This window comes from Ictalurus punctatus, chromosome 4 (assembly GCF_001660625.3).
Source record: "Ictalurus punctatus breed USDA103 chromosome 4, Coco_2.0, whole genome shotgun sequence".
NCBI lineage: Eukaryota > Metazoa > Chordata > Actinopteri > Siluriformes > Ictaluridae > Ictalurus > Ictalurus punctatus.
In genome coordinates this window covers 8,552,708-8,696,886 of record NC_071284.1, presented here as the reverse complement: position 1 = coordinate 8,696,886, position 144,179 = coordinate 8,552,708, and the positions used below count along the sequence as shown (strand labels likewise).

General features: G+C 38.7%; 1 protein-coding gene across 9 annotated transcripts; it reads left to right on the top strand.

The window, feature by feature from the left end:
• Positions 1-31,650: 31,650 nt before the first annotated feature.
• tmtc2b (transmembrane O-mannosyltransferase targeting cadherins 2b) lies at positions 31,651-140,436 on the top strand. Of its 9 annotated transcripts, XM_017466493.3 has the most exons (12): positions 31,651-32,101; positions 88,805-89,381; positions 115,720-116,551; positions 117,136-117,250; positions 118,421-118,506; positions 120,014-120,198; positions 120,330-120,408; positions 123,822-123,943; positions 126,421-126,502; positions 129,479-129,593; positions 132,887-132,950; positions 136,081-140,436. In XM_017466493.3, the coding sequence occupies exons 1-12, from the start codon at positions 32,019-32,021 to the stop codon at positions 136,258-136,260; spliced, it is 2,520 nt and encodes an 839-aa protein (XP_017321982.1). In that variant the 5' UTR covers positions 31,651-32,018; the 3' UTR covers positions 136,261-140,436. The 9 variants fall into 9 exon arrangements, 4 of the variants coding, with proteins under 4 accessions (XP_017321982.1, XP_053533877.1, XP_053533875.1 ...); XR_008393863.1 differs by lacking the exons at positions 129,479-129,593; positions 132,887-132,950; positions 136,081-140,436 and adding an exon at positions 125,435-125,547; XR_008393864.1 differs by lacking the exons at positions 129,479-129,593; positions 132,887-132,950; positions 136,081-140,436 and adding an exon at positions 120,735-120,768.
• The last annotated feature ends 3,743 nt before the right edge of the window (positions 140,437-144,179 follow it).

Here is a 144,179-nt window from a genome sequence, read left to right as displayed (position 1 = left end):
AACGATATGAAGGTTTCTCATCATAATAGAGTACCTGAAGTACAGTGAAGCCATGGATCCCCACAGGGTTTTATCATCTGTCTGTGTTCTCAACTTCTCTACACACTATGTTCATGAATAATTATTTTGTGAGGTGTCCTATGAAAAAAAACTTGGCTGTGAATATGTAAGGAATAAAATGCTAGTTTACAAGCACTGGTTGTGCTTGTATGAGAAAATAAACAATGACACTGTGGTTTAATGCACAGTTGGATATTACATATAATATTCCATAGTATCACTTCAAAAAGTGTTTTATTCGTCTTATACCACAGCAATTAGCCCATGATTGGATTATTAATTATTTTTTTAAAAATGATGCCACATATAATCTCTCGATGCATGATGTTTATCTATCTACAGTACAGTTAAATTTAATGTTATGGAACATCCATGAAACAAATTATTTCCTGTTATGACTTATGTTCTGACTGGAATTGCTGTTTATTCTAACAGTTATTAACATAAGTCATTCCATTACTCAGAATTAATAAGAAAAATACAGCTTGTAATGTTATCGAGTGCTCCATCCGGAAGACTTTCCCGTGGAGGAAACCCTACTCACTGTTACAAAGCACTGACACTGGAGACTCCTTCTAAAAATGGTAAATAAACATCTTTTCACAGAAGTGAAGTTCACCATATCAACAATTGCTTGAATGATTTTTTCTTTGTTGAATAACAGATTTGTTTAGGCTGTTTATTATTAGACTTTTTTTACTATACAAAAGATAACTTATTAGAACAAGCACACTGATATATTATTCACCCCATCTGTATATACTGTATGTAACTGTTTGCATATTGTTTTTGCAAAGATGTTAGTCTGCACTCTCACAAAATCTGTCTGAATGTCGCCATATTAGCGAGTAACGGCATTAGATTACTTCAGAATTATAGGGTTAACTCCATTTCTTTCTTGTTACTTGTTCTTGTTACTCCATTTCTTGTACAGGGTTTTATTTACTTAAAGGAAAGAACAATGTACTACCTACTTTACCTACAAAGTCTACCTACTTTGTTTATTTTAATTAAGTTCTGAGATCATAGTGCAAAGTGGATATGTTGGCATGTTACTATATCATGTAGCCATATAACAGAATTCGAATGCAGATACAGTGTAGAACATTTTATTTTAAAATGTCAATTTGGCCAGTTCATAATAATACAAATTTACCATTCCTAAACAATATATTATCCCTTTATGAATAATACAGAACCACAGAGTAAGACTATGCCTTATATGTCAGCTGTATTCTCAGGAAGCAAGGTCAGATATACTACTAGTTAATTATGCATGCCTGAACACAGGTAGTGTCCTTGACGTCTAAATGTCTTATTTGTTTCCTGTTTATTATGTCTATTCAAACATGGTGGACACACCAGATAAGCTCTAACATAATGCATAATCGCAAGCAAGAGACAAAACCTGCTACAGAAATGCATTACTGCAGGGCATTATCTCAGATATATGCTGCTTTTTAAAGCCAACGGCTTCCTTCACAATTATTGAAATTCACCATGCGAGAAGGCCCGTTCTCATTACGGCGCCACAATGGAGGCAATAGAACAGCCGTGTACATCAAAAGAGCAATATTCTCTGGCAGCTAATTATCAGTCTCTAGATTTTAATGGCCTATTCATGAAGGTGGGAAGCAAAATCAATCAGAACTGTTGCCCAAAGATGGTCTTCTTTGAAGGACCCAATTTGTTTACGGGTCTACATCAATACCAAAGTAAATGCAAAGTAAATGGAAAGCAGAGCGAGGTGAGAGAGGATGGACCTGGCAAGTTAGCACTAGTATCTGCAGTGGTGTTCAGTATCAGGCGAGGGGGATGAGGAATTGGGCTTGAGCACCCGCTTTCCACTGAGCAGCAGCTTGCTGTTGTCAAGCAGCACATTGAGCTCTCCCTACACTCCCATCATCATCACAGTCATTCATCACTGGCTGCACCAAGCAGGTTGTCTGTTTGGGCACTTTTCCAAGATTCTGATGCAAGTAGAAAGAGTTGTATAAGACCCCAGCAAAGAAACCCCTGTGAAGGTTTCTCAGTGAGAGTATAAACGCTTATATAAGATGAAATTAAAAGAAAAGGAAAGAATACTAACACAACATCATTATCCCGTCAATTGTGCAAACTGTTATAAATTTGCTAATGTCACACTAGAACCGCTCTAACATAATGCATAATCACAAGCAAGAGACAAAACCTGCTGCAGAAATGCATTACTGCAGGGCATTGTCTCAGAGATATGCTGCTTTTTAAAGCCAGCAGCTTCCTTCATAATTATTGAATTGTCGAGCATTGAAAGATTTGCATAATTATTTGTTTTGATGTGCATGTGAGCAGGTAGAACAACTTCAAAGATTGGAATTGTTAAGCATTAGCCTGACTCTATAGATCAGTCAATTTATGATAATTAGAAAAGTCAAAATAATCCCAAGGAAACAAATGGATCAACCTATTGGGGAGAAACAGGAATTTAATATATTAGTTTAACTGAAATTGTCAGTGATGTTATGCCTACTGGAAGTACACAAGCTTTAATTTCAAAGGTCATGTGTTTTCAAACTTTAACTGTAAAATAAATGTCACTGACCTCCTCTGAAAATAATCCAACTATTCAAATATTAGGCTCATCATTTAAACGCATACAAAAATATCTTGCCTATTTATTAGAGAAATAAAAGTTTTTGTTTGTTTGTTTTTTTCTGAACTTTCCATTGTTTAAATTGACGTACAGGCTGATCTATTTTTTTATACCTATTTTTCAGTTATTGATGTTTGGATACAACCCATTGAATTCAAGTCAAATTAGCCAATAAGTATAAGAACTCAACAATAAAATGAAGAACTATATCACAGATCCACTGACTATGCCTCACAGAACCCAAGGTGTCCCCATACACCACTTTGAGAGCCAATGTCAATTATTATTATCTGATCTTTGGTCACAATATATTTTGTCTGTAAATACTCTTAACCAATCCAATTTGTGTTTCCAGCCTGTTCTTTATCTTGATGGGTAACACTAGCCAGATCTCTTGCTACTGTTGGTAAAAGATATATTTGTCATGACCTTTATGTCCAAAAACTCCCACCAACTGTGAATGACTGATCGAGCAACTTGTAGCGGCTCAGTACTTGTGAGTATTTCGATATATCTTTTTCTTCCCCAACTCAATAATAATGTCTTATTATTAACATTAACATTATTAACAAACTATTACACACCTTAATACAACTTAATACAAGTGGCATACAAGTATCTGAGCCATGGATTCTGGGAAACTTAACAAGGCATCATGACATGTTCTGTGATACATGGTCATTAGTTTCAAAACTACTGAAAGTATAGAGTAGTGCTTAGTGTCCTGTCAAATGCAGAGGAAAGTCAGAGAAAATGATGGGGAATTAAATCCCACAGTGCTGCAGACCTTTACTTTACCTCACCCTTTTTGTGCAAAACAAGGACAAGTTTCATCCACATAGTTGTTGGTACAAACTACCCCCACTGCAACTGTATGTATTGCTTTAATTGCTATTTTGAATTCTTGGCATGGTTTTAAGATCTATAAGAACTCCAACAATTTTAAACCCCTCTTGAGCCAAAAACTAATTTAAACTTCTTTAAAAATCTAAGGCGGTTGTACAGCATCACCTTCTAAAATGGTCTACAATGACAATCATAATCTTTTTTTATGCTTTTAAATTTGTGCATTTCCGGAATTAGTTTAAGATTCTGTCATGATGACGCTGCACAGGAGTTTGACTTCATAGGAATGACTGAAACTCTAAAGACCAGGTCCCCTGCTTCTTTAAAGCTCCATAACTCAGCTCTGACATGTTTGAGCTTGGCTGTTCATTAGAGTACCAAAGCGCTCCCGAAAGGGAGGTTGGTCTCTTATCTCTAAACGACCCCCCTCCAACATCTCGCCCTGAAGCTAAATCTTTTCCTATAAACACACAGAGTGATATAAGGTCCAAACAGACTAAGTACATGGCCGCTGGTGGTTAGGTCAGTGCCTGAGAGTAGTTCATGTGTCAGTACACAACGATCGAGTCCAGATGCTGAAAGATCTATGGCTGCTTAACAGTGGCTCTGTAATATGAACATGTAGAATGAGAGTTCACAGAGTGAGAGAGAGAGAGAGAGAGAGAGAGAGAGAGAGAGAGAGAGAGCTGTGCCTCTTCTCTTGAAATGGAAGTGTGGGCCTCATTGTAATTACCATTCTCCATGACCTGCTTGAATGCTGTCCTGATTGTAGTCTCATTATCAAAACTGTAAAATGATTACAAAGCACACAAAAGCTTTGTTATTTGATAATTAAAGAAATTCTCCAGTATATTTCAACCTAATACGTATCTGTCCTCCACCTCTGTAACATCTGTGTTCCATGAATTTCAAAACATTTCCCTGTGCTGAGAAAAAAGCAACAAGCTGTTAACGTTAAGCTCGCTTATAAAGAGAGTTGTTGAATTATTACAACGATACTACATAATGCAAGTTTAAAAGGACTCAAGACACGAAAGACCGTTTGAGCAAACTTGTTCTTATTCAGTTATTGAGTCTTTCCAGCACCAGAGCAATAAAAAGTAAGTGAAGTTACTTGTGCAACAGGTAGCATTGCCGCCTCACAGATCTAGGGTCTGCTGTTTGATCCTGAACTTTTGGTTACTGGCTGCAGAATTTTGCATGTTCTCCCTGCGTCCAAATGGGTTACCTCTGGGTTCTCCCAAAAACCTGCTAGTAGGTGGATAAGTGACTCTAAATTGCCCCTAGGTGTCAATGAATGTGTCAGTGTGTGTGTACATGATGCCCTCTGATGGACTCTGGGCCAATCTAGAGTGTATTTCCACATCACACGGCGTGTTCCCAGGATAGGCTCCAGATCCACTAAAACTAAAAGTGGTTACCAAAGATGAATGAATGAATTAATGAATGAATGAATTGTATTATCCATACATGCTCAGAACTACACAAATACACCAATTAGTCATAGCATTAAAGCCACTGACAGGTGAAGTGAATAACACTAAGTATCAATGGCAACTGTCAAGGGGTGGGATATATTAGGCAGCAAGTGAACAGTCAGTTCTCGAAGTTGATGTGTTGGAAGCAGGAAAATGGGCAAGCATAAGGATCTGAGCAAAAATAAAGTGAAAATTTCCCTCTGGGATTAGTAAAGTTATCTATCTATCTAACTGTCTGTCTGTCTTCTAGTTGTAAATGTATAGCTCATCACTTCCAGGAGATAGATTTAAAAAATTTATGATTCGTATCCAGGCAAAATGTCACAATTGTCCAATTAAATGCTCCCTAGAGTCATTTACACTGACCAGCCATAACGTTAAAACCACTGACGGGTGAAGTGAATGAGACACCTGTCAAAGGGTGGAATATATTAAGCAGCAAGTGAAATCAGTTCTCGAAGTTGATGTTATTCAAAGCAGGAAAAATGGGCAAGCATAAGGATCTGAGCAATGATGACTGGGTCAGAGCATCTCCAAAACGGCAGGTCTTGTGGGTTGTTCATGGTATGCAGTCATTAGTGCCTACCAAAAGTGGTCCAAAGAAGGACAACCGGTGAACTTGTGAACAATCTGAAGCTATTTGGTCTTCCAATATTGTCATATTCACCCCATTAATTTTAATATATATTATTACCATATTATCAATATTATTGAATATATGTACTTACAAGTGGCATATAATCACTGCTGAACTCATATCTGCTTAGTGAATAGTCCAGTGAATAAGACTGCAAGCATTTGACTTTTTCATTAAAGAAGAGATTATTGGGCCTATTAAGCTGCGTCTTTTTTCCTTTCTAAAGAAGACCACTTTTTTCCTCTTTTAATCGTGCTGTGTTCGATGTTCTCTGTTTGTATAGAGTAATTGCATGGCTGGCTGTAGGCAGGGCAAATGTGTAATCAGTAGTTAAGCACAGTGAGAACACTGCACAGTCATAATGAAGGGAGGAAGCATGAGACTAATTGGGCCATAGCAAGCTTGCGTCTCATCAGTCTGGCCTTTATGATGTATGGGTGGAGCGGACCGGAGCCAGCCAGCCCACCACTTCAGAGTGCACAGCAATACAAATAACACTGCGCTGATGAGATTAAGCAATTCAAGATGTGTGTGTGTTCATTTAAAGCACATAGAGAGGCGGTTTTTTTCCACCAACCGCCCCCGCTGACGTGCGACCACCGCACACCACTGAGTATACAACCACACACTAGATTTGTCCACAGTAAACAGAACTCGACTCTTTCCTTTGTTGTCTTGTGTGCCTTGCTACAGTAAACATACTGAATGATTTCCTGTAAAGTCAAAGCATGTGGGGAAAAAGAAAAGGGCACAGGATATTGTAAAAGACGGTCTCCAAAAGTGTAGCCTTGACGAGAAACAATGCTCTCTGCCACATTCTTGGTGAACCTGTATGTAGACAAACCAGATATAATGGAAATTCAAAGACAAGATGAAGAATGGGGTGTGATCCCAGCCTTTGATCCAAGCAGAAAGAAATGTTTCACACTTAAACAAAAAATAATAAAGAACCCACGAAAAGCAAAGAAATTTTCCATTTCTTTAGCCAGCACATGACAGGTCATGGGAACCTGATCTGAATGCTAAGTTCTAAATTACAGTCTAAATTAAAGTCATTTCAACAGTTAGTTTTAGATTTTTGTACACAGTCATCCACTGCTCTTCTGGGCCAGATGACCTGCTTTTCAAACGACCACATACTCCTGATTAAACCCACACAGAATTTGGATTTCTTTTCCCACTGAATCTATCTCTAAAGAAACAAATATAATCAGGAATGTCCCCACCCTTTATAAAAATCCATCCAACTGCAGACCTACTTGAGATTTTGGAACGAGATTTTAGAATGTACTCTTCACCACCATGATTAAAAAAAAAAAAACAAAGAAAAAAAAACTGAGGATATCTTTTGGAAGAATCTTCTCCATCCCTCCAGTACCGTTCTGGCGACGTTTAAAATCAATGTCAGAGTACAGTGACACTTATATAGAGGCTTGCAGTGGCTCAACACTCTTTATGATGGTGCAGTGTACTTCAGTAATGATAGTAGGTATATCCATCCATCCATTTCCTATACTGCTTGTCCTACACAGGGTCGCAGGGAGCATGGAGTGTATCATGGGGGACTCGGGGCATGAGGCAGGGGACACTCTGGACAGGGTGCTATCCAATCGCAGGGCACAATCACACGCTACAGACAATGTGGAAATGCCAGTCAGCCTACAACGCATGTCTTTGGACTGAGCGAGGAAACCGGCATACCCGGAGGAAACCCCTGAAGCATGAAGAGAACATGCAAACTCCACACACAGAGGGCAGCGGCAGGAATCGAACCCCCAATCCTGGAGGTGTGAGGCAACCATGCTAACCACTAAGCCACAGTGCCCCACTTTATAAAAAAAATATAAGGTTCAATATAAATCAATATAAGGTTTCATTTTTGGCATCCACATCATGGTTTTGCTGTTAACAAATGTCTTAAGGCAGAGTTTTGTGAAACTGAGCACGACAGAGCACTAATGCATAGTTTTATATAAATGGCCCATAAAGACAGTAATAATTTGTGTGTGTGTGCATGTGTGTGTGTGTGGGTGTGTGTGTGTGAGAGAGAGAGAGAGAGAGAGAGCGTGCTTGGGGAGACCCAAGGATACAGAATGCATTCATCTCAATGCATTCGGAATTCAGCCTGCTGCTCCAGTCTCAGAGGTGAGTGGTAGCGGTATCATGCTGATAACACCCATCCACCTTCCACTGCAACGTTTATAGAATTGTTCAGTAATACATTTAAAACACTTTCACCTTTTATCTCAGCAATAATATGCGATAACTTTCCCATAACCAGATCACATACGTGCATAGCATTTTAACCTAGGGTTAACAGAAATGCTGCTCAGGCTGTTTCTTTAAAATGCAAAATATATCACATACTGTATAATCCATGCACAATTCATGGCAAAATGTATCACCTTCATTTTGCATTACTAGAAAATCAACAGGAAGGCGTTCTGTATGAGAATGAGGAAACCAGTAATGATGCAAATGGAGGTACAGTTGCAGGCTTGATTAGGATGATTGTTAAATTCATTACAATGCATGTCATTCACAACTCACAATTTGTTTTTATGTTTTACTTTTATAAACTGATTGTATAGTTTTGAAATGATAACTTGATGATATGATGGTTTGGTAATACTTGTGTTCCACAATGGTACTGTGTTGCCTGAGAGGAACAGCTGGATATGAAATGCTACTTTTTATTAAATATGAAATGTGCAAAACATTAAAAATTAGATAAATCTGTTTGTTCAAGTATTTGTTTTCAATAAATATATTGAAAATATCGAAATAATAATAAAAAAAATTCTGCATGAAAATGTCAAATGTTTCAATTTGTATTTTTGTTGTACAATGTTGCCTTGAGGCAACAAACTTTTAATTAATAAATAAAAGTCAAACTAAAGAAAATGTTTAGTGATATTGTTATAGTGTCCCATTTTAAGCAGGAAAAAACATCACAATTATTTTTTTTCCTTATTGATATAATTTTGCGTACCATAGAGGGTTAATGCACTGTAATGCAAATGTGATGTTCTTTTACCTCTACATTTAGTCATTTAGTAGATTCTCTTATTCAGAATGACATGTAAAATATGTAAACTGCTGAAGGAATAGCAATTTAAAGCACTTAGGGAATATGCTAATATCATTGCCTGTGAGACAATATGCTAGTTGTGCTAGAATGGTAATGCAATACCATTGTCTGTATCTGTGTAATGTTCCAAATATTCATATCTATATCTGTATTTGGATTTGCCCCCTATGTGGGTGTGGCCTAATGTTTTGTTGTTGTTGTTGTTGTTGTTGTTGTTGTTGCTGTTTTATGGGACTGTTTGTGTGTGGGACTATTTTTTTTGTTGTTGTTGTTGTTGTTGTTTTAATATAAATCCTGCTCACATGGTAATTTGTTTTGTTTGTACCTGCCTGTGGAAATTTAGAACAAGTTTAGTTGGTTCTATTTCACAAAAAAATAAACAAACTAGTCTAGGAGTCTGCTTTAAGCCACTGTGACCATGGCCTGGCAGTTACTAAGGATGAATGAATGAACACTGTAATAAAACAGCATCATTCATGCTCGCACAAATGAATGTGGTCTTTCTTTGTCCCCAGAGCTTCGCATCTGACCTACAAACTTCATGTGATCGCCCGTATTAAAGTAAAAAATCCTCCCAACTGTGTTCCTTTTTCATGATGCACACCTATATTTTGTGAAGTCTCTAGATTCTTTCTCATGAGCTCTCATTTCTTTTTAAAAAAATCCTCCCTGTATTTGTTGCAGTTTAGAACACATTATCTGTTCATTCTGAATAATATATTCATATTCAGTTTTCCCTATTATGCACACAGTAGCTGCGGTCACCTTTTAACCGCAATTATCCCAGCAGACTGGTGCAAGTCTCTGAGGATAAGCATGTGCCACAATACTGAAGAATCTGACAAAATTATTTTCTCTGTTCACTGTGTAGATCAGTGATATATATAATTAATTTCCATATAATTTCAGCCTCGACCCTCAGTTAATTGTGTGGCAAGGACAGCCATTTTAATTTAACGATGCTGCCACTTTAAAGCATATTGTATACTGAATCTTATAAAGTAAGGCACATCACCCACCTGCCTCTGCTGTTGGACACAGCAAGAAAAAATGGGTGAAATAAATGCTATTAAACCTGTACTAATTACAAAATAATTGAGTGAGAACAACATTACCATTTATGAATGAAGTGATTAGTAGAAGCGGTGGCTCAAATAAATAAGTAATATGTAAATACTGCCTAAACAGTGTATAGTGTGGCTGCGTTGCTAAACTGTTTACAGCACTCCGAAGGTAAAGCAACTCCTATAATCTCATTGAATCTGGCAACTTGTGAGAAGAGTCATAATTTATAAGTTGTAGCACATAACATGGACAGCCACTAATATAAGCCACTGTATGTGTTCAGCACATACAGTATTCCATCTCAGATACATCATCACAGCATGCTACTCCATGAACCTTAGCTAGGTCTCTGAAATGCAATCTTGAAAACAAAATACACAGATCAAATACAAACGCCAAAAGCAAACAGAAGCATGTGTTTGCTTCTGAAGACTGTATTCTAGCTAGCTGGAATGAAGCCCTGTGGTACTGTTGGTTCTGCTCACCCTGTGGCACAAGCTGTGCTGAGAAATCTGAGCATAAATAAATCTTTTTTCCCTTCAATAGAGCTTGTCTTTTAGGTAGCTAACTAATGTTAGCTCGCTAAGTAAAAGACACGCTCTTATCACAGGTGAGACATTTTAATGTTACAGTCACATGTTGAATAGTGATAAATTTACTGTGAACACCCCCGTCTCCGTTCCTTTATTAGCACTTTCTTTGTTCCTGTGTTAACACCTTTAACTCTTCCCAACAAGGTACAGACAGATAATCCTCCTCACCATTTGCATATTTCTTTGGCTCCCAGAATACCATTTGTGTGCATTTACATACCTTCCTGAATATTCCAATGCCTTCCTGAAAACCATATATGGAGTTGTTCCTGTCCTACATTGATATTATTCCTGTTTTATGCAAATATGCTTAGCTTCCACCTAGCTAATCAATAGTTAACCCATTGTCTCTGTTGTATGTCAAGCATGATATATACTCTGCCTTTCTTGGAATAAATGAGACATCTTGCCAATTGAACTTTGTGTGTCTGTGTGTTATTTGGCAAACTCTCCCAAGCTTGGTGCGGGAAGTGAGTAGCGAGGCGAGGGCGCCGTCTTGCTTGTGTACTTTGTTTTTTTAATTCTCATAAAACTATTGTAGTATTGAGGATTTAATGATAGCATTAGCATGATGTTACTGTACATCCTCAGAATCTCAAAAAACATCAGTACACTGTTTTTTATTTACTCTTTGGTGTGTAGGATGTACTTTGGACCACAGGCTTGAATTCACCTTGAATGTGTATTGACTTGTTCCTCGCAGCTGTCAGATTAACCCTCATGGTAGATTAAGCCATATTCTTCTACAAGTAGCTTGGAATAGAATATTCCAATCATTAAGGGCTTCTACACCCACAAATCCAAAACTCTTCCGTCCAGCTAAAAAGAAACAAGACTAGTTGTTCCAAAGATTAAATATAACAGACATGATAAGTCTATGATGCTGAAATGAAATAAAAATTACAGACGAGCAAACGGAAGATGTGTACATACCCATGTTCCCATAAATCTTAAAGTCCTTGAAGGCCCTAAGAGTTCTCTTCTAGTTTTAAAGCGGAATTAAAAGCAAACACATGGCTGTCTTTCATCTCTTTATTAAGCATGGTGTAGACCTGTAGCCAGGCAGTATGACCTCACCATGGAAAACCTGCTCGAAATCGCAGTTCGAGCCTCACATTGGCCACGCTCATGCACTCCAGCACTGTCATGTCATTGCTTCCATCTGAAAATGATCTACCACCCTGTTTTCATTGCCGTCACATCATTGTCTTAGAAATGAGACAGAAACCAAATTTTCAGACTGTTTATTTGCCATTTGCATTCACACAGTCTCATGTTTGTCATTCTGATAGACAGAATTGTCTATATGTTTACAGTGTCAAAGGCCTGAACAGTTCGTTATATTGAGTATTCAGCAATATGGTTTTCTAACAGAATCAGACGAGTGGTGAAAAGTTTTTAGATGGATATACACACACAAATTGTGTGGTTGACCAAAACAGGAACTGGAAATAAAAAGCATATTTCAACCATGTTTATGATGTATGATTCAGTGTGGGTGTGTGTATATCTTGCTTGTGCAGAGTGGAAGCAGTCATGGCCTAGGGTTATGGAGAAAGAGATTATGTTGTTGAAGGCTGTCAAAATATTATCAATCAGTATGACCAATCCAAATATTTTCCTCCATGTTCTCCATTCCTAACTTTTATGCCCATCAGCTGACATACCTACTGTGTGGAACTACTGCCTACACAAAAGCCATTTCACACGGACAAATAGACCAGACCTCACATTTAGTACTGAACCAGGGACCAGGGAGATTGTTTGTCCACCAGACAGTATTATAACCAGCCGACATATTACATAAACCTGAAGAGTTTGACTGTACTTCAGAGCTTAGCCTTTTCGATGGCCATTATTTCTGACAGAATGCATGGCTGCGCAGAGATTTCCAGAGATTTAATCTTTCTGTCTTGAAACTCACCACTTTCACATCTTGAGTGTCTTTCTACCATGCTGTTATTATAACATTATTAAATGCATAGTCGTGAACAGCCGAGATGTTTTCAGCCTTATACCAAAAGAATAAATATAGTAACTTGCTGTATCACGGTTGTTCTTACAGCTGCTTTGTACATAATAGACGCATATGGTACATCATGTCAAGATAATGTAAACAGACATGAAATATCTTCATCACCTTCATGTTCTTACTCCGGTTTCCTCCCCCAGTCCAAAGACAGGCATGGTAGGCTGATTGGTGTGTCTAAAGTGTCTGTAGTGTATGAATGGGTATGTGAGTGTGTATGTGATTGTGCCCTGCGATGGACTGGCACCCTGTCCAGGGTGTACCCCAATGCTTCCTGGGATTGGCTCCAGGTTCCCCCTCAACCCTGAAGAAGGAGTAAGCAGTAGAAGATGGATGGACCTTCATGTTCTTAGATGACTTCATGTGCTGTATTTAGAAAATGCATGCTTGCACAATTGTCGAACAGAAAGAAAGATTAATCCCACATATAAATAGTGCTAATAAATATTTATTTTTTACTAGTACAACTTGCATTGTTTGAAGAAGAGGGCCTCGTTATCTGTTTAACTTTCTCTGCATGATGGCCTGTAAGTGCAGAACACATTAACAAACCAAAAAAACACAAGAGCCAAAACCAAAATAATATCACAAATGTAAAAACACTATAGCTTGGGGGTTGGGTGTTTTAAACCCCTTCTCTGCCCTGTGTGCACGGAGTTTGTATGTTCTCCCTGTGCTTTGGCGGTTTCCTCTGGGTACTCCGGTTTCCTTCCCCCAGTCCAAAGACAATAGTAGGATAAGTGGTATGGAAAATGAATGGATGGATGGATAATGCAAGGTCCTTAGTGAACATCACATACGTACTCATTGCTCATTGGCTTCAATATGCATGAGTCTGAGAGATTATGGACGGTTGGGGGGGTTCAAATTATAGAGGAAATAACAGGGCTCACTAAATGAATCTACTGATGCTTTTATTTATGATTATTTTATCAAAGGCATTTATTTGATGTTATTTTAGCTAGGCTGTCAATTTTGCACAGTATGAATATGAGTATGTGTTTACTGTGAAAACCTGCCTAAAGGAAGCTGGGTTATTCAGAAGCAAGAATTCCTCACTATAATAACATAGCTTACATACGAAATCATTTTCTCTAGACTTGCTAGATAAGAGACTGAAAATGAACAGTTGTTTTTCATTGTTATAGTCATCCGCAGTGTCCGATTGGAAATATGCAATGTTCAGTAGGACCATACCCTTTCTTTTGATGTATTTCTGAATTTGCTGGGGTTTTTTGTTGCATTTTCTGATGTGTGATTGGTTTGCTAAAATGCATTTACGGACCACCATACCTCTGTTCACCTACTCCATAGTAACTCAAAGCACTTAGTGTGAATAAGGTTTAAGTGTATGTGTTTATTGGTAACTGTGTCACATAGGCAGTGCTGACAAAATAAGTTAGGTGCAATATTTTATTTTATTTGAAAGTTACAATCTGTTTTAGGAGCCTGCCTGGCAGTGGCCATGAACCAAATGTTAAAAGGGTACAATAAGCCATTTCACTGCAGTACAGCTATGTATAAACACACACACACAAAAAAAAACCTTGGAATTCTATCTAGGGACTTGAATGTGGTTTCATAAATACTCCATCAATCCACATCATGTTTTAAAGCAAGGTGTGGTTTTATGGTATTTTACCGGGAGCACAGTCCAAGATTATGAGCACAGCATTGCCCAGATTCAGTGTGTGCATTACTCAATAGTAGGAGCATAAATACATAATCATTACTGAGAATTTACTGCTGTAAAAGGTTCATTCATCCAATTAAAGTCACTTAATTCCACATTGAACAGTTTTTTAACCAAGACAACACTTCAGAACACATAACTGAACCCAAGTGACATATTTAAAAGCAATATGTCCATGATGGACGTAGATACATAGTCCCTTTTCAAAACGACGTCAGAAAACGTCTGCCTTTCCGCAAAGCAGTGTATATTTCCGTTTGACCTTACGCTCGCTGGATATTTCAGGAGAATGCAGGAACGTGCTATCTAACAACACGAAACAATGAATAGAATTATTAGAATTATTATTTAGAATAATAATGTTTACGTATTTATGAGTTCTAACATTTTGATTCTTTTGATAATATTAATGATCATTTCCAATTTTCCTTTCTTTAACGTGTAAGTGCCTTGGATGGGAAAGTAGACAATGTAGCCACAAGTTTGCAAACAAGTGTTAACAAGTGTTTAATTTTTATATTAATGTATAATCGATCACCTATCCTGGCACTTTAGAATAACTGCCTCTTAATCAAAGCTAAATTTCATTCAAAACTGTATTCCAATGCAATGTTTTGGCGAAAGGGCACAACATGGATACATTACTGACTTTTATCTAACAATGCACAATCTATAGCTAACATCAGTAATATGGAAACGCGATTGCAATAAGGGTTTGCGGTCTGTATTATAGTAAATGAATCAAGAATAAGGTCTTAAAGACTTTCTATTTGCAGAAGCGAAATCTAACAACTACCGTTATCCTAACTCCTTCACTAACGTAAGCTGGGCTGGACAATGCAAAAATGCTTACCTTCATAATCAAACCGGTACTGCTCAATGAATGTGTTGTAAGTGAAAATTTGTCTGCAAGTCACTGTACATCATCTAGACGTATAGACTGGGTAAACTCCATATGCTGGCGGAAGTAACCATACACTGCTTTGAGTCAGAACGGACGTTGCGTGACGTCATGTGAAAAAGGGTCTATTCCTTTGCAATTTCCAATATAAAGTAGATATTGACAAAGGTTCTTGATTTATTTTAAAATAGCACAAACAGACTCTTTTTCATCTGTAGCCTTAATCCTATGAAATATTTCCATCATGATGGGAGTGGTCGCTTCCAGCTTGACCCCGCCCACATTCACAAGACACAAGGGCTCACTGAATGGTTTAATGAGTATGAAAATTATGTAAATCATATTCTATGCCATTCACAGTCACCAGATCTTAATCCAACTGCAGACCTATGTGAGATTTTGGAACGATGTTTTAGAATGCACTGTTCACCACTATTATCCAAACACCAACTGAGGGAATATCTTTTGGAAGAATCTTGTCCACCCCTCCAGTACCGTTCAAGCGCCATGCAAAATCAATGCCAGGATGCAGTGACACTTTTATAAAGGCTTTCAGTGTCTCAACACACTATATGATGGTTGATTGTACTTCAGTAATGGTAGTAGATCCATCCATCCATCCATCCATCCATCCATTTTCTGTACAGCTTATCATGGGGGAGCTTGGGTCACTGGGGAGCCTGGAGCCTGTCCCAATGCACAAGGCATGGGACACCCTGGATAGGTTGCCAACCCATTGCAGGGTACAATCACACACACACACACACACACACACACACACACACACACACACACACACATTTACACACTATAGAGAATTTGGAAATGCCAATCAACCTACAACACACGTCTTTGGACTGGGGAGGAAATCGGAGTACCCAGAGGAAACCCCTAAAGCACAGGGAGAACATGCAAACTCCACACACATAGAGTGGAAGTGCGATTTCAACCCCCAACCACAAAAGTGCGAGGCAAACCTGCTAATCACTAAGCCACCATGCCCCGCTGATAGTAGATGTAATAAGCTTAATACACAAATACACAAAGTTTCTAGAGAAACCTGTCATTTCCAAATTGGACAGGACAGGACAGGACAGATGTCCTGTTCATTTACTACATTTATGTACAGAATATGTATAACTATATACTCATATCAACAGACAGACAGACACACACACACACACACACACACACACACACACACACACACACACACAGTATTTCAGTGCACCAGTGACTAAGCCCTCTGTCACTGCCACTGTCATTGTTGTCACCTCACAGCAGGAAGAAATGGAGGAAAAAAGAGAGAAAGTGAAAAAAAGAGATAGACAGGCAGACACACACAGACACACACACACACACACACACACACACAGAGAGAGAGAGAGAGAGAGAGAGAGAGAGAGAGAGAGAGAGAGAGAGAGAGAGAGAGAGAGAGAGAGAGAGAGAGAGACATAAAGAAAGAGAGACAGAAATCTTGTTAATATGCAGGGCAAGGCTCCGTCCCATTAGAATTCAGACAGTAAAGCCAGCCTCCACACTCCTGCCTGTACACTAAAAATAAATGACTGAATCTACAGTGTAGTTAGTGCAGTTACACACACACACACTGTTTACAAATAACCTGGACATTCACACAATATGAATTCTGAATTAAGACAAATAAGTATGTGTATGCATTCGATATTAAATAATGTAAAAATGGAAGATTGGAATGATGTAAAGAGCTGTATGTACAAACTCATATGGCAGAGGAAAAAGATCTTCTGTAGTTATTTTCTCATATACTGTAATTGTCTCAGTAGAATCGCTCTCGGGAAGGTCATTTATAAGTCACCAGTTGTAGGAGCAATTCAGCACGGCATCCTCAGCAGGGCTTAATGCTGCCCTGTACCTGGTTGGATAGATTGACAAGGAACTAAAAAAAAAAAAAAAACTACCCCCTCTCTAATCATTTCCTGTTTTAACAATTTACTCTTTTGCTATTACTCTGGCAAAGTAGCACTGTGTCACTCTCTCTCTCTCTCTCTCTCTCTCTCTCTCTCCAATTCACTTTTTTTTTTTTAAATAAAAAAATTAACAGAGGAATGTCAAAATTTTTTTGATGTTGTTTCTACAAACCATGTCAGACCAAGATTCAGGGCACACAGCTCACTCCTCTCCCACACCACATCATTACTTTCAACACCTGCTGTTTATGTCAGAACACTGCACACCCGATCGAACCACATCTTTCTCTCTGACTCTCTGCCTTTGTTTGCTGCTGTGTCTCTGTGATACCTCTCATTCCTATCGTATACTTTGTATGCCTACCATTAGATCCACGGTGTTAAATTAAGTCGGCATGTATGTTAAGTACTTTTATCCTCATAAAAGTACTTAAAGACTGCTACAGAACACAGAGTTCACATCAAGGTTATTTAACTCTTATACATAATCAGCATGAGTAGGCAGCAACACGAACATGCAATTTGACAGCCTGTTATAATTCCACTTCCTATTATACAAGTACACAATGCTGTCAGGTTCACGATTCTGATTGGTCAGAAGGTTGAATCATTTTCTATTTATTTTTCTGAAATATTTTCCAATTCCAAGTGCTTATTCCTGGATGGTTAACATAACACACATAGCTTATACAATACAGCTTATTACATAATTATAGCACAATTACTCCACAATCAGGAATAACAAAAAAGAGTTGTAAAAAGTATATAATTACTGATATGGTGAAGGTTTCTATGAAGAGATGTTTATTTCGCATTTTAGAAGGAGTCTCTATTGTCAGCACTTTGAAACTCAGCATAGCGAAAGCCGTTTCTTTGTTTTACCAGCACAGCTTTGTGCTTTGTGGTTTCCAGGTAACATCAAAATCTGTATTATTTTGTCTTCTCAATTCCAAGAGAAAGAGAGACTGAACAGGGAAATGACTGTTTATAGTTGCTATAAAGTGATATCAGGAGCTAACTTATTTTTCTGATGTTAAAAATACATGGATTTGTAAAAATACAGAACGTGGTTGTCTTAGTGGTTAGCATGTTTGCCTTGTCTGTCTGAGGTTGGGGGTTTGAATCCTGCCTCTGCCCAGAGCATGCAGAGTTTGAATGTTCTCCCTGTGCTTTAGGGGTTTCTTCTGCATACTCCGGTTTCATCTCCCAGTCCAAAAGACATGCACTGAAAGATAACTAAAAGATCCTGTACCATATTTCCACTACATACATGTATTTTCCTGCTGTAATTTCTTGTGTACCACACCTTATTCACAAGGCAGAGCTTATTTATGGGCCCTAAGAATTATACACAGAAGCCTGAAACTAGGTCCACAAGCTTTTGACGTGTGCTGGAGGAACCAGCTTGATGGAGAATATTGTTTTTCATTAGTGAAGTCCATGCCTCAAAGAATTCAGGCTGTCATAAAAACCTGAGGAGGAGCAACAAAATACTAATTGATGATTCCATAATTTTTTTCCTCAACTTGATCTGGAAAAAATATGCCATTAATTGAAACAATTGAATTTAATTTGTTTGAGGTATGTTTCATGATGCCGGAATGTTCAGCTATTAAACAAAAATTGCTTTGTGTCATATCTGTGTCTTGTTTATTTGCTACGAATTAAAAAAGCCGGGTGAACATCCTCTAAGTGTGGTGATTCTATCGTCTTTTACCAGGAGTTGTATGTAGGTTGTGATAAAGCATGTCGTGAATTCACTGATTAAGTAGTCTATCATTAGATTTAAGGATATATTCATATAAAAAAAAATTCTTGTGCATCAGTGAATTGTTTTACTCAATCTTAAAAGGAATCTTTATTTAAGACAAAACATGTAACAATATGAGAACTTTTTCAGGACCTGGGTGAAAAAACTTTTAGGAAAACTGAGTAGATTTAATGTTGCTTTATTAAAAATGTATTTAATGCTAATGGTTTAAAAAAAAATGGTAACAGTTCTCTAAATTATGGCACTACTAAAAACAAGTGTGCATTTGATCTTCTAACCGTACTTCCTGCAGTAGGACCGAAGAGGATAAGCACCCCCTTCTAAATCTCCATCCCTTTCAAGAATTCTCCCATATCCTGTCTCAGGGAGCTCATGTATACTACTTCCATCTCCGGCTTCCTTCCTGGGCTTCTATAACAAAACCTCAGTGAACACTGCTTGTGTCTATATCATTTGTGGATTGTCGCAAATAAAAATGCACCGAACTCTTTTTTATGCATGACACATATTTATAAAACAATTACAACTGCAGTGATCATTTGTAAGATTTTAATACTGCAATATTACTCTGTATAGAATATGACCAGATACATGGGAATTGTATACATATAATTATATAACGATGACACCAAATTTAACACACCTGCTCCACATTCACACCTGAGACCTTGTAACACTAACAAGTCACATGACACCAGGGAGGAAAAAAGGTTAATCGGGCCCAATATGCACATTTTCACTTATTGGTGTACTCACTTTTGTTGCCAGCGGTTTAGACATTAATGGATGTGTGTTGAGTTATTTTGAGCGCACGGCAAATTTACACTGTTATACAAGCTGTACACTCACTACTTTACATTGTAGCAAAGTGTCATTTCTTCAGTGTTGTCACATGAAAAGATATAATCAAATATTTACAAAAATATGAGGGGTGTACTCACTTTTGTGAGATACTGTATGTGTATATATATACGTATATATACATATATATATATATATATATATATATATATATATATATATATATATATAAATATATATATATATATATATATATATATATATATATATATATATATATATATATATATATATATATATTCATACCTCGCACAATTCTTAGGCATCTCAGTCTTGGGCAGCTACTTTACTTTCAGAGTAAATGCTGTTGTTTTAGGAATGGCCTCATGACTGTCCTACATGCTGTCTGCTGTAAGTGGGTATTGAGTTGCGAGGAGTGGCAAGCTTGAGCTTGTCTCTGAGCTTTAAAGGATGATTCAGCTTTCTGCCAGACGCGTTAGCTCAAATCAGCTGGGATTCCCATCACACGCTTCTCGGCTTCAAAATGGCACGAAACTTACCGCAACCTAATGCTGCTGCATCTCTCACAGCAGGAACTTTCATTAAAGACCTGTAGCCAGAAACATTTCAGTTGCCTTTATTATACTTTTCTTTCAGGATTGGCAGTGTGTCGATAATGTAAACAATGCATATCGCTTTTTTCTTTTCTTTTTTTTTTGGCTGGTAGTTTTCAACACTTTTTTAGTGCTGACTGGTATGAAAAGGCACACGATGAGAACTTACCCACGCCAACACATGATAATGTGCAAATTCCTCAAGGCGATTTAGCTCTCAACTGGGTTGGATAATATGATATGAATAATAGAGTGTTGTAGAAATATCTCTGTCCTGCAAAACGTTCACAACACAGGAATGCTCAGCACGCAGTCAAGAAAACTTATGGAATACTAGCCCTTATCTTGCAGATTATCCACATTTTTATGGTTTAACTAACTACATTCGACAGATCATAAAATGGGAACAATTGCACTGCTACAACATCAAATACAAACTGTTTCGAAAGGTAGAACACACAGACTCATCCTCAAAAGAGTGTGTTAGTTTTACTAAATGCTTTACTAAATATTATCAGGTTGCCTTTTAGCAAAACAGCCCAGCTACCACCTCCATCGTTTTCTATCCACCTTTAAAAAGATTTTCAAAGAATAGAGTGTTCCTGCTAACTGTGCTATTCTCCAGTGCAACGCGTTCAGAACAGACGAACGCTGAGCACAGCACGGAGATAAGCGACAGATCGCCCATCACTCACAGGTTCACGATGAACTGAAGAAATGAAATTTACTGCAGACCAAATTGCATTTATATAACTGCTGAAACAACATAGATAGGGATGGATTAAATAAATGCATGTTTACGTTGACATTAACAATGTAAGACTAGACTGTTTATCTTTAGCAGCATTAAATGCAGCAAGCTTTCCCTGTGCAGTGGAACTACTTGGGCAGGATCATTTCATTATGTAAATTAAGTAGGCAGAGGTGGCTGGATGTAAACCGAACCTGATTCAGACTGCTATCCAAGCCTTTCAATGACAGTTATTGACCCTGTCCTGTCTATGACTGATTGGGGAGAAAACCACAATCCTGCATCAGAATAACATAAACAGCAAGAAGGCTTAAAATATTCAGGAGATCGAGGGAATGTGAGTCCACAACAGTATCAGGAATCAATGAAATAAATAAACCAAGGAATAGCCGACTGACGGAAGGAAGCCAGAAGGGAAAGAAGGAAAAGGAATGAATGAATGAAGCAGTTCAGACTGATGACAGCCTACTCCAAAATCTAATCTAACATCTTATCCAAATACACACTTAAAAGAGAAGTTTAAGTATATGAATCTTTTGAGGCCTGTGTTTTTGTATGAGAACTCTTTCTTGTGCCAGATAAAACTCATCAAAAAAAAAAGGAAAACGTTTTCCAAATACAAACGATATAGTGTAGACGCTTGGATTTAGAATAATGTTTTATTCATGGCGGGATATTAATGAAGAACTATCCTGTTTCCAAGGCTAATACAGCAGGCTCCGGTGTTCTTGTTATCATTGCTAAGGTGTCTAAGGAATCATTCAAAATGTAAAATGATTTATAATGCAGTATGTTAGCACGCAAGGGTGGCAGAGTGGTGCAGTGAGTAATGTCTCTGGTTCGATCCTGAGCTCAGGTTACAGTTTATGTGGAGTTTCACATGTTCTGCTTGTGTCTGTGTGGGGTTTTTCTGGGTTCTAAGAACTTTTTCTAAAAAAAAAAAAAAAAAAATTATCTGGTTCTCTGGTTTCCTTCCACCTCCAAGGTGGACTGAGGTTTCTAAATTGCCTGTAAGTGTGAATGAGTGTGTAAAGCAGCCTGTATTCCCACTTTGCACTAAGGGAATGTTCCTGGAATAGGCTACAACAACCCTGACCAGGATCAAGTGTTTGTTAAAGATGAATGAATGAATGAATGAATGAATGAATGATGTTGCAACAAGTTTTCAACATGTTATACCCTGAAAAAAATTGTAAGTAAATTTGTCATGTGATCACATGATAATAAATGAACCATGCAGAAAAACAAAAGAAAAAAAATGAAAGAAAAAAAATCACACTAATTGTGGTCTTAGTGGTTAGCACATTTGCCTCGCACCTCCGGAGTTGGCACTGGATTCCTGCTTCTATCCTGTGAGCTGGGTTTGCATGTTCTCCCCGTGATTCGAGGGTTTCTTCTGGATACTACGGCTGCCTCCCTCAGTCCAAAGACATGCGTTGTAGGCTGATTGGCATTTCCAAATTGTCTGTATTGTATGAGTGTGTGCGCTTGTGCCCTGTGATGGGTTGGCACCCTGTCCAGGGTGTTCCCCACATTGTGCCCTGAGGTCCCTAGGATTGGCTCCAGACTGCCCTGTGTAAGATAAGTGGTATGAAAAATGGATGGATGGATGAAAACTAATTGTGTAAAAATGACAAGTGAATGAAAATAAAGGAATCACGTAAAAATTGCAAGTGAATGAAAATAAAGGAATCGTGTAAAATGACGTGGAAAATATATGAAGTATCAATCATATGCAAAAATAAATTAATCATGAAAATAAAACATCATGTTGAAGTAAATGAATCATATGAATAACATCTTGGAAATGAAGGATTTGTGTAAAATACACAAGTGAAAATAAATGAATCGTTAAAAAAACATGTAAGATCCTGGCACAATAAATATTTTTAAAGATTTCTTATAAAAGAAATGTAAGCCATACCTTCTAGAAGAGTTCATGATTATTATTATTTTTTGTAATAAAACTGAGCAGCAGAATAAAACATCTGTTCATGACTCTTATTTAAGACTTGGTATTTTTTTCCCCTTGAACATGACCAAGTCTTAAATAATAGTCTTAAACACTATTGAGGGAAGAAATTTGTTGTTCTCATACAGGTTATGCAAAACATACTACTACTACTACTTTCCATATTACTTTTCCTCATCTCTCCCCTGTGAGTAATCAGAGGTTTCAAGGCTTCCCACCTTTCCTGGAAACCTTGACCTCTTCTGATGCGTAGCAAATGTGTGCAGGTGCAGGTAGTGAAGCGGAAAATATTGATTCTTTGAGCTTTATGGGCATGAAACACATTGGCTCAGCTCATATAATCGAGAGTGACTCAAATGGATATGGCCCAAACAGAGAACTCTCTCCTTCTCCATTACAGACCCTAATGATTGGATGGCCTCTTTGATCGATGGTGGATGTGGATTCTCTGGCTTATTTATCCGTGGCTCATGGAATCCAGGTTTGTCAAATTTCATTTTGGTTTTGATTTGAGAATTTCTCGCAAGAGCTCATTTTCCAGCATGATTGTTTTTCAACACAATTTTTTTTTTGGTATTTTATGATGAATCGATCCCCATGTGGCCATTTGGAGAAATAATATTAAATTGCTTGTTCTGTCTGAAAGGCTGGAATGAGTTGAATATCTGTCTCCAACATGGTGTGAAGGACAGCAGATGTCCCAGAGTGAAATAAAAGTAACTCGCTGACTACTGAACTACCACGCTCAAATATACCCCACTTGTAATTGTGATTTTTAATTAAATAGAAAGCTTCTTGTCTTTAAATAATGAATATGATTGTGAAGTTGCATCTTTAAATGTTCTCACTTCTGGATTGTATATTAACATCATCACAGTTCTTAACCTCTTCTCTTTAAAGGTCACCTCATTTTTTAATGCGAGGCAATTTCAGTACTCTCCGTTTAGCTCTGGAAGGGGGCCAGACACTCAGCTAAGCCTGGCATTATTACAAAAAATGTTGCTTAATTCTCCTCTCATAACCCTGATTAAATGTACACCATTCAGGTTTTGGAGTGTTTATTGCTTGTCCGTTTATATAGTGCTAAAATGCATTATGCAATCTGTAAATCCACTCAGCATGGTTCTAAGAAGCTAATATGACTGTATTAAACCACACAGCCTCTTTTATTACCTCTTTAGCAGCCCAGCACTCACAAACACCAACAGCACTTTGGAGAAATATACAGGGTGTGAGCATTATTAATGACTACGTCACTGCTCCCATTCTCATGATGATGAATACGCTACTCTAACCATTCGCTCGATCTATCCATCAGTGACCAGTCTTTTTCTATTACCACTTCAATGCTAAAAAATGAGAATGGGATTTAATAGCATCCACCTGATACAGACCTGCTGAGAAAGTGTTTTCAGCTGCATGCATTTGACAAATGAGAGAGTCGCCTCCCTCACGGCTGTTCACCATTAGCCACAACAAATCAAGCCCAAGCAGAAATGTCTCATATTTTTCCACTGATGGTCCAAAATGATTTTGTACATGCAGGTCTTGAACATATGTTGTTTTTTTTTAAATGACCCATAACCTTTGCTCTACAATATGACACAAAAATTTACGATTAGTCAGCAGCCTAAATTTGAGAAAATGTCTGGGATTCAGCTTTAGTTTCATTATGATGTGCTTATGGTCCAATACTGCATCATGTGTGTGCATGTTTGTATTGCTTTAACCCCCCTCTGTAATTCCCACCTTCTCACACACCAATTTGTCGTTCATAAAAAGCTTGCAGTAACTATTGGCCAAATTCCTGCCTCTCAACCATTAGCCAACTCTCAGCAAATACGCGAAGGTGAAGTGCTGTTGTGTACACTGTCAAACAGAGCTCTAAAATAAGCTCTAAATAAAAAGTATTTTAGATCATCTTGCTTTTCTCTTGACTTTCTTTATGTATGTGGCCTTGAAGTAATCCAAAAATTATCAGATTACATTACTTTCATATTGTGATACTTGGATTGTGTTACAGTTTTTTTATGAAGTAATTTGTAGCTCTAACAGAATACCTTTTTAAAGTAACCCTTCCAACCCTGTTAGTCAGCCCTGATCAGTCCAAACTAATAGATTAGATTTACAATGTTCGGCAGACATCCTTTTCCAGAGAGACTTACGGAAGTGCTTTGTAGTCTCCATCAAAAACATATCCTTATGCTAGTGCAAATAGATCAGGATCTAAAAATACAATCAAACTAAACTCACTTAGAGAGGAGTTAGTGCAATGAGTTAGTACAGCAACAAAAACAGTACAAGTTGAATTTATCCATTTATTTATTTATTTTAAATTAGTGCTTGGTGAAGAGATAGATCTTCAGTCTTTGAGGACAGTATATTAGCTGTTCAGATAGCCAGGGGAAGTTCATTCCACCACCTGGGTGATAGTACAGAGAAGAATCTTGACGAATGTCTTCCTGGTGTCTTGAGAGATGGTGGATCAAGTTAAATCATGCTAGAGGCTCTAAGGGAACGTGATGTTGTGGGGTATGATAAGTCTTTGGCTTTGTACGCAATAGGGGTGTAACGCAATGATACTATCTGTGTCTGTACTGAAAGAAGGCATAGTCTAAACCAGAAGAGAGTTGTTTGGAAAAACCTGGGGAAAAAACTCTCAGCATGGTTTGTGAATACATGCTCTGACAGTTCCTTGACCTCAGATGCATCATTTGAGTGCATAATTGGTCTCAACTATATCCACTATTTTAATCTATCTTTCACAGTTATTATTTTCTTTGTACCTGCCTCATTTCCTTAGGAATTTATTTGGTACTATTTCCCAAAATATAAACAAACTAGTAGATTAATTTAAACCATTGCAACCCTGACCAGAGAAAAACTAAAGCTGTTATAATTGCATAACATAGCATTGAATGTTCCTGTTAATAAGTGTGAGCTTTCTTTGTCCCACAATCTGTATATCTGACTGCTCGCTTTTTTGTTGTGTCCCATTAGATTACAGTCCCAATGCACACCTATACTGTAGTCTCCACCCTGATGATCGCTCTATCAATTTTTCTTTAAAAAAAAAAAACACACCTAGAATATATATCTGTATTTGCATCTGTTTAGAGCATATCTGTTCATTCCAAAAAAATGCATTTGTATACGGTTACTATCTCTACTAGGCAAGAATCAGTGTTTTAAATCTGATGCAGGCAGCTACAGGAAGCCAGTAGAGGGGACACCGCAGTGGTGTGATGTGAGAGAACTTGAGAAGAAAACAAGTCATAGAGCTGTATTCTTGTTCAGCTACAGGGCGTACCGGGAAAGACCTGCCAGGAGCTAGCTGCAGTAGTCCAATCTCAAGATGACAAGTGGCCAAACAAGCATCTCAATGGCATCCTTGGAGAGAAATGGAGAGAAACCTTCATGACCATGTCAGGTTAGCAATACAAGAAGAGATCATTCCTGTTTGGTTTACTGACAAAATTAAACTGGTCTCTCATAGTAGCTATCAAAATTCAACTTCATCTATAGGTCATTTTGACATTTGCAGTTCTCCTGCTTCATTTCTATACAACAGTCATTCAGGCCCCAAGCCATGGGCCTGCACCATTAATTATCCCACTCACATTCACTCGTACCATACCTCTGAGATGGAAAAAAATTAAGGCCTAACTCTAAAACAGTAGATGTCACAGTGCATATCCCTGACTGAATACATGATTTCAGCCAGAGTTGGAACAATCATGTGGGTGTGAAGCTGGTCCAGAGCGGCCACAACTCTAGCACCCAGGGAAAAGCAGGACAGAAAACAATGTCATAATTCAGAGACTATAAGCATAGTGGAGCTGAAGCAGAGCTCAGCAGGGGATAGTAATAACTCACTCAAAGAGACTGATTACAGTAGTGCTTGAAAGTTTGTGTTTAGAATTTCCCATATATCTGCATAACTTCACCAAAAACATCACCAGAATCCTAGTCCAAGTCCTAAAAGTAGACAAAGAGCACCCAATTAAACACATGATACAAAAATATTATATTTTTGTTTGGGTATATACTTGGACATTTATTATTGAGGAAAATTATCTAATATTTCATATCTGTGAGAGGCAAAAATATGTGAACCTCTAGGATTAGCAGTTAATTTGAAGGTGAAATTAGAGTCAAGTGTTTTCAATCAATGGGATGCAATGTCTTCAATCAAGTGTGAGTGAGCACCCTGTTTTATTTAAAGACCACAAATTTATTAAAGTCTGATCTTCACAGGACATGTTTGTGCATCATGTGTTGAACAAAGAAGATTTCTGAAGACCTCAGAAAAAGCTGCTGATGCTCACCAGGCTGGTTACAAAACCATCTCTAAAGAGATTGTACTCCACCAATCCACAGTCAGATTGTGTACAAATGGAGGAAATTTAAGACCATTGTTACTCTCCTCAGGAGTGGTCGACCAGCAAAGTCCAAGAGCAACACCTGTAATAGCCTGCAAGGTCACAAAGCAACCCAGGGTAACTTCTAAGCAAGTGAAGACCTCTCACATTGGCTAATGTTAATGTTCATGAGTCCACCACCAGGAGAACACTGAACAACTACGGTGTGCATTTCAGGGTTGCAAGGAGAAAGCCATTTCTCTCCAAAAAAAACACTGCTGCCCTTCTGCTGTTTGCTAAAGAACATGTGGACAAGCCAGAAGGCTAATGTAAAAATGTTTTGGTGAGGGATGAGACCAAAGTAGAACTTTTTGGTTTAAATGAGAAGCACTGTGTTTGGAGAAAGGAAAACACTGCATTCCAGCATAAGAACCTTATTCCATTTGTGAAACATGGTAGTGGTAGTATCAGGTGTGAAACAGGTGAACCTTATCCCGTATGTGAAACAGGTGGTGGGTGTGATTTGCTGCATCTGTGCCAGGATGACTTGCCATCATTGATGGAACAATGAATTCTGTAATATACCAGTGAATTTTAAAGGAAAATGGCAGGACATCTGTCTATAAACTGAATCTCAAGAGAAAGTGGGTCATGCAGCAAGACAATGACCCTAAGCACACAAGTCGTTCTACCAAAGAACGGTTAAATAAGAATAAAGTTAATGTTTTGAAATGGCCAAGTCAAAGTCTTGACCATAATCCAATAGAAATGTTGTGGAAGGACCTGAAGCAATCAGTTCATTGAGGAAACCCACCAACATCCCAGAGTTAAAGTTGTTCTGTACTGAGGACCGGGCTAAAATTCCTCCAAGCCTATGTGCAGGACCGATCAACAGTTACCGCAAACGTTTAGTTGCAGTTATTGCTACACAAGAGGGTCACATCAGATACTGAAAGCAAAGGTTCACATACTTCTGCAACTCACAGATATGTAATATTGGATTATTTTCCTCAATAATTAAGTGACCAAGTATAATATTTTTGCCTTATTTATTTAATTCGGTTCTCTTTATCCACTTTGAATACTTCTTTTGAGGAACATCTAATGAGAACATCTAATGATGTTTTAGGTCATATTTTTGCAAAAATATAGAAAATTCTAAAGGGTTCACAAATTTTCAATCACCACTGCATTTACCTAGTCTATAGAACACATTGCATATTTCTGAGGTATTTAACTATCTGATAAATCTTATACATGCACTTATATACAGTAAGCAATCCCTTAAAGAACTAGATTACATAAAATGCCTTTCATATCATATCAAAAATGTCCAACTGTAGTAAATTTTATGTCTAAATTCTACAAACGTTTTTATTCAATTATCACAATGTTAACTTTAGATATGCAGCAAATCTGAAACACTGTCCAATTGAATATGTTACATACTAAGCTCAATGTCTTGTAATGACTGGCACAATTTGATCTGTATCTTTAAAGCTGTTTACATTCCCTGAAATAAGTGCCTCTTGGTTTTTACATATTTTATAGTATCCATGTAATATTAATCTTGCAATGCACACTGTATTGCAGACATCAGAAGTTCACTGCAGCCGTAATGTAAAGTAGCAACGTTTCTTTTAGCAAAAGCAATTTCGAACAAATGTTAAAATAAATACATTCTTCTGGAAATTCCAACCTGATTACAATTACACTCGTTTACATGATAAATATGAATTTGACGTTGTTGTCAGAGACATGCACATGGATATATTTTCAATTTAGCTCTGCAGTCTGGATGGAGCAAAACACACACACACACACACACACACACTACTAACCGACTCAAAATAAACACCCACTTTCCTTGCAGTAGAACCATGCACTGAGGGCAGACCTGAAGGGTATTTCACTACAGGAGGCATCCACATATGGATGGCTTACAGTGAAGCAAGGAATAGGGCCTAGTTACAGTGCTCACTTTAATTAATAGCTCAAATAGATTACATCATAGTGTTCAGTTGTCCTGTGAATAGCTACATTGAGGCCTGCTTCAGTGGACTGGCTCGGGCTATTGAAACAGGAATGCATCAATATTCACTGGACCGTACTGCATTCTTTGTCTCTGTAGCAACTCCAAGATTAATTCTCTCGTGGTTTCTCTTTCTCCTCCCCATATTTTCTTCTTCTTCTTTTTTCAACTTTAAGTTTATTCTTTCATTCTTTCTTTATTTTTTTAAACATTTTTTTTTCAGGTAAAAACAGCAGAAAACTTGTATGTATCAGAAATGATTAGTTGGAATCTGTGAAAGAAAATGTGATCTTTTTGGTTTGCCCTTCAGTGGATGTTTTGCAATGTAGCTTGTCAATGACACTGATTACAGTCTAAAGAAAACTATGAACCTGGCTTATATGAATCCTCTATATCAGTGGTCACCAACCCTCTTGCTTGAGATCTACCATCCTGCGGGTTTCAACTTTAACCAAAATCTAACACACGTTTTAGTTGATCAAGAACATCTTAAGGCGATAAGTGGATGGTCAGGTGGGCACGATTATGGTTGGAGCTAAAGTCTTCGGGAAGGTAGATCTCTAGGAACAGGGTTGATGACCATTGCTGTACATGAATACTATGTTTTCAGTTATTAGAAACTATTACAACAATTTCACAAAGACTGTAGCTTTGTGGTAGAAACACCTGACTTCACTGCATATCACTTATTTGCAAATCAAATATACACTTTATGCACCCGCTAAAAGACAAACACGTCAGTATTTGACTGCAGAGCTGATTATTCAAAATATATTTAAAACCTAAAGCCTATGGGAAAACATTTTCATGTATACAAGGACATGTAATGCTAATAATAATGCCATTTTATACATGTAAGGGGGAGTGGTAGCTCCGTGGTAGCTCTGTGCTAGTGATGTTGGACTACAGATTGGAAAATCAAGCTGCTACTGCTTGAACAAGGCCCTTAACCCTCAACTGCTCAGTTGTATAAATGAGATAAATGTCAGTCTGGATAAGGATGTCTGTTAAAATGACATAAATGTAAAGAAATATGCCCACTTACAGTGTAATTTAGTAGTGGACAAGTTCAAATCTCTGTTCAGAAACACACCAGGTTATGAGTTTAAACTAGATAAGATCTGAAGTGCAGATCAATTTCATTGTGTTTACAATGTCCATCCATCAGTCTTCTATACCGCTTACTCTTTTTCAGGGTCACGGGGAACCTGGAGCATCGGGCACACCCTGGACAGGGTGCCAATCCATTGCAGGGCACAATCACATAAACACTCACACACTACTGACAGTTTAGACATGCCAATCAGCCTTCCATGCATGTCTTTGGACTGGGGGAGGAAACCAGAGTACCTGGAATGCCCACATGGCCACAGTGGGAATCAAACCCCCAACCGGTGGAGGTGTGAGGCGAACATGCTAACCACTAAGCCACCATGTGCCCCTGTGTTTTAATTTGCTGAATCCCTGGATTAAAGTTAGATTAACATGGAACCGCAGACCACAAACTTGAGTATCTTTTACACAACCTGCATAGATGGATATAAGCAATTTAAGGAGACACTTGGGACTTTTAATCCCTTGAAATGCATGTTATAACCACAAACATTTTGAAATTTTAGATTTTAGGACTCCTACATTATCGAGTCAGTACAAAAACATTTTAGATTTCCAAGCGTTAGTTTTCCAACATAAACTTAAATGTTTATACACACACACACACACACACACACACACACACAATAAATGCTACTGGATTTTCTGCAAAAATACTAAGAACCTGTGACAGTCAAAGTCTCCAGAAGAAACGTGGCTTTGTTCTGCAAGATGCTCAATAAAACTTACAGGTCATTTCCTTATAAAACTGCACTAATTCTACCTGAGACTACAATTGTTGTTTGCTTGTTTGTTTTTAGCAAAGGGTCTTCACACTACACGTTGACTTTGCTTCATTTACTACTGTTTACTACTCTTTATAGTGAGTACAAACATTTAATTTGACTATTTTTGAAGAGATCCTGGCTTTACAGCTTTTGCATGTGCCTAAGCCTTTTGCACAGTACTGCACATGGACCTAGGTAAAAGGTACAAAAATGTGACCTCTTGAGCAGTATCAAAGAAAGGGCAAGTATAGTAAACTTTAATTAATTTATTTATTTTCTGAGAATGCAGAAACACTTGGCACACATCCCCCAAATATTGTGACTTGAACGAATTAAAGGAGTCTCTTGATGTTTTCTAATCACTCGTGTGTTCAGTGATATGATTGCTCGAACTCCTTCTGGCTTGCTGAAATCGGTGCCTTCTGTCTTTAATTCTGCCCGGGAGAGGGAGACGCGCGCGGGGGAGGTACCGGGCGCATGCGCACTGCTCACACCGACCACACGCGGCTCAGTTGCGACGTTTATTCGGCGTCCACCATGCAGCACTACACTACACAAACACTCCGACTGGAAGGAGAAGCGCGAGAGAGAGCAGCTTGTCTTCCTGTAAACACTGCGCGCGTCCGCGGCTCACACTGTGGATCAAAGCTGTGCTGGTCATACTCATCATGGGCTAAGAGCAGCACGCCGGGATTACGCGCTTCAGCCATGGAGACGCGGATTTTCTGCTCTGATTTTCCTTTTTCCCCCTGAAGACAGGAAGCGCAAATACTGAACTGATAGAGGGGATCCATTAACCCTGTCGGCTTGTGTCTTGGTTTGCTCTGCTTGCTGTTCTTTTGGTCTTGTTTTTGGGGGAGAGATGATTGCAGATTTGGTGTGTAGCGCTGTGGCTCTGGTCCTGTATGTCAACACACTGGGCGCTGATTTCTGCTACGATGACAGGTACTCTCTCTCTCTCTCTCTCTCTCTCTCTCTCTCTCTCACACACACACACACACACACACACACACACACACACACATGAATGAATATCTGAATACATGAGCCCCACTCATCCTCCCTCTTTCCTAGTAGTGCTAAACTCCTAGTCTGATTACGCACACCTCTCAGCATTGGACTTCCGTTTTCTCGGAATTATATTATTACGTCATAATTCCGTGCACCACCGATCTGACAGAATTCATACATTTATCCATGCTCCTATTAACGCATCAGCACATGATCGGTTACTAAACCGACACGGAATTAATGAAATCAATCATTTCGTTATGATTTGACAGAACAGTCGCTCGAAATCTTGTCTCCATTACTCTCATCTACTTGCACTGTGTTTATATTCAAAGCTGCTCCGCGTAACTTGAGCTTTTGGATTGGATTGGATTGGATTTGATTTGTCCGGATCACTTGAAATGCACAGAACCAAGCCAAAATATATTCCAGTGATCCAACCTCTCCTCCTGATCTAAAACAAATACCTACAATATATGTGCACTTAAAAAAAAAAAAAATAAATAAATAAAAAATAGGAAGTCCTATTTCCATCACATATGGACATGTTGGTCATCCAGACTAAAGTGCTTTCTATGTACTGCACATGCGCTGAGACTCGCTCAACAATTTACATATCATTTTCTCATCATAACTCTTCAGGTGCTTGTTCCAGTGATGCATGAATGAGAGCTCTGGAGCTATAGCTTATCGAGTTTATTCCACGTCTCCTGGCATCAGAAACATGCAGGATGTGGAGGAACGTCACATGAACTTCTTAATGCAGAAGACTATAAACAGTGTATTATACAATAAACTACCGCCACATGACGCCAGAACAAAATGGGCGTAATATTTCAAATGCTGCCAAATCAATCCATCAATAATAACGCTAATAATGTTCAAATTAGTGTTCTATTCCTTGATGTTAATCCTATGACCTGTTCTGGTCTGAACATATGTATGTCATATATATCTGCTTTCATAATCATAATCATCACACCATGGGTGTTGAAACTTTTCACACACACACACATATGAACATAATCCTTCCATTCAAATATTTAGGCTCAGTGTTTGTGTACAACCCACATATTAGCTTTTTTTATTCCTGAAATTTCCGTCAACAGAACACATTAGGTCCAAGTATAATTTATTTAAAAAACGATTTGATATGTTCAGTAGCCTACGATCGATGTATGACCGACTTATTGTTAATTTAATTGGCAAATGATGATGTAGAGAAGGACTAATTTAAATGGAGCAGAGATATGAGCAAATCACCTTGCTAGCGTATTTGCACAAATCATTTTCAAAATATGAATATACACTTTCATATTACTTTTTTACACCCCCTGTTGATTGTCCTGTTTTGAGTCTAGTCAATTTATCCATTATACTTAATTAATCCCTTATACAAAGTGTCCCGAAAGTCTCCGTACATTGGTGGAAATGAACACTTTTTAGTAAAATGTCTTCCAAAATTTTTCATACGTCATTTATAATGTATATATTTTTTTCAGATGAATGCCTTTGACAAATACCAAATGCCATATTGGAATCATTCTCATGGCTCGATCAGTAAGTTGTCGCAACGTTGCGATGGACTTTAACAGGAAACATGCCGAGCACATCATACACGACACTGCTGGCAAACTTATTAACAACTACAAAATGACTGGAAGTATTGTGGCCCAATAGAGAAGTGGACGTCCACGAAAGTCCACTGACGAAGGCACAACCGACGTGGTGCTGGCGTACATTGTCCCCTGTCTATGGGGACTTTTGGGACACATTTTTATTTATTTGATGATAATCGATTTGTTATTGTTGCATCGAATCATCTCAATCGCTGCCTTTTAAATTGATGGATTAATCCAGATCGCTGGATCGATACACCTGTAAGGGTAATATAAAGTCTTTAATGATTATAATTGGTAGTGATTTCCACCTCTACAGCACAGACGCTGCTTTGAAAACAGCTGTAATACACTGAGAAAGATAACATGTCTAGATTAACGATCAGTGTGGAGACTACTTGAGGAACAAGGTGGTGATGTGATATAGAACTCCTAATTCAATCAGCAATTGAACCAGCAATTAAAGCTCTGGATAAATAGATTTTACATGCTCAAACCAAGATATTTTTTTCATTCAGCCTGTGTTTGCGCTACAGTGGAATTTATTATGGCATGTAGATTTATTAGAGAAGCGACACAAGTAGGCCTGTACTTTATCTTTTTCTGACCTACAAAGTGTGATGCAGTGAATAAAATGTAATTGATTTAGATCCTCCTCTCGTCCTGTTTGTGCGTTGTTGCGTAACACTTTACTCACTCGGTATTACAGTAAGTGTCTCGGCTCAGAAGTGATCGTATTCCTGCTGCTTTAGCTGCTACCTCTAATCTCATTCCCAGCAGTGGTCATGCTAGAAATAATCCGTATGGGAGGAAACGGAGCAGGCATGGTCCAGATTGTGTAGTGTGACCTTTCTGCTAAAAAAGGTTTGCCTTTTACAGACCTTTCTGTAAAAAAGGAGGACACAAAGGAAGTGTTCATTTGAAAGGAGGCTTGGGGGATAACGTGAAAAGCATGCGGTTCGTTTATAGCAGGTTTTCAGAATGTATATGAGGATATGTTTTTAATATCGGGGTGATATGAGCACCATGAACGTATTATGTTTGCAGTGTCATCTGGAGTATACTTCTCACACATGTTTTGATTACTTAGATCCAACAAACATTACCAGTATGTCACTGATGTAGAGTTTTAAGATGCTACTACATAAGTGCTAATACATACATCCTAATATCATCTGACTTTAGTGACTAACTAATATACACCAGATACCAGTGTTTCTCAAAGTGGGGTCCAGAGACCCCCAGGACCCCAAGGATCTCCATGGGGCCTTGTTTGTTTCTTGGTTACAGAAAATCACAACCCACCATTTTCAAAGCTTTTATTTTGGTATTAAATTTCATTATGTTCATTATTCATCCATTTCACACACCGCTTATCCTACACAGCGTCATGGGGAGCCTGGAGCATATCCCAGGGAACTCGGGGACACCCTGGATGGGGTTCCAACCCATTGCAGGGCACAATCGCACACACATTCACATAATACAGACAACTTGGAAACACCTATCAGCCTACAATGCATGTCTTTGGACTTGGGGAGGAAACCGGAGTACCCGAAGGAACGAGAAGAAAATGCAAGCTGCACACACACAGGGCGGAGGTGGGATTCAAACCCCCCAACCCCAGAGGTGTGAGGCAAAAGTGCTAACCACTAAGCCACAGTGCCCCCTATATTAATTATATAATTTAATATATACTGTTACGTATATTTAGACATATTTAAATAATTGTATTTTGCTCATAAAATAATTTTCTACTGAGAGGGGGTGAAATTTGTTTTCCAGTTAAAAGGGTCCTTCAGAGAAACCATGCTGTATACTGTTACACCCTCATATGCTATTGGTTACAATAGCTTACAGTGTCATGGGATTTTCTCAGTCAGTTTGCTTATCCTGTTTTATGCATGTTTATGCCTCTTGATTGATCCTGTTGTTTTGTGTAGTTAAGGCGTAGTCATGTGTATTTATTGTGTTACCAGTTCTTGAGTTGTACACTGACTTGTCATACACTTCATATAGCCCTTACATTCTGAAGGCACCATATTTCTTCTTCATATATTTCTCATATTTCATGTCTCTCTGTATGCTTATTTATGGATGGGGATGACGATACAAATCTACTTGCCTCAAGAAGTTTTAGTAGAACATCATGACCACCTGTAGAGGATTACAGGTCTCGTACACTTCCCACAACATCAGGCTTGTATCCGTGAGATAAACCCTGCTTTAGTGTCTTCCGCCAATGTCATTCATGCGTACAGCATGTTTTTCCAATTTCCAAATTCCATGTGCATGTTTGGCAACGTGTTTTTTTTTGTTTTGTTTTGTTTTGTTGTTTTTTTTCCTCCATCAATTGTTTTAGACTATGATATATTTAGGTTCGCAATTAGTGGGCTTAATTCCAAACTGAAATAATCCTCAGTCCCTTAGTCTCACCTGTTGTGTAGTGTGAGGAAAGGGAGTTGAAAGCATCCCATCAGCTTGGTCCTGGCCAGAATTACACAGCTCAGCCTCATTATTCTTTCATTTGTGTTGAGAAGGAGCAGATGTGGCGCTGTAGGAAAACGGAGCGTGATAGACGTGTGCAAGCAGGAAATGTTCAAAAGGAGTGTACGGCCATACCCAGGCTGAAATGGACTGCTTTTACTTCACATACAAGTGGAGATTGAAGTGAACAGAACTCCCTTAGATAACCACAGCCATGTAGCTGCTTTATTAAAAAACGGGAGGTTGTTATGAGAGTTCGAAGTGCAGTAAGAGTAAGGAAGGTGATTAATGGTTTTTAACACTGAGACAGAAAACTTGGCTTTCATTAGAATGGCCTGAGTAATGCACAAAACATCTCATACCTCATATAAAAGGTTTGCAGAAGTCTGAAAATTATCTATAAAATAAGGCAGAATCAATGATAGATCTTCATTTCATTCCTTTACCTTATCAGCATTATTACGGTATTAAAAAAAAAATTTAGCTGCTTGACTGTCATTTATTTTTATTATTAAGCATCCATACTAAATAGCTGAACTTAATTAATTAATTAATTAATTAATTAATTAGCTTGGCATAATTATTTAAATTTTATTACATACAGAAAAATCAATTTCTCTGATGGTACCCACATTTCTTTCTTCCTAAAAGTAATAATACATAGCAGAGAAAATGGATAAAAAGCCTATTTATAAATTGAACAGCGAAACGAAAATGCGATTTGTGAATCAAAGCAGAGCTTTCCATTTAGCTAATGGTTAAATATTAAAAAGTGATGCAGTCCAGCACCGATGTCCATGGAGACTCTCTTGGACACATCGGTACTGAGCAATGCCAGAGGATAATGCATTATGATTCGCGCTCATATTTATGCAAGCTTTTTATGGTAAGCATTTTTCTCTTGGCTTAAGTAATCACAGAAAATGTACTGTTTTTCCTTCGCTGGAGTGGAGCCAGCGTCATAGCCAGCGTTAAAGCATAAATTCTCATTAGGTATTCACGTCAACATAAAAGCAAAGCTCTCTTTCCATTATGGGAATGTCTTTGGTGAACAGCTCGCATGCCGGTGACATCACGTCACCCAGGTTCATGTGGTTCTTAATAAGCAGCTTATTAAGGTTGTGTGATGCAGTCTCCCTTAAGGGGAATTGTGTTTGTTCTGTAACTCCCAGTGCTTTGGAGCTGACGCCTGCGATAAGGAGTATATTATTTACAAGTTTCATATTTCTGCTGTAGTGAACACCTCACCCAGGCTACAGATGGACAAATGCCAAGGGTAAAATATACCTGGTCTCTGCTTCGTGCAACAAATCTGTCCATAAACCTGATGTACAAACTCATCTCAAGGCTTGTGCTGAAGTGATGGTCAAGGTTGCTGCTTTTTCCGGGCCGTAGTGGTGTTACAGGTTGAAATTTTCATGGTATGATAACCTAGTCTAAAAAATATCAATATGAAATATAAAAAAAAATATGACGTTCATGGTATCACAGTAAGCATTTAAAAACTGGCGGTGAAAAACTATAGCAGATAATTGTTAAATCCTTGCACGGACATCTTTTTGCACATCCAAAAACCAAAAGGAAACAAGAAGATCCTTTAATTGTTGTTCAAAGCTCTTGCATTGTTAGTCACACTGTCATTATAAGCTCAAATAGAGAAAGGCTGTGCAGAACAGCAGAGCCCTGAACAACAACAACAAAAGTCTAAATAGTGAAGCACTTCTTAGTCAAATGTAGATACTTGTTTTGTTTAGCACACAGTGGTTGCTGATCATGGCAGCCATTAAGTTGTCAGATCACGTCATTCTAAGAAATATGGCCCACTTATTGACTATGTCGAAACAGAGATATAGTAAAAATCATCTGTTTTGTTTTGATTGTCAAACTGGCACAGGGCAGTTTAGGGCTGGGTAATATGGACAGGATCTTATCACAATATGGATAATTTCATATCTTGAATTTTTTTTTTTTTATATCTATCTATCTATCTATCTATCTATCTATCTATCTATCTATCTATCTAACTCTCTCTCTCTCTCTCTCTCTCTCTCTCTCTCTCTCTCTCTCTATATATATATATATATATATATATATATATATATATATATATATATATATATAGATCATGATATATATAAAAATTTCTCTAAAATTGATGAAGATTATCTGCACACATTCATGACTGGTCTGAAGCGTACCTTACATTTCTTGTTAGTGTCTGCTATACCGAAATCCTATCAAAACGATAGAAGTGCTTTCCTTTTTAGATACAGGTTCCTTATCTTTTAGTTAGGCAGATGCCTGTTCGGTGTCGGGGTGTTGCGGGGAGTTTGGCTCTGTGTCACGCTCCTCCGTGATTGTTATTGTTGGTGTTACAGCAAAAACGTAATTTTTACATCATCTTTAGTGACGTAATTCAGCTGCAGAAAAGTGTTTTTTTTTTCGACATTGGTGATATAGACGATCTAGGAAAATATAATCAATAGATGTTTTTCTGTCCTCTTGCGATATGTATTTGCCAGATCACACAGCTCTAGAACAGTTGTGTTCATTGGTATCTCTTTGCGATTTTTAAAAAAAAAAATGTATAAACAATGAAAATAATATATGGGCACCCTCGGATTCAAAACTCATAATTTTCTAAGTCTGATTTTCTGTTTGTTTTTTGTTTGTTTTACTGTACAATGCGTATAGTATGATCACGTTACGAACATGCTAAGAGTGCCGGCAGAGATAACATGTTTACAACAGTTTTACAGGATTACATAGTCAAAGTGTTTTTCAGTGCAGTTGCATCCCCTGCGTGGAGAACTGGAGCTTGCTGTAGTATGATCTAGTCCAGAGGGATTGGGTTAAGAAATATTTGGGCAGCTGCTGCTATACACAAAAGCATGAGAACCACAGGATTAAGGAACTTGATCGTGTAAGAAACGGGGTGTACCCGTCCAATCGTACACTGTGGCTATCTGCGACGCCGTGACACCATGACCATCACCCTAATGGGCGATTTGGCCATTTGTCTGCCTTGAGGAAAATGTCACGCAATTTTACCCCAATTTGACATATTAAGTATTATATTCTGCAGAGTTTATTTCAGAAAGCTGAGCCTGGGTATTAATCTAAACCCGCTAGCATGTGGTTGCGTTTCCAGGGCCTGTGTTGCAAGCCTCAGCGATGAGTTGGTGTGTACTGGAAATAGGTGTGTGTGTGTGTGTGTGTGTGTGTGTGTGTGTGTGTGTGTTTGTGTGTGTGTCTTCATGGGTATGTCTGTAATATGCTCATGCTCCGACACCACGGTTGTGGCGAGATCCGAGGGCGGCAACCCAGAATCCGAGCATCTCCCTATAATTATCTCTCTCTGAGGGAGAGAACGAGAGAGACTTACTCACCCTGTGAGGCTTCCTCTAATCCCCCAACTGCTGCGTCCAGATGGCCATGTTTTTGCAAAGCATTTTGGGATTGTGTTGTGATTTTTATACATATTTCTTATATATATATATATATATATATATATATATATATATATATATATATATATATATATATATATATATATATATATATATACACACATACATAAATAATAAATATTCTTTGTTTTTTTTTTGATTTAGCGAGCAATGAGATTAATGATCTACTGAGTTGTGATGCAGTCATCAACACTACAGAAGATTTAGCAGCTGGATGTAGGAGTGAGAGTGAGAAGAGCGGTTCTCACATATTGTGTAGTTCTTTTTTTTTTTTTAATCTCCAAAAATATCATGGAGACTTTGTTTATGGAAATAGTTTCACAGTGTTTGTTTATGTATTTGTAAAAAGACCGTGGTCATCATGTGCTCAGTTGTCCTAATTCAGACTGGCACTTTGCTCTATTGTTGAAAAGCTGCATATGGCCTTCACATCAATTTTAAACAGTCATAACACTTTTTTTTCCACCCTGAAGAATGTGATATATTTCTGAATAAAACTTGTTTTTGATCAGTAATATCTGGGGATGGGAGGAGGATGGATGAGACAAAATGTTATGTAATATTATTGATTAAAATAGGTGGTCGTGGTGCCATTTAACCATTTAATAAAAATGATTTTCAAAGTAGAATCTAAAAAAAGATGCAATTAACCATTAAAAAAAAAAAAAACTCCTGCAACTATATCTAAGTTTTATGTCAGAATTTCTTTGCTGTCATTGGCTCCATTTTGCTCTTAAAGCACCCCTGATATCACAACTGATGTTTCAGAGTTTTTGTTTCTTTCCTTTAGTGTTCTGGAGACCGACACCTCACTATATATATCTGAAAAAATAATGTGGAAATTTCCCTCTGGGATTAATAAAGTTATCTATCTATCTAACTCTCTGTCTGTCTTCTAGTTTTAATTTTATAGCTCATCACTTCCAGGAGGGAAAAAAAAATGATTCGTATCTAGGCAAAACATCACGATTGTCCAATTAAATGCTCCCTAGAGTCATTTACATCGATCAGCCATAACATTAAAACCACTGACTGGTGAATTGAATGAGACGCCTGTCAAGGGGTGGGATATATTAGGCAACAAGTGAAATCAGTTCTTGAAGTTCATGTGTTGGAAGCAGGAAAAATAGGCAAGCGTAACGATCAGCGCGAATTTGGCATCTCCAAAACACCAGGTCTTGTGGGGTGGTCCCGGTATGCAGTGGTTAGTACCTACCAAAATTGGTCCAAGGAAGGACAACCGATGAACCAGCGACAGGGTCATGGGCACCCAAGGCTCACTGGTGCATGTGGGGAGAGAAGGCTATCTACAGTTTTCATCTGTAGGATGTGCTGCACAAACTAGTCTGATCCACGGAGGCCGCACCTCGCAACTTACAGGACTTAAATCATCTGCTGCTAAAGTCTTGGTGCCAGATACTACAGCACACCTTCAGAGGTCTTGTGGAGTCCATGCCTCGACGGGTCAGAGCTGTTTTGGTGGCAAAAGAAGGACCTACACAATATTAGGCAGGTAGTTTCAATGGTATGTCCTGCTACTGGAGGTAGGTCTTGCTGTAAAGTGCGTTCTGTTAGTAGCAAACATGGTTTGTCGATGTTTTCTAATCACGTCCTTGAGAGAAAATATGGCTGGAGTTTTATTCCTTTTGAAGTGGGAGGAATTAGTCAGTTGGCATTTATTTAATAGGCAATTTCTGTAGTGTTTCACCAACTTGGGGCTTTTCAGTGCTGGAATGTGTCATTTGCTGGGACAAAAGCCAAAGAGACACCATTCTAGCTTTTATACACCTTCGGGGCCTCTCCAGCAGTAAAAGCAGATAAAATATCTCTCTAATCTCTGTGATGTTCTACATATTTAACTAGCTCATGAAGCTGCTGTCAGGGTTTTAGGTCGTGTGTCCCAGATGACATACTATATATTATATACTTATACTATTCACTATACACTCTGCCGTCTGCCGAGTGTATGAATTTTTAGAAGCGTAGTATCGTCTCAAATCACGATGTATTTGCATTTTAAATCAATAATCATCCAACACTAATGATCATTGAATCAAAAATCATACTTCAAGATCGATGCATCTGGATCGGCAGGATTAGTAATCGATGCATTGAGAAAACGATTGAATCGTAACAGCCCTAGCAAATATGCACAGTGTGGTTAACTAGCATCCACATTAATAGCATGAGGTCATTTTAAGGACATTTTTTTATCATGATAAAATTTCAGTAGGTAGGTTTTTTAATGTTTAAAGTCATTTATCTGAAATATGCATATACTTGTGAAACTTGGGTCACGTTACCTAAAGCCGGGTGCACACTGTGCGATTTTTAATAGTCCTATGCGATTGTTGCTTGTCGGACTGTCCAAACATTATCACTGATGTAAGCCATGTCACACTGTAGGATCTCAGCTGTCATTAATATCGGATTGTACAGTCAAGACGCGAAAAAACGCACACACAAAAGAAGACTCGTATGGCGTAGGAGGAGCCACACTACAGGACTGTGCCTCACATCTTCTGACACTGCCAGAATTTAATCAGGGGCAAAATTTGATCTCAACGGCCGTTAACCGGCTGTCGGGGAGCATGTCAAACTAGCGAACAAAGACTACAGATTTTGACCTAGGATTATAGGAATCTTTTAGGATTCTCAAAATTTGTCTCAGACGACCAAACTGTGGCCAAAATCGTACAGTGTGAACCCGGCTTTAGTTTCGAATGTCTTTACATACATATTTGTGAATATAATCTCATTATGACACAATTGAAACCCTGATCACCCATATAGTGTTTTCTCTGTCTGCTTGTGCAGGATGACGATCAGAAATCAGAAAATATTCAGAGGCAGAGAAAATGTGTTGTTTTCAGTAGCAAAGAAAGACAAATGTTGTCTTGTAATAAGCGATGAATGGCTCTGTAGAATCTCGCACAGTGTGAACAAGAGTATGATCTGAAGAAGTAAAGAAGGGTCAAAAGAGATAAACTTTCCTATATATGCCCTTACTGCACTTTTAGTTGTCAGTATATTGATTAATGGCGGTACAGCTACCAGAATAAATGATTGTTTTTTTTTCTACTTGTGGTGATTTATCCTTTTCTCACACTGTTCTTTATCATGGCAGTGAACTGGAAGAAGACAAAGGCTACCATTTCTCTGTTTTTTTTCAAAGTACTGCAGTGTTGTGTTTATATATATATATATATATATATATATATATATATATATATATATATATATATATATATATATAAAATAGATATCAAAAATTATACGTGGCAGCATGCATGAAGCTTAACAGCCCGTTATGGTATGAACAAGGGATTGGTTTAGTGTCCAAAGCTCAAATTCTGAGACTATGAGACACTTCTCATAGCTGGTGTTGCACAGGTGGGAGGCCAGATTGCGTTTTCTTCCCTTCACACCACAAAACTATGATATGGAAAGCACATGAGAGCTTATCTGCTGCTAAAAATAATGTTGGTGACCTACTGCAGTATTCTGTGTTTCACTGCTTTACAAGTACCCCTGGATCTAGGCACAGGAGTGCATGTGGTTAGAGGAACATCATCAACAGCTGGGTGGCATTGTCCTCAATTCTGGGTCAGTGGTCCCCTCAGACATCATAAACACTGTTAAACATAACTTACTGTAGAGACAGGAGGAGAAGAAGAGAATGTGTGTGTGTGTGTGTGTGTGTGTGTGTGTGTGTGTGTGTGTGTGTGTGTGTGTGTGTGTGTGTGTGAGGGAGAGAAAGAGAGAGTACATCACATGCTTATGTTAAGTAATCTTACCATCTTGAGCACGACCTGATGAGGTGAACTGTGTCCTACCATATGTAAAGGTTAAATTGTTGGTAGTACACAGGAGAGTGGAGGTCCTCCATCTTTTGCCTTATGTGAAACAGAGCTCTTGGAATATAAATGTAAAGTTGATGATCTATAAATGAAAAGTTGATGTTATCTGGACTATTAATCATCCGGGATTGAGCCCAGATTCCTCTCCATCCATTTTTATTTTTTTTTCCAGCTCAGCTAGTAGCCTAAGCTTTGTTTTATGGAAATGTCTGTAACTTAGCTGTCAATGTATGACATGATCAGAAAAAATTGGAATCATTATAAAACTTGCCTCAGGTGTTCTCACTGTTTGTAGAACTAACAGACCGATAAAATATAAAACTAGGCTAGTTTGTTGTCGCTAGTAAGCTAAGCTATCATTGTATGGTTTTAGCTGTTACAGTACCATGCAAGTTACATTATCTTTCCCTATGCTCTGCTCATATCATGTTCATGTAAACTGGAACTCGTATGGACATTTACACACCTTGTTTTTCATGCTCAGCATGAGAGGATTTTACTGTTTCAGTTTTAACCCCTTTACTGGTTTAAAAAAAAAAGAAGGCGTATATCCTTTTTCAATCACACTGACTGTGAGCTAGTGTTTGGAAGAATTGAGATCTGTCAGCCAATAAGACACAAATATTTCCACATATTTTCCTGTAAACCCTATCTGATTGTTCTCGCCTCTGTTCACTGAAGATATAAAATTACAGGCAGTCTTCTTTTACTGATGTTCAGTTAAAGTAAAGACAGAAAATGTGCTTAGTTATAAAAAAAAAAATCATTTAATATATATAAAAATGGATATTATAATAACTTCATAAAATATAAATAAAATGAGAAATGAAAATGTTTACTGTGTGTTGCATTTAATATCAATTTTACATTAAGCTTAGTTCGCTATTTCATTAGAAGGTTATTAGCCTTTTTGTGTTAATTTACTTTTAATATGGACTCTTTATTGTTTAAGATATTTAAAAATAAATATTTTATGCTTGTTTATTTATCAATTAACCAACAGTATTTCTCATTGCTATTATTTTAACTCAATTAACAGTGACCATGAGCAGAGAGCTTACATTTAAATGTTTATGATAGATCTCCTGATTAAAGTTTAAACAAAAAAGATTGGTATCTAGATCAATATCGGTTGTAAAAATCCTGATCGGTGCATCCCTAATGAACACCATTAAACTAAAGTGCTTTGCATCTGATGGGTAAATGAACTCACCCAATCACATCCTATATGAGATTATTCAGATATATACATAATATACACAGAGCGGTTTGAGAACTGACCCCAGCCAGGAACCATGACAGTGGTGTAATAGTGGTGTAATAGATGTGTAATAGTGTAGCTTTAAATATATTTAAGAAGAGCAGACTTCAAACACTGAACATTGATGTTTACTGTATTTGTTTACAAGGTGGAACAGGTTAACAGTTGTTTTTTTGCATACAACCTGTAAAGTTAACTGAAAATATTACATTTAGTTTTATCAGAAGGTAAATTAATTTGTTATGGCTCACACTATGTTCCTAAATTCTGTCATAATTGACCAGCTCAAGTTTTCTCATGCCTACTTTTGTGTTTTATTGTGGCACATTAACATTACCATTTCAAAAATAATAATAATAATAATAATAATAATAATAATAAAAACCTAAACTTCAACCGTGCTGCAAAATTTTTGACTGTTCTCGTAAATTTTTGTAATGATAAAGAAATTGTTACCGTAGAGCCCTGAAACTGGTTCTCACAATGAAGATTCATCCACAGAGAAATATTATGGAAAACGTTTTAAATAAAGTTTGGAAAAGTTGTCGGAAGCTTGGTGATGGTGACGTTGAAGTCAAGCGACCGTGGTGTAGTTCGTTCATAGCATACCGTTAGCTGTTTATTTCTGCCGATTGTATTTAGGCTTCAAACTTCATGAACGTTGTGTTGATTTGTGAAAATTATTTTGATGGACAAAATGTGTCAGTGTTGTAAATTTTTGTTGATCACAGAGCTTGTTTTTTTTTTTGCAATAATCCAAAAGCCTATATGAAAATCCTATTGGGTTTTTGTCAAGGGAACCGCTACGATGAAACTTCTGGGTTCCGGTACAAAATGACATCATCCCTGTGTCACTGCTCTGTTGGGTGATTTGGCTGCGTCTTGCTCCTGTAAACACTGTTATTGACTTTTCTGCATACGCCTGAATTGTTTTAATTTGGTTGCATATTGTTATATTTGATGCATATTTTCATTTGGTTTATGGCATTTTTATTTTTACTTATCCTATATTTTGGGTACAATTTTATTTATATTTTGCTTCTATGAGATGATGCACTTTAAGGATCAGTCTAATTTCATGCAAAGATTTGTACATTAGCAAGAATGTAGCACAGCATGGAGGTGAAAGCAGCGGTCTGTTTATTTAAATGTGAAAGTGCAATAAAAATGTTGTCCCTAAAATTATCGTGATAAATAATCGAAATCTCAATCTTGATCAAAATAATCAGGATTATCATTTTAGCCTTAATTGTGCAGCCCTAGTGTATCCCGATAAAAGTCTTCATGTGTTGTGATGTGATGTCTCTTTAAAAAGTTAACATGAGGTGTTATTTATGATGGCATCTTGGAAAATGGGTCAAGCACATGTGAGACAATGCTGGGCCATGTGATTTGTTTATTTTCTTAGTGCTGGTAGTCTAGGGATCTAATCTCTGACATTCTGCTTGCTAAGTAACTATTGTTAGACGCTGTCTAGACAAAAATCTGTGCAGATTGTCAGCAAGCCTGTTTTTTTCAACAAAATTTAACCCCCTGAACAGTCAGTCTTTGGGATGTGGAGAGGATTGTGCTCCTCTCCAGCTCAGCTTCATTACTGAAGTGGTGCTTAGTAGTGGGGGAGGGTGTGTGTGTGTGTGTGTGTGTGTGTGTGTGTGTGTGTGAGGGGCTGGATTGGATGCCTCTTATCATGTTCCATGGCGAGTAAATGGGTTCCATGATTACTGGGGCACATGATCGGCATTCGGGTTCCCAATACGCACTGAAAGGAACTGTTGTTCATAGATGCTAGGCTTACAGAGGACCTTAAATCAGACAGGATGGTTCAGGCAGCGAGTGTGCTTGTGCGAGGGCAGAAATGGGGCAGGTTTGCTGCACAGTAATAGATGAGAGAGGAGATTAACTTTAGGGTACTATTCCCAATCCCCTTCCTGTCTCCCATCTCTGCGACCGTTATTTAATTAAAACCAACAGCTTATCTGATCAAATCGTATTATTTTTCATTCATTTTACCAGGTATTAAGCTGATCACATTAGCCACTTATAATTAAGATGGATTCTCTTTAATTATTAGTGGATCATTTCGCTACAAGCGTCACACTCATATCCTATACATCCAGCATCACCGAAGCATGTCTGTATATCAGCAGATTAAGAGTAAGTCTTGTGGGTAATGAAGATTGCCGTTTCAGTATAATTAATCACTCCAGTTCTTTTAGAAGACAATAAAACTTGGCAGTACAGACAGACAGATTAATTTCACTGCTGTTAAGAGAACGCTGAAAGGAGGCCTTTCAGTAAGTGTAATGTTTCACCCTCATCAGGCTTCTCAAATCCTTTTCGCTAGGTGGCTAATGACTCTAGACAAGGGCTCTGATTTAACACTAATGTGTGCTGATGGATTGGAGAACCATTCCATTTCTATCCTGCCTATATTTTAATGGGATTAGAAAGGCTAAAGATGGCGACTAAAGAGTGTAAAGAACGAATCTGATTCATTTAAGGAAAAAATGATTTTTTGGTAAGAGTGTTTGGAAAAGAAAGTATCTCTTTCCTTTTTGACCGCTGCAAGGTGGTCCGACAATGCACTTACTTTTGTGCAGTCCTGGATGGTATGTGTGTTCATTTGGACAGTCAGTACTTGCCAGCACTTGCCAGTGAGCGGAAAAAGCGTGTTTTGTTGACTGATGGCTGCGTCGAACAATGGTGGAAGTGTCTTTGGTTTGGAGCAGAGGGAAGTTGCAGTGCCTGTGTGTACCAGCCTGTCAGAAACCATCTGATCATCGCTGTGTGGTTGTAAGTTCCTGTGTGTGTTTCCTACACAGACTAAAGAAATGAGGCTTTGCCATATTAGTCCTTCTCTGTGGCTGAAATAAAGGAAAGAATAGGGAAAGGCATTAAAACCTCTAGAATAGGTTTTAGATGTATCCGATATACATTTTTAACACCGCAGTACTGTTGAATTCTCAATTCACAATGGTTTCAGAAGGTCTTCAGTAATTTTCCATAGGAGTAGATCTGAAAGTAGTTCCAGCTCTAATTCAGATCATAGGTTTAATATATAATATGTTAATGTTTTTATAGTAACAGCTCACTCACAGGGACTTGTATGGCATCTTGCATAATCTAAAGCTAATTATAAACCATTTTTCTTTTTAAAAATGACGTTATTTAACAAATAAAAATGTATTATCATTGATATGGTAAAGCTTTCTGCTTCATCAGTTTCTTTCAGTTTCATGGAAGGAGTCTCCAGTGTCAGTGCTTTCTAACATTTAAGTTTTCCACCAAGAGTCAGCTTCACCTGCATATGAATACAATGGCTTTTTTTCCCTTATTCAGGCTTTATTAATGGCCCGTTTCTTATTGATGCTTGAGAAGTTTTTTATTTTGGACCCAAGGACACGTAAAGCATACAAACTAACATCTTTCACTTTCTTTTGCTTCTGTTTTATTTATTTTCTCAACACCAGGTGTATTGGCTCTGAAAATAGTTTCGCTCAGAACCCACAATAATCTGAGCTCTCATATTCTCCATCCTTTTATGTTGTCTAGTAATAAAATCTTTATTTATTTATTTATTTTTTATTTAAGTGTTTCACCATAAACGTTGCTCTTTGTTCTGCAGTCTTCTTAAAACATTTGTAACATCTTACATAGCTTTCTTACAAGTTTCTATAAAATGTACCGCAGTGAAAAACAAAGCAGAATTGTCCAAGAAAGTTTCCCCTCAAATTTAATTTTGTGTTTGTTCAAGTCTAATTATGTGTGTAGTCAGCAAATAATGTGGCAAAAAATAAAATAATTGGCTTCTGCACTTTTGGACAAACACAACGTTTAGGGTTCGTTAAGCTTTAATTATTGTTTGACTTTGCTGTTTATTTTAAAATAATCATGTTATCTTGTTTATCAGAGGCTGAAAAGCCTGAGTAATGAGCAGTCTAGTTTTAATATTTGTGCAGAGTTTAAGGTTACACGACAGAGACTGGAGTTTTATTATAAGTGGATAATTCACTGATGTTGACTAATAAATGCTTTAAACATGAAAAACATTTACACACACCTGCTCATAGAAGTTTTCATTTCTTCGAATACTAATGAAGATATGATCACTATGAAAAAATATGGGATTTTTCAGTAACCAAGAAAAGTATTAAACAAATCTTTTTTTTTTTTTTTTTTTTTTTTAATTCAGTTGATTCATATGAAAAAAAAATTAATGACCTGCAAAAATGACATGATAAATTTGATAAAACTTTTTTTTTTGTTTAAACCTGTTTCTCACCAGGAAAATAACCATGGTAGCTGGTATGTTATATGGTGTTATGTTATGGTAAATTATAAACAAAAAGTCTGAAATCGTGCCTTAATCGTGCAGCCCTAGTGTATCCCGATAAAAGTCTTCATGTGTTGTGATGTGTTGTCTCTTTAAAAAGTTAACATGAGGTGTTATTTATGATGGCATCTTGGAAAATGGGTCAAGCACATGTGAGACAATGCTGGGCCATGTGATTTGTTTATTTTCTTAGTGCTGGTAGTCTTAGTGCTGGTAGTCAAAACAAAGTTTTGACTTTGTGTAGGTTTTAGATCTACTCTGTGTGTTAAGATTGGTCCAACTCAGTCACGTAGAAAAGCATGTTTGCAGCAACTAATTTGCAGCACCTTCTATACATCTAAGCTTGTGGTTGTGGTTCCACTGTGGGTTTTTTTTTTTTTTTTTTTTTTTATAAAAGGTTTGTTTGTATTAAATAATTTAGCCTTTTTTTCAACATATTGTACATTGCCCACTTAATGTGTTAAGTTTGTGCTTTTCGTGACATATGATTAGATATACTGGGCTCGTGAAATAAGCCTCATTTCTCCTTTTCTCTCCTTTTCTCTCCTTTTCTAACACAATCAAGCTTCCAAGTCCTGTGGTATGGTAATGCAGGAATTTTCAAAACATGGAAAGTCTTTGTAGTCTCTGTAGCCTAAAGAATACTCCATTCCAATATTACTTATTGTTTAAGAGTATTGTTTGGGATACAGAGACTTTTCACATTTTGAAAAATACCCTCATTGCCACGTGACTTGTGTTACCACATGACTTGTGTTGATGTTCATCATCTAGAAAGTGCTGCAAATAAGTAGCATAATAAAGTTTATTTAACATGGGTTGGCTTGGCTTGGCTAAATGTCATTCTTTACTATGGTTATTAGGTCGCTTGTTTTGTGTTTATGACAAAGCCTGTATTTTTCATATAATTTTTTTTTTTCAAGCTTTTATAATGCTATTTACTGTCTCCTGGCTCTCTGCAATCCATCTCCATCCCCCGGGCTCTGAAAGAAAAGTGAGAACCTCTGTTTGTTGCACAATCTTGCTGACTTTTATCTTGGTTAGGTCTGGCTGGAGTTAAAGGTTTCAGTTTAAACCCTCTTCAGTGTAGCAGGGTCTCAGGTGTTGGATGGCATATGAAGGAATGGAACGAGAGATGCCTGTAGGCTCGGTCATCGCTCTTGACTTCATCGTTGTTTTGCTCTCTCCCTACTCTCTGGCTGCTATAGCCATGCTAGGCATATTGGACCGCAGCTGTGGGAAGCATGTGTGCTGTACTGGCTCTGTTCCCTATGTTCTTGCTTACCTCAGACCTGGATGCCTACAGCATGACATCATTCACACGCCTGACATCATCACGGATGATGAAGTTGAATCCATAACACACTTGTCTTCTGTAGAGATGTACAAGCTGACACAGCTCCAGATGGCAAAGCGCTCACGCTGCGTTGTGTGCTGTAAGCCAGTCGAGCTTTTCTGCTCATTTCTGAGTCGTAGGGGGTCGATATGTAAGGAGGAATCAGCGACACGGAAGTGTGATTCTCCATCACCCACAAAAAAGTTGATCTTTTCCTATAATAGTACATCTTAAGTTTTTTTTCCCCCTCACATACACAGGAATATAGAAGGTGCTGTAAAAAAAAACTTTATTATACACAGGAATTTTCCAATGAATAAATTGTTTTGTATATTACGGAACGACACAGAATGTTTCTTATAGGCCTCTCTAAGACTTGAAATACACCTGGCAGTGTTACTGACAAGCTGCACGCTCTCCTTCATGATGATTTTCACCTGGCAAAAAACCTTAGTTATAGCTTTAACCTTGACTCACACTAGAGACTCCTTCAAAAAATACGAAATAAACATCTCCTCACAAAACACTTCATCAGATCATCAATTACACATTTTTTAAGAAGACGTTTATTTGGAGCATCCGCCAAATAATTCCCCGTGATTTCCCTAACAGTCGGAACTATTGTCAGAGCTGTTGTTTATAGAAAATTAATCAGCACCTTCTGACCAATCAGGTTTGAGGACTCAACAGTGCTGTGGTCAGTTTAATGCTGCATGTATGTACGTAATAGGGCTGGGCGATATGACAAAAATATATTCATATTTCGTATATATTCATATTACGAAACCTGAGGACATTTCTACAATACACGATGTGTATCACGATTAAAAGTAGTAAAAAGAACCCATTAAACTGAGTTTGACGATACTTTACAATAAGTTTTTTTTTAATTGCATCAAATCAATAGCATCCATTCAGTACCATTTAATTTGTAATTATTAAAAACGTTAAAATACATCACCATACCAACGATATCTCCGAAAAGTGTATCACGTAATCATTTATCATGATATTGATATTATATTGATGAATCACCCATCCCTGCTGTAATGGTTAATAGACAAACCCTGACTCAAGAACTTGAGCAACTTCTGTGTAGTTTGTGTTTATTAATGCTTGTTTCTGATGTCCTGGCTTACTTTCAAGACTTTGAGTAAAGAGAGCTAGGGGGAATTTCTCTTGAGCTTGCGCAGTGGTATGTATGTGCTGCGAGATCATACAGAGATAGTGCGGTCTTCACCAGAATGATGAGCAAACAAGTTAAATGAAGTTTATTTTTAGGTGCCATGCGGCGTTTGAGTTTCGGTTTAATTTTCTCATTTCATGCTTAGTAACTCTTGTGGGAACCCATGAGTCAGTTAATGTATATTTCATTTCATAGGTCTGAAATGTAATATCACACATTTAAGGCAAATGAAATGTACGTTTTTTTTACACAGCAGAAATCTCCAAATCGGTCTCTAAGTTGCATTGCGATTAATATGGGCGAGCTCTGCGGGCCTGCTGCCAATGATTCGAAGATTTATGACTGAGGAGATGGCAGATACGATATTCTTCTTAGGGCCATGAACATTCGGTTCCTCCCAGAAGGTCTGAGCCAATTATAGCTCACCAGCCAGCTGTCTCATGGTGAAAACATCCTGCTTAATTAGAACCAGTTCAAATGAAGCAGACCCACTGCAACACGTTTTGTGAGAGCGACTGCTGGAAGATTGAGGTCCTCATGGCTCCATTGTAAGCAATTCTTATCAGAGGGTGAATTCTTTTAAAACAAAGAGTTCCTCAGAAGCTCAGAGGGCTGCGGGGTCTCTAATGAGGGTCTGCTGCCACTGTCTTTGAGCGGCCCGTTTGATTTTAGCAGACATGGTGATCTGGATTCATTTGACATGATGGGAGTTTAGGGGAAGGCAGCTGCTGGAGATGAAATGAACTTTGGTGAACTTTTGTTGATCATGATGTACCGCTCCTCCTTTCACTGCTGGAATGCTAAAATTGTAGTCATTTAGTGTTTTTCAAATGCACATACACCCACACACACAGAAAATTGAACACATTCTTTTAAGATGAGATTTGGCTCATACCTTTTGTGAAAATCATTAGTAATCAGTGATAAACTAAAGTCATTCTTTGAATATCCAGATGTTAAGCCATCTGGCCTTATCACATAATCAAGATACCCTCCACCTAACTGTATGATTGACTTTCTCACTTATTTATTCCTGAACATCTGTATATTAAACTTCAAATCAGTACTTTCTTATTGTTAACATTACAGGAAAGCATGCTTTTCACCACACATTGAGACTGTTCTCTCTTGGGAAAGGTTTGTGAGGAAGTAAACAGTGTCTGTGATTGATACTGGATGTCAGTAGAAACAGATGAATTGGCAAGCGATAGGGCCTCACTCTCACACGTTCGCCTGTTAAATGTGCCTTTAATTGCATGATAATGGCTTGTCATGAGAAAAGACTGAGATGGCTAGCCATCCCAAGCTTTGGAGGAAATCAAATTTCATGCTTAATTTCAGTCGGTAGTTCGCCAAAAAAATAACCTTTGTCCTGAAAAGAAGGAGCATCGTGATCTTGCACCATTTCATCATAAGTAATGTAGCAATGCACAAGCTTAAAAAAACAAAATAAAAATAGACACCAAAGTGCATGTGACTTCGAATTCTTCGTTTTGTCCCAGTTGCATCCTCGGGTTCCTCTGTTGATGTCATCGCTGTGAAAGTGCCAGCTTTTAGCTCTCAGAGCAGAAAAGCATTCACATCTTAACAATCTTAAAGTGGCAGCATTGAGATGCTTGTTGGGGGATGACACACAAAGGCCTTAGATCGAAGCTGTTTCAATTGCAAATTATCATGCCTCTCACACCAGACACATCCTTTGGTTGGCATTTGACATTGTCGCAGCTGTTCCTCCTACCTTATTTTTTCGCTCACTGAGTGAATCAGAGGGACGGTTCTGAATGTTGTGCTCCCTGATAGCTAATCAGATGTTATTCCACAGCCTGGAACATGAACAGTGTGGTTTCATTCCTTCAAAATAGAAATACAACTAACTACGATTATTCCATGGCACTGTTGAATTTTCAAATCTATTTGATGTGATGTGAGATGTTGATTCATTTTCTATAACAGCAACGTTGACAATATTGGCAGCTACAGGTTAATATTAATGTGCTCGTTCTAATATCATTTTTACAGGCTGTCTCAAAAGTCTCCAAACATAGCGTAAATTAGCAATTTTTAGCAAAACGTCTTCCAAAATATTTCGTACTTTAATGCATCGGACTTTAACAGGAAACATGGCGAAGCACATCACACACGACACGACATTGTTGTCAAACTTATTAACAAATTCAAAATGTCCACCAAGCGAAAAGTGGACATCCACTAACATCCACTTACGAAGGCACGACCATATATATATAATATATATATATATATATATATATATATATATATATATATATTTTTAAATGTATGTAATTGTTAATTATGGTGAAGTGGAGACGTTTATTTTGCATTTTTGGAAAGAGTCTCCAGTGTTGGTACTCTGTGACAGTTAAAGTTGAAACAGTTCCTTTAAGTTTTCAAACACAGTAAGGTCTTCAGGACAGAGAGAAATTGCTATGACATAAATGATGAAAGGAACTTCTTTTGTAGACACTGTTCCACAGCATTAACTCTACCTTTAAATGGATAAAAACAACAGCAAATTGCTATTGTGTTAAGAGGAATAAAACACTTCAGATTGTGCTTTTTCAGGATGGTAAAAGTTTCAGTGGCACACCATCTCATTGTTGAATATTTTCCTATGACACTATTCCTTATTAAGTTTCTGCTGCCCACTTCCTGTTGTGGAATTTGACAGCATGTGTAAAGTAGCCGTCTGAAACATCTTAAGACATTTTATTTGGTAACAAGTCTACGGTGTCTCCGAATCCCTTGTTTTTTTAATCAAAGCAAGCATGAGTATTGGATCATTTCTATGTTTTGGTGGCTTGCTGTATTCTTTTGACACTTAAACTTGATTTCCGACCTTCCATCTGAGTGCATTCAGGACAGCTTTTCAGATGCTTTAAAGTATCCGGTGTCATTCTGGATCGGATCTGTGTTGCATCAGTGGCACTGAGAGACATTTATTTCTTAGCTCGATTCTGATTTACAGTGGAAAAAGACTGCGTCAGAAGCCGCAGGACCCCATGGCTTTTCACAGTATTACGTTCATTGTATTGCGAATGCTTGTCAGTGGTTATTATCATAAATTCAGGCATGTTTAGCATACTTTAATCAACTGGGATTTTTCCCCCCTGGGATCTTTCTCCAGGGATTGCTAGAAGCAGCTGGTCAGCATCCGCACAACGTAACCTGATCCACTATGTGGACACGTCCTGGAGATATGCGTGTTATCAGCAAATATTGTGGATAAAACAATCTATGAAAGTTATACCTTTGTACTGACACTAACTAAAGTGGATCTGTTTACCCCTTTCATTAATGTGTTTTGGTCACAGTTGGATCTCGTTTGACTACATTGGAGAAAGAAAACACAGGTGAAATTGCACAGAGGATACTTGCTGAGTGGAATGTGATCAGACCAACCAGGCCACCTCAGCGGTGCTCAGAAAAGGAATGAAAATCAATCACTCTGAGGAGAACGATTGCTTTTCAATTTCCATTCATGCATTCCAACCTCAACATAACTTTCATAATTAGGTTAGAACAAAACAAAATAAAACAATTACTTCGATTTCTTTTACATTAGTTATATGTAGTCCTAATATTAACAAGAATAGGAATTTAACCTAGCAGCTGTGTTTGTACTGATAAGAATGTGTACACACATACACGCTAGTCTTTGTGCTTCAACATGTAGGTAGGACAAAGCCCATAATAATTTACCAGATGTTTCTATTGTTATTATAACTCTAAACACAATGTTACACATAGGGTGCATCTCAGTCAACTCACTAGTTCAGTAGTCATGGCATTGATCAGGTTGTCGGCCATGTTAAGGTCTGTTTTGGTCACAAAATTCTTCCCGTGCACTGGAACGTTTGCTCCTTAAAAAATCCCACAATGCACCACAAAAACCAGAGAGCATCAATGCTCACTATGTTCCCTTACTGGAAATAACTTCATATTTTCAGAACCCTCTCAGCTCGAAACAAAAAAATGTTGGACGAAGTCACAGCCGACTTCGTCTACAAATGTAAGTAGCTCGTTACTGTTGATGCAGCTCTCAAATGATTATTTAAATTAGCGATTTTTTTACTTTATTTGATGTTCTATATACATTACCGGTAAAGTTTAGACATGCTCATTCTTTATTTATCCCCACCCCCCACCCCCACATTTTAGAATAATAATAAAGTCATCAAAACTGTGGAATAACACAAATGGAGCTATGGGAATTATGTTGTGATGATAAATCTAAAATAAATCAAAATAATTTAGTATTTTAGCATCTTCAAAGTAGACGCCCTTTTTGCCTAGAATTTCCAGAAATGTATTCTTGGCATTTTCTCAACCGATTTCTTGAGGATCCCTGAGATGCTTTTCAACAGCATTAAAGGAGTTCCCACCTGCGCTGGACTCTTATTGGCTGCTTTTTGCGCCGTCATCCTTTAAAAATATATATTTTTTGTAAATAAAATGTTAGTTTTCTAATGAAAGCAATGAATATGTTGGCATGATTATATTTTGGTCTACAACACCGGTTTCAAACATTCAATCATACACCTTCAGATCAAAAGCTTTTTAAGATCATGAATAACATTTCACTCGAGTGTCTCTGAACGTTTGACCGGTAGTGTATGGTTTTTTTTTTTTTTTTTTAAGTGTTTAATGATTTAAAAAAATCCACTAGCTAGCCTACGATAGAGTACCATGACAGAAATGTGTGATTAAGCTAACAAATTTATATGACATGTAATGTCAGAAAGATATCGGTCCTGCCTTTTGTTGATAAATGCCAGTGGTGAAATTGAGTCGTCAGTGTCCCAATGTGTAGTGAGCCAGGGTCCTTACCAGTGCCTGAACCCGTGTGCACGATATACTGATTCACAACCTGGGGAGTTAGGGAGCTAATCGAGACGCACCCATGGTCAATAGAGTAAATTCTCTGTTTAAAAATACACCTAAATGCTAGCTGGCTAAATGTCTATTGCTAGTCTGATTCTCACAAGCGCAGTGCAACAGCTTTGTTATCTGTCTAATGCAAACCTTAACATTATCAGATGTTATGTGTAAGTGTATGGTATGGTAAGTATGGTATGTTTTGTTTGTTTCTTTATCCATGAACCGAAGTCATGTAAGGTTATAAACTGTGCTGCACAGCGTACATAAATCATGGACGTTTGGAGGCAAGACATAAATAACAAGCTAGTGAGCTATTCTGATTGTTTTGGTAAGGATAATTACGTGAGCTGTTGTGTTGCTGTTCCTGCACCTTAGGGCTCACACCTGAACAGAGAAATCTCATCAGGTTGAGTAAATCGATAGCACCTGTCTACATGTTTACGTCATGAGAGCAACAACCAGACTGAAGATTTAACTTCTTTCTGTTGTTGTTTAAGTCAAGTTTGTTTGTCATATAATAGACAACTTGATGTTGATGCCATCCTGGCCAAAGTGCTTGTACCAGTAAGTGAGTACTGATTATACGGGAAAAAAATTACTTTCTGCCATGTCAACAGCAGGCTGGTTTCTCATACTCTACAACTGGTAATTGTAAGCGTTCTCGTTGCCCATTCAGTACGTAAATAAGCTAACTAGAATGGATCGCTTATTATTCAGATACCCAGACACAGACAGTTATGGTGTAAATGTGGTGTAAGGTGTAAATGAAAAAAATAAATTTGAAAGACTAATACAATTTGGTCGAAGTATATTTCTCAATCAAGCTTATGCTCACAGAAAACACATATTGGTTGTTTTAATTTCACATGAATTAATTATATATCAAAAAGCTACCGAAAATCAACTTTTGCTTAGCTACAAAATATGCTGCTTTCCGTTGCATGTTTTCTTCCTCTACATTCACTCTAGCAAGAGACACATTGGTTGTTTTGCTTGTCGTTTGTCTCTCGTGGCTGTGTGGGAACTGCTTAAGTGGGTGACGAAGTTAAATAACTAATGCTTAACTAATTGCGCTTGAAAAAAAGTTGAATGTGGAACTGAAAAATGTCGGTGCACACGTGCCATAGGATCTGAGGAATCTGAGGAGGCAATGGTTCAGATTTGTGCCGTCACTCTGTCTTGCTGAAATTGCTGCTCCGTGGTGCATGTGTACATATAAAATTCCGCGTGCAGTGTAAGGTGACTGTAGGTTAACATCTATTAAAGCACAATTTTTGAGAAACTCATCCATCCATTTGACTTATTGCATTACTGCCCGCAGTGAACTACATAATGAGTTAAGCCTCCGTAGATGAGTCGGAGAAATCCCTAAACCCTTGCTGTGATTTATATCCGTCTCCTCCGGTTGGGGGTTGCATGTCTGCGCTAGTGTAATTGCATTTCGAACCCAAACATCACAAGAAGCATCTGTTTTATTGTTGCCCCCAGACAGAAATGAGGCACAGATTCAGCTCAAACCTGTTATGCAATCATATTACTAATCAGTGGCCTCGCATAACATATGAAAATAGGATTTCCTAGGTTTTGATTGACTTTAGTAAAGCGCAGTGATGCTTTCGTTCACATACAAGTCTTGTTGATGTGGGGCTTTGAATTTGACAGTTCAGCATATTGCAGCACGAGCCTGGCTGAAGAAAGAAGCCTGGAATGAAAACGATTTCTGAAATCCTCACTGGAGGAGGTCAGTCTTTTTTTTTCTTTCTTTTTTTTTCCTTTTTTTTTTTTTACGAGGCAAAACTCATTGGCCTTGGCGAGGAAAAACAAGGCACTCTGACAGGTGTTGTAAAGGGCAGTGCCGACTCCTTCTCCGGGTCTTGTTTGGAGAGCGCAAGCAAATTTATTAAGACCATGCACGAGCATTTCCAGCTGTGGAAACTGGACGTGAACTTACAAGCCCCATCCATGAGAGCCTTACGGGCACTTATGAATTCCACAGTTACTGTCAAGAGTGCTTCACACATTATCCTTCAAATTTGAAAAGAAAATCTTATCGTACTTGAAAGAAAAACAAGTTTGATTTATTTCCTTTGCTAATGCTGGTACTCCTGCGATGCTCTGGCATCCCATCCGGGGTGTATTCCTGCCTCATACCCAGTGTTCCTTGGTCGGGATAGGCTCCGGATCCTCCTGGATCAGGTTGAAGCTATTAATGAAGATGAATGCATGGATAGTGTTTGTACTGATTATAACCATTTACATTAGATCTTAGTTTACATCTTATGATATTTGCACCAGTATAATTTATGGTTCTTTATGTGTTTACGAGGCGGCACGGTGGCTTAGTGGTTAGCATGTTTTCCTAGGACTTCCGGTGTTGGGGTTTTGAATCTCATCTCCGCCCTGTGTGTGCCAAGTTCTCCCAGTGCTTCAGGGGTTTACTCCGGTTTCCTCCCCAGCCCAAAGACTTGCATTGTAGGCTGATTGGCATTTACAAATTGTCTGTAGTGTTTAAGTGGGTGTGTGACTGTGTGTGCGATTGTGCCCCACCGTCCAGGGTGTCCCCCGCCTTGTGCCCAGAGTTCCCTGGGATAGGCTCCAGGCTCCTCAGCAACCCTGTGTTGGATACGCGGTATGGAAAAAGGATGGATGAATGGATGTGTTTGACGTAGAGCCTGATAGGACAGGTTTCATTGCACAGCAGTCTTCTTTACTGCTGGCATTTAATTCCCCAAATTATTTATTTATTGCCGTTATAATGCAGGTTCTGTCTGCACATAATGTATGTTTGATTTACAGGACATGATTTGCACCAAATGTCTCCTCCCTACATATTTCATAAAGCTTGATGCACCCCTTCTTTACAACCAAACTAAATGAATCAGCCAAGTGCTTTATTTGTGAATTGTAAGTCATTACTTGGATATTGAATTTTGTCACGAAAGTGGAAGTCTGTCAGAACAACCTTCGTCTTTCTGAGAATTGCATTTCTTTTGGATTAGTTTTTGTAAAATCAACAGTCCATGTAGAAAATAGGAGCGTTGTTTGACAGAAGAGACAATAATGTGTTTATTCTGTGTGGAAAGCAGCTGGGAAACAGGTCACTGCATGCTTTGAAATGTGGTTTGCATGGATTTTAATGGCAAATTACATGTGTCAAGGTCACTAAAAACAGCCAGTGTTGCTGATTGACTTTTTGTGTCTAAGCTTTTTTTGCATTAGCACTGACTCTTTAACATTAATCATCTCTTTGTTTACTGATTGCACTCGCTCTATCCTGGATATGGTTTATTTTTTATTCAGCTGCTGTTATAACAACCATATTTGGTCGTCCCATGTGCTAAAAGAACATCGAGTTTGTTTCGAACTTGTTTCTGTTCTCGGTATGCTGTACTCAGTGTTTTTTCTTTTGTTGTTGTTGTTGTTGTTGTTGTTGTTGTTTTTAGCTGGATTGTGTGTTGAGGTCACCGCTGGTCCGGTCTTTCAGGGACGTTGAAGGCCAGGTCCATTAGTGAAAAACCTGGCTTGCAGCCAGTGACGCATAGGCAATTCTTCTTTTTAGGCCTTTGCTTTGTATTGATGAAAACAGATCACCAGTGCTGACCTCAATCAACTCTATGGTCCAGGCTTTTAATTCCCTGTCCTTGATTTCCTAACTGTAAGCAATTAATCAATAGGAACGGGGCTGCTGTAGGACCGATTTGTTCATGTCCTGTCCACTGGTATTGGCTCTGATCGTACACGCCGTGACTGATCCAGAGGCCATCAGCGGGATGAGGAACTGAAGGACTGTCTGGGCTCTAACCCAGTTTAATGGGGGTTGGCTCGCCTCGGGCTAGTCATCTTCTGGCTCGTCATCACACAACATTCCTCAAAGAGACAAAGGCACACAAATGGTTTGTCGGTTTCTAAAGGCGGCGCTAGGCATTCTCAAAAGAGATTCTTTGCCTCATTTCAATGTGTGCTATAGAATGTACAAAATACCTGTATACATGGTTTTCTAATTGTATGCTTTTCTCTTCTTTCCCATTTATGTTCGTCAATGCTGACTTGCCTGCTCTCACATCCCATGACTTCAACACAGGTAAAAAAAAAAAAAAAGAAGAAGAACGAAAAAAACGTTCTTGATATTTTTATATTTATGAAATATTTTCTAGCAGCATATCCTTTTTTTTAAACTTGTAGTTTTATTTTTACATTAGGCACACCGAATGCATTAAGAACAGGGATAAAACTAAATACCCCAAATGGTAAATGGTGCTTCTGATATATTTTAAAATAAAATACTATACTACTACAGTATTTTCTATTTTGAAAATTAAGAAATGCATTGGGGTTTGTTTTTTTTAAGTTTGATTTAGAAAAACATGAGATGAGTAATGCTATTTTGGTTGATGTTAACATTTTTGTGGATGATAGTCTAAAAGATTCCTAGCTTTAGCTTTAGCCATTTTCACACCTAGTTTGCTTGATGAAGTCCACACTGGAGTTCTTTTTTTTGTGATATTTCTCAGTTGGTTTGGTTGTTTTGTTTCATGTTGTGGTTTCAGTGGCTTTGATGGACGACTTATTGGTTCTCATGAAAGTGATTTTTACCACTTTTAGGTGAATTAATTAGAGAAGACTATTCTCATTACAGATCACTTTAGTGTTTTTATATTTAATATTATAGTATTAGTGTATAGTGCATTTTTATTAAAAGATGGTAACATGGCAGTACTAGTCATTACTCACACTGAAGTCAATTGGGCTGACCCCCATGCGTCTATTACCGTTTGTTTACACCCGTTTCTGTTGAGCTATTACACGAAATTGCACATCACTTCATATATTTGAAATACAAAAATGCAGAACTCAAAAGCATTTTGATGCATATACCTACCCTATTTGTTTTTATCAGTTTTGTTTGATAAAAACTGCATATTTTTAACTAGGAATTGTAGTAGAAAAGATTGAAATGTTCATCACCATTGTCTCTTTTCTGAGTTATCCAACTACAAATCAAATGATTCCAGTCATACTCTTTGAGAAAGCTGCCTTATGCAGTTTGTGGCCCTTAATGAAGTATAAAAGCAGCTGGGCTGGCCGGAGTGTCCTGGCCTCCAACAGTGTGCTGGCTCTGATAATTGATTTGATGGAGCTTTACCCTGCAGATCAGAGACCAAACCACAAGAGCAGACTAGATGATTTCAAAGAAGGAAAATGTTCAATTTAACTGTTTAAGATGAAATAAATTTGACCATACACTGTGGTTAGTGTTACAAATCTCACCATTAATAATACATAGATATTTCTTCATAGCTTTTAACTATCTGTCACTTCTGGCACCTATAAAGAAGTCTGAAATGAATTGGGCATAATTTGGAATACAAAGTGACAGCTATTTATGTACTGACTGTCCCTGTATGAATGTAGTTAACTAGCTTTCCATCCTTTCTTGTATTATGTTAGATAGTTAGCTAATAAATTTATGGTTTGTCCAGCCCTGAAATAGGATTGCTAGATTTTCTAAAATTTGTCAAAGCTGCATGTCCAATGCAGGTGCAAGCACCAAGTGCTCCTATGTGGAATTTACCTATGTGAAGGTTTCAAGTTTCCACGTTCTCTTTAGTTCTGTGCCTTCATACTTCCTCAAGATCAAATCTGCTCCTTATCTCTTATCACTGTGATTGACTGTTTAGCTGTTACTTGTTAATCTGGAGGTCCTCTTAGTTTTGCTGTACCTACTATTTTCAGAAATCCCTCCTATTTTGGACTCGGAAGTGCCGTATTTGTATTCCTTGCGGACTGACTACACCAATAGTCAAGTCATGTGGGTTGTTTTCATTGTCATCCCTGTATATAACTTGTATAAATTGGAATGAAATGTCATTTTTCCAGGACCATGGTGCAGCACGTAACAGTACGGAACATTACATAAAGTGCAAATACACAACGCTGTGAAATGAGTCCATGACCGTAAATACACAGAACAGAACAATAAATTCTCAGAACTTGGAATTGTTCAATATAGGAATCCATGGGATGGGCGAGAGCGGTTTTTTGCAATGCCGGTAGCTTTGTGGTTGTCTTTTTACTGTACTTTTACTTAAATGGTGGAGTTATTTATTTTAGCTATTGTTAACTGAAAATGAAATAAAACGGAGAAAATGTTTACGGTATACATAACTATATGTCAGTAGAATGGATTGGAAAGTATGTGAGAAACAGATACTTAGGACCAGATTGGTGCATCCCTACTGTTAATATTTCTATGTGTGTTGTCACTTGGTGCAGCCTCTCAGTGCCTGCTGCATCTGCCTGCATCTCATACCCTGTTATTAGGTGCTGGATTGCTGCAGGGGCTTTTTTGCTCCGTCAGGGCCTGGCCATTTATGACTTTTTTTAGTTCGTTCCAGGAACCAACCTGATTTGTCCTGCTTCCACAACATATGGAGTAGACCTTGTTAATGTGGGCAACGCCTGAGCCAGCATGTCTATCTTTGTCCTTCCCATTTTCATATTTCAGAGGGGTTTTATTTCAGCACTTGTTCTACTTTTAAAGCGGATATAACTGTGATTTCATGGCAGATTTTCTGCACGGTAAACACTCTAATTCTTCTGTTTTCATGCACATAGCCTGTGTATACCTGGCAACTTATTTTCTGAGCAGTAAAACTCTGAGAACACCATAGTTAAATTTTTAAATCTCCTTTACAGGTTTGGGGGTTGTTTTTTTTTTAGAATTTGTGACCAAAAAGCAAAAAAAAGGAGGAAGGGTGTAGAGTGAAAAAAGAATGCCCTGCTTTGCACCTCGTGAAGAACGAAGTATGAAGGAGGTTTATCCCGAGCGTTAGGCCACTCATTGTCTCCGAGTGTTATTTGAAGTGGTTTGGGAAGAGCCAAGAACACAAATCTTTCTCACACGTTTCAGCCCTCGTTTTGGGAGATAAAGGCCAAGGACCTGTTTGCTCTGGAAGAAGTATGATACTATAAGACTCTTATCTGAAGACTTTGCCCTGCTTCTGTATGACTTTTTTTTTTTGTACAGCTTTATTGATTCAGTTTGAACAGGGGGTTGTTTTACATTGTCGTAACAGAAGGCTGGAGAAGACTTGGGTCCTTTTGACCTCCTCTGGTTTCCATAGCATGGATTTGGCACGGGGTGAACAGCGAGATGCAGGGCATTGTGCACTTAGATTATGCGCGTTAGGCCACAGATCCAAGAAGTTGGTCTGTGCCTGTGGCTGGCGAGCCGAGCTGAATATGTCTTCTGTGTGAGGGCTTTAACCCACTTTGTGTGACTTGAATTTTTAATGAGAGTTAAGCAGCAGGAATGCACTCGCCAGAGCTGTAGATGTGGTAAACTCTCTCTCTCTCTGTCTCTCTGTCTCACTTTCCCTCGTTTTCCTCTGATTGAATTATTCAGAAGAGGCGTGGGCAGACGACTTACTGATGCAGAAGTGGTGATTAGATTCACCAAGAGTACAAAAGGAATGAGACACACGGTCTGGATCAACAGAGCTGTCTCTTCGGAAATCATTAAAATAATACTGGTTATGTTTTAAGTGAATGCAGTAACGGCATCATGAACAAATTTTTAGTTCTTTCAGTTTCTGAATTGTTCATTTAAATTAATTGCTGAGCAGATATTATGCTGGTGGTGGACCGTTCTCAGTGCAGCAGTTGACATGACTTTGACATGTGTGGTGCTGGTACAAATACTATCATGTTTAAACACATCATCATCACTGCTGGGGTGATGTTCAGCAATCAATCCATCAGCAAAAAAAAACATCCAATTAACACCAGACCTCTTGTAGCAGTGAAGGATTAGTCAATGATTAAGATGCACTGTGCATGGAAAAAACATTATTGAGTATTTATTGTCTAACTTTATAAGAAAGATTCCTGTTGAATGCCTTAATACCTAAAAACACCAGCAGTGCTGCTGCACCTGATGCACCTGGACAAGAAAGTAGTTCTCAGAAATCAGACACCATGCATATATTGTTATGATCTCAAAAGTAAAAAGCATATTATGTATCTTTTAACTTGTTTTTGGTAGTGTGTAGCTACCTGTTGAGAGCAGTTTCTTCATCAGTTGAAGACTTGGGTTTGGTCAGTAATATCAGAAAAAGGTTGCTTTTAATGTATTTGCATTGTTTCTATTAATTCCATGCATTAAGTCCACTGGCTGTGTGCCGTTTGTACCCATGTCTATGTCATACCCCTTCCCCCACTACAGTTTCTGATTGACAGCTGCACTTGTGGGTGGGAGCTTGTCTCGTGTCTTGCTGGGCCCCTCAGATTTGCAGTGTGCTACTGTCTAGACCTACAATAATCATGTAAATGAAAGGCACCATGTACAACCTGACATGCGGAATTGCCATGCACTGAATGTTGTTTGTGTCTTTCTGTTCCTGCACCTGAGCATATGTAGGTTGAGCAGATTTTCCAATAAACTAATCACCTGTGGTATTAACCACACTGACACACTGGCCTGGTTTCATATCCTCCACCTGGGTTTCAGTTGAGGCTGCAACCAAAGCCACTGAACTTCAATTAATGGTTTTTATACCTTTCTCTTTGATTCGGTATGGTGTTTTGACATGCTAATTGAATGATATTTAGGATTATGTAGGTTAATTTACACGTGCTGTAAACATTGAGATGACGCAAGAGACAGCTAGTCATTATAAAGAATAAGCGTCACATTATGAACCCTTACTAGTTAATGTTTTATCTGCCTCGAGGACTTGTATGTAGTATAGCTCTCCTGTATAATACATGAGTAAATGTTGTGATGTTTCAGCCTAAGTTTCAGTCCTGCTTGCCATTGATTCTATGAGTCTGTGGAACAATAATGGAGGGAGGATCACCATTCTTTCAAAAGTGGTGTCTAAAACGTCACTTCAAAATCTTCCAGAGAGAAATCTCTCATTATATCATTTTCATCCTCATCAATCAATTCAGTAAGTCCTTATGCCATGGAGATGTTTCAAAACTCCACTGTAGTAAATTCAAAGGAGCCAATATCTATTGTTTAGCGGTAGCGTTTATGATTTTTGACTGCTTGCTAGACACTTGCTGATCTGCTTACTTTTGCTTCATGTTGACTTTATCCAAGTGAACTTTGACCTATGAATTTGCAAGCCTCTGTGACTCAATAGAAAACAAGAAGGCAGGACTGTGGTGTCTTAGGTCAGTAAAACAAAATGGAGGAGTCGCTTATTATTAAAGTAGCAGATTTGTGATTCACTGTTTTCTTACTGTTATTAAGTGCACTTCTAAAAAGAAAGTGTTAGGAATGTTAGGATTTTCTTATAAGAATTTGGTAGTTATAAGTATTTCTTATAAGATGAAGCCTGGGGCAGACAACAGAGAGCAGGCGTGGATGCCTTGCAACGTGTACGTATTGACGGTTAATCAAATGTACTCCACATGCCGCTGTGTATAATCTTAAAATGTGTTTGAAATGGTGGTCGTGATGAATGTACGACTGTCTTGTTGCAGCTCTTCCATACTAATGAGATAAATATGTTTGAACCCATGCTGCTCTCAAATAGTGGCTTTGAGCATACGTCGAGCACTGCCAGGTTTTTGTTGTTAGTGTGGGAAGCCTCCATAGTTTATGTTCTTATTTAACAAGCTTGCGTCTGTAATATCCTACAGCTTGGATTTACTACCATGGATGCCTATGGGATGAATCTGCTCGGTTCCCAGTCATGCTGCAGACCTCCCAGCTTCACATTTTACCCAAGCTGCTGTAAACAGGTGGTCCTGAGGACACATGAACACAAACATCTGTACAAGAGCAATTTTATTGTCTTAAGTTCTCCTGTTTTGGGTTTACTTGATGGCCTTGGTGTGAGTCTCACTCCTATTTACATTTTATGAGATAACGCCAACACCTCACCTCATGGCCATGATTTGCTTGGTCACCAGGACACTAGTTGATCAAACTAGATCCTTAAAAATGTTATAGCAAATGTTTTTGGGCAAGCCGTTTGTTTGCTTTCCTGTATTACAGTGGCTCGTAGCTACAGCCGAGCTGGAAAGAAAAGTGCCATAAAAAAGCTATTAATTGCTTCCAGTAGGTTTCCTTCCAGCTGCCCTCAGGTCTGTTGTTCGCACCATTCATGGCACTGCTAGGTTAAATATTATCTGGTATGAGAACTACTTGAACCTCTGGCTCATTTTACATAACATATCCTGGGATTTGTTTTAAAAGCAACCTTGCATGAAGGGTAACAAATCATATTCATATATAATGCATTGATCCATAACATTGTTTGTATGTATACTTCTACATAATTTCTTAGATTTTATGACCTAATACAGATGTCAGCAAAAAGATGTTTCCTCAGATTACTTATATTCTATTCTTACTTCTGGTGCTATGACTAAGAGTTTACGGGGAGTAACAGATGTCCAGCCCTTTCCTTCTGAAAACATTACCACAGTTTGAAGTAGCTGAAGAACTCCAGAAGGCGTGGTTTGGTTGTATTTGTGCTGAAACAAAAAAAAAAGAGGTCTGGGATTGCACTTTCATGCATTTTCACGATTAATGGTGAACTAACCCACAGTAAGCATGAGTGTGTGTATGCTAGTTGAGAAAGTGATTGTCCTTATGTTTTTTTGTTTATTTGTTTGTTTGTTTGTTTGTTTTTTAAGCAAAATATTCCAAGGACGCTCTTAGCTGTCCATCAAACAAGTGGTTAGGTTAGTGAACAGCATGAATAGGTAAAAGCACCTGTTTGCTGTTGTGTGTTTACATAAATTGGTAGTACTCTTCAATTGAGACAAGAATGTTTCAGGTTTGTATATTAAGCAGAATAACTTGTTGTAAAACACTTATTTGAAACACACGGAAACGTTCTGCATATAATGTGAATTTTACACAATTGGTAGGCTATTATAAGGCTTGAATGTGATTACTTAAAAAAAAAAATTTTTTAGCTAAGTTACAAATTATTCCACATGAGAACAATCGCTAAACACAGACTTCATAAAACAAAGCTCCATTTCCGCTAACATGGCTAAAAATTCGAGTTCCCAGCAGCTTCTACTCCCCTTCACACATCAGCACTGGCCAGATGCTGTGGAGGTGTGCAGCCAGTTCTGGCTTTTTTGGCTTGCACAGCCACTTTTATAAACTGCTGCTCTCCGACTTTTCCGAAATGCCTTTCTGATGCTTTGTTCTGTTCTGAGACCTGTTCAGACAGAAGCATGAATCAGACTTAAATGAGGTTTCAGGTATGCCCAGATTCAGTTCAGTGAAAGAATAAAGCCACTTGTTCCTCACACCAACTTTGCACAAGCATGAAACCACGGTTCAGTTCCAACTGTTGTCCAGCCTCTACTCAGTAAGCTCATTATAAGAGGACAAACGCCCCCAACGGACACAAAAACTATAGAACAAAAGCCAAAAAAAAGGATGTGTGGTTCATTCTTTTTGGTAAAATATTGGAATTCTGTGCAAAGTCATCACCACAGACCTCAAACTGATGTATTGCACTGAATAAAATTGCTGATAAATGTTTTCCCAATAAGAGTGAAGCGCTTCAGATGATTAATGCTGGACAGAAGGGGTCTGAATTTGCTATGCAGAGAGAATAAGAGGATTTGAAAGAAGAAGAGAATGGCTGCAAGAGAAGCTCTCCCTCTCTCTCTCTCTCTCTCTCTCTCTCTCTCTCTCTCTCTCTCTCTCTCTCTCTCTCTCTCTCTCTCTCTCTCTTCTTACAAGATCTTTTTTTTCAGGTTCTTCCAGCAGATGACTTAGAGAGGCAATAACTGTTGAAAGCCTTTGAATAATTTCTGCTTGGATTTATAGGTCACTGTGCCATTTTTATCAGACCCAGCCAGTGATGCAATGACTTGTCCTCTCTCTTTTTTCTTCTTCACATTTTATCACCCCCTTTGGCCTAACATTCTTAACCCAAGAATGACCCAGAGTTAACCTCTCTCACAGCCTCGAATAAATTATAATTAACAAAAAAATAAAGTGTTACAAAGCACTTTTCTCTTACTAGTGAAATGTGTCCCAAAGTGTTTTATTCCTCTTATATACACAGAAATTTGCCAACTAATCCATTTCTATTTATAAAAGAACACTGCATACTATCTGTACATTTACAGTTACGTGTAATGTTGTGGAACATTCGCTAAACAAGTTGGTTCAGGTTCTCATTTATGCTATAAAAGCTATAAACAGTTGTTCCCTCACCACCCTCACTTTTTTTCTCTCTCTCTCTTGAAGTTAATAAGACAAAAATCAAAAAAGTGCAAAGTCCTGAACACGTTCCTTTGGTGAATTTACAGACCGCTGCAAAGCTCTAACACTGGGGATGTCTTCCTTGTTGAATAATAGTATTATTAAAAAACCTGTTTATTATTAGCCCTGTGAATTAGCTGATGGACCATGGTTGACCTCCATGTTTCTGGGGTGAAGTGCCTGGTTTGGCGCTGCTCTGGAGCCAAGTGCATCGGCCTCACATCCTTGCCCTTCCTGCTAGTGAGCACGGGAGGCTATGGATCAGGTTTTTTTTTTTTTTACTGGCTTTACTCCCATTGGTAGTCGCTGCGCCAAGTCGCTCCACATTTAAGAAGTTAAACTTTTCTCAACTATGTCGCCTCACTGGACACACCCACATGAGACACAGTGTAAAGCGCTTTGGATAAAAGCACTATATAAGTGTGCCATTTACATCTAGTTGCCAACGGTCGCTATCACTCATGCCGCCGTAAGTCGCCAGCTCTCATTGAAAATGAATGGTGTCCGGTTCCGAGTCACTGTATGTGTCAATGTAGCTTTAGTGAACGACGCTGGCATTTTCCACAAGTGCTATTCTTTATCAGCTTTACTTTTCAAGTCATTGAATATTCAGGTGAAGAAGAGGGAAGATCCGCAACCTTTATTCTCCACTAAACCAGATTCCTGCTGAACTTCTCAAGTGTTAGACAAATCACTAAGTTTCTCTGATAGCCTTGTCCAAGTGTTTTAGGATCTCTCTAGTAGAAAGAGATATTTGCTAATGCATTCTTGGTGCTTGTTATACAAGCACAGCTGCTTCTGCAATTGTTATACATTCTTTGGAGTAAAACACACCGTGTTTGAGTGTCATTGTCGACATGGATTCTTCACCACGGGACATTTTATAACTAATGATAGGGTTTTATAATAGCAACTAAAATAAGCCATCTCTACTCAGCCAGGATTTGCCGGATTTGAGGCTATGATGGAAAGATTCGGAGCTGCAGGTTACAGTGATTCATGTCTTCGTTGCTATTAAAATGAAGTACAGATCTATCAATCTATCCACAGTCTAATCCTCAGTGCTGTCATTCCGTGCTTAGGAAGTAGTGCAGGGACGATCGGTCCACATCAGATGGATTCGAGACGTACGTGGAGTGCGGCTTGAAATGTTCGTCTCGCTACAGAAGCCAGTTTCCATGCTTGGTCTTCTCTGATGGATCTCAGCTGAAGCAGCCAGGGTTGGACGTGCGCTCAATACACACGCAACAGCAAAGACCTCACACTGTTTCTTCACAATGTCTCAGACATGCACACACACATCTGTCAGCACTGGTAACAGTCTGATGACATGAGGATGTGTGTGGTTTATGTGAGCGCTAGAGCCTGTCACACGTACAGGATATGGCAAGAGACTGCAGTCTGTCTGAATTTCTAAGCAAAAATGCCCTTTTTTTTTTTTTTTTTTTTTTTTTCCTGGATGAATGATCAAAGAAATCATTTAAATGTGGGGAGTTGAGTGTGTCGGTCAGCTTAGGCTCTGCATTGTATAAGAGCTAGCGTGATGTCACTGCCCTCTTCACCTTCCGGTCTGCATGACCCCTTATCTCCTGATGCGCAACGCACACACACGCACACTCGTGCGCACATATATAATAGCTAGAAGGCTTCCTGCCCTGTGCTCCGTGACCTGGCTCCAGGGAGGAAAAACTTGATGACGCGTGTTAGCACAGCTGTCGGGATGCTCTTCGAAAATATGGACAACTTGGAGCGTTTGATCTGCGCAAGAACAGTTCCTATCTATTTGCTTCTCACTTGGGATTTGGGAAGAATAAAAGTACTATTTATTTTCATGAGAATGTTTATTTTTCAAGAATGTGTGTGTTTTTTTTTTTTTTTGTTTTTTAAAAATAAATACACAATTTTTTTTCTTACTTATCCCGATTTGACTTTAAGGAATAGAATTCCAAGCTGTGCCACCACCAGGACCGTATAAACATCGCAATAATCCACCAATAGGATTACAATCTTAGCAATGTTTGTGTGTTTCTTTTTTTTTGTTGTTTTTCTGTTGTCTGTCAGATTCCACACTCAGCTTGAATTTATTGTAAAAAATAACTTAAACAGCATGCTCAAAGCAGCCATTCCCTTACCAAAGAAGCAAATAAAAGCCCTCTGAGATTCTCTAGCAAGACACGCACTATGTTTTTTCCTCTCCTTTCTCTCCTTCTTTTTCCATTAAGCACCTGTCAGTGTGGGTTTGTGTTTTTTTTCCTTTTTTCTTTCTCTATCTTGCTGATTGAGCTTAAGTGGCCTTACCTTTCAGCTCTCAATAGCACTCTTGCTGCTAATGAATGGACTTAGCTTGTTTTAAGCAAGCCTTTTCTAAGCTCCAAGGTCCACTCATCTTTTTAAAAAGGAAAAAAGAAAGGGGGCTGAGGGTGTGACTGCACTTGCTGGTGCGATAATGGACCACACATGGACCATGCTGGCCTCCTGTTGCTATGCCCCAAACCACCTCATCTTCTCCGCCCTCTTTGCAGCTGCTGGAGAGCCACAGTTGTTCCTTTATGTGGTTTGTTCGCAAAGCTGTCATATTGACAGAGCCTGGGCCTGTTTCATTGTTCTCATCGCTGGGGGGAGAGGTTCGGTACGGCCCTCCCTTCGTCTTTGTCCCCTTCACCCATTTGTGACAATAGGCTACCGGTGAATATCTCCGACATGTTGTTAATGCAGCTTCCCTTTTGTGAATTAGAGCGATAAAGGCAAGAAAATTGGATTTTGCATCGCAACCTGGACAATTGTTTTATCCCGTATTCCGCTGAAGAATGGTTCCCAGTTGGAGATGAAAATTTTCCAGTTATTATTTTTTTTTTTCTTTTTACAACCTGATGAACATAACCATCTATCAATAGTAACTGTGGCGGAATATCTCCATGATTCCCCAGGAAGAGAACCGCAATTTCTTCTGTCTAAAATGTTCACGTTCACCAACGGAAAGAGTATTTGGAAGCAATGTTTATGGCTAAGATTTAATGACCGGTTAAAAGACGATGCTTTTGTGACACGGAGCTTGACATGTTTCTTCAATCCACAGCACTGTATTTTCAACCGCAGAAATGCATAATTAGGGTCAAAGAGCTGAATCTGGAACTTTATTTACGATGCCACATGGACAGAAAGGAGCTCAGCTTTCTGTAGCATAAACATACCTTCTATTCTGCAACACTATATACACAAGTCTCCGTTTCATTCTTTTAACATGGACCCATAAATCTTGCTCGATGTGAAGGGATTATAATTGGCCATATCGGGTTCAAACACGACGCCGTTTGATGTGTCACCCGCATGTTGGAGACGTTTTCGCCGTGTGTCATTTCTGGTGATGGCAGAGGCCCATGGTAATTTCTTCAACTGCTGCACTGCCGTGGGATTCTTCCCAAGTCATTTAAACTCATATAAATGATATTTGTAGAGATCAGTGTATTCTTAGGAAACATGTAGTAAAGGTTTACAGATATGGCATTTTCAGATTTTCTAGATTGTAGATATTGGTTAGTTTATATCCTTTGAAAATATCTGTAGTGGATGGATAAATCATAAATGAGCTAGCAAGTCCGCTAGACAGATCAAACCTCCAAAGTTCTTCCCAGTCCCATCTTTTAGTTGCCTGGGAACTCGATAAACTAAGCTAAAAAAGAAGCAACTCGCATAATAAAGACAAGAATACCCAGATAATTCTGGGCGTTAATACATTAAGGAAAAGGGTTGAATACTCGAATCCCTGAGAGCGGTGAGTTTATGTAGCCGCAAACCTTATCCTCTCCTGATAACGTTTCTGCTGATGAAGCATCATATTAGCGCCTGCCACAAAAAGGCAGAAAGGCTTTAGCTAACATTTTGGCTGTGAACTGTGGTGTCTCACACATAAAGACATTATCTGGCTACCGTCTTACAAGGGAGGTGACTGGGTGTTGCGCTAGCTTTACATTTACAGCCTTTGGCAAACACTCTTATCCAGAGCGGCTTAGAAAATTGAATCGTTTTCAGAAGTGGAATTTATAGCCATGCTTCCAGAGGAGACCTGAATGTGTAGCGCCTTAGATCCTGACGTCCTGACTTTAGACAGTAATACAATGCACTGTACTGTGTTTTGCTCAGTTTAGTAATTTTTATTTATTTTTTTGACCACCATTGGTATCCCTGATTTTGGAAAGCTTGTCTAGATTCTGTGCCACCTAATGTCTGGTAAAAGCTAGTTCTTACCAACAGCCAGCCCACATCCCAGGAACGTCACTTTTTGTCTTTTTCCTGGATGGTCGAGTAAGAAAAAAAAAACATCCTACTGAACCTACTTGTCCGCTGGGCAACTGTGAATGAATTTGAATGTTTGTCCCAGATGCCCAGGATATCAATTTGACCCCCTAACCCCCAAACCCCAACCCCCATACCTGGAAATTTCTTGCATCTTGTCATATGTTCTCCATATGATCAGGACTTATGTTCTAGGCTGTATAGAAGTAATGAAATACACTTGCCTAAGCATGTGGCTCTTGCTAAACAGGAAACAAAAAACAACAATGGTTATTTGGTGGGGGGAAAAATGACTCGCCTCGGGCTAGTTTTTACTTCCAGAAGAAAGTAAAGCCCTAGAAGAATTCTTGTATTTTGTTTTTCACTTAGACTCTTTTGAGCATCAAGCGACATTGAGGCTCATCAATCGTCATAGAGTCTCGATAAGAAGCATGGATGTTCTGAGCAGAGTCAGCAATTTCCTGTCCTTCCCAAAACCTGCTGACTGAGCTGCACATATTCTTCAGGCAATCGCTTTTTATCGCCTTTTCTCCAAGTCCCGACCTGCACATATTTGATTTCTCTTCACAGATCAGTCATATGCGTTCGATTCCATTGTCACTTTTTCCAAATATAGTGCAGGACGATGTGCAGTAGTATCTGATGTAGATCCTTCTGTAAGGTGTGCCATCGGACCTATCTATTCCTCAGGGATTCTGGATGCATGTCTGGAGATCATTATGCAGGCAGCGGAGATGGTGGAGATTTGGGCATCCATCTAGGCCAGTAAGGAGAATCCGGGCCCTGAGTGGGAGAATTTAGCATGCGGTTGATGGGGTCCCCTATGTGTGGTCTGCTGCAAGCATGCCCATACTGTACAAGCACAGTAAGCTCGGCTTGATTGAAACCCTATGATCGTTTCATGGGGGTTTGTGAATGAGCGAGATCTTGGAATGTCAGTTTCTCCGAATTCTCCTTGCAATTTAATTGTATATATTTATAATATCTGTATCATTCACTCGAGTGTACAGTAAACTGATGGTTCGTTTGTGAGATGCATGTGAGGTTGATCTGATTGTGTACTCTCTCACAGCACTGGGGGGAAAAAAAATCAGTTGCGAATTCAAAAGGCTGTAAAGCACAATTGCTTACTTGCATGGCCGTGTGGTTTCTGCGAGCGCCTATAAAGTCAGAAATGCGTAAATGAGCTCCTTTGCAAAGACTCAAATTGACACCATGTGGAAGACAAAGCATTTAAAAATAGTTAAGTGGCAGTTTGGTTCGTTTTTCAACATTTTTATGGGTTTACCCTCCTTCCTCATCTCACGCAACAGCAATACTAAGGATATTTTAGCATCTTTTGAATTAATGTCATGTCGTCAGGCGAATCTGTACGATTTGATCCGGAGCATATTTTAAAACAATCTCTCATTTTTCACTGCAGTTACTAGTTAAGGGGAATTGTAAGTTTAAATTGTCAGCGGCCAGCCTTTTCTTAAGTAATTTGGGACGCCTAATTGCTGTTTCATCTAGCCACAATTATAATATAGACTTGCAAGTGCTCTCATTTTGTTTAGTTCATGTATAATTTCAGATTGTTACAGAATGTCTGCTTAGTTACACAGATGGCGCCTTCTTAAAGACATGCAATCAACAGTCATCATCTCCACAGCTGTAAGCACAGAGGGGAAATTAATCTCTGTCAGAATTCAGATATAAACAAGCTATAGCAATTTAAGTTCATGCATTACTACCGGAGGATAAACTCTAGGTTTTAGAGATCTGCCTTTACGATCCCTGGTCCTCTTGAAAACGGTGGTCTGAGGCTCACTTCAACCAGACCATCAGGTGAGGAAGCCAAGTAACGTGATTGGTTCAACTTTTTTCACATTACTTCTTGTTTCAAGTGGAGGAGACCGAACACCTGATATATAAAATCAGACTTTCATAAGACTGGGACACTAGCTCATGTTTGTTGCGCAAGTGGGAGCATCTGGGAGCATCACGAAAAATCCACATCTTGAGCCGGTCAGCATGGCTAAAAATATTCTTGTACAAGAACGGCTACTGGTTATCCTGCACAATGTCATGCCATGCATCCAAAAAGTGCTGTTCTTTGCCACTTGAGTGTTGGTACCAAATCAAAAAATCAGCAAACGGTTGCACAATATCATTTTGTAATCCAGCGTAGCGTATGAAATTACACAGTCGGTCCATGTCTCGGAAGGAATTCTACTTTGTGAAAACCAGTCCCTCGAGGATTTAGCGATTTTGCGATCGCAGAAATGAACACAAAATCAAGGAATCTCCCCAATATTTGGAGGAGCTTGCAATGTTTCTAAAAAAAAACACAGATTTTCCGCAGATTTGGGCCAAGACGCGTCGTGCCACATCACAATTCAGTCAAAGCCACCTTTGATTCAAACATAAGTACAGCTAGAAGGTCTCAGTTAACAATTAACAGTCACTGCGAAAGACCGTGAAAAGCAATTCCTTGCAATTGTAATTTCACCAATTCAAATAGTTTTCTGCACAAAAAGCACAAAAAAAAACTCTGCAAATTGCATCGCAATTTTTGAAAAAAAAAAAAAAACTCAGCATAATTAAGCATTATTGCCCGCAATGATCACAAAAAATATCTGCGAAATCCTGTACGGACTGGAAAGCAAACCTGCGATTGTAAGCCCCTCCCCAAAACGAGCGCAGAATTAGTCCTGGATGTGCACTCGGTATTCAGTACTCGGTATTCACTAAGTATTCCGGGCCAAGTGTAAAAATGCCCAGAGAATATTTTTGTGGTTTCTAACTCATTATAAATGACTCTACCTGCAGTCCTCCAGTAGATAATGTAATGAGTATATTCACCTGGTTCCTCCCCATCTCCATGCCATGCCGGGTCAAATGTTGAGCCACTCCCGGGTCACCAAAGCAACATATGTAAATTCAATTAGGAACAGACACCTAACGGGAGGTGGATAATTTATGCGCTTGTAAGCAAGTCATTGTGTGATGGCAGCTCTGATGTGATTGCATCTAATGAGATCACACTGTGCGGCACTGTGAAGGATCCCCTGCGATGCTTTATAATTAATGTGGACGTTGAAGAGTGCTTTGGGCTCCAGCTCACTCATTAGCACAAAGGAAGAGTTGTATGGTAGCAACCTTAATTGAAGGAGAAATCATCTTTGCCAGGAACAACGTATGTGCTTTGAAATGTTTTTGCATGGAGGATGTACAGGTGGGGAGGAGTGAGTTCGTGTGAAGATTATGATGAATTTGGAATTGTGAAATAAACGCAGTACGTAGAGTGGGAGGAAGCCGTGTCGCAATTTCCCTGGAATGTTCAATCAGGCTTGGCCACTTGTGTTTTTCTTTCATCATTCTACCCTTTGCCCTTTCTACTCAGAACGCAATATACTTATCAGGAGATAAGCGTATGCCTTGGAGAGAATTGAAAGAATGCATTTCAGCTCTCGTCACACAGTCATTCAGGAGAAATCTCATTCCCTCTCATTGATTTACTAGCTTGACTGTTGTGGTGATGGATTTCACAGTGCTGTGTGAAAAGCCTGGCTAATCAGAATCCTGTCTAGAGCATCAGTTCTATGATGAGCAATGGTTGATGTGTCAAGATTTATCAGAACGCCATATTTCATTGGCTTTACCTCTGAAAACACAATGCAAGTAATCATATTCTGATCTACATTTCCACATTAGGGGTGGACAAATAATAAATTCATTAACTAGCCCACTTGGCAAGGGAATGCTCCAGTGTGCTTACCTAGTCCCATGTTTTGGTTACCCAGAAACCTAATAAAGTAAACTGAAAAGTGGTAGGTAATGTAACCTGATAGTTAAGTTCAATAATACAGAACAAGGACGGATGTAAAAATAACTGACTAATGAATTAAAAATTTCCAGGGAGGGAATGACAGTATGTAGTCTTAATTAGTGTTAGGATAGGATAAGATTTTCAGACGTATGTCTGTTAAGTAATGTTGCCGGAGGACATGTGTAGTAATTAGGATTGATTAGCGTGGGATAAATAATTTCTGCAGAAATTCCAGAGATGGGATTGTCTTATACATGTCGTACGCCTTATGAATGGTGAACTGGTTGTTTTGGTATTTCTGGTATTTGTTTTGGTAACTGTTTCTTTTACCTCTTGTGCCTGCACAAGTTGCGCTTGATCGTTAGTAGGTCATTTAACATAACATGTATGCAGTCTGCACCCGTGCTAGGAACTCAAATGCATTGCTTCTTTAAGAAGGCATTTTAGATTGATATTTTACTTGGTTTCTGTTTGGTTTCAGCAGGATACAGTAGAAAAGAGTGTTTCCTGGAGTGTCTCCATACTGAAAAAAAAAAGTGAGAAACCCATAGGACATAATACAAGCCTTAGCAACATGTCAATTCTGACAGGTTACATTCTACCTGGGGTTATTTGTAGAGTTTCTTTTATGCTAGATAAAAGGCTGTATAATACTTCCAGACATGTAAATGGTCCGTAAATCCCAGAGATAAACTGGTAATAATTACATTACCCCACCTCCTCATGTAAAATTAACGCAGCCCGAATAGGGCTTTAGTTTCTATAATCTCTTCATAGATGTAGCATATCCTATGCATGCCTTTGAATAAACAAAGTCTTTTGGTAAACTTTCCCACATTAGTTGTGTTTGGCTAGCATCTTAATTTTTGCTCTTTCTAACGATGGCCTCATTGCATCCTGGGTTGATGTCCATAGTCGATAGTGCAGCATTGAGTCACAGAATTGAGACGTGTCCTGCCACCAAGAAATATTCAAACGCACTGGGAATGCGTTGTTCGAACCTATGTCTAAAATGGAAAAAATTGTTTTGTGCAAGTTTATAAAGACAAGGAGGAAAGAAAAAGCTGGTATCTGCTGTGTCAGCAGTCTGAACCTGTTTGTCCGCCAGGCAAAAGGATGATAGCTCAGACACTTAATCGCAGTGATGTGCTCACCCTTGCATATTGTGATATTGTGCATGTGTGGGTTGTTCTAGCGCTGCATCATTATCATTAATATTTCAGTAAAGGTGCTTTGCTGTGGTCTATTGATCAATTGATATTTACTCTGCTAAATGCTGCACTCCTAACTGCAGTGAGTCTTGGCTAAAGTATGCCATACTGTAGTCTGGCTCAGCCTGTTTATGCCTCATAAATAATTCCTGTGTCTTGTGCAAACAGGCACTCTAACCCACAAGTGCAGAACATCCGCCACCTGGCTTAAGAGCTGGAGTTGGTACGCTTCAGTGGCGAGAATGAAGCCAACTAAAGCAGTCTAAAAAGACATTCATCAGATTCCAACTGGGTTTTTGTTTTCTGTGTATTAGAACAACAGTTTGTGAACACTGAGAGCCCTGTTGTGAGCTATGCTAACAGAAAACCTGGCAGATTGTTGAAATCAGTCTTGAAAGCCAAGACACCCAACTGTAAAGGCAATAACCAAGACCGTCACCCACACAGCAGCTTGAAAACAGAAAAGCCATTTTCTCTGAAAATGTCTCTTCAGTGTTTGTATAAAATGCCAAATCTCCCAAATTGTGCTGGAGCTCCAGTCTTGCATTCCCATCCCTGTGCCACATGTTCCCCTCAGCGAGATTGTTCAGGCCTATACTTATTCATACGCTATCTGCCTCCTCATTTCACCCTGGCCTGCTGGTGGCCCGTATGGGCCTCAAACACAAAACCGGACAGACTGACTACCCTTTCTGTCAGAGGACCTCAGTTGCAGGCAGGAACAAAGTCCAGCTGATTTATTGTCCCCTGGCCGGAGGGGCATGCCGCATGACAAAACACCCCCTGTTGTGCAGAGGCCAGAGCGTGGGATGTACTTTCAGACCGGGGTCAAACTGGGATAAAAAGGCTTCTGTTCCAAGCAAGAGGATTCACAGAGCATGAAACATTTGGCTTTTTAGGCTAATTGATAGGATGGCTCACATTCGCTTTCAGAAGCAGAGGATAAGCAGCAGTTGATGTGGCTCATTTGTGGAGTGCTTTTAAAGCTGGTAATAGGATTTTAGCAATGAAGGTTTCAATGCTTTCTGTGCTGGTATGGAAGGCTTTTTACGCATGCGATTATATATTTAGGTTTTAAAATAGAGTATTTAACAACAGTGGAAAACACTACAGTCCATAATCTCACACGGTTGCCTGATTGATTCTTTGAGTGCAAATCCTGCATGTCTCCCAACATCACCTTCGTTTTAAATATTTATTCATGAAAAATACAAAGCTCCAATTACTCTTCTGTTTCTAGACATATAATTTACCAAGACAGTTGTAATTCTGTGACTTGGCATTATTGGTTTACCTAATCTCAGTGTCAGAAACCCATGGAGACGCTGATCTGTATTGCACCTATTGGTTACAAACTTCACAGTCTTGATGAAATATAATTAGTTTCTGGAAAAACTGGCCTTGAAAACTTTGGGCAATGTGACATAAACTTTTCAGAGCATGATTTAGTCACTGGAATTTTTTAAATGCCATTTCCATAATGCCATTTGAATAGAGTTAGTGGAATAGAGTTAGTCCATGCATGTCTTTGGCCTGGGGGAGTATATATATATATATATATATATATATATATATATATATATATAAAATATACTCACATGCAAATACATTCTGATTCTGTAGTTTGTAGTCAATTTTCCTTGTGAGTTACAAAATGTGACAGGATCTAGAAACCAAAGCTTGCACATCTATTCTCTTTTGTTTCTTCTGGCTTGTTTATATTTCATTTCCTTGGGGTTTTTTTGTTTTGTTTTGTTTTTACTTTTAGCTTAGAGTCCTAAGCAAATAGCTTAGTGTTTTGGAAATTCTTCATGAATCTGCCTTATGAGGTGACATTGAAACAAGACATTAAAAATGACGTGACTTTATCCTTGTGTTTGGATTATAAGACCGCGCTCTGCCTTGTGCTGGTGATTTATGAGCTGCTGTAACGTGGGTGTATATCACTCAGCTCTGCTCATCTTGCTCAGGCTGGTTGTTTTATTGACTCTTACACCTGCTATTGGTGATAACTTACCTGCAGACATAATCCACCACCGGGGAATTGACATTCCATTCTTTTCAGTTTTTCTCCATCAAACTATTAAGAAGATAGCACAGATTTTTTGGATACAAAAGCGACCCCTTTTTCGTGATCTCATGTATTAGTCGTAATTCGAGGTGTTTTCTTGGCCTGGCTCTTGTTGGTTTGCATAGCGGTGGGAGAAACACGGCTATCAATCACAGCAGTGTGTTTTGTGTACTGAAATGTTAATGGTGCAACAGAGCAGTGTCTTGCAGCTACGTTGTTTTAGAATATAAATAACTCACATTAGTAGTCGAAGTCCAAGCTTGCTACCACTAAGCCAAGTTGTGTACCTGTCTCAGCTGGATTCTACCTTTACAACCTGAAAGTGAAATATGATCCCACTGCAAACCAAATGGAAAAACAATTACCTTACGGAAAATATTTGAAATTTCATATGCATGTGGTGATGGTTTGAGAGCGCGCGCCTATGTTGCAATGAGGGGAAATAGAGATGTCAATGAATTGAGTGCCAAGTAATAGTGTAGAGCAGTAGTGGTCTCAGTAAGCCTCTTTTTTCTTTATCTACTATGGCATGAAATAAAGTGGACCCTGTAAATTGCATGCTTCTTATAGCATGACAACAAAGCTATTACATTGAACAACTCCTCAGCTCACAGATCTTAGAACTTCCTTTTTCAGAACCTGCATCTTCCATTATTCAAAGACGGCTATTTTTGTTCATGAAGTAACACAAACTGGGGTAATGACCCAAAATCTTGGTACTTATCCCCAGAGGATGTGACATATTCTGATGAAATGAGGTGCTGATCTCAGCCTTGCTCTAATTTATTACGCAGTGATCATTTTTCTTTCTTTGTATCAGTGTAGCTTAACCAGGGACTGCACTTGCATCATTTTTCCCATTAAAAGAGGATGCTATTGTATATGAAAATCTGTTAGCAAGTGCTAAGTGAGGTGTGTGTGTGTGTGTGTGTGCTGAAGAAATCCCAAAGTGATGAAAAATCTCAAGGAAGAAAATGAAAGTAGAAATGAGCAACTCCAACATTTTGGAGTATTTATAGTTCTGTACAAGCCTTCACACTCGCCCTGCCCTTGTGTGTGTTTCCACAAGCTTGCTAATGTTGCTTTTATTGCATTGAGATGAAAACATCCACCCATGACAATGTTAATTTCATGGTAGCCGAGTTGGTTTGTACCGAATACAAAGCTTCTGACCCTCTTTTTGTGTGTGTTTTGGCTTGGCCTATGGTCTGGGTGAAGTTCCTCTCACTCGCACTATTTCCACGTCAATTACACCTACAGGCCAACATTTTTGACTAAATATCTGCCAAACCGATATGTGACACTTGTAGCTAAATCTAATGCTCTGGGGCCATTTGTAACTTTGAAAAAGAAGTTAATTTCCTTCCTTGTTGTCAGTTGCTGTAGCACCATCGTTCTAAGGTTGTTCATAAATTGGAGTTCGAGTCTGGAGTCTAAATCATTAGGACACCCCCCCCCCCCCCCCCCCATCTGAATTGATTTGTACTGTTGCTTTCTTTTGCCAAATTACCTGTCTAAAGTTATGTTTTTCATCTCCGCAATATGCTCGTGTATAAATTATTCATATATGCAAATTGGCTTTTTTTTTCTCTCCACCAAATTGAAAGAGCACATGATGAAGAATGACATCTTGCCTGATCTGCATATGGTAATGTCCTTATATCGAGCGAGCCGCCGGTTTCAGAGCCGCTCTCTAGTCATTTCTGGAATCCGTGGTTTCCTTGAAGAAGAAATAAAGTGCAAAAATGGACCCTCAATCAAGAGACGTCTTTACCCCTCTAGCCATTCATTCTTAAATGGAGATGGTATTTTGAAGTCTGAGAAGCACTTGCCCTTTGTCGAGTATGTTTGCCGTCTAAAGCTTGAACTGAGTGTGGAATGCATAAGGCCAACTCCTTTGTTATGAAGCCTTGTTGTCCAAGACCCAATAGAACTACTTCTGAATATAAACCATGAATAGAATTGGACAAATGGCCAGATGTTTTGATGCTCTAAACTTGTTCGTACTTATTATTCTGTAGCAGTTGATTGCATATAGTCCTGTAAATATAAAGAAGTTCTTTTTTTTTTCATGCCTAAAAAAACAGCAGTAATTATTCTTACGAGAATAAAGCAGCAGTCCTTGAGAGTTCTTCACGAGCACCACTGGGGACGAGAAAGTTTTCTATTATTGAGCCGCAGGCATTCTCATGGGAAGAAATTGTAGACAAAGGCTTGGGAAGCAAAGCTGAGTGGTTGCAGCAGAGGACCTCCCCATAGGCATTCGCAAAATATGAATGTGGCCCTTTCAGACACCGAAGCTGGGTGATGACCCATGCTTGGCAAAAAACACTGTCCCCTAACTGCCAATGCTGCCTTCCACTTCCCTAATGCTGCCGCAAAAAGCATTTCATTGTTTACTGATGAGAGATCATGTTTTACATCATTTTTTTTTTTTTTTTATAGTTTGTCAGATTCTATATTCTATAGATTCTATATATAAGTTTAATTCAAGTGTTTCATTCAAACATGATCTACGTTGCAGATATGTTTTGATTACTTTTTATGGTGTCTTTTGTTTTCAGCTCAAATCGCATGCCTTTGTTTTTCATGTAGCCAGGCAGTGGAAACGTCAGAATGCTATTTACACCGCTAAGGGTTTCTCAGTCAGCCGCAGAGTTTACTGAATTTCTCCTTTAGTCTGGGGAATGCAAGGTCCAGATTACAGCAGCTCCATTTGAACATCACTCCTCATTAGCACAGCTCCAACCCAGCATGGCAGACCACGCTACTCACGGCAGGGCGAACGTGATGGGCAAACGGGTTCTGACAGGAGCCGTTTCAGAATCCCCGGCCGAGGCGGTGTAGACTTTTTGGTGTTGGTGGTCACGTGATCCCACCATCCCCTCAAGAGGCCAGAGGTGTGCGGGCTAACAAAGAATGTTTTCCTGACTGCTAAAGGCATCACTAGAACTCTAGAATTCCCTCCTTTTATTTTTTTTGTTTTTTTTTTCTCTTCACCTCTTTATTACTACACAAATGTGATGCAGGAATTACTCAAGTAATAATAGTAATAATATTGCGCCAGGTTAAAGTTTCATGTTACTTTCACGGCTTGTTAGGAAAGACTTGGAGTATTATGAAAGGCGCCAGAAGACATTAGCTCTTGAATCGTCTCGACCTAATGCAACGGCACTTTAGTCCCTCAGTCTGTCGAGCTCTCACACCTCCTCATCTGTACACTGGGCTTGAAAAGATATGTGCTTGTCATCTCATAGATAGCTAATTAGCCGTGCCAAGCTATTACTCGGCACTCAAGTTCATCATATAGCTGCATTGCATTGTGGAACTTTGAGTCCAGCGTTTGCTTTGTCCACAACTTGTACACTGGATTTCTCATTAATATGTCTTTGAACATTGGTGGAAAATGGTGAGTGAGAGAGGAAGGTGATGCTCTTCTGTTTTTACGAGCGGACAGTGAAATCTGACGTTATCCCTTATGTGCGAGATTGTTTAAATTATTACTTCTATTAAATGGCCTTTCTCATCGTATTATTCTCATTACAGGTTACAAACATATCTCATGATATTTGAAGACATTTTACACAGAATGTATCAGGAGATTGTTTACAATTGTTTAATTATACTTTTATTTAATAATGCATTACAATTAACACTGAAAAGGAGGGAAATATTTACAAATCTGTAAAAAATTTAAGTAGCACTTTGCAATTTTAAACATTCAAATAAGTAGAAAGACATTAAATCAGGTGCTTCCATTCATGTCATGGACTGTTATTAAAAAAATAAATAAATAAATAAATAACTTTTTTTTTTATAATGAAATGATATTGTGTACTGTAACATAATTAGTACTACACTAATAAGTATTATATCGTCATATTGCCCAGTCCTAGTTCTCATCACTGCCTCACTTTAGGCATTTCTGCATATGACAAACTACAGATTCTTTTACCAAAGAGCTCCTCACTGAGACCCCTGACTGAGCTAATCATGGCAGAAGCTTCAGTTTTGGCCCCGGGTTGCTGAGTGGTGTTGGTTTTTCCAAGCCTGTCGTAGTGAAATAATCCTGCATACAGCTTGGGTCTCCTATTCTAGCTTTCTACCCAGCAGGATGAGGCGTTCATTTGACAAATGGTTTACAGCGTGTAAAATGGACCTGAATAAACAGAAAGAAAGGAGGAAAAAGATGCCTGCCAAAAGGAAGGGTGGAATTATTTTTACATTGTGCGGTTAATGTTAATGTGTTGATGACGGATCGTTCATTTTCACGGAGCTTTTGCTTGCTTAGCTAGCTTTCTGTATTGAGTTTTTGCAAACAGTGTAAAGCCTCCCTTTTGCCCTTGACTTGAGACTCTCTAATTGTAGAGCTGCGTTTGGCAGTGTGTCGAACAGTGTGCTGAAATCTCGTCGTCTCCATCTGTTCGGTAAGGTGGCAGGTGGATACGGTCACTACAGGCAGCAAAACAAGGCAGTATGCCAGATATAAGCATCTGATCAAAGTGGCAAAATACTGCATGGAAGGATGAAATGTTTGGCTTCATACAACGCTGGTCTGAAAATCTGATTGAGGAACTGACGAGTTCTGAAGAGTTTATACCATGTAAATGAATTCTTGTATCTTATTGATCAGAAAGGTGAGGATTAATTTTCCAGAATAGCAGATTGTACAGTAGTGCTGGCTCTAATTCAGATCACAATATTCTATTAATGCGCTTGTTTTAAATTCATTGTTATTTCTATAGCTTTCGGGTTTTTTTTTTTTTTTTTGGTCCTTCAAATAAAGAAGCTCGTAAAACAACGACTGTTCGTACTCAGACTGTATATACTATACATTTTATACAGGATCAGATTCTACTACAACAGCCGTATTTGTCCAATTATCTGTTTATCTCGACGTATCTGTTCTCCGTCGCAGCGTTTGTCTTTTTGACATGGGCGTCCCGGGTCTGCGTGCATCTGTTGTTTTTCTGTTGCAGTCTTAATTGCCTGCGGTAATTACGAGTGCCGTGGGGAGTGATTGTAGCGTGGCGTAGAAAAGCGTGTAGTCACATGCGCCTTGTTCCATCCATCGCAGATTTTAATTACAGGCCTGTATGTTTCCACACACATCACAAAGGAGACTAATGACGCTTGCCAATACTCCCCCTGTGTACACACACTCACCTTCTGTAAGGGCAGAATGTGTGTGTGTGACTCACAGTAAGACATCACGTTGTAGGGCAACCAAGACTGTGTCGTAGATGACTGATAAATAGGTTAGAGTGTGTGTGTGTTTTGTCAGGGCCAGAGTAGACAGCATGCACCTCAGGGGGTGGGTGTGGCCCCCGGGGCATCTATCCGGTGCTATCTCTTTCTGTTCTGCCCTGCGGTTTTCCTGTTTTATTGTGCCTTTCGGCAAACAAATTTGGATGTTGCCCAGGTTGCTCTACACGCTAAGCGAGAACAAACAAATCATTCTTTGTGTCTCTCTCCATCACTTACTCATCCTCTTTCCTTTTTTCTGTTTCCCTTTCCCCGCTGCCTACCACATGCCCACCAGTTTGATTGACTTGGCTTTACTCTTGGTCTCGCCATGCTTTGTTACGCCAGTATGGACCTCCCTCTTCTTTTTCGTTGTTTCGTTTCTCTATGTTTATAGGTGTGGTGCACGTCCTTGATCCCCGAATCCACAGGAGGAGGGTGAATCATTTTCTGCCTTTGTCTCCGTAGTCTGGTCACTACCTCACGTACACGCTCTCCTGGGCTGTCTTTGTCTCGCGAGCGTTAAGCTATTTAGTAAACACCACACAGTTCCCAGGCAGAATGTCATGAATTTTAACTAAAAAGTACTCGATATGAATACAGCCTTCTTGTTAATGGTGGATGCCTTTAGAATTGAATTAATTCGCCCGCTTCTGCTCCAAATGGACTCCTAATAATTATGAAATCGTTCAGGGATTTTATTGGTTTTATCTCCACGCTGTGGAGTATCATTTGGCTGAAAAGAACATCTCATCTCGTATAATCGATATGGCCTTGCATGATTCCATCGCTATCCATCATCCTGATCCAAGGACAGACTCTGGATTTAAGTGCAGCTCAAGCTTGAAGGTGAAAGTGTGAAAGCCGGGCACAGGTGCTGAAAGATAAATGACCTTCAGAAAGCTGGATAGCTCTGTCACCGTTCAGTTCACACACTTTCATCCTCTCATTACACACACACATGCAATCATGCTGCACTTCACACTCTCCTGGCAAGAATAGGAGGGTCAGTCCGCTTCTTTTAGACATCTTTCAAGGCTGGCTTGTCAGCACAGGAGGTGATGAATGTCGACGGCTGTCCACTCGGGGCCCTTCGGGCAGTCACTGAGCAAGCGCTGAGATATGTGAGAAGCTCTGTCCTTTTCTCCCTAAAGCAATGTCCGTGTGCAGAGAGTTTCAATTCAGTTCAATTTTCTTAGCAACCAGAGAGCTCTGCTATTCCAACCGTCACATAACACACATTGTAAAACTGCTGGGAAAATATAAACAAATTATCTTTTAACTTTACCTCTTAAAGTGGCTTCTTCTTATTATCATTCTTCTTATTATTATTATTATTAACTTATACATTTTAAAGCAATATATTGAGTAATTACTATGAATAATTCAATATCTACGATATGTCATTGGATTACTATAGAGTATTTATATATATATAGTGTATTATATATACAGTATAGGATTGGATTAAAACCCAAACTCATCTTGGTTGCGTTGTTATTATATATAAAGTCTGATTTTTCTTGAAAATGATCTCTGTAAGAGAAAGCCTTTGAATGAGACTTTAACGCTTCATCTGCTCGTCTCAGCGCTGGGTTTCAGTTGTGCCTCTCTGTAGTCACATTACATAAAATGAATAAAAGTTAATATCCAGTGAAGAACTTGAGCTCTTTAATAGAAAGTTGTGTTCCATATTTACAATTGTACATAATGGATGTGGATAATAAAAGTCAGAATATGTACATGGGGTATTTGGTTATAAACAGAAAGGTGAGCAAATTTAAATCTGCTTCAGTTGAAAAGGCAAAATGACCCCGAATGTGTCAATGAGTATCGATTTTATCAGTTATTGTCAATGGAGAGGTCTGATCCTTTTTGCGTGACTTTTACCACATATGTGCTTATACACTAAAACATTAACACCACCTGCCTAATATAGTGTAGGTCCCCTGTGTGCCACAAAACAGCTACCTGTCGATGCATAGACTCCACAAGACCTCTGAAGGTGTGCTGTCCTGTACGTCCTGTATGTTGCGATGTGGGGCCTCCATGGATCGGACTTGTTTGTCCAGCACATCCTACAGATGCGCGACCGGATCGAGATCTGAGGAATTTGGAGGCCAACTTAAGTCTGAACTCTGTCACGTTCCTCAAAGCCTTTCTGAGCAATTTTTGCAGTGTGGCAGGGTGCATTTCATTATCCTGCTGAAAGAGGCCACTGCTATTGGGTAATACCGTTACCATGAAGGGGTGTACTTGGTCTGCAACAGTGTTTAGGTAGTTTTAATGTTATGGCTGATCAGAGTATATGGCACTGTTAGAGAGAGATGATGTTTGTTTGGTCAGCGGGAATGTATAGATCAGATGCATCAAACTCAATTTCCGTCCAGGTTACATTACCATTTGTGTGAACCCTTGAAGGGCCATAATCTAAGGCTATTCATTTTTTTCTAATATATATTATCTATACTGTTGATTACCAGTAGATTATTAACTGTATACAGCCTAGGTGATGAAGTTTATTAAAATGATTTAAGATTATTTAAGAACTCACACCGTGTCTGCTAAGAGAGACATACCTGTCCTCAGACACTAATCTCTCTTGTCTTCATGCTCCAACGACTTTTCGCCTTTTTTTCCCCCCAACATGTTTGTACGTCTCTACAGTGGGTGGTGCATGGTTGACTTGCATCAAACACAGCAGAGAGGTCTTGATTTTGAACACTTAGCGTTTCAGCCCTGTAAGGTGTGAGCCAATGTGCTGTACAGTGGCAGTGGCATGCGTGGAACGTGGGTGGCCGCTATGCTACAAGTCTGCTGTGAATTCTAGATAGTGTAAAAATGTTGAGTAATAGCATACCACGGGCCATTTCAGTATAACTTTTTGCAAGTTTGTGCAGGCCGAACGCAGTATTTGGCCCACAAGCCTGGAGTTTGAGACGTTTACCACATGTATTGCGATTTGTGTAAAAAAAGAAAAAAAAAGAAGCGTTCATAATGGCAGCAATTTTTCACCTTGCACTTTGTTGGACACTAGTGGCCAAACTACATGGCTAGAATGTATTGAAAAAACACATGTCTTGGCCATGATACCCACAAATCAGGTGTCGCCTTGCTTACCGTGCAACATTTCTTTAAAAAAAAGATTCTCTTCTTCCAGTTGCTATGAAGCTTTCATTAAAAATGAATGACTTCTGTCCGCTTTGTTGTGCAGCACTGATGCTGTAGTGAGTGCAGGTAGAGTCCATGTAGAGTGCTTCACATAAAGGTTTCACAAATTTTCTTTCTCCTGTTATTTTCCAGCCGTGCTATCAAAACCAACCAGGACCTGCTTCCCGAGACGCCATGGACCAACGTGTTCTACAATGATTTCTGGGGTACACTGCTCACACACAGCGGCAGCCACAAGTCCTATCGGCCACTCTGTACACTCTCCTTTCGCATCAACTATGCCCTGAGTGGCCTGGAGCCATGGAGCTACCACTTGGCCAACGTGGCACTGCACTGCGCCGTAACGGCACTGTTCACGCACCTGGCGCGCCTGCTGCTGGGTACAGGCTGTTGGAGGCTGCTAGCGGGCCTGCTTTTCGCCTCGCATCCTGTTCACACCGAGGCTGTTGCGGGCATCGTGGGCCGGGCTGATGTGGGTGCTGCGCTGTTTTTCCTCCTGGCATTGCTCTGCTATGTGGGGCATTGTGACCAGCGGGCGGAGGGGGCACAGCGTCAGTGTTGGGCGTGGTTCGTGGGCAGCCTGGCCTGCTCAGCCTGCAGCGTGTTGTGGAAGGAGCAGGGTATCACCGTGCTCGCCGTGGCAGCTGTCTACGACGTGTTTGTCTTCCACCGGATGAAGCTGCAGCAACTCCCCGGAATCTTCTACAAGGTAAACAAGTTTGTGTTGTGTTTTTGTTGTGATTTTTGGCAAGTCAGCTCTCTGGGTTTTTTTTTTTTTTTTTCCTGACACATGCAAGTGATTTCCTCCACTTCTACCTCAATGAGTGCTCAGTGACCCACGGGTGGAAAGCCAATATCGTTGTGTGGAGCCAGTGGGCGTAAATTTGTGTGTGCGCGTATGTTGTTTGCTTTTCATTAGGAAATCGGTTTCTGTGTATATTCAGCTGGATGATCTGAAATGAACTGGAGTGGGGTTTTTATTCTACAGTGCTGCAAAAATATACAAGAGCAGAGGCAAACAAAAGAAACATTTGTGCGCGGTTTGTTTAAATGCAACGGGCCAATGAGTTTGTGTTTGTGATTTCATATAGGAAGTGTGTAATGGTTCAGTAAAGTGTTGCTCTTGCTCCGAACACTGTAAATACCAGCTCTGTAAGCACCAGTGATTCAACCTCTAATTTAATGAACCCGTGATAATGACACAATTTCCACAATAATAAAGTTGAGAGTGGTTTGATAATGTTCAAAAAGGTTTAATTGCCGCATTAATGCAGAGCAGGCCATGGAGATGAATGGTCCTCTTAGGACAAATAATGATGTGGAAGTCGTTTTCTTACATGAGAAATCAATTAGTGTGGAGATAAATCATAATCTGGAAGAGAAAGCGAGAGAGAGAGCGTGTGTGTTTGCTAAACAGAGAGAAAGAAGAAAAAGTGTCTGAAGCTAACCGAAATCACTGGCAAGAAACGGATTTCACATAGTGATGCAATTCTCTTTAGTGCAAACCCTCTTTTCAAGCATCTGACCATCGGAGCAGCATTTCCTCAGCTGTGGCTTGTCAGGAACATTTAACATCTACCCATGAGACCTGGTGACTTCGTCGACCTCCAGTGAGATTGTGCAAATTAAACACGACATGTGCACCACTGTGACTTGAGGTCATTGCTACTTCAGGATGTAGTGATGCAGTTTAATGTCTGCACGTCTATGTGTAATCTATGTGTATATCACTATCCTTTAAAATAAATGCTCTAGGCTGTGAGCTGTTTGCCATGAGCTGTAGTTCTCTCTCTCATTTCACGTAAGTGATTGAGGCCTCTGATGCAATCATCATATTCATGGCTTCACAGCTGACAGCATCTTGCTTTATCGACTGGATACAGACCTTTCAGAAGCTCAGTCAGACTGGTCATTAAAGTATAAACCTGAAGCCTGAGTTGTGCTTCAGTGCCAACAGGCTTTGGACACTTTAGATGGGGTGGAGCTGTCCGAAACTGAAGCGTTTGTACTGTCCACCCACCTGCACAGAGACTTTGATATTGACGTGCGAATGAATCGGAAATTTGGATTGGAAAACCAAAGGGTCTGACTGTCTGTGATATTCTCTTCTCCTCAGACACACATATTAGAGTTTCGGAGTAGCGAATGTGGTAATTTAAATGCATTTCTCATAGTGAGGTGGAAACATTGTTCTCTTCAAAGTAAGCAGGTGTCTTAAAAAAATGATGCTTTAATTGACCAAAGACAAATGCTACATCATTTAATTTTCTTAACTTATTCTGCATAACGCCACTAATCAATCAACTGGATCCACTGCGAGTCAGGACAGTGGAGCTGTTCCTTACAAAATCAGTGTTTAGGTACTTTTGTCAATTAGGTTGCTCTTTTGAGTTAAAATATGGGACATCAGTCAGTGACTATGTTTACATGGACAGCACAAATTTAATTATTGACCTTATTCTGAATAAGACAATGTTCTGATTAAGGTGTTTACATGAGTCGCTTTTATAATACTCCTTTCATGTTCAGGTTTTACATGGTATAGAACATAGAGCGATTAACAGTACACGTCATTACGTCACTGCGCCACACCGTCCGACGTTCCCTCCAGAATTTCACATATCAACATACAGTTGGTCTTCGTTACGGTACTGTATACAGTTTTGGGTGTTTTTATTTAAATTTTTTATGAACACTTCAAGTGCGCTTAATTATTTGTCATGCTGTACGTACAAATAGACGACTGCTCGAAGCCGTGGGCTGCATCCCAAACCGCATACTTACCGAGTATATAGTAACTGAGATGCATGTATTTCAATTCGTGACCACACGACGTTAATAGTGTGATTAAGGTGTGTACATGTCTGTAATACACGTCGATAATGTGACTAAAACAGGAGTACTCCGCATGTCTTAATTCGATTTGTGTTTACTTCGAGTGTAACCTTAATCGGATTAAGGTAATAAAAAATTTACATGGTAGTATCTTCTTCAGAGTATTGTCTTAATCGGGTTAATATTGGATTACTGTTGTCCATGTAAACGTACTGAATGGCTCACTCACTTTCTGTAACCACTTTATCCCGGTGGCTCAATGGTTACAACTCTGGGTTACTGTTATCAAAAGGTCAGGGTTCAAGCCCCAGCACTTCCAAACTGCCTCTATTGGGTCCTTAAGCAAGGCGCTTAACCCTATGTGCTCCAGGGCTGTCGTATCATGGCTGACCCTGTGCTCTGATCTATCTACTAGTATGTTTTTTGGGATAGGAGGAAACCTGCAGGAAAACCTCACAGACTTGTAGGAGAATATCCAAAACACTGCACGGACAGAAACCCGAACTCAGGATCGAACCAGGAACCATGGAGCTGTGAGCTGACAACGCTACCTGCTCTACTACCCTTTAACAGATAACAATAAAACATACGCTTTAACAAACAAATTCACACTTTGTAACCGTACGGCGCATTCAGAAGATCCGTTTCAGACCCTTCTCCAAAGCAGTTCTGATGAAATATAAACTCGGATTTAGTATGTGTTTGCCTGGGCCGTGCACACTGGCTTCATCAAACACTCATACTATGTGTACATACCCTACATGTTTTTCCACTCAGCTATTCTCAGAGCTGTCACCCTGTGGTACAGTTCACGGGGCTAGCGCCAAGCCGGAGGCAAATAATTCCACAGTTTCCCGTTTGAGAACATGCCACATCACATATGAAGACTGATTATAAAGGAGAGAGCTGCCAGAATTACCAATGAAACATTTTAAGCTCTGCGAAACGTCTCTGATCCTCGATCTGAAGGACAAATTTACTTCATCAATGACATTGCAGTTCTGTGATAAATCCTGACAAACTGACCTGAAGAGCTGACAAACTGCTTCCTGCAGCACTAAACATGTTTGGATCAAAGCGAAAAACAAGGCAATGACATGCTAAGGCGCTGCGTGTCAGCAGCTCATAATAAACACTTTCGTATGTCTTTCTGCATCTTATTTACAAAGCAGTGTGTCTGAAAGCTTGAAAAGACCTCAGCACTGAGCGACACATTACTGGCTGTGTTCCTCGTCTGTGTAAGCAGTCGACCAACGGTCGCAACGCTTCTGTGTAGAACTTTTTAGAAAGCTTAAAAAAAACTTTAAGAGATGTTTATTTTTAATTTTTTTCAAGAAGTCTTCGGTGTCAGCGCTTTGTAACAGAAATAAAGCTGCATTTTTCTCTGCACGCTTTTTAGGACCGAGAGCTTTGTGGTTTCTCAGTAACATGACAAGCTGTGTTTCTTTCTTTTAGTCTGATTTACTTCAAGAAATAATAAGAGGAAGAAAAAAAGAGAGGCTAGTGAGGAAACAACTGTTTATACCGGCTTTAGTGTGCATCATTCTTAAAATAATTAAAGATTGTAATTGTTGATTACTTATGAGCATTTTATTCCTGAACATGATCCAAAACTGTTCAAAACATTTTGTATTCTGTTAATAGCACTTTAAAATCATACTTGGAATCAAGTTGACATTATTAATGCTTGTTTTTAATTTATTGAGCTATAGGGAAATTAGCAAATACCCAAGAACACTTCATTGTCACATGACAGTAATTCAGATGAGCCTTTAACTATAATCAGTCCCTCCAGGATTTTGTGATTTTCACGATCACAGAAATCAAGCAAACTCTATCAAGGAATATTCTGAGAAGTTTGCAATTTTTCAAAATGCTTGCAGATTTTCCACAGATTTGGGCCAAGACATGTCATGTGACATCATCACAACGCGCATTGAGCCAAAGCCCTCTTCGATTCACGTGCGTCGAACATGAGAACAGCTAAAAGGTTTCATTTATCAATAAACATCACTCCAATAGACCGTGCAAAACAATTTCGTGCAAATGCAATTTCGCAAAAAAAAAAAAATAATAATAATCATTTTTTAAAACGGCGGAGAAAAATCAAGCATTTTTGGCCGCAACAATCACAGAAAATTTCTGCGAAAACCTGTACAGACTGCATAACTGTTAGAAGTTGGTAGTCGTTTCCACAATCATCATCATCGCGGATCCTGTTACTGTAGCTTACAGCTGTCTAAGGATCTCCATGCTCCACTTTGAAAACCACAGATCTTAATAGCCGTGCTAAGGTCATGTGGTCTCTGTTCCTTCTAAATATTCATCCAATGTCTTAAAAAGTGTTCATACTACTCTTTTAAACTGTCATTCATAATCACTTTATAGTCATCAGTGGCTTGTAGATTTCAGTTGGAATTGAATAGAAGTGTATAATACACTCGTGCAGTGTAACGGTATATGTGTAGGTGTGTTACGTGGTGCATGTTGCTGAAGCTAAGCCAGAGAGATATACAGTTCTTGTTTAAACAGTGTAATTAATATCCTCTGCTTGTGTAGAGGTTTTTATTAGGCCATTGATGGTCCGTATCCAGGATATAACCTTCCCCCCATTTACTACTGGGCTAAACACCGCAGGGGGATTAATCTCAGTGAAAGCTTCTGTATCCATTTCCTCAGGGTCAATGGGAGCTGAACAACGTAGCCCAGCACTTCCAGGGATTAACTAAATGTCACTGGGCCAAGGCACTGAGCTAGCCAGGCGCTGCTAAGAATGGCTGCACTGTGTGCTAGTGTACACTTAAATTTGTTGGTACTCATTCAGACACACCGTGACCAGCTATGTTACACGTCAGACCTGGTTTCAGAAGAGAATTTGCAGTTGTACTATCAGGGATTTTTGGGTGGTTTTAGCTCCACTAGTTGAATCATTAGTAAAGAAAAAAGGTCATTTTTGTTATTAGTAGTTAGCCTTATGCATGTGAAACTGCACCAGGTTGTGTCGTCGCATTGGTTTGTTAGCGACATTGCTATTATTGTTATCCCACCCACGCTCTTGTTCTAAATCCGTGCTAAACCCAGTGTAATTTGCGGCCAATTTGTCCATGCAGGCTTTCACATGCTAATGCTTTTTGTGTGTGCCGGTGTTTAATGGCCAGTCCGCTATTCTTCAGATTCTCTCTTTTAACTAGGAATAATGATAGCCTGACAGCAATGCGGCGTCAAAGCAACTTGGGCACGGTTGTTGTTTTTCCTCAGCGTGGATAAGCATATGTTTTCAATTTTTGAAGTAATTTCTGATGTAATAATTTCTGATTCTGAATTTAAAACATAGTTTGCTGTTTGTGTGTGTACATGTGAAAGATATTTGGGAGTATTAGTTCTTATAGCATTAACAGAAAGGCAGGGTTTGCAGCTCTGCGGCTCAGGGGAGAGCTTAGCAGAGCTCTTAAATGCTTTTCGCCATTGCTCGGCCAGACAAAATAATCATTTATTGTTATGCGAAATGAAATGGCTTGGATTACAACATCATCTGCATGTTTTCCACTTTATCACATTATTCTTTTATAAATATTATTTATGTATATAAAGAATTTTAACACAGCTATTAATATATACTGTTACCTAAAAATTGAATGCAAAAGAAACTAAAAGCCCAATAAATACATTATTATTTTAAATATGACATATTACTGTACATGTGTATGAATGTGGAAAGCAGCGAGTGATTGAACCAGATATGTACAATTGACTTTGTTGTCAATGGACATAAATAATATAAATAAATAACAGGAAAATAAATTACATAGAGATTAATGAAGAAGGAAACTGAACAAATACATATAAAAAATTGCAAATGAAATCAGTAATTAAGAAAATATATTAATAGTAAAATAAATAAATACTGACAGTAAATAGGGTTGTATTTAATCTATATTTATATACTCGATACATGTATTTTAAAAAAAAGAGAGAGAGAGAGCGGAAGAAATTTATCCTGTGAGAGACTGGAATCAGGTATCCACTACATTTTTTTTATTTTATTTTTTTGCATTGTTAGAGTTTTCAGCATATATTTGCTATTTTATTATATTTTAATTGTTGGATTTGATTGTAATTGCTTTTGCATTCTCCATACTAAAACAACCACATACTTTTTGTTATTTGACTTTTTTGACAGCTTATGGTTAATATTCTTCTTAAGAAAGATTGAATAGTAATGTCACCTTCATTTTGTATAAAACCACAACGGTGTTGAATTCTCAAATCTGATTGGTCGAAAAAATAGAGAAGTCGGTGAAGGAGTGACTGTTTTTATCTACTATAACCTCGCTGACAACAGGAACTTGTTTTGGCAGAGGTTCAATAACATTAAATGTGAAAATCCACAGATAAAAAGTGTCTATCTTGAATAAATAAAATGTTAGTATTGGCAAATTGCGTGAAAACACTCATTACAGTTGCCATAACTGATTGCAGTGATTCTTCTAAGCAGTTAGCCGCTACATCCAATGGTCAAGTACATCATTGTTCAGTACAGCATCAGAGGTCAGAGGTCAGCTGATATCAGAAGTAGATCTATGAAGAGCAATAAGGTGAGTTTTGGCTCGTATAGGACGATTGTGTTAGTACTGTTCTCTTTCTACCACCAGAATGCAATCTGTCTGGCAGCTGTTTCATATCTGTGGTGTAGTTAGCTTATCTTAATGTGGAAAAAAAAAACATTTATTGGCTTATTTTCTAGGTGGAAGTGGTTAATCGGCTCATTTTCAATAACAGATACTGATGTCAGGAACACGCAGCGGAGTTTGGAAAGCACACTGTTGTTTTTTAGTATGAGCTCAGAATTGTTGTTCATTAGCAGTGTGCAGTAAAATATCTTTCCTTAGACTTGGCAATTAATCTGTTTTTCCACAATGCAAGCTACAATGTTGCTTTTCCCTTAAAGTGAAAGTTTGACAGGGTGTATTGCCAAAGGCGTGTGTGTGTGTGTGTGTGTGTGTGTGTGTGTGTGTGTGTGTGTGTGTGTGTTTGAGTAAACATTTTATATAATAAAAATCAGTTAATTGAGAAATCTTCTTAAAGTTTGAACACAGTCACCTATTCTGTTTTAGTTTAAATGAACAATTAAGTGAAACATAACCTTTCTGCTGATGGGAGGAGCTTCGCTTGAATTACTTTCCTGAATAGGAGCAGGAGCATATCTTTAGGCTGTGCTATTTTCTTTTATGAAAAGGTCTTAACTACTTAATCTTCCTGGGAATTGCACATTTACAAGACACGCAGGATGCTTGACACACATAAACTTTCATTTTACTTTGTTGCAGAACATGTTGTTTCCTGTTGTTTTGTAGCTCCTTTTTAGAGGTAGATATGTACACATCCCCAAGCAGTACCATATTACATTAGATTTTATATGTCTGTACTCAGTGTGCGGTGAAGGAGGAGGTCCTTTTAGATGCTGCCTGAGTCTTGTGGCACTGCTGTTACTCCTGATTATTAGTTACCGCCTAACATTTTAGCTGCCAGCTCAACTGACTCACTTTTATTTTTCTTCTGCGCATAGTTCAAATTTAGGTTATGTATGGCAGCTTGTTATAAGAATGGTTCAGTTAGAAGTTGAAAGTGTACAATAGTTGATCAGGGTTAAGCCAAGATATCTTATTAAAAATAAATAAATAAATAAATAAAGCTGGGGGAGTTACTAGCAGAACAATTGGCTGGCTAGTTTACTTAGCTAACCAGTGTACTTTGGCATCACTGCCTTTCAAATCTGAAATGAGTGAAATTAATGTACACTATATATTTCTTTGCATCATATTATGTAGCTGCTAATTAGCAGAAGCAGTGACGATTCTTGGAAGCAGTTTCCGTATAGTTAATCTGTCTCATTGTCCATTTTAACTAACATGAGCTATAGACTTTCTGTAGGATGCAATCAACTAATCTTGCCTAGCTAAAGCATTTCTGAGGTATTGCTCATCTCATCATGTTGTATCCCATCACATGGTCAACGTACCGTCAACTTATTTATGTAAGAGTAATATGTATGTGTACATAAACTTCTACATAGGCAGATTGAAGTTTTATGCATCAGCGATTTTCTTAACACTGACACTTATTGATTGATTTCTGAAGATTTTTTTTTAATGTTGTTTTTTTTTTGTGGCTTTTTAAATGCAATCGGATAGATCAATACTCATAAATGCTCTAAAAAGTACAGATGTATGCATTTCGGGATTTTTTTCGGCTGTAATTTCTTCTTGAATTGTCTTGTTTATATTCTTATATAAGGAGGAATGTGTATAAACTGTATGCAAGACTTCTATATTCACTAGAAATGTCTGCCTTCAGGCTCCTAAGAACATACGTTCACAGTAGCCATTTAGCTCCAGATTAAAGACCAAGCTGTTATAATGATATATAATCACACTTATCTCTCTTTCTCGTTGGATGCCAGATTCTCATGGATAAATAATGAATGATGCTGGATTCGGAATAAATAAATAAATAAATACATGATAATTATGGTTTCAGTCTGCTGTGACATACCTACCTCATTGCTGCTTTATACTAAACGAAGCTCACTGAACAGTTTAACAGTGTAGGAAAAAAACAAAAGAGGGATTCCGTAAAAAGTTTTGTACCCTGAAGGTACTCATTCATTATCACACTTCATCTCTACCTAGGCGTATTTGAAGTATCTATTTCTATATGCATATTTATCAGTAATACTATAAGAAGCACGGCAGCTTAAGCATGATTAATGACGACTAAGTGGATTATCAGATAATTGGACAATCTCACCTCCTCCCTAGTGCTGATTATGTGAAAACTGTGCTGTTTATGCTAATGGACTCAAGCTGAATCAATGATATTCTGCAGCTGTTTTTCACCCACATACTCCCTCCTCACTCCCTCTTTCTCTCACTTTTAAAACGTATGATAAATTAATGTTGTGTATTGAATATATGGAGTGCAGTTGGTAAGAGCTTAAGCTTTAGCTTATTACAACACTAATATACAGTGTTGTAAAGAAGAAAACTGGAGCTCTTGTTTGCTGCGAGATGTTTATACAGCATTTATGGAATGAGTCTCCAGTTTTAAAGCTTTATAACAGTTAGAGGAAAATCTGTGACTTGAAGTTCTCAGACACAGGAATGTCTTCGGGACAGAGGGCATTTCAGTTTCTTGGTTACATGGAAAGCAGCATTTTTTGTTTTTTGTTTTGTTTTTAACTTCAAGAAAAAGGGGAAAAAAAACAGTCTGGGGAGGGAATGTTTATAGCTGCTATAAAGTAACATATGTGGAACTAACTTGTTGGAAGTTCCGCAACATTAGCTCTAAATGGAATTTTTTTTATTAAGTATGTCGTTCTTTTAAGAAATATAAACAAATGTTAGGACATGCAGTTATGAGAAAATAATTATACCCACAGTTATTGATTATATTCCTATAATGGCATGCCTTGTTGTATTCTACACCTAATTTAATGTCTACAAAAAAACTAATTGTTTAACATTGAAAAGGAGGAAAAATTAAATTCTGCATTGCATTATGTCACAATCTATTACTGTATTGATGATATGCCGATCCCGTCTGAGTTGCTTCCTTTATAATCCACTTGGACATGTTTTATATAGATCATGAAAATAATAGCTGAGTTGCATAAAGCTTGGCCTTGAAAAGTCTGTGACTTCAATCATTTTACCAGGCTAGGCTAAGATTTTATATGGCTGCATAGTTCTCATAAGCAATATAACAGCCATGATGCTACATGCCTCCAAAACAATAGAGGTCAGAGAAGCATTAGGACGATCACAAATCATACTCATGTCAACCTTGGAAACTCCAGCAAGCTCCTCTGGGAATTTCTCTGCCCTCTAAGGATTCTGTAATGGAGAAGAATGCTGTTTAGCGGAGCATGTAACCAGCCATCATGCTGTAAGTAGAGGCCAAGACTACAGGGACAGTTGGAACAAGCAGCATTTAAGATTTGCAAAAAGGAGTCATGATTAAAATATTCACAAACACCCACGCTTCCTGTTTTTCCCCTCAAAAGCATGAGACACTCCCTTATCTAGTCTTCCCAGACATCTTTGCACAGAGATTCAGCCACATGTGTTTCATTTACAGTTGATCATAAATCTTTTTCTTTCCACTGCTTGCCTTTTTTGTCTACGCATTGTAGAAGAGGTTATCTGTAATCGTCAGTAGACATTAAAGACGTGTTTTGTTGAAGACCTCATTAATATTTGTGAATTTGAAAAATTATATTCTTTTTTTTGTATTCTGTTATAGTTTCAACTATGAGATTATAATACTAATAAATGACAAGGAATTTCCTCAGTGTTTTACTTGCTAGAATATGAGGGTATTTGATAGAGATATTTTTTCCATTTTTAAATATTCTATAATCTGGTGGCACGCTTACCTCACACCTCCGGGGTTGGGGGTTCGATTCCCGCCTCCGCCATGTGTGCACGGAGCTTGCACGTTCTCCCCGTGCTTCAGGGTTTCCTCCAGGTACTCCAGTTACCGCCCCCAGTCCAAAGACGTGCGCTGTAGGCTGACTGGCATTTCCAGATTGTTCATAGTGTGTGAATGTATGTCAGATTGTGCCCTGTGATGGATTGGTGCCCTGTGATAGGTTGGCACCCTGTCTCTGCCTTATACCCAGAGTTCCACGCCCCAGGATCCCCCATGAACCTGTGTAGGATGAGCAGTATGAAAAATAGACGGAGATCTCAATATTAAAGATTGCAGATTGGCCAGCACCCAATCCTGACATCCTCACAGTAGCCATATTCTTATACATACGAAAGAAATTGTGTAAACTGTATAATAATCTGTATTTGACATTCTCAAGAAAAGACTGCCCTCAGGCACCAACACACATTTACACTAGCAGTGTAACTGCAAATTAATGCCCAAGTCATTTGTAGAATAATAAATATCACGCTCATAATCATAATCTCTCTCTATCTCTTTGGATGCCAGAATCTCATCTATAAATAATGAATGATGATGCAGACATCCCTCATGCAACAAGTATTACAGCACCAGAGCTCTTGAAGCACTCCAGTGTTAACTAAGCACAGTAGTGCTTGTGTTTTAAAACATTTGAAAACTTTGTTACTTTTATTTCAATATTTTCATTTAATGTCTATACAAATATATTATTTAACAATAAAACATGGGGGAAATGTTGTCTAGAGCATTGCGATGTTATTGTCCCACTTTTGAGGATGTATTGTCATATTGTCGCATGTTGTGATATTCTGTTTCAAAGGTATATAAAATGTCACAGGCATGATAGCAACGTGTTTCTGAGATAAAGACATGTCCCATGTTCTCGTGTTTGATCTGTATTGTGAGTCAACGTGTGTTCATGACATAAAATTGCGTGCAATTACTGACGTAGCATTTTGGAACAGTGTTGGTCCTAATACCGATACAGGTGCATCCCTTATACCTAATAACTAAAATAAAATCTATAATTTCACATGAGGTGGACAAGTTGGAAATGCCAGTCAGCCTACAACTAGGGCTACAACTAACGATTATTTTGGTAATCGATGAATCTGTCGATTATTTCTTCGGGTAGTCGATTAGTTGGATTAAAAGTTCAGGTGTTTTTCTCTGGGTTTTTTTTTTTTTTTTTTTTTTTTTAAAACATGTTATTTCACATTCTGCCCAATGTTGTCCTTCAAACATTGAGCAAATTGAAGGCTATGAAAAGGGTATTAAATGTATGTATGTGGGCTATGCTATATACTGTGCAAAGGATTTTTAAAAAATTATTTTAACATTATATTTTGAAAACAAAAAAACAACGGATTGCCCACAAGCTTTAAAGCGGAAGTTAAAGTACTATATTAAAAATGCTACAAAAAGAAAAACAAAAGGACCGACTAAGTGTTACTGGTAAGAGGTTGAATGTTCTGAGGTAACACACACATTCACTCATTTGAACTCAGTAACATGTTACTTTATTCTGTAAATGTAGGGCACTTCTTACATTTATATACAATTACATGTTATAACCCCATTACAGTTACTGGTCTCATAAAAAACACAATTACTTTTGTTTCTAAATATGCTAAATATAGCATCAAACAACATATTTGATCAAAATTAATATTTTAGTCAGCGTTATTGCTCTTCCTTTCTATTACGTGCTGTTTGATTGATGTGCATATGTGGTCTCGGGCTCATTTATTGAAGTGTAATGGAGACTCACTCGCTGTCAGGACGAGTCTTTATGTAAAATAGAAATACTGGCATGAATTTAGAACGGTTACAGATAGGGATATAAACGTAAAAATGTCATTTCTGCGCTGAAGAAAACATGTCTGGAATACATTAAACAGCACTCGCATCTGTCGCAGGATCTGACATGGCAAGCCACGTTAATACGCTTACAAGTTTGTGTGATGCGCTTAATATAAAATATTCTCCTGTTTTGGACAACCTGGATCCTGCACTTTTCCTGGAGCAGCTCAGTCTGTGACCTCTGCTGTTTTTCAGATGTGTTTTATGCATAGAAATGCATTTTTCACCATTGGGAAGTGATGTCACTGACGGGGGTTATCCACAGTGACATCACAGACCCAAATAATCCATAATGAAATTCGTTGTCAATTATATTAATTATCGATTTTATCGATTAGTTGTTGCAGCCCTACCTATAACGCATGTCTTTGGACTTGGGGAGGAAAACCCCGAAGCACGGGGAGAACATGCAAACTATGTAAAACAACATGCAAAACAAATCCCCAACCTGGGGATGTGAGGCACATGTGCTAACCACTAAGCCATTGTATCATTTTACACTTTCATCACTGTGGACTGTTGTATCTTGTTCACTAGCCTATGTCCGGTGTAAATAGTGACCATAGTGTAGGAGTGGACCTCGGCTGAGATGAAGACCCAGCAAAGTATTTCAGTGGCCCAATCCGAGTTCTTAAAAAATGCTGATGATCAACATATAATAAAACTAGCTATAGTTTGGCAACTCTAGTTTCGTAAACATGAACCAGTGCAGCTTCTGCAGTAGATCCTCTGTTGTGGGTTATCCAATCACATGCATTTATGTGAATTATTCCACTGAAGGCAGCTCACCAGACCAAATGGTCTGTACTAGGGATGCACCGAATGTTCGGCAACCGAAATTATTTGGCCGAAAATAGCAAAAAAAGCATTTTCGGTGTTCGGCCGAATAAGTGAAAATGCAGAATAAATTTGACCGAACACTGACGTGTTTGATGACACGACCAAATAGCCTAGCAACCAGAGTGAGACGCGCGAATGTCACGACCTCGATGAGGGGGCGCGTGCGCGAGCTACGTGCTCTTCGGATGTTTACTTTTTTTGTTTCTGTTCCAGAGTATTCTGTCACATCGCGAGACGTAAGGGAGTAGAGTACGGAAGCAGGTAAAGACGTTTTCATTAAGGGTAGGCAGACAAATCCAAATCGTAATCCAAAAAACGTAGTCAATACAGGCAAAGGTTTCGGGCAATCGGCAAACAGGCATAAACGGGGCAAAGCAAGAATCAAAGTCACAGAAAACAGGGTCAAAACACAAAACAAGAAACATGCACTAGTACTATGGACTGGGAGCGGAAAAACCAGCGGGGACTAAATGAACTAATCTATAGTTTAAACTAACTAAATCTATCAAGAAACATAACATTAACAACGTATCTAACTATACTATATCTACTATAAAACTCCGCGAGGTGTACAGGGACACGAGCGGTATATATCCCCAATATAATCAGCTGTATAGAACCCAATAGAAGCATTTTTTTGCACTCTTGTCAATGCACTTTTTAATGCACTTTTTTGTTGTAGGCTACAGAGCGTTAAATTCTTTCAACAGTCAGTTATAGGCCTAACATCGGCTATTCAAGGGAGGCTCAAAGATGACCACATCAAAATATTTTTATTTTGCTCATTTATTTATTTAAAGTTATATTGTGCCTTGTTGGTAGCCTATGCCTGCTGGAATGAAAAAAAATGTTCAGTGTTAAATAAATATTTTGAAATTGTAGTTTTTGTAATGTTTTTGCATGTAATTTTTTTCTTTGAAAAGCAAGACAAAATAGCAAAAAGCACATTTTGGCTATTTAATTTATGCAGTGGTGAAAAAAATCTCAAAATAAATGGAAAAAGCGTGTTCGGTTTTGGCCTTCGGCCAAGTTTTTCATTGTATTCTGCTTCGGCCAAGAATTTTCATTTCGGTGCATCCCTAGTCTGTACTTATATAGCACTTTTATCCAAAGCGTTTTACGCTGTTTCTCATTCACACACACACACTCACACACCATTTGTAGCAGAGCTGCCATGCAAGGTGCTAACTTGCCATCGGGAGAAACTTGGGGTTCAGTGTCTTTCCCAAGGACACTACGGTATGTGTAGTCATGTGGGCCGGGAATCGATCCGCCAACCCTACGATTAGTGGACAACCCGCTCTACCACCTGAGACCAGAGGCTAGCTACAGTGCTAGAGACATTAGGTTAGAAAGTGAGAAATATTCCACTTTATTTACTCTCTCAGGTCTGATTAGTGAACTGATGACATGGCTTAAAAAAGTTAATGATGAAAGCAGAATGTTAACAGATGAATGGACATACTTCCATATCTGTTTATTTCCCTCAAGTCAAATTCAAAACAGATGTATTATCTGTTCAGAGTGCATGGAACGAGTCAAATGGGATAATAGTAACATCACAAACCACTTTGAATTGTCTTCTTTATAGCCAGAAACTAACCAACAGTGGTTAAGAATTAAAAGGGAACTTTTTTTGAGCTAAAGTGTGCATTGAGATGAAAGTTCCATGATCCATGAACTGGATCCTAATATGTGCTTTTTTTCTTTGGATGCATTTAACTTTTGCTTTGAATGCTAAAGGACCGAGATACTCACTCCATCCCACCACCAGCTGTGTGGTCAAGTGTAGAAAGCATGGTGTGGTTTCCGCTCTTATAAAAGTGTGTCAGGGCATTGTTCTGACTGGGTTTCTTCAGTGTGATTCCTAGATTTTTTTTTATTTTATTTTTTTTTTTATTAGAAACCTAAGATGACCACACCACTGTATCATAAAACAGCAGGCTGATGTATACCACAACTGATCACATCACACTCACTTACATAGACTTTATTCTCACTGGTTAAGCTCAGCCAACACAAACAGCGCTGCACTTTCTGTACACTGTCACAGTGATGTGGTGGAAAGGGAAGAAGTCTAAACATGTCATAAACCGCACGTTGGAATCAGTCTCTTTCTTGGAGAAAAACGACTGCAATTTCAAATCGTGAATTTCCGACAGCTGACATCTGAGTGCAGTCCATAACTGGAGTCTTGCCTCAGATCTGTGCTGTGATTGCACATGCTCTCAGTTAATAGTGTGCATAATTGGAGCATTTTTAAGTAATGCGTTTTGAACTGAGCAATAGCTGCATTTCATTGAGGCCGAGCTGTCAAGAATGGATTAGACTTTTCATGCACTGGTCTTTTTAAACCTCTATGTTCAAGCCATTCTGCTTGATAAGATGAACCCCTGATTAAAAGTGCAGACATGATGTTCCTCTCTATTTTCCCCGCTGAAGGAATGAATCAGCCTTTCTTTTCATCAGGTTGGGGGTGTGGACTTGCACAGCCTAGCAGAAACATTATGGCTAAACAAACGCCAACAGAGAAAGGTGCTGGAAGCTGTTGGAGATTGGACCATTGAGGTGTTTCCATGGTCACGCTCAGGAAGTTCTTGCCATAAATGCATTCAAGTATGTTGGTAATAAAGATTTCTTCTTGTCATCACTTTATTTGTATTTGAATTCTTCCACCTTTTTGGCCGACAATGATGCATAGTTGCAAGTGTTTCTCTTGGCTGCCTTGCAAAGCTCCTTATTATTTATATATAGGTAGAAAAATTACTTCTTGGTGTCTCTGATATGGACGTGATGGCTGAGGTCTTCTGACCCAGCTGTTGGATGGAGAGTCGTTTGGAGAATAAGCAAATCGCTTGCCAACCATCATTCTTGACTTTTTTGATCTGCAGTGAGCTTTGCATATCGCCTTGATGGATGTTAAATGTTTAACTTCTTTATAACATATAAAGTTTCATACACCTAGGTTTAAAATCGAACATCATTCACAGCCTTAAAAAATTTTTGCTGTTTGTTTTACAAGTATGGCCTTTCTTACACACTGATCACCTTGAATGGAATCAAACTCCATTTTCTTCTTTGAAAATTCAGCCATACTGCCGAATTGCAGGAGTTTCTGTTGCTTTTGCCAGATATTGAACTTGGCCCAGGATAGTGTCCTTGATTAGATAGTAAGCCGAGTTTGGCGTATTCTACATGGAGTTTTTATTTTCTCTTTATTCAAGACTGCTTTAGCTGCCTGCAGCCATGATTTATATTAATCCTAGGTATTGTTTGTACTTACTACACTTCGAGTGAAGTTGGAAGTTTAAAAGGGAAGCTCATGGCTCTGACAGAGCTTCTGAAACCAAAAAACTTTTGAAATCGTCTGCCAGTAAGGCTTCGGAAAATAAAAACGTACTCCTGCAATGTGACCATGATTTTCTTCTATGAGGAGAGCCAATATAAAGTAATTTGACGGGACCGGCCAATAAAACCAAACCTAATTGGTTGGATTTCAGGGTCAAGAAAAGGTGCACTTCTGTATATTTCTCTTATTATGGTTCATGGAGAGTTTGCATAGCTGATTTAAAAACTGGCCAGTTGTTCTCTTTTCTCAACTCTCTATTGAGTACTGTACATGAATAAATGTTAGTGCCATCCTTTAAACTTAGAACAGCCTCGATTCTTAGTTAGGTGAACTCATTGTCATGTTCAGAGAACCAGTTTGAGACTGCTTTGTGGTGCATTATCATGCTTGAGGTATCTATCATCAATACTCAGATAGGCTGTGGGAATCAAGCGATGCTCATTTGGTATTAAGGGGCTCAAGGTGTGCCAGGAAAACATTCCCAACACCATAACACTACCACCACAAGGAAAGCTGGGTCCACGGATTCATGCTGTTGATGCCCATCCGCTTCAAGGTTTGGCATGTCATGTTCTGAAATGCTTTTGTGCTCGCCACGATTGTAGAGTGGTTATTCGAGCTACCGTAGCCTTCCTGTCTGGTCAGCTCAGTCCAGTGTGACTGTCCCCACAGACCATTGTTATCAGAGTGTTTCTGCCCACAGTACTGCCGCTTACTGGATGTTTTTGCACCATTCTGTCTGGTTTATATGAGAATCCCAGGAGATCAGTAGAAACACTCAAACCAGCCCATCAGGCATCAACAGCCATGCTAGAGAGATAACATTTTTTGTTCTCATTCTAATGACTGATGCGAACATCAGCTCTTGAGTTTTATTTTGACTGGCTGATTCGGATTCATTGCGTGAATGAGCATGAATGTTCCTAATAAAGTGGCCGGTGAGCTTTCTATCAATGTTAGACCCCGTTTAAAAAGCTTGGAAGTGTGTATGTGTGTTCACTAAAGCATATCACATGAATGCAGGATCTTGATTTGAGAGTCTGGAAGCCCAGGGATTTGTTTCATTTAACTTATCTCAGCCTCTGCAGTAATAAATGTCATTGTTTATTGGAGACTAATTCCTGGCCATCTCTGCTTTCTGTCTGGCTCCTACATGTGCTAGGTTTTGGCAGGGAACTCTGCTGAGGTGTTGTTGGTGATCTCTCGTGCTGAGGGATTTGGCTCTAAGAGATAAGCCGGACTTTTTTGGGTGCTGCAGGTTAAACACACTAATCCAGCCTTCTCATCTGCTATCCGCAGAGTGAGAATGTCTTATATGGAGTGTGTTTAAGAACAGAGGCCGGAACCACTCATTAACCATCCTCATTAAAAGATAGTGCCTGAGAGGATTTCTGTATATTTCTAGCAATAGATCTCAAACAATTAAAAGTAACTTGCAACTTGCTCTTGTCCCATTTCTAATAGAGCATTAGAGATTGTGTACAGTACACATGGTACAGATTTAAAATGCAGTGATCCTGCAACTGCAATCATGTTCCTTGCACTTGTGAGATGTTGTCCAGTATTTTATAAAGAAGTGGCTAAAAAACCTCTGGCTTTCCGGGGTATTTCCTCTGTCATTTCATTGTATGTAATTTTGCAGTGTTCAAATCATTAAATAATTCTATTCATTTATTCACTGTACTTAAATGGCTATTTTTGCCCATAGCTTTGCTAAATCTCATGAATACACAGCGCACATGTCAACATAGAAATTCTCTTGTTTTCATTTCAGTCAGTGTCCAATTTTCATCACTATAATGCTCTGTAGCCACAGGATAATTATGGGTAAGCAATGACATTCAATACTGTCTATTAGAGCAATCAAAATTTTCTCTGTCAATCAGAAATAGCAAGCTGTGGCGTGCGAGCAACTAGTCTAGAAATCTCTACACGTGGAAAAAGCATGGGGGGGCAGCCCTTACTGTTAATATGCTTAATGCATGGATCAGATTAATGGTGTCAAATGAGGCTATATTGGGAAAAGAGTGCGCACATGTTCACACTCTTATTTGCATGCTGACAACACAACCTGCTGGGGTCAAGCATGACATCCAAATATATTTTGTTAATTGGTGTGAAAGGTTCTGTAAATGGCATTTTCCCGTGGAGAACCGTGACTTGTCAGGAAGCCACCTTGTGTTCACATCCCACTCATAGGCTTCAGATTTTAACAGTGAAATCGAATACTGTAGGTTTTTTGTAAATTTCTATGTAGACTTTTTATACTGTAATTTAGTCAAAAATCAAATAAAAACAGCTGGAGCTTTATTTTATTTTATATTTAAATAAATGCACATAGTTAGAACACATGGAAAGCCTGTAGACAAGTGGTCACCGACCCTCTTCCTTGAGATTTACCTTCCTTCAGGTTTCATGTCCAACCAAAATCTGTTTTAGTTGAACAAGAACTTCTTAAGTCAATGATTGGATGGTCAGGTGGGCACGATCATAGCTGGAGCTAAAGTCTTCAGGACGGTAGATCTCCAGGAAAAGGGTTGGTGACCACTGCTGTAGACAATGGTGTGGTCCACATGAGGTGTAGAAGTGCTCCACGTCACGTGATTGGTTCAACTTGTCCCATTACTTCCTGTTTCAAGCTGCGTGATGGTGGGGAAAGGGTTGTTATAGTCAGCAGAGGAGACAGAAAGCCTGATATACAAAGCCAGACTTCCATAGGACTGGAGCACTGTAATTAGCTCACTCAGCTAAAAATCTTCTTATTCACAAATTGCTACTTGTTGACGATGACATGCCATGCATCCAAAAAGCACTGTTCTATACCGTAGTGGGGAAAGGGGGATTACACATTCGAACCATGGTTCTGGAGGAATTCTTCCATGTGAAAGCAAACCTGTGATTATGTGCCCATCCACCAAACAAACCCAGAAACAGCCTTGTGTATTCAAGCCAAGTGTGAAAACGCCCTTAGACACCAGATATCTGATGTAAAAAGTAGAAGGGTTTGGTCTGGACATTGTTTCCTTCAACAGTGTTTCATATTTTCTCACCACAGTCAGAATCTTCTATGATCTTACTTCCATCCTTATGTTCTGTAAACCAATAAGAGAGTCTATCCATCACGGAGTTCCTCTGATGACCATTCGAGGGGTTTCGTTAATATAATAAGTGGACTGAGGCCTCAAGTCTATTAACTAGTTAAAGGTTAACGTTTTCAACTAAAAACGGAAAAGTTTTTATGCATTTTGGCTGTTCGTTGACATGACAACTGCGTTTTGGGGCCTGGAAACGCAAACGCAAAAGGGTTTCAAAGTGCAAGGTTTTCATAAACATTCTTAAAAGTTTGTTTACAGTAAATGGTAAATGGTCTGCACTTACATAGCGCTTTTTTTTTAACCTTAGTGGTTCCAAAGTGCTTTACACTGTGTCTCATTCACCCATTCACACACACACTCACACACCGTATATTATAAGCGAATATATGATGGTTTCTACGTATACTATAGTTAGCAACTCTCGGTCACTTCGACTACGTTAACTTTGCTGTCCAATTCAGTGCATCACAGTTGTTTTTAATGTTAAAACATATCATTTATTCACATTTGGTGCTCATGCTCGGATTGTTGTCCATCTTCTATGTTGCCAGGAAAAAGTGCAGTCACTGGACCTCTAATTCGGTAGGTAGCGTTGTCACTAAAAACCTAGGGTCCTAGAAATCCGGTTCAAGGACTGCGGTCCTGACAATGCAACCCCCGGTATTGCAGGATCGTGCTACACAACTACTGGGCTGGCATGCATAATACAGCGTTTTTAGTCGTTTCCGTGGATCCATGTGAACGGTGATCGTTTTGATAATGTTGTCGTCTGTACGCGAAACTTTTCAAAAGCGCAAAGGAAAAACTTTTCCATTTTAGTACATCGTTGTCTTGTAAACGTACCCTAATTTTCACTTTGCAGAAATGGTTAGACTAATTGAGGGACTATAGAGAGATGTGCACACAATTTTAATGGCTGACTCTGACTGTGCATTGCCTGCAAGCACTTTGCCTTCATTCCTCTGAATTATAAGCACAGTGAGAACGTTCATGCAATTTTCCGACACTGAATGAGGCCTTGTGTGTTTGCTTGTGTGAGAACATTTTCACTGATGGTCTGTCATTATGCATTTTCGATGGGCACCGCTCTGTCACTGTGGTGTACGTTTTTTGAAGATTGCACTCAATTTATTTGTATATAGAGGCTTGACATATTCCCATTTCAGATTTAAAATCAAATTGTGCTAGATGTATATAAAGATGGATTAATACTGTGACAATGCCTGAAGTGCCGATATATTCATTTTTAGCGTATCACTTTGTCCGTGAAATCTTTCTCCAAATGAGCTAAATCATGCATTTACCAACTGTGGTATTATTCTGTTTTTTATTTAATCTTTTTTTTTTTTTCCTTAAACCACTTTCCCTCCCCAGTGTTTGAAAGGAAAATTTTCTCTGAATTAAAAAAAAAATAAAGCGCCCCCCCCCCCCATCCTTTCTTCTAATTGGTCCATTTTGCACTTCATCTCCAAGGATATTATCCTCACATGGCTGCTTCATAAAAGCTAAATTGTTTCATTTTAAACTGATTGAGGCTGAATTACAAAAAGCTGAGAATAGGGGGATGAAAGAGCCTCTCTCCCTCCTACTGGGTTTTGGTAAACCACTTATTTCAAGCTAAACTGGATTATAGACAAAGGGGACAGTGCTTGAATTCCTCAGCAGGCCGCCGTGGCAGCCCTGCTCTGCACATCTCGCACTTCACACAACTTATGTTTTCAAGAGTTTGTCTCGTTAAGAACCCGGTCCTCATTATTGAGATGCGCATGGTTGTTTACATGGGAGTTGATCTTCAACGAGATCTGAACTCAACATGCCGCAGCATCCTTGGCCAGCAGACATGCTCAGGACAAATTTGGGGTTTTCAGATGTTTGGTTTGTTTTGTTTTGTTTTTTTAATTGCCTGCTTTTTTGGCTGTTTACATCCTAGTCGTTTTTGGAAAGTGAGCGTTTAAGTGCTCAGCGGGACATTGCGTGCAGAGCCGTTATTAAAGAAGCTCTGTTTGTGTGTGATACTTTTCAGAGGCACAAGTCTGTTCTTTAAGTATAGACGTGTAACTAGTGAGTCTTCAGCACGCATATGGATGTGGTTACCAATGCGGAGGTTCTCCGTGTGCCAGAGACCAGAGACTGCAAATGACACAGTTCTTTGTCCCCTGTGTGTGCGTGGGCATGTTTTTCTGTCTTGCTGAGGAACATGTCCCCACAAGGATGGGAATATCTGACAGTTTTAAACTTGTGATGAAGTTTAGCTAGTCTCGATGAGGAAAACTCATCCTTGTTTTTTTTTTGTTTGTTTGTTTTTTTACAAAAACTGACGCTTTTATTTAAAAACATATAAGAGCCAACAGGTTTTCTTTTGGTTACTGGGGTTACTGGTTCGATTTAGGTGTAGGCATATCATTAATTAACTGCATTAATAATTACATCAGTGGAAGGTCCTTTTAAGGATAGTATGACCAGCGTGTGTGTGTGTGTGTGTGTGTGTGTGTGAGAGAGAGAGAGAGAACCAAATGGTAACCAACACTATGGTTATCAGGATTCCTACAATACATGAACATAACCTTGAATTAATTGATATGCAAGCACACACACACGCACACGCACATGCACGCACGCACACACACACACACACACACACACACGCGCGCATATATTAAAGGAAGTCCCGAAAGACGCGATGAATCTCTCTGGTAAGAGGAGTCATGCTTACTGTTTCTGACCTTGTTCTCAACACTAATTCATCAGCCGCTCACCAAATCACATAAACGCATATCTAGGAATAGTGATAGAATAGTGCACCTGTTAAACCTCCAATTTGACTGAATCTCTACTCTCTCACACAGACATACAAATCCACATATCTGTGTGTTTTGCCTAAACGGTGTGAGCATTGTGTTAAATCCCGCTGGGCCCCACGAGCCGACACAATCCCAGACGCATAGTCTCCTCGTAAATCTGCCAAGGATCCTGAGCAGCATGCGAGTATTAACACGGTCTCATGACCTCGCTGGCACAAGGACAGAGTTGTCTCCCAACTCCGCACTCACACTTAGCGAGAACAGCATTAATATGTGCTAGATGGATTTTCTGCATGAAAAAAAAACATGGCTCTATTAGTATACCACCTGATAATCATGTGAAGTAGAAGAAGTTAGTTATTTTGGAAACATGGTGTGTAGTATAGCAAAAAAAACTATGTAGAGACACACTGTGTTTGCGTTGCAGCCTGGGAAAATCCTTCACATGGTGAAATTGTGACATTTTCTACTGTATATAGGTCTACAGGCTTTCCAGAACTAAAATATGCTTCTCGTATGCATGTCTCTCAAGCCAGCATTTTAAATTCTATGTTCCCCAAAAAAGGGGAGGAAATTGCATTTGAAGATTCCACTTCGGCTCCATTAAAACAGCTTTTAGACATTTTTCTGGTTTTTAACCAAAATGATATTTGCAGGAAGAAAGCCTAAATAATATTACAAAAAAGTGTGTGTGTGTGTGTATATGTGTGTGTATATGTGTGTGTGTGTGTGTGTGTGTGTGTGTGTGTGTGTGTGTGTGTGTGTGTATATATATATATATATATATATATATATATATATATATATATATATATATATATATATATATATATATATATATATATATATATATATATTATATACAATGCAAATCAATTTATAACATTTTTGACGTGGGTTTTTCTGGATTTTGTTGTTGTTATTCTGTCTCTCACTGTTCAAATAAATCAACCATTAAAATTATAGAATGATCATTTCTTTGTCAGTGGGCAAACGTACAAAATCAGCATATATATATATAATATGTTTTCTTAAAGTTGAAGAGTCAAAGTGTATTATAGGCCCAATTTTGTTCAAAAGCCTTCATCTTTTTCCTCTTCTTCTTAATCTTTTTCCTCTTATACTTCTTCTTCTTCTTCTTCTTCTTCTACCGAAATACAGTACTTCAATTTTGTCTTTTGTTTAGAACAAAAAGAAGGAATCAGGCAAATACTTTTTCACAGCACTGTATAACACATTTAAAGCTTTGAACTCCTCATTTTTTCCTGAATGTCACATAGTAATACTTCTTAGTGATACTAATATAGCCTAGCATACGCTAGGTCAGGTCATTCTTTGATGACTAATCTGCACAGTGAGACGTACCATTCCCATAGCATGTCTTTGCTACAGAGATTACCATATTAAAGATAATTAATTTTGCATGTGTGTTTATTTAATAGCAAGCATGTCATGTCCTCTGTGTAGACATGCAGGTGCTAATCACATCAGTCCTCAAAGGCACTGAGTGGTAATTGGATTTTGTATATATATATTTTATATATATATATATATATATATATATATATATATATATATATATATATATATATATATATATATCTATTACAAACACACACACACACACACACACACACACACACTGTACGCTGGGCCTTATATCGTTACTCAGACTTCCACTTAGCTTACGTCCTGGTGTGCTGTGCACTTATTCAGACTTCCTCTCAGCTGTACTGAGTGCTTCTGCATTTCTCTTTAGTCGGCTTGTTCCGCTTGGCCTCTATAGCCTGCTGCTTAAATGTGCCACTGGGATGGACCTTTTACATCCTCTTTTCTTCAGTCCGTATGTTGTCCTCAGGGGCTTGCACACTTCACCTGAGCTCTGGCTGAGATATGAAAACCCGATCAATCCCCCTAAACGTGCATTCTTTAATTAATTGTGTCACTCAGAGCTGATGAATTCCACTTATTTTGTGGACATATCATTGTTATAAGTCACATCATCAGCAGTACACTCAGGCAGTTTATTTTTATACCGATCTGGACTTTTACTGATGACAAATCGATATGCCTGATGTGTATGGAACCCTCTTTGTGGGGGGGGATTGGTGAAATAACAGAAGGGGTATATTCTTCTTGCTTTCCTGGAACATCTATTATATAAAGCTATAAGTGCATCAGGGTTCAGCAGAGGTATTGCCATAAGGGAGATGTCCACTACCTGCTAGGTTGTTCTAGGCTAGATAATAAGATTAGACAGATTAGAGGAGAAATTGGCCTCTTTAAGAGATTCCCCTTGAGATGAGTTTACTGTCCAGACTAGATAAGAACAAAAATGATAAAAGGACAAGAGGAAATCAATACTGCGGTACTCTGCTACTGGGAAGTATGTGGGTAAATAATTTGTTTTGTGCCCATCAAAGTTGTCATGATACAAGAGTTTACACTGTAAATGAGAGAGTTGGATAAATGGTTGTAGTTCACAAAACCCAGGGTGGACAATTCACTAGCCTGGGCGCCTGGGACAGGCAGATTTCATGTCTGGGATTTTTAATTCATAGTTGCCCAGTGGACAGTCAGGTCCAACAACCAGTAAAGGAGAATAAACCTTTCTTCCTACTGACTTCTGCGAAGCAAAAGTTCAAATGTTTAAATATAATATGTTTCATGGTGGTGTGACACACCTTTATGCTGTAACTGTAGCATGTACTACACATATTAATTAGCATACCCAGATGAAAGCCGTCAAATAACTCTCCTGCTAGCACAGCATGCAGTCACCTTGCGACTCCACTGACTTAATTTCCGTTAGTCTGTATTAGTGCGCTTTATTATCGTACTAGCTCACAATACATCATAAGATTACATTAGCTATCACTTTTTAGCCTTGTCAGTTAGGTTTCCAGGTAAGCACACATGGTACTGGGCAGCACATTGGAGCGTCCACTTGCTTGGTGGGCTAGCTAATGACTACATCATCATCAAGTTTAGAACATTACCTGTATTTATGGTTAATATGTGGAGAATTAGAGTAGTTAGCACTCGTTTGCTCAGGGTATTGCAACAGTCTGAACAGGAAGTTATAAAATCACTTGAATGCATGTCTCCATTATCATTAAGGCCAGCTGATGAGCGGTCAGTCAGCAGGGAACAATAGACAAGTGGCCAGTTTTTTTCCTCATAGTGTAAAATGATCAAACACTATAAATATTCCATAATCATTTCCATGTTGGCAGGAAGGCTGAGTCTAATATTGGCACTGTTGTATGATGGATAGGTATTGGTATTAACTATTACTTGGTAAAGTCAGAGAAATCCAGGTGCAGGCCAAGACATCAGTGGCATGGTCTTTTTATCATGGCATAAAATGCGTAACAGCCGTCCATATCTTTTATTTTATGATTTGAACCACAGTAAAGCAGATGGGAAAAGTCATGGATCTCAACAATTGGCCAAGAATATTAAAATGATAACACTGATTGCATATCCTTTCAACTTGCTCAGAAATAAAATGGGCTGTTTCTTCTTTTTATAATGCTGAATGATGTCATGGTGAACTCATACATAGCCTATACCTCATGGTTGAACGAAATGTGCATGAAGGCTACTTGTGTTCCAGATTGCACTCATGAGCTATAGCAGTTGTCAGGTTAAAGACAGGATCTGGTAAAGATTTAAGCTCTGGTTTCAAATTCATTAACCAACCATAAAACTACTTTGGCTCCATTTCTAAAAATATTTCTCGTTGCAGTTGAAATTTAGATTTTAATTTTTTTTTTCTCTGTGCTTTAGAAGAAGAACATGCGCCTCTTGCTGAGTGTGTTTCTTCTGGGCTCCTGGGGGATCTTCTTGCTGGGGTTCCGCCTCTACTGGATGGGCAGCAAACCTCCAAATTTCTCCAACTCTGACAACCCTGCAGCAGACTGCCCATGTTTTCTGACCAGGGCTCTCACTTTCTTCTATCTGCCTGCCATGAATGTGTGGCTCCTCCTTTGCCCAGACAGGTTGAGCTTTGATTGGTCCATGGACGCGCTACCTCTTCTGAGGACCATCACCGACTGGAGAAACCTCCATACCATAGTATTTTATGCCATGATGCTGGCACTGGCATGGTTTGGCATCTTTACTCGAACATTCAAGGAGAAGGAGACAAATGGGAAGGCCCATGTAGCAAACGGAAAGTCCAGCACAAATGGACACAGTTATCATTCTGACTATGAACACTCCATTCCAGACTCAGACTCTGTTCAGACAAATGGGACCAATGGGACCAAAAAGCACTATATAGCTAGGACTTCTTTGCCCACCACTGAGAACGTAGTGGTCTTCTCATTAGGGCTGTTGGCCATCCCTTTCCTCCCTGCCACCAACGTCTTCTTCTACGTCGGTTTCGTAGTGGCAGAGCGGGTCCTCTATATCCCCAGCATGGGCTTTTGTCTGCTGGTGGCAGTGGGGATGAGAGCACTCTGGATCAGACTAAGGACGAACTCGTCCAGGACACTGGTGCTCGCCTGTAGTGCTTCTCTCGTGCTGTTATTTGGAGTTAAGACATTTCTGAGGAACCAGGACTGGCATAATGAGGAGATGCTGTACAAGTCAGGGATAACTGTGAACCCTGCTAAAGGTCAGTTAAATATTATGTGCTTTTTTGTATGCCTCTGTGAAGACATTTATGGAAATGTGATTGACTATGAATTGACAATGAAGCATTGGATCTTCACCACTGTGACCCGTGAAGATACTGCCCTTAGCATCTATAGTCTCTTTGAAGTAAAAAATAATACAATCAGCAGACCTAATTAAGAATTGGCACTCAGCAGTCACTGGGATAGTTTGGAGTTCATTTTTTAAAAAATGTTTGGTTTTTTTTCTATATTTTGTATGTGTAACATTTAAACTACTCAATGCAAGTTTCCTGATTTACTCAAAAGTAAATACAGTAAAAGCCAAATAGAAGTCATCCTGTGTTATACATATATGTGATTTTCTGACTTTTCTGAGTATGTGAAACTGATGTTCACTATGATTAATATAAATAAATGTGAGTTAGATCAGATTTTTCATATATAAAAAGAAGTACAAGAATCTATTATAGGCATATGCTGGGCTGATGGGTTTTGTGTTCAGCCATTAGTATGTTTTGTTTCAAACTGTTATTTCTGGTGGGAAAAATCTCCATCCCGTATCTCTCTCTTCTTTCCTCTGTAGCTTGGGGGAACCTGGGAAATGTTTTGAAGAACCAGGGGAACATGGCAGAGGCTGAGCGAGCCTACCGAAACGCTCTATACTACCGGAGGAACATGGCCGACATGCTGTACAACTTGTGAGTGAGCGCTCATCCTTTCGCTTACACGAGCCGATGCAAATTTACACTAGGTTCCTCAAAAATAAATAAATAAATCCAACTGCACTGTCATTAATCATCCATCTGTCCCCTGCAGGGAGACTACAGCTTTCTTATGAACCCCAGGAGTCAGTGTATTTATACCTGGAACTCATAACGCTCTGTCCTTAAGTTCTTGTAGCACATAAAATAATGATAACGAAGTAGTGTAGACACTATATTTTAGTTACTCACACTGTGGTCTAACAAGATATAGTATAAGTTGATAATTAGTGTAGGAATATACACTGAATTGCTTAACTAATTTTACGTCTCCAGCAATAGCTGTTCGAATTTAGAGTCAAGTTCACTAGCAAGTTAGTTAATGTTTGCCTTATTACTATAATGAATTTAAGCGAAGTTCTAGCCAGATTCACTAAGAAGCTAGTAAACATTAGGCTAGTAAACACTAGTAAACAAGTACTGTGTAATTATCCCAGTTCACTAAGAAGCTAGTTAATTTTTGGCCAGTTATTATGTAATGAAATAAGACCAAAATCTGTAAAACTAGCTAACATTAGACTATAATGTAATTTAAACATTAGCCAGGTTCACTAAGAAGCTAGCTAATATTAAGCTAACGATTGTGTGATTTAAAACATTAGCCTGGTTCACTAACACACTAACTCAAGTTTGGCTAATTATTATATAATGAAATTAAAATCAAGCACTGTCAGGTTAGCTAACATTGGGCTAGCTACTGTGTAGTTAAAACATTAGCCAGGTTTAGTAACAAAATAGCTAGCATCAGGCTAATTACTATGTTGGGTGAACTATTAGTCAAGGATAAGATCAAACTATAGCTAACGTTATGCTTATTATTTTATTAGGAAAGCTAGTAGCCAGGTTTGTTTGTGATTCCGGGAGACTTTGCTGAATTGACAGAGGACTAAATTAGGAGCAAACACCAAACATTTCTATTTTCACTCAAATAGTGTCTGCTTGTTAATAGCCTATTAATATCCTAATTAATGTTGTGCCAAGTGTTTTCTGGCGCAATAACAACAAAGCCAGGTTCGTTCCACTTGTGAGCATCTCCTTTTCAGGTCAGTAAGCAAGCTGTATGTGAATGCTGACAACTTAATGAGTACCACTGTTTCCCTTTCTCAGGGGTCTGCTCCTACAGGAGAGCAACAAGTTCTCAGAGGCGCTCCACTACTACAAGCTGGCCATCGGGAGCAGGCCAACTCTCGCTTGTAAGTGTGCTTTCATTTTATTGACAATTTCCAACTCTTGCAGTCGTGACTGTGCCAAGGAAACTGTGTATTTAGCCCTGCGTGTGTGTGTGTGTGTGTGTGTGTGGGTGTGTGTGTGTGTTGGTCTTTTATTACTCAAGCTTTATTGAATAAATGACTACCCAGGTTTCTGGATACAAGAAATCCCACAGTGCAACAAACTAGTTTACAGTGTTGCAGATGAAAAGACTTTCCCAACTTTATTTTAGAAGAAAAAGCCACCCAGAATCACTTGCATATCAATATTTATATAATTAGTATGGAATTTATGTCAATTGTGCAAAACATTTACTTTGAGTACAAATTCTGAGTTGACTTTTTGGTCAAGGGTTAATGTTTTCCGACATTACCTATAATGCTGTTCCAACTACCTGCTGATATTGGAACCAGTAAGAATTAGCTCTTGCTTCATTACTTAAAGAGAGTGACCCAGCAGTACTTTAATGCTTTAGTCTTTAAGTCTTTCCATCTCTCTCACGTCCTCATCAGATCACATTCCAAAGCTTAGACTTTCCTGATAATACCGCTATTGATGTCATCTCATAAACCGCTACATAGGTGCTTAGAGCCCAAGGTTTGCTTCCTCCACTTTTTCAACATTGGATTTCTCATTAATATTATGTTAACCATTGCTTCGTAAGTGAGAAAAGAAGCTCGTACTCTTTTGGGTTTTTTGGCGAAAACAGCAAAATCTGACCTTATCCGTTATATTTGAGTGTTGGTCTTTTTTCTCCTATTGAACACCATAGTAACTGTGCTAGCAGTGTCCCCCCGTGATGTCAGCATGGCACATCACCACTAACGTCTCACAATAATAACAAAAATACAGCACCACCCAACAAGTTAGCACCAGAAACACTAAACGCATCATGAAAATGTCAATATAAGCATATTTAATGTGTTTTGGAGTGGACTTTTCCTTTAATGCTACAGTTATAATATTGCATTTTTATTTTATTTTGTACTGCAGCATGAATTTGAAGGAAGATTTTATCCATTTTAAACAAGAAAGGCATAATATGTAATGGCTTATGATTAAAGGCATGCCGAGTTCCCAGTCTCATTTCTATTCATTGTGTGTGAGGTAGGGAGGAGGTAAGAAAGATCAGGATTGATCAGCACCCTCAAGGCACATAGACAATGAGTAATTTATCTGATCCACTGCAGAAAATGGCTATTTAGCACAGCAAATAAAAATACGCTAAATCAGAGGTAGTCCATCATGTCTCTCGGATCTTAACCTGCCGAAGAAATCGATATTTCCCTTCATTCTCGCTTTAGACTGTATCCCCCCGAGTGTTGAATATGTATTGGCACCCCGCAACCCAGCCTGCGAATTCATCTGCCACAATCAGCGGGAGACCTTCCCCGAGTCCCAGAGAACCTAATTACCCAAAGCCCTGTATGGTAATGGACCTTCACACTTCAAACTCACCCCCCCCCCTTTCTCTTGCTCACTCTCTCTCAGCTGCCTACTTGAACACGGGTATCATCCTGATGAACCAGGGCCGCCTCGATGAGGCCAAGCGAACGTTCCTCACCTGCGCTGACATTCCTGATGAAAACCTGAAGGATCCTCATGCACATAAGAGCTCAGTCACCAGCTGCCTCTATAACCTAGGCAAACTGTTGCATGAACAAGGCCACCAGGAGGTGAGTTTGGCCCTGACAGGTTGAGCTTTGATTGTATTGTATATTACATTAGTAATCCCTGTGACATTATAAAGGCTCAGTAATCACATCATACTGTATCAGACACATTGGGATTTTCGTTCGTATCACAGGAAGCCCTGTCTGTGTATAAAGAAGCAATCCAGAAAATGCCCAGGCAGTTCGCTCCTCAGAGCCTCTACAACATGATGGGTGAGTGCATGTGATTCTGCTGTCTGATGTGAATGGAAATCTGTACGATGTCAGGTAGGGTATGCCAGTTTTTCCCGTATTTAATTTCAATTCTGCAGCATACAGTAAAAATATTCTGTTTTATTTGTATAGTGCTGTTAACAATAGACTATCACAAAGCAACTTTATAGATATACGGATGTAGATTTGGATCCCTAATGAGCAAACCAGAGGTGACAATGGTGGGGGAAAAACTCCATGACATGACATGAGGAAAAACCTTGAGAGAAACCAGACTCAAAAGTGAACTCTGGAATGAGCACAGGACATTTTTTTTATGATTACAGCAGCAGGTCTTAGGTGGAGATCTACAGTATCCAGGTGAGATTATCCACTAAAGCAAGGAGTCTTGGGCACATGCTACCTATTCACAGTGATTTCAGATGAGAGGGAATATTTGAGGTGATTGTGATTAATGATTGTTTTAAAAAATCATATGTTAAAATAGTCTCAATTAGTTTTATGATATAAACAAATTCCTGCATCGTCATGTTTTTTTTTAATCAGCATTATTCTCTTAAATCTATGAACTAGATCATCGATCTAATTAGATTTATTGTTATGTGTGTAAATAACAAGATTTAGTATATAATAGTGCATTATTATTATTATTTTTTAACATGCTTTTTGTTAGTGTATAACACAACGCTGTTATTCTGATTGGTCAGAACGTGTTCATTAATCTTCTATTACGACACGGCAGTGGCAGTAGTGCTGCAGCACAAATGACCGGTTTATATTAATGCATTCGTTCTAGTATGCTGTCTATTCTATAGTAACAATTTACATGGGCCTTGTATTTCACTCGCTCCACAAAAGAGGATTTAAAAACAAAAGCACGTAATTGTTAATGAGGTGACGTTTTCTTCAAGGATCTTTTTTTTTTTCTTTCTGGAAGTACTCCAGTTTTTGTAACAGTCAAAACTCTAGCTTTAATTTTTCCGACAAGGTTCTTCCAGTTGGAGGGCTTTGAGGTTGCTCTGTAACATGACAAGCTCTATTTTATGTCTTATTAACTTCAAGACAGAGAGGAAAAATGAGAGGCTGGTGTGGGAATGACTGTTTAAGACCGCTATAGCCAACAAAAGTACTTCTCTTTAGAAGTAAGTCTTAGTAAGTAACTCTTTAGTAAGTATAAATAGATCAACTTTGGCATTTGCTCCGGTGTAAAAGGAATAAAACTCTTGGAACGTGCTGCTACTGGAAAATAATCAGTTATATGTGATAGAGTGGATGTTTAGACAGCTTAGCTACTCCGGGACCCTAACCTGAACTATTGCACAGCGGAGCATAGTGATATTTGATATTCTAAGGATCATATGGGACTGACTCTTCAGTTTGCTCAATAAAATTACTTGATCTAGAACATCAGGTTTAGGATTATTTGTATAGACTTATGTATAATAGCTTACGTCAATTTAGAACCTGAAGTATGACAGAATGCAGCGTAGTAATGACAAACAAGTGGGGTGTAGGATACATAGAGAAAAGAAAGAAAATGACAGTTTGACTTAAATATGAAGCAAGTTGTAAAATTAAAACTTACCTTTTTTTTTTTTTCTTTTTTTTTTGACTGACTTCGACATCAAATGTGACCCTACCATCCATCTAGCCTTTAGTTATTTCTCCTGGTCTTACTTTCACTCTTCTTCCTTGATTCCTGGCTCATTTCTCTTCTGTGATCTTTCTATTATTTAGGATTTCACTCCTATCCCCACTCTTAAGCCAGAAAGACGCAGAACCCACTCACCAGACAAATCTGACTTGACAGGCAAGTTAAGATTATGACCTCAGTACACTTATCAGGATTTAAAATTCCCCACCATACATTGTAGTGGTATTTAGGAAGTTGGAAAGTAAGGTCCCTATACTTCACAAGATACAGTAAATGTCTAATGGTAAATATTAGTATATTTAATCCCCATCTCTGGTGTAATTCTCGCACTTATTGCGTGGTCTTGAATTTCAGCTTTCACTCTGTCAGCTGCACAGTGGAATGGGTTTGCGCCACACGACCGTGTGCCTTTCAGCACTATAGAATTTGTGTCAGTTTTAATTGAATCTCAGTATAACTCTACTGCCATAAGACTGAGGCAGAACTCCAGTTTTAGCCCAACACATGAGGCACTGCAAACACTTAAACCCTCAACCGCAAACTCTTGAAAGTCTTAATATAGCAACAGAATATTTCTGAGATTGCATAAAAACTCCATTTCCAACGTTCAATAGAATATCAAGTTTGTATTGTGGGTTTTGTTCATAGGGTTGATTGAATACATGTGCAGGCTTTCTTTTTGCGACACTTCCCAATGTATGAGTTAAATAAACATATTTTTGTAACATAATAAACGCGAGATTGTTAAGTAATCGTGCAAAAGCATTGCTATTGAGTGATATTAGGTTTGCTTTAGGCATTATCTGATAATGGGACTGTATATGGAACTGATGCAGATGCATTCTTTCACTTCTAAATACTGCATAGCAAATTATAGTGATTATGGCAAGTGTAAGAGGGCTAAAGTGTAATCATTCCAGCTATCCTCAGAATCTCCAGTTGCTTATCTTTGCAATAACGCCCCAGTTATTTTAATTGAACATACCACTTGAATAACATGTGCTGTAATTACTACAAAATAGGACATGGGTGTGGATTGGTTTGTAATCCAGGATACTAGTTCAAGTGAAACTCCATCTTAGTCACGTCTTAGTCACCCTATCTTTTTACGATAATTATATTAAAAACATTGCTTGGCACTTCGAAAAGCTGTGCTGCCGAGGTCCCTGTAATAATCCACACAGTATGAGGAGGGGTTATTATTACAGGTGCAGGGCTGCTTTAAGCCCGGTGTCAGATGCTGTCTGAAGGATCAGATTGTGTGTGTCTAGCTTGAGTTGCAGAGAAAAGCCTTTAAGCCTGGTTTCCTAAGAGCAAGGTTAACGGCGAGCCGGTCTTGCCTCTGTTCCAGAGCAGTACACTGATGTCAGCCATACAGGAAATCAGCCTTTAGTGTAACTCCTGTCTTGTTTAATTCCCCTCTCAAATTGTTTTATCAGATTGTTTCTGGTGATAGTAGATGTTGTTTGAATTCTGTTGTTTATCTTGTGATAAGGGAAGCAAATGAGCAAGAGTGACACAGCTTTCAAATTTACATATACGTCAGTTAAAAAATGCAGCGGCTAGACCGAGTTCACCTTTTACTATTCAGCTGGCTGTGAAGGTGCCGGATCAGGTTTCACAGTCAGTCTGATTTGTCTTGGGTCACGCTCAGATGCCTGCCTGTTATAGGATCTGGTAATAAAACAAAGGGAAGGGGGGATGTGTGCTTCCATAACCTCTGACCTCTCAACCTGCCCCCTGTCTCCACCCATTACAGGCGAGGCCTACATGAGGATGAACAAGTTAGCTGATGCTGAATACTGGTACAGGGAGTCTCTCCGGGCCAAACCAGACCATATACCAGCACACCTCACCTATGGCAAGCTTCTGGCCATGACGGTAAGAGCAATCACCACACTAAACATGTGGATGTTTTATTTATTTGTTTATTTATTTTTTGCTTCATCAGTGGTCTGAAATCATTCATAGTAATCCAAATGTTAAAACATCCAATGTAACTCTCCGTGTTTCGTTATGGGCTTTCACTCCCCCGCCCCCTGCCCCTGTCTCCTCTCATTTCAAGCTTAACCTTACAGAACCATAAGTCTCACACTGTAGCCTGGTGACCCTTCAATAAAGAAAGAAAATAGTGGTCTTTTTCAGTTACCATCTTCCAGAACTCAGCACAAGCATAGTGAGATTGTTGAATAGGTATTTGTTCCGAACTGGGCAGCAGTGGCCAGTTTGCAATATGAGTACATCAGATTTCAAAAATCGTCTTCATAAATCATCATCAAGTTGTCAGGTTTGGTTAAAATTGAAAGGATGTACCTTAAAGTTGAAGAAATGCCAGCAAATTTGCAACACTGTTCGTGTATAGTGGTCCAGACTGTATTCCTTTCTTAAAGCCAAACATTGGTTTTAACTTTCTTTATAAGGTTAGAAGAGGAGAACAGTAGTGCTGTATATCTGACGTGACTGAACTTCAGTGTTCCACTGATATTGGCTTTACTTGTTTGGCTGAATGATTCTTAGTGTTGATGTTCCACAATCCCCTTGACAATTAATGTTTTTCGATCTGCAGCGCATCCATTGGATCACGGTGAACAGAAAGCAGTCAACAACCTTTCTGAATGATGCTGTTTGGGCAATAAAGAAACAAGCACAGTCCATTAGAGAGCACTTTCTGCACCAGACTGAGTTTGAACCCAGTGGAGTGAGGAAACTTGTCTTAGATTCAGAGCAGTCTATTGATTCTGAAGCAGGGATGTTGCTTGTACCTTGCAGCCTCATTTATTTGCTGAGAGCTGAATATGAAGAAAGTGAGCGATGAAGGGGCCACACAGTCCTCAGACGACCCGACACTGTTGAGTAACCTTGAAAAGGACTCAAGAAGAAACTGAGAAACGTTTCAAATGTGTTTGAGGCCTCAGCTCATGCGTGTAGTAGTTGGACTTCAGCGTTGTGGTTTCTTTGCATGACATTTTTGTTTGAGGGGAAAATTAAAAGTAGTCCACTTTTATTTTTGGTTTGCTTTCCGTAATGAAAACAGATGTGTCTTTTAAACGACGAATCCTATGTCAAATTGGAAACACTCTTATTGTAAAAGAAAGTCAAATTTTTATATAATGGCTAAAATGAATGCTGTAAAACACAATGGATTTTTCATCACGAAAAAACCCCAAACTGAGTCCGATGTAAGACTGACCTTTGGATTTCCTACTTTCTTTCTTTTTTTCATATAAAACAAAAGGTCGGCTCAGCTGTCTGCAGCTGACGTTAGCTGTCACACATCATCCGGTATTTGAAATAAACCCTCAAAAGCTTCCATCAACCTTTCATGTTTAAACACACACACACTTGCATACACAGTGTTTGTCCTGTCTGCAGGCAGGGGGTGATGGGATACAGGCAGTCGGCTAAGGGGCGACGCAGGATGATGTGATGAAAATCGATGCTTTCCCCTGCTGAGCTGACCCGCTTGACCTCTCCGCAATGACCCTGTACGGTCATGGAGCCAAAGCCCAGGGGTGTCAAAGGACTCCTCAACCACGTTATCAAATTCTGTCATTTCCGCAGCTAATCACACTCAGATTCTTTTCATAAACACCTCAGCGAGGCCAGAACACCGGCCTGTCTGTTGTCTGTCTGATGTCATGCTCAGATTAGGGGGTCAGAGGAAACGGGGTGGGGAGTGTGTGTGGGGGGATGTGTGTGTGAAGAGGTGTAGGCAGGATATTGCTTAAGAGTGATAACTTGAATATGAACACATGCTGTAAAAAAGCCTTGACATTTGTAACATAAGACCTGGCTTATCTTTTTTTTTTCTTCTTTCATCTATATAGCAACCTTTAAAAAAAAAATAAATAAATAAATAAATAAAAATGCAAAATGCTAATGAATTTGGAATCTCAGCATCTATACTGATTTATACTTGTCCTTCTCATCTTAGTTATGTTGTGAGGAGATAAGCATCCATGTCTAACAAGGAAATGCATGAAACTGATTTAGTGTTACACACAGCTGGCTTTAGGGTTTAACTATTTAACTGCAGCTGAACCCTTCCTCTGTTTATCAATCAAAGAGTGAAAGTGTGTTCTGATAATTCTCCTGATACCAGAACCCCTATGTCTCTCACACATAAATAGGCGTTAAGTGTTGACTCGTATCAAGTCAAATATTCCATCACATTCACACTACTGTTTATAACATAGATCAGATCTCTAGGTTCAAATGAACATGCTATCTGAACTGGTGAACTGAAATGAAGGCTTGACTACATTTGTAATTCGGCGTTCACTGTTCATAGTATTTGAAAATTAACTTTTCTATTATCTGCAAAATCTTTTCCTTGAAAATGTGTTTGTTTGATTTAGGGTCAGAAAGCCGAAGCAGAGAAGTACTTTATGAAGGCCATTCAGCTTGATCCCGCTAAAGGAAATTGCTACATGCATTACGGTAAGCACTGTTGTATTTTTAAGGGTTGAACAAATGTATTAAATGCATTATGAAATATATTCTGTTCTTGTATTTTTTAGATAAATATACACTTATACACTGGGACTTTAAATGGTTTGTTGGGGTCCCCCCCCCGGCCCCTTCCATTTTTTTTTCAGAAAAAGTTCCAATTAAATCTCCTTTAGATGCTTTAGAAAGCTAGAATCATCCAAAAAAAAAAACCTTTGAGGAGCATTTTTGTTGGTCATGACATAGCACACCACACTGCTGTTGATTACTTTCCAATAAACAGCACATTCTGATCTGTTTCACCCCTCTTATGCCACAGTAATTTGCCAACGATTATACATTTTATTTTTTTAATTAAAGAGCAAAGTCATACTTTTTCTTCATTTAATGTTATGAAACATCAACGGAACAAGTTAGTTTCTGAAATCACTTTACATTATAATAGCTATAAACAATTATTCCCTCAACAATATCTCTTTAAAATAAATAAAAAGCCTGGCTTGCGATGTTACCGAGAAACCTCTGTCCGGAAGACTTTCCAATATCTACAACCATAAGCTAGCAACAAAGTGCTAACACTGAAAAAGCTTTCCAAAAAGGCAAAATAAATGTTTCCTTACAGAAAACTTCACCATATCACCAATTACACACATTTATCATATTACTAATGTCAACCTTGCAGCCAGAAATACTATCAGAGCTGTGTTATTGTAGCAAATAAACACTTTCTGACCAATCAGAATCAAGCATTCAAAAAAGCTGTGGTACAAATGTGATTATAGTGACATCACGTGAACCCAACCAGTCCTTCTAGTATGAATGATATGATGTTGTGCCCATTTATCTTAATCAGATATTCTTAAGCATTTCAACTATGCTGCTATCTGTAGAACTGTTAGTACCAGTTGTTATTGTTGTTGTTTTTATTTCTGTCTGCATTTAGCATCCTGCTAATTGAGGCCAAGTTTGCACTCTCTTTTCTCCACTATATAAATATTGTGTTGATGTAAGCCCTTGTTCCACTTGGGATAGAGATATTAATCTCCCAGAAGCAGGCAGTCCATGCATGAAGGAATGGAGACAAAATAATGAGCTGCAATATTTCTTTGGGGAATTGACATGCGTTCATGTGTGTACATGGTTTAACCTAATGATGTCCAGTGGCCATTTGGAAGTCCTCTGAGACTGGATTAAAACAGAGGAATATAATTGATATGAACTGCATGCATTTGTGGAGAAACATTTCTAGTGAGCGTGACGAGAACAGGGGAAAATATATAGGAACCAGTTGGAATATTACCACAGGTTATCATTGGTAGGCTCTTGGCATATTTTTCTTGCCAACACCTGTGCAACATTTTCCACAGATTCCTTTTAATCACACTTTTCACATAGCCAACTGGGCTCCAAACCCAAACCTCTGTCAAAGTAGTGTTGACTAGCTCTACTGACAGGTCTAGCTGCAAAGGAATCTACATAGAGCTGCTTTGTATGTCTGATCCAGGGATCACATGGAGCTGTTTGGCCAAAATATGAAGGCTCACACATTTCTTTGGACATTTCCCTAAACTGCATCCAGCACACTAGAGAATGTGACTCCTAGTGTTTCTTACTTCAGTGATACGGAGTATGGATTTCTAGAGTGGATCCTAATTCAACCCGAATAATTTCCTCATGGGGATTTGACTGGAAAAGATTTCTCCAGCACTGCGAAGCTGACGAGATTGAAGGCAAGCCATATTTGTCCTTTCAGCCCACAGATGTAGCCCAAATCAGTGATGGTGGTGGAGCACTGACATTCGCTGGAGAGTACTCGTAGTGGTTCAGGTTTCCTCCACAGCTATTTGGGAAAGTATGTATGGTTTGGCGAGACATTATGGGAGTGTAATGCTTTGGAGAAGTTTACCAAAGTCAACACTGTGTTTATTCTAGTGCGAACTTGGTTCTCTGCTCCTCCCCTAGTCAGTACCCGCATCTCTTCAGATGTAAGGAGTGGTAGAAGTAGTTCTGCCAGCAAATCTTTTCACACCTGTTTGTTTGTCCATTTGCCAAGTCTGAATCAGAGCGAAATTGATACTTTTGGCTTAAATTCTCACTACACATAATTAAGCGAACAAAAAAAACAAAAAATGTGGCAGAGGGACGTGTACAGCTGAAAACCTACTCTCATTTTCATGGGACTGAAATACGGTGACTAAATAAACCTTTGCTAGGTGTGCTCAGAAATCACAAAAATCTGAAAACACAGTACTCACTAGTTTCATTGATGATGATACAACACAAATTCCAAAAAGGTTGGGACACTGTGTAAATAAATGTAACTCATGGCCACAACACATCTCAAAAATTTGGGACGGGGCAACAAAAGACTGGAAAAGTAAGTGTTACTAAAAAGACACACCTGGAGGTTAAATGGCAACAGGTCAGTAACATGATTGGGTTTTAAAAAAAGAGTATCTTAGAGAGGCTGAGTCTTTCTGAAGTAAAGATGGGCAGAGGTTCACCAATTTGTGAAAAATTGCAGCAAAAAGTGTTTCTTTTTTTTCTTTTGGTCCATATATCCAGAACCAGAACTCAAAATACATGGCATGTTTGCTTCACTTCCCACAGTCGAGTCGATTCAGTGATGCTTTCTTGTGCCAATTCAACCGCACTAGTTCAATTAGAGAATAGAACACTGGTTGTTTTAGTCCTCACCTGAGTGCTAGTGTGCCCAAATGAACCACACAGAGGGGGAAAAGGCACCAAGGTCAGATTCAAACACATGCATATGTGAAAGCACCTGTATTTCCCCATGGCCATTTGAATTTAAAGGCAGACTTACTATGTTGTATTAAACTCAGTAACTGGGAGGGGCTGAAACAGACCCATCTCTCTGAACCAAAGGAAGTGGTCCATAGTTCGACACTAGCCCTTTGAAACGAAACACCGTGTAACTTCCTCTCAATCTCCCATTTTCTGTCTCAGGTCAGTTTTTGCTAGAGGAGTCCCGCCTCCTGGAAGCTGCCGAGATGGCGCAGAAGGCTGCTCAGCTTGACAGCGAGGAGTTTGATGTGGTTTTCAGTGCGGCGCATATGCTCAGGTAAGACTCCAAGCTGAGATTTATTTTCAGCTTTCCATGAATTGATGAGACTCTCAAGAAACTCACCCTCAAGAAATTCTATGAATGGTAAAAATCAGAGGCCTGTCTTCTTATGCATCCCGTATATTCATTAGCAACCTTGCTGCTATGAGAGGGAATCTTCTTAATGTTTACCCCAACCAAAGTGATTCATTAACCCCCCCCGCCCCGCCCCCCAAGTTGGTCTTGCTAAATTCCCACCCACTAGTAAACTCTCTTCTACCTCACATCAGCTACCGACTGGAGATTGTGAGGACAAACACTTGCTTCCTCCAAGACTCATGAAGTTAACCACTGCATGTTTTTGAAGTGCTGTTCATGCCGTGTCACAGTGCAGAATAATACACTCGGAGGAAAGCGCTATCTGCCCTCTTCCACATACATGAGCTCACAGGATCCCATGATTGGCTAGTGTCGCTGTGATTGCCAGGGGAGAAAGTAACATCATCCCTCCCACCCAGAGAGCACAGCCAGTTTTGCTCTCTTGACTTCCTGCCAGGAATGGCTGTGGCAAATTCAGCATTCAAACCTGTGAGTGTTGTTACCTTTTAAGGCTTCCATTCCAGCCTATAGTCATCCAAGACAAGCAAAACCATTCCATGTTCTGTATTTCTCATGTGGTAACAGGTGTTTTGTTGCACTTAATATTATATACTACAGTGTTTTAAAGCGCTGAAGGGCTGTAGTTGTTGTCAAGTCTTCAGCCGATGGTGTACATGTGTTTGGCTGTTAATCGCAGTCTTGAGCTTTGCCTCCTGCTGTCCTACTGACATGTGGTCATGCTCATTCAGAGCGCATGTTCTTTTAGATGTTTGTTTTGGAAGGACACAGTGAAGGATCTCAGCTTGGGAGGGTGAGAAGCAAGAGGGTGGAGAGATAATGAAGAGGTTTCAAATATCCTGCTCTCTCTTATTGCTCTCTAGGACCCTCCTCCTCTGACAAGTCTGCTTCCTCACTATCCATTTCCTCAGTCATCTTCAAACAAACATTGGATATTCGAAACCCTGCCAAGGCTTAATTTCTGGCAGGTTAAGCAAAATACACTGGACTCCTGGATCACAGGGGGAATGTATTTTACTCAGACTTCTAAAGCGTTGTTTTTAGGTCTAGTGAACAATTAGCATGGTCGATTTTTATTTGGTTCAATATTCTGCCATGCATGGTGAGCTGGGTACAGATAGTATTTCCAGGGCCAACCCAGTGCGTCACAGTGGTCCAAGTCATGTGACGCATAGCCATGCCCGATTGTTGTTACTGTTTTTGTGTGTGTTTTTGTGTGTGTGTGTGTGTGTGTGTGTGTTTTTCTTTCTTTTTTTTTTCCTGTCAGTAGGCAGGCCGTTGTGGCAAGGCAATGACTGACGGGGGAAAATGAGAATACCAATTCATGGAGGTCCATTTATATTCATGGAGGTCCACTTATAAACACACTTCATTTGCCTGCTGTTCTACCTTTAATCAGTCTTCGCTGTAGTGTTTTATTCCAATTTTGTAGCTGCGGTCTTGAGAGCAAACCCAGTCCCATCTCACAAATATTTACTTATTTAAATCCCACTTTCATGGCAGACCACTTTCCCACTGGTACAATGGTGTGGCAAAAACCAAGGCCGCATTTCATTTTGCGTATGTAAATGTGAAAATAACACATCATCATGTAGGCAGGGATTGTAAAGAAAAAAAAATCTTGTAGATTGCACATGAACATGCTTAAATACTAAACCCACATTAACCATCACAGTATGTATTAAGACTTTATATATGTCAGAAATGGAGGGAAGAATTTTACTACTGTCATCTATGAACAGATCAGACTAGTTCAAAATATCCTTGAGATTTTCAGATCTTTTTTTATGGTAGATGTAGAATTGTAGTAGTGGAGAAACAAAACCATAGAGCTGGTCAATTTTTTTTGTTATTAATTTCCCGTGTCTGTCAACGCACGTAGACTACACAGTGAAAAAGAGAAAGCACAGGAAAAGAAAAGCTGTGCTGTCCAATCCAGCAAAGTTTTCAGAACTTTTCATTGTTTTGTCTCTAAACTACTTTAAAACATTGGTGTGGAGATGACTAGCGAGCGTTTTCTGCAATAAGTGCAACCTGCTGAATTCTCATTTTGATCCTTGCATTAAAATCATTGTTCCCAGTCCACCCCTGGCCTTTTTCAGTCTTCAGAGTGGTCTGAGGACACTGATGATTCGTCATAATGTCAAGCGCTGAAACATTGTGACCCATATTTGCAGTCTTTCACCAACCAGAGACCGAATGCTGGATAACTCGTTCCAAACTTAGTGCATGGAGGTGATGTGTGACATCTCTGAAAATAAAGCTTTGCTTTTCAGCAATTTTTTTTTGCCTCAGGGCACATGTTGATTTTTTTTTTATTTGTTTGTGTGTGTGTGTGTGTGTGTGTGTGTGTGTGTGTGTGTGTGTGTGTGTGTGTGTGTGTTAACGAGGTCTCAACACATATCAGTTCCACATAATGAGTCTGCATTTATACGTTTAACAGGTTTAGCTTTATTATCCGAGGTATACATCTAGTCCTTATACCTTTAACAGGTTTAGCTTTTTTTTTTTTTTTTATCCGAGGTATACATCTAGTCCTCTTGTATTAGAAATGTCAGATTGGTGTATGGCTTTGCATTTTGAATACAAGAGTTTAATAAGGCTAGGAAGCCTGAATGCAAGCTTTGGTTGAGCCGCCTTTGTTTCCTTAAAACAAATCAGTCAACCGCCTCTTTCATTATTATAATGACCAAGACTACTGCAGCCATCAGTCCCTGTCTGTCCTAGTCTCAAATCAACAATAAGATGTTTGATACCAGAAAATACAAGCAGCTGTATGCCGTAAAACTGTTTTGGAAAATTAATAAATACAGGTTTCAGGGGAAACGAGGGCTAGTAGAAAGATCCAAAGGTAGTAGGTTTTATAAGTGATGAGCAAATGGAAAAGTCTGCTGCCTTGTGCTTTTATAGTTGCTTCTATAGGCAGCAGTCTTCTGGGATGGACCAAAATGTTGTTAATCTTCACTGCTGGTTGCACTGTTATTGTTTTTTTGTTTTTTTTTTAGTCATGGTGCAATTTGAAGGTATATTTGGTTAGTGTGGTGTTCTATTTTTAAAAAGCAATGTAACTCATCCACTACATCATGAAGACAATACCATGTGGGTGACATTCTGTATTATGAGGTGGTCTAGAAGCCAATGCCAAGGCTTTGATAAATCTACCCCATGTTGATTTGGTGTTTTTGCTCTTTCAGACAAGCCAGCCTCAATGATGCAGCAGAGAAGTACTACAAACAAGCTGCTAGCCTGAGACCTGATGTGAGTAACAAACCATGGTACTCTACTGTGCCTTACAGTACATTAGACATTCACATATATGTGTCTGACTGTAGAGGGATTTTGTCTGACTTAACATCTGCAAAATTAGTTTGATAAATGACCAGGCTGTGCAGCAGTCATATGTTAAACAATTTCATATTTAAAACAATTAAGAATATTAGTTTACATTAACACTTTACATTAAAGATTGCATATATTTCCAGAAACAGGATCAGGTAACACTAAATATAAAAAAAGAAATAACAAACAAAAACATAAAAACTAAATAAAGCACTAATAATATGCTAATGTTGCCAAGTAACTGCTGTATTTACTACCTATATGCACATGCACTAGTTATAAATTAAGAAAGAAATAATACATGTCCAGGAGTGCTGTTATAGAACATAATCATCCTGAAGTTAATTAATTTCTTGCAACAGCATTTCCCAATTTGTCAATGAAAATGAAAGAATTAAAGAACAAATTGCTGTACCTTTAACCAGATAAAAATTAAAAAACAAATTGTTTTACCCTTTATCCAGATAGTTCCTGTTATCACTTACGATATAGCCGCTATAAACAAATCTTTCCCTCACCAGCTTCTCAATTTTTTTTATTTTTTTACTTGGAAGTTAGTAAGTAAAACACTGTGTGTCATGTCATGTCACTGACTACGTTTACATGCACATCAATATTCCAATATTAATCAGAATTTGACAATATTCTAATTTGTATTGAGTCATGTAAACTGTGCAATACGATTGCCAAATTCAGGTTAAGACAATATTCTAATTCCCCAAATTCTGATTCCTACCCCTGGAATATACCTATTTTAATCTGAAATTTGTTGCATGTAAGCATCAGCAAATCCACTGAAAAACGATATATGTGCATGCTCAGTCTGCAAGGAATTGAGGGTGCTTACAGATGCTTAGCTCTAGGCTAGATATTTAGGAATGGCAACTCGGCCATACTTACAACCATGTATACAGGAATATTCAGATGTCTGTACGTATGTAAACATTGTATTCAGAATATGGCTGCAACCCTAATATAGACCTTAAACAGAATTTGATGTGCATGCAAACCTAGCTACTGAGAAACTGGAAAGCACAAAGTCCTCTGGCCTGAAAAGTCTTCCGTGGTAGGAAATTTACTGACTTTTACAAAGTACTGACACTGGAGACGCCTTCCATAAATCTGAACAATCTGGGGGAAAAAAAAAGGATAGCATTTTTTAATCCATTCATTGTTATTAGCCTTAGATTATGTAGAGTATCGTCCCTTAACTGTTACTATAGAAACAATAATGTATAAGGAATGAGCAGACTAATATAAACTTGTGATTTGAATTACAGTTGGTACTGCTGTTAAACTTTCCGCCCAGTCAAATTCAAGAAAAGCACTGTGGTATAATATCTTATATGTGACTTACAAACAGTAATGTGTTAACAATCCAAAAATATGTTTAAGGTAACAAAGGATCCTTCAATTTTAGTTAGAGATGGAACATTCCATTGAAACACTACAGTCTCACAGCCCTGGGTTACCTGCTCATCTCTGCTCTCCAGCTGATCTGTCTCTTCAACAGCTGGTTCTGTTGAGGTCATCTGATCCTCTCCCCACATCTGGAGCTGCTGTTGTCTCTGCATGCTTTAGGAGGGAGGAATGGAGAATGGCAGGTTGGAGTGGGGTGGACCGAGGGGATTAAGGAGGAGGTGTGTGGGTGAACGGAGAGGGTTGTTTGAACCTTTTGATGGAGCAATGTTGAAAGCACATCCATCAGGTTTTTCATTCTGAAGTGCCAGCATGTCGCTGCGAGCTTGACCATTACTCTTTCTGACAGTATCTTGTCTTCAGAGGAATAGACCTGAATTGAACGTTATTTTATGTGTTTTGCTGTTAAAGTCACTGCTTCCCCCACAAAGAGCCGTATCCAAGTGGAGGCTGTTTTTAAGGCTACTTTAGATAACAGCGCATTAGTTAATACAGCCAGTTTATCACCATTTTTTTCGCAGTTTATTCCTTTTGTTCATTAAGGAAACAGCTCTGAACAATTAAGCCCGGAAAACTGGCTCTACTTAGATTGTATTTTATATCATACCAAAATCATTGGCTATGCTGTGACTATACAGTAGATGTAGCAACAGATATATTGAAACTTTAAATATTGAATTTAAATGTGATGAGACATTTGCTCCCACCCAGAGATAGAAGGCTATTTGGCAATAAAATGGTCGACTGAGTATAAAAATACATGTGCTCTGTGAATACTCTCTAACATGTGTTGACTGTCTGATGTGTTGGCTGTGAATAGTTAATGCCAAAGCTACACTTAGTTGGTCCCTAGATCTCATTTTGTGGTTTGTCCTCTTATTATAGGGTCACATACCTGAGTAATTTATTACTTAATGTGGCACCAAAATGACCAACTTCTTTTATATTGCAACTCTGAGGCCTGGCAGCGTGCCAAAAATTGTCTGCTAAGCTAACCTTTGAGGTCGAAGTCTCCAGAGTGTTGCAGAAATATACTGCCGTCTTTCCTCAGAGACACCAAGTGAAGCATGAAATGGTTCCAGAAATGAGTTTAAGATTAAACCGCGATCACTCACTTGCAATTAAATGCTTTAACATATTGGACACAGCATGAGCTGGGAACTTTGCGCATGCCAGGCTTGCCTTTATTTTGGCTTCAGCCACGGTAGTAAATGTGTTTTCTTATGAATGTATAGGGACCTGAAAATCCTTCGACAGTACGCCGAGATTATGTCAAGACACATTTGATCTATTTACCTACTTCAATCCCTTTCTCCTGGAAGAATCACTGCACTCGACATATTGTTCCCATTGAAATCTGCAAAAGGGTGGACATAATTCATCTGACCTTGACACAAGGAAAATAGATGATGAGTGTCCAGAAGGATGATGGACTGTAAAATAACAGCATCTCGTGCACTTATAGACACCGAATTGCTTAAGACTGAAGCCTGTGGTGTATTCACAGCACGATAACAACAAAGTAGAGAAAATGGATCATTATGAAGTTTGCCCTTAGACGTCCTTTCTAAATGAGTAGAACCCATTAATTGTGCATTTTGTGTGATATTTTGTTTTCTCTGTCCTTTAGTACCCTGCAGCCTTGATGAACCTTGGTGCTATCCTTCATCTGAACGGCAAACTTCAAGAGGCTGAAGCCAATTACCTGCGAGCCCTGCAGCTCAAACCTGACGATACCATTACCCAGTCCAACCTGCGCAAGCTGTGGAACATCATGGAGAAACAAGGCCTGAGGACAATGGCCCCTTGACTCAAACACACTACGTGGGGTTCAGTGTGAAAGATACCTTCTCACGCGAAGTGATCCATATCTTTAGCAGTTCAGCAGGAATTGTTTTTAGAGACTGAGATGTTTCCCTCATGGGGAATTTTGGGATAAAAAAAAATTTGGTACGTTGGAGAACTTGCTTGAGAACTGCAAATTTAACACATGCAAGAACTTCTTTGGAATTTTTGCCCTGTGCAGGACTTGGCGTTCTCAACAGGAGCACTTAAGTTGAAGTGGGCTGTTGGTACATACTTGAAGTTTCTCAGTACTTTGGCTATTAATTAGATAAATGATGCCTAACGGAATATGTAGGGCTGCGTTTGTCATGAAGAAGTACAAAATTAGGAAAGAACGAGTTTAGTGCTCAGAAACAAAAGAAGCATTTTAATATCATTGCGTTCCTTGATTCATATGATTAGATTGTCTAATCTTTAAGGAAGCTTTCTTGATGCTGATCACAGGAATCACATAGTCAACAAAGAAAATCTGTCCACCTGTAATGGTGCACCATTGTTTTGGGGGGTTTTTAACCACATTTTCCACTCTTTTTTTTCTTTTTTTTTATCATTGTTGCACTATTGCCAATTCTTAACGCCTAGCCAATTCCCCCTTACTACAGTTACAAACAAGAGAGTGCAAAGGCTAGAACATGCTTCCTCCATGACATAATCTTTTCACATTGCTGCTCTTGCAACATCACATAGCAGCTGAAAATGCATGAAGGAAAGCGTTAAATGTTCTCATTTGTATGCATGAGCTGACCATTTCACACAGTTGACTAGTGATGCAATAAACTACCTGAAAGAGGCAAATATTGGCCACCTATAACGGGCAACAATGGCCATCCCTCCATCACCGAAAGGAGGGCTTTAAAGAAGCAAATAATGGCCACCAATAATGGTCAACAATCGCCATCCCTCCATCACAGAAAGGAGGGCCAATTATTCTCTCGTGGATGTCTGGCCACTTGTGTTTGTCAGGATCCAAATCCACAATCTCCTAACAACAGGACGAACATTTTACAGTTTAGCTATTCAGCAGCCTCAATCATCTGTTTTTTGTAATATCGAGTCATTGTCATATTTCACACAATGTTTGGTCATTAATTTTTATACATTTCATCTGCAAACATATTTGTCAAATGATTGCATGATAATGAGTAAGCTCTGAAGGCGCTGACAAGAAATGATGAATTGCCATATTGAACATAAGAAAAGGTCATATACTGAAATAAGCTCTTGTAGCATTTTTGGCATATTAGTGTCATGGATGGTGATCATCGTTACAGTTGGATTCATTTGAAGTGTTTTGCCAAAAAAAATGACATGCGCCCATGAAGATAATAAGCTACATATAGCTTGAAGGATTTTTTTTCTTTAAAAAAAAAAAAAAAAGCAGCAAAACATGTACTGTAGCACAGATGGTTTCTTTGCTGGTTGTTCATTTCTTTGCTAACTAAGAAGTTTAGTCTATAATTGCCACAGAGCTAAATGACTTTCAGATCACTTGACTCTGTGTTTTGCCCAACAGGGTTTTATCAGTTGTAAACATTGTACAGAAATGTATAGATGGGATGGTGTAGTAATTTAGGTGTAATCTGGACAGGATTTATGCACACAATGCTACACTTTGGCCTTATAGAAATTTGTTCAAATCATATTTTTTACTATTTCAACCCAAAGCTTTATCTACTATATATGTGCTGAAGCCTACAGTCTGCCTTTTTCTGCCATATGAGTAACACAACCCGAATCTCGGATTTCTCAGTCATTTTAAAGCATTCATTTAGAGTGTGCTGTATTATTTATTTATTTGGGACAATTTCCAGTCTGTTCATTTTTCTAGATGGGTTAATAAAAATGACGAACATTGGGCTCCATTTATCAATCTTTTGGTACAGGCCAAACCAAACAGAACATATTTACAAATGTTTCCCGAAAGCTATTTTCCTTTGTCCTCACGTGTGTATGTTGTTAAATGCCAATCCATACATTACCAAGTGTGTTAATGGTATAGCTTATTGACATTTAGTGACTCCATAAAAGGTAAAGTTTGTGGTGAACGAGTGTCTTCTAAGCATGGTGTGCGCTAAATATTCCAGTAGTGCAGCTCAGCCATTGCAGCACATCAGCTCCGATAGACACACACTAACTCTTCCTCCTTTTATAGGATGCCATTTCTTTTTGCTCATATTAAATAGTTGGTATCCTATGGCTTCATTTATTAATCTGTTTTGGATTTCATTTGAAATTAAGTTTTACACAATGTTCACTAAATTAGTGTGTGCAGTTGAAATAAGTAAGCTATTTAAAGTTGTAATCTGTATGTACAAATGCAGTAACAATTATATGATTGTAAGCCTGTCAGTGGAGGTTTACAATAGTGAGTCGCCTTATACATGAATCTGCACAAAGTCTCATAGGATACGGAAAGGTTTCTATTCCAAACTAATAGAATTTTCATGAATGGCAAATTTCTTGAATAAATTCCCTTTGGGAACGATTTACAAATAAATTTATTCGTATCCAGTGCGATATATGAGGCCCAATATCACATACTGGAAATATACATTTGAATTTGTGTTTAATTTGGAAATGGATCAAGCTTACAGTTTAAAGATGATTAGGTATGAGACTCAGAGCATCACCTACAGCCCATGTATTTCCAAGCTGGCACCAGGCTTCATGTTCCTCCAGCAGTATGATTCCACAAATATCCCCTGATTAAAGACATTTTTTTCTCTGCTCTGTCAGAACAAAGCCTCTCTGAGCCAAACGTTTAGCTAAAAGCTCTGCCAGTTGGAAAACAATTCGTTGATGCAACAGTGCTAAACAGGAAGCGCTTGAGCTACTACATGGCCATGTTCTTCTGATTGCCTTTCACTTGGTTTCACAGCAAAACTGTAGCCGAATTGTGTCAGATGCAAAGCTCTGAGTGTCTCCTAACCAAATATAAACCGCATTACACTCATCTAACAATGCACAGCCATAGGTTTGTAAGGGATTGTTTATATGTCATCTTGGTGTTTAATTTTTGTGATTTTATCACTCATACTGAATTTTAGTGTATAAAGTAAACGTAATATATGCCATTATGTAAAATATACCTGAGATTTCGCGAAGAACAGTGAGCCAGAAATCACTAAATCCTAACATCCACTTCTCTTTCTATCATTTTTTTCTCTGTTTTTATTTCAGATGTTAATATTTGTACGTATCGTGTGCAAATATATTACTTGTAATTAACTTTCATGTACTGTAGTCAACCCTACCACTAGCTCATGTTTTTCTTGTTTATTTCAAATCATGAAGAATATTCAGCTTTTATTTTATTTTTTATTTTTTTTTTAAATAAGTTTGCTCACTATATTTGAAAGGCATATTATTGGATGTTTATCAGATTTTAATTTATTTCCATTGTGGTGTCTTGTAAAAAAAAAAACGAAAAAAAAAACGAAAAAAAAAAACTAATAATAAACCAGCTGGCACTGTGTTGTATAACCAAGTAACTGATATCCATCTATTCTTTCTTTCAGAGCCATTTTTGTAAGCACATTGCTATTTATAATAGGGTAGAAATAGCCAACCTGTTAACTGCCCTACTCTTAAATCAGTTGGGGTTTTTTTGTTGTTGTGTTTTACGATGGGCATTCATCTATAATCTCAATAACATAAGCATATTTTACAATCAGGCTTACTGGATTATAATTAAGGAAAAATGCAAGCATTGTGCCACTATCATTGTTCCTTTGCTTCTCCCTGTATTTGACCTCACCACAGCCCATCTCCTCTCCATAAATCTTGGCTCATGATGGATTTAAATGGCTAAGACTGTGTTCAGACCATGCAGTGTGTAGCTATACTCAGCTATACCATTACGTGCGAAAGTAGTGCATCTTTACCACTGTCCTTTTTCTTCACTTGTACAAAATGAAAACCATTAAACATGAGTCTTGCGTGTGTTTGAATTTCCTCAGGGATTTCAGTCAGGGGGGTCATCGCAGAAGAGTGCTTATTGAGCACTGAGAGTTTACTTAAAAAAAATTTAAGTGTGTTGTATTTGTATAAATTATCAATTTGTAGCGTTCCTTTCTTCCCTTTTTGTAATATAAAATAAAATATGTGCCAGATATGACTTTTGCTCATATCACAAGCTGGATTCTTGTTTTGATTTTGTTTTGTTTTGGGGGTTTTTCACAAATTTATCATTTGTCCAAAAGGTTCTAGGACAGGGTATTCAAGTAAAATTTAGGAAGGTCCATTTACTTCAAATTCCTTGCTTACAAAGGTTTTGCCTCTCTATTGCGATCTCTGTTTGAAACATAAGATTGCAAGTTACTTGCAGAGTCATGCAGATTTGTGCTTCGGCACTGCTCCTCTGCGCGGATAAATTTGTGTTGTATATTTGCTCCAATACTTGACAACGGAGGTGGTGGCAGATACGGTTTTCTTGGAGTAGAGGTGAATTGCTCTCTCTCATAACTATCAGAAGATAGGTACAATTTACCACACTGACCATAGCCAAACAAACAATAAAAACAGCATAGGAAACATGATACCTAGTAACAAGTGTGCTAATGTTAACTAGCTACCTACTGAGCCAATGAAATGTCTTATCTGTTCAGCAGAAAAAAAAAAGCCATCTCTACATCAGTATTCAATCCCTTCAGATCTTAGAGTTTTCACCACCTCTCAAAACCCATGCCGACTGTCGCTTTCCCTTTTTGACTGCAGGCTCTCTGCTGTTCGAGGTTTCTTGGTTTTGGCAACAGCTGATTCCCCAGATGTCAACGATGATTGTATTTAGAACTATCCAGATTAAAGCAGCCATCTAAATGACAAGTTTAAATTCTAAGCAACTGTTGTAAGAACAAGCTACAACCACTCCACCATCCTCAGCACCCACCCGCACACGATATAGTAGCTGGGTCTTCTTCTTTCAGTTTATGGACGTGACATAACCACGCAAAGACGAATGACATCAAACTGACATTTCCCGCAAAATCCGACCGACAGCTCAAATTATAAATCGTTATTATAAGCTTACCGTTGCGAATCAGGGTGAGGTAAGGAAACAGGTTTGAAATCTAGTGTACTTGATCGATAATTGATTTTTGTTCATTATTAACCAAAAAAAAGTTCCGCACTGCAGCTTTAAGGAACAAACATGACTGGATGGTGATAAGAGTTTCCTTTTACTGCTTAACCTATATTAAATAGTTCCTGGATAAATAAGACATTTTGATATTTTTGTATTTTGTTTCATAGTGGCACTTCACCATATCTTTTTTTTTTTCCCCCAAAAACAGTTAAGACACATCTGGTTTAAATTTAACACTGGGAGTATAAACATATTATTTTTAGTGTAATCTTTGACTTTTCTTTAACCAAGCCAGGTCATCAGTTCGCTAATCAAACCAGAGTTATAGAAATAAAAAATCAGTGAAAAGTCTTCCCTTTCTGAGATAATATCTGTAACTACGTTCTGCACAGATGAGCTGCCTTCAGCTAAATAATTTACATAAATGCATGTGATTGGATAAACCGCAACAGAGACTCTGCTACAGAAGCTGCAATGGTTTATGCTTAGAAAACTAGAGTCACTGAATTACTGGGTTTTATTTTATTAGTTCTGCTACAGTATGTTTTTTTTTTTTTTTCATGTATTTGGTTCTGTCCACTGAAATAATTTACTGGGTCTGACTACGGTCTGATCTTGACTACAGTCTGCTAGGTGATGACCCCTGCTCTACTAGGTTCCATTTTTGCTGACCATTATTCAGCGGCTTCTTTTAATGCCAAGATGTCTATCTCACCTGTAGTGTGTGGGATATAGCTGACAACACTATTTGAATTTTAATATACTTTTTACTGCTATAAATCGCTTAAAACTTCACCTGCAAGGTTTCTATGGAAACTGGTCTGAGTTGAAGTGTCTCATGTGCGGTGTGTTTGCTGGAAGTATTCATGAGGTCTTATGACCTCATGAATACTACAAAATATAACCAATTATACATTTGTTCCACCTTCCTCCCCTCGGGGCTGCACATTTCCGCATGTTAACAGTAGCAGGCTTCATTTCATTTAAGGTCCCATTTGCAAATTTATTAAATTGTGTCAAACCACGCTGCTGGTTTTGGAAAAGAGGTTGAATCATGTAAATATTCCCAGATGTGCAAGTGATTTTTTGACATATACATCTGGGTATGTGGTACACCCCTCATATATACAGATACACACAAACACACACTGCCCTGATGACAAGCAGAAGCTCTGATCTATGTGATGTTCCTTACATGTTCTCCTCTGATCTTTTTCATAATTTATCACATGCTGTGGGGATACGTTCCTTCTAAAATGAATGCGAGGTTGGAGCTGCTTGAATGAATAATGTAATAATTATCAGTTATTTAGAGTGTAACAGATTTTGTTAAGAATTTTAATCAGGTTCAATATGCTTATATAATATATAGATATAATATATAGATATATCCTGATTTCTTCTGTTTTTGTGTATATTCCATGCTAAATTGTTTCAGAAAACTATGATAAAACAAAGGCAACCACAAAATACAGTTTTTAAATGATAGTTATTTATTGAAGTAAAAAGGTTATCCAATACCAACTGGGCCTGTGTGAAAATGTATTTGCCCCCGTAGTTACTAATTCCCCAAATCTATGAAACTGCATTCATAATGAGGTTCAGCTGGACTAGACGCAACCAGACCTGATTAGTGCAAACCCTGTTCAATCAAATCAGCACTTAAATTGAAATTTTCAACAACATGAAGTTGGATAAAATGTCTTACATAGTAACACACTAAGTTGTGAAATTCAAAGTTGAAAGAAATTCCAGAAATGATGAGGAAGAAGGTGATTGAAATACATCAGTCTGGGAAGGGTTACAAAGCTATTTCAAAGGCTCTGGAACTCCAAAGAACTGCAGTGAGGGCCATTATCTCCAAATGGAAAAACTCTGCACAGTAGTGAACCTTCCCAGAAGTGGCCGATCTTCCAAAATTCAATCCAAGAGCACAGCAACGACTCATCCAGAGAGTCACAAAAGCGCCAAGGACAACATCAAAGGAACTACAGGACTCTCTTGCATCATTAAAAATCACTGCTTATGAGTCAACTCTCAGAAAGACACTGGGCAAAAATGGGAACCATGGATGAGTGGCGAGGTGAAAGCCACTGCTAACCCAGAAGAGCATTAAGGGTCATCTGAATTTTGCAAAAACACACCTTGATGATCCTCAAACTTTATGGGAGAATGTTCTGTGAACTTATGAGTCGAAACTGTTTAGAAGACAGGGGTCCTGTTACATCTGGGATGAACCAAACACAGAATTCTACAAAAAGGACATCACACCTACACGCATGGTGGTGGAAGTGTGATGGTGTGGGGATGCTTTGCTGTTTCAGGGCCTGGGGAATAATTGAGGGAAACATGAATTTTACTCTCTTCCAGAAAATCTTAAAGGAGAATGTCCGGTCTTCAGTCCATTAGTTGAAACTCAAGCACAACTGGATTATGCAGCAAGACAATGATCCAAAGAATAGGACTAAGTCCTAGTACTAGAAGTAAGTGAAAGACTGATCTCCAGTTATCTGAAACATTTTTTTGCAGTTATTGCTGCTAAAGGTGACATAACCAGATTTTATGTTTAAGGGGGCAATTAGTTTTTCACATGGATGATAGGTGTTGGATCACTTTTTTTCTTCAGTAAAAAATTTAAAACTGTAATGTGTGTTTACTCAGGTTGCCTTTGTTTTATGTTGTATTTTGTTTGAAGATCTAAAACTATTTAGTATGAGATATACACAAAAGCAGAAGAAATCAAATATTTTTTCACAAGACTGTATATACATTATTTTTTAGACAGAATTGGGTTAACTATC

What these genes read in the sequence shown, in the direction of transcription:
- tmtc2b (XM_017466493.3), top strand. Translation starts at nt 32,019, where the DNA reads ATGATTGCAGATTTGGTGTGTAGCGCTGTGGCTCTGGTCCTGTATGTC. An exon ending in GAGCAGGCCAACTCTCGCTT is followed by an intron (nt 118,507 to 120,013) that starts GTAAGTGTGCTT and finishes ACTCTCTCTCAG; the next exon opens with CTGCCTACTTGAACACGGGT. An exon ending in GCAAGCTTCTGGCCATGACG is followed by an intron (nt 123,944 to 126,420) that starts GTAAGAGCAATC and finishes TGTTTGATTTAG; the next exon opens with GGTCAGAAAGCCGAAGCAGA.